Below are 144,179 nucleotides of genomic sequence, written 5' to 3'. Positions count from 1 at the left end.
CACCTACAGATTATCTACACACAATGGACATGCCGTCCACTCAGACAGACAGTCCGCAGCAACACACAACAACAAAACATCAAAAAACAACAACCATAAAACGCCAACAACAATAAACCATCACAGGGAAAAAAAAAAAGAAGAAAAATCGAAGAGAGAGAAAACGAAAAAATCCTCCCCCTCTGTCACTCCCACAATTCAATCAATTGGCCAGATGTTGATATTTATTTAGCAGGGTTAGCTGCTGAAATGCCTGAGAATATTGCAGTGGAGCTATAATTTGTTTTTGTATCTCCCGCGGCTGCGACAATAAAAATTTCTCCCATTTCATCATAAGTTTTTTCAGTTTGCTCTCTAAAAAGATCTGCGAGTCTTTAATATCTAAGGCAAATTGAATAAAAATGTTTTTGTTGAATGTGGATATACTTGGTGCTTTATTCGCTTTCCAATTTCTTAGAATTAATTGTCTCGCTACCAAAATTGTTGTATTGGCTAGCTGTTTATTTTGTACCTCTTTCTCTTATATAAGAAAAAAAACCTGCTCTTTCTTTAACTTAATCTTGTTTGGAATAAATCTATTAAGACAATATTCTATTTTGCACCAAAACTGATAGATTTTAGGGCAGGAATAAAAAACATGTAACAGATCTGCTTCTATTGAACCACATCTTGTACATTTCATAACTGTTGCATTCTTCCATCTTGACATGGAGAGCGGAGTCAAGTACGCTCTATTCATTAACTTGATATGAGACTCTCTAAATTAAATTTCCTGCGAGTACTCTGAAACTAATGATAAGCTTTCTATAAAATACTCCCTACTTAAATTACTGAAGTCTCCACACCATTTATCAAATAACAGTGAAGTTTTGTCTTTAGCTTCAGAAGAGACAAAACTTCTATACAATAAGGATATAGAATAATTCCCTGACCGGTAAATATTAATAATCGTATCTACATTTCTTAAGCTCGCTTGATTAAACTCTGTTAATTTATTTGCATCAATAAAGTGTCGAATTTCTGGAGCAAGAAAGGAAAAGAATACACTTGGAAGCACTCACAGGTCACTTATTGAGTCATTTTAATATCGAGAGATCAAAAAATGAAATCCAAGAATGGAAGAGACATACTCTTGACTATAATTAAAATTTAACTTTTATTGGGGTTCGAAAATAAAATAGGAAAAAACTTTAAAAACACACTTATGTACCGATTGTAGTCTATTTGGCTTGTCGTGTCGCTGTACAGAATACTTAAATTACTTCTGCAAATACTCCTATATATAATATAATTTGGGTTGCAGTTAATTAACCTGCTTACTATTCGCTGTTGTCTGTGTATACTATACTTATGTATACCTTGAATTGAGTATAAGTGTTACCGGCTAAGTTGGATATATTACCAGGTTTAACCATCTGCAGAGAAAGAGCAGTTTATAAATATAGTCTTTCTTCGCTCGATTATCTGAGAGGTTGATTGTATCTCTCTTCTCACATATGTATGTGTTTCAGTCTGAGTATTAAATAATGAAACAGTGTCTCAAATACACCGTTGTATAATAATAATGCACAAGACTGTTTATGTATTAGTGTGTGCTGATGTCACACCCACAAGCATATCAAACATTAACTAAATATTTGTTCCCACGCGTATACCTGTTTAAGTCAAATTATTAAATATTGATGCAGTGTTTCAAATACACTGTTAAATATTAGTGGTTCGCAAGACTGTTTGTGTATTGGCGTGTACTGGTGTCACTCTTACATGCATATCACAATCCAAATATTTCTCATTTGCTCTGTTATATATTAATAATTCAGCAGAGTGTTTTTGCATTAGACTGTGCCTGTATTCGCTGCTTTTTGTGTGTAAAAAACTTGTATATATCTCAATTTAAGCAATATAATTTGTCGTTAAATTAGGTATATTACCAGCTTCAACCCTCTATAAATTATACAAGGCAGTTTATCAGTGTACTGTGTTTATTCAGTTGTCTGAGAGGTTAACTGTGTCTCAGTTTTTACACTCTTATACAAATTTCGGTCTAGAAAGTTTTAATAAAAATCACAGTAGCTTATGTCCTGTCATGTAATAGTGATTCACAGGACCTTATTTGCCTGCTCAGTTTTGTAAGAGGTTAGCTGTGTCTATCTTTTTACACACACTTGTGTCTAATAGTTTAAATCTTCAATAATGTTGCAACGACCTAACTGCACATTTGTGACTGTTTATGCATTAGCGTGTGCTGACATTTGCGGCTATTTTTTAAAAAATTGATATGCTTATATAAATCACAGTTTTGTACATACATGTAATCCGTGATATTAGGTATACTGACTAAATTTACAGCTGTAACCGTTAACTGCCTGGGAGAGTAATATGCTCTCCAGCGTTCTCGGGTGCTAGGTTAATTAATGCAACATGATTGTCAGTGACACTTGGCTAGCCGGATCAAATGTAAATATTAAACCATTCCTAGCTCTCTGTAGACTTAGAATAAATTGAGTGAAAAGACTACAGTAATTGAATCGGTAGCTTAAGGCTTGCTAAAAACACAGGAGCTCCTAGGACTCCTCACCATTGCCCTAACGTCCCTGACATGTTTCGCCACGTAACGTGGCTTTTTCAAAGGTGAACGCGCCGCACTGTGGTCGGCTATTTAAGGCTACTGATTGTCACGCCCCCAATGGGCGTATCATTGCCTACTGACCTATCGATGTAAAGTGTAACCATTCGTCATAGATGGGTGGATATTGGTGAGTTATCGTCACTCAAATTTAACTGTTTCTTAACCAACTAGAGGATTGGGCATGATTTTATGAATGAAACTTCCATTTTATTAGAGTTGGAAATGGAGAACCTGAATTAACTATTCTGCAATGTCTATTGAACTCAGTGTAGTAGAATACTTTTACATATGAAGTAAATTTACATGATTTGCTACCTAAGTTGGTTTTCATGATGCTACTTTGGTGAAATTGGGTACAATCTTATGATGTGTTTGTATCGATTCTTTTGTCTACGTACAATACCGGGGATTGTAAGTACATAACAGAATTTTTAGAATAAACTGAGTTGCTGCTGTCATACCAATATTGATAGATTGTATAGAGTTACAAGAATTAGTTGTTTTGATATAGATACAATAGAGTGACATTGCATCATGTGATTAGCTCATGTTATGTAACTACGACATGTCACCATTATCCTGTCTGCGACTGCTTTGCTTTGGAACGTTGTTGAAGTTACTTTTTTATTTTAGAATTATGAACTCCCTATCAGGTTTGGGATACAAAAGTGAGTGATACTTGATCATTTGGATTTAAATGTGAAGTGTTGTGTGACCTATCTTGGTTAAGTGTGTAACGATGTGATGCTAATCATTCTGGGGTGATTAATAGTGCAAACATTAAATGTGTATATAAGAAATAAGAGTGTATGTTTACTATTAAGTATCTAAAACAGGATTTCTTAGTGTATAGGGTCAGCCCCATCTAGATTATTATGGGACATTAAAAATAACAAATTAAAGTGATACTTGATATTTTAGTGTGACATTTTAAATGAAGAAATGTCTGAAGCAATTCATTGAAAGCAATGCTGTGAAATTAGATTGGGAAGGTGAAACAAAACGTGGGTGAGTTTGTGAATATCGTTTGATTAATTGTGTTAAAAGGGAAAAAGAGGGGGGGGGGGTTTATTTTGAGCTTTATGATAATTAAATAGTTTACCCTTGATTATTAGAGGTGATCTTGAAAAAGCATATTATATCTGCATAATTTGGTAGTATTCAATTTGATAAAAGCATTTCCTTTACTATGACTAAGTCTTTACACATAGTTCTTATAGAAACGAGACAAAGTTGTTGAATTCATTTAGTCCGTAAGGTTGTACAGTATTCAATAGAAAAATCCATTTACTCTCTGCTTGGAGTAACATATTCTCCAAATTTCCGCCTCTTATGCCCAATTCTTTCTTTTCAATGCCAAAGCATTTGAGATCCGATTGTTTTGAATTGTGACGCTTGAGAAAATGGCGTGCTACAGAGGTCACATTTTTACCCTCCTGTGCATCTTTAGCAGCATTTTTGATATTCCTCAGATGTTCTTGAAGTCTTATTCTGATTTTCCTCGTTGTCATCCCAACATAGAACATATTACATGTACATTGCAGGGCATATATTACACCCTCTGTATGGCAATTGATGTAAGATTTAATCTTATGCCTTTTGTTGAATCGATCACAGAGTTCATCTTTTTTACTAACCTCTGACCCGATTTTATCACGAATCCTGGGAGAGAGGGTCCATACGGGATACAGAAGAACCCGAAATCTTAAGGACTTAATCAGTCCCAGTCATCTACAAGGCCCGAAAACCAAGGGAGCATTCAAACAAGGCTCATTTAAATGTGGTACCTGCAGTACATGCAGTTTTATGATTAAAAAAGATGAACTTCAAGAACATCTGAGGAATATCAAAAATGCTGCTAAAGATGCACAGGAGGGTAAAAATGTGACCTCTGTAGCACGCCATTTTCTCAAGCGTCACAATTCAAAACAATCGGATCTCAAATGCTTTGGCATTGAAAAGAAAGAATTGGGCATAAGAGGCGGAAATTTGGAGAATATGTTACTCCAAGCAGAGAGTAAATGGATTTTTCTATTGAATACTGTACAACCTTACGGACTAAATGAATTCAACAACTTTGTCTCGTTTCTATAAGAACTATGTGTAAAGACTTAGTCATAGTAAAGGAAATGCTTTTATCAAATTGAATACTACCAAATTATGCAGATATAATATGCTTTTTCAAGATCACCTCTAATAATCAAGGGTAAACTATTTAATTATCATAAAGCTCAAAATAAACCCCCCCCCCCTCTTTTTCCCTTTTAACACAATTAATCAAACGATATTCACAAACTCACCCACGTTTTGTTTCACCTTCCCAATCTAATTTCACAGCATTGCTTTCAATGAATTGCTTCAGACATTTCTTCATTTAAAATGTCACACTAAAATATCAAGTATCACTTTAATTTGTTATTTTTAATGTCCCATAATAATCTAGATGGGGCTGACCCTATACACTAAGAAATCCTGTTTTAGATACTTAATAGTAAACATACACTCTTATTTCTTATATACACATTTAATGTTTGCACTATTAATCACCCCAGAATGATTAGCATCACATCGTTACACACTTAACCAAGATAGGTCACACAACACTTCACATTTAAATCCAAATGATCAAGTATCACTCACTTTTGTATCCCAAACCTGATAGGGAGTTCATAATTCTAAAATAAAAAAGTAACTTCAACAACGTTCCAAAGCAAAGCAGTCGCAGACAGGATAATGGTGACATGTCGTAGTTACATAACATGAGCTAATCACATGATGCAATGTCACTCTATTGTATCTATATCAAAACAACTAATTCTTGTAACTCTATACAATCTATCAATATTGGTATGACAGCAGCAACTCAGTTTATTCTAAAAATTCTGTTATGTACTTACAATCCCCGGTATTGTACGTAGACAAAAGAATCGATACAAACACATCATAAGATTGTACCCAATTTCACCAAAGTAGCATCATGAAAACCAACTTAGGTAGCAAATCATGTAAATTTACTTCATATGTAAAAGTATTCTACTACACTGAGTTCAATAGACATTGCAGAATAGTTAATTCAGGTTCTCCATTTCCAACTCTAATAAAATGGAAGTTTCATTCATAAAATCATGCCCAATCCTCTAGTTGGTTAAGAAACAGTTAAATTTGAGTGACGATAACTCACCAATATCCACCCATCTATGACGAATGGTTACACTTTACATCGATAGGTCAGTAGGCAATGATACGCCCATTGGGGGCGTGACAATCAGTAGCCTTAAATAGCCGACCACAGTGCGGCGCGTTCACCTTTGAAAAAGCCACGTTACGTGGCGAAACATGTCAGGGACGTTAGGGCAATGGTGAGGAGTCCTAGGAGCTCCTGTGTTTTTAGCAAGCCTTAAGCTACCGATTCAATTACTGTAGTCTTTTCACTCAATTTATTCTAAGTCTACAGAGAGCTAGGAATGGTTTAATATTTACATTTGATCCGGCTAGCCAAGTGTCACTGACAATCATGTTGCATTAATTAACCTAGCACCCGAGAACGCTGGAGAGCATATTACTCTCCCAGGCAGTTAACGGTTACAGCTGTAAATTTAGTCAGTATACCTAATATCACGGATTACATGTATGTACAAAACTGTGATTTATATAAGCATATCAATTTTTTAAAAAATAGCCGCAAATGTCAGCACACGCTAATGCATAAACAGTCACAAATGTGCAGTTAGGTCGTTGCAACATTATTGAAGATTTAAACTATTAGACACAAGTGTGTGTAAAAAGATAGACACAGCTAACCTCTTACAAAACTGAGCAGGCAAATAAGGTCCTGTGAATCACTATTACATGACAGGACATAAGCTACTGTGATTTTTATTAAAACTTTCTAGACCGAAATTTGTATAAGAGTGTAAAAACTGAGACACAGTTAACCTCTCAGACAACTGAATAAACACAGTACACTGATAAACTGCCTTGTATAATTTATAGAGGGTTGAAGCTGGTAATATACCTAATTTAACGACAAATTATATTGCTTAAATTGAGATATATACAAGTTTTTTACACACAAAAAGCAGCGAATACAGGCACAGTCTAATGCAAAAACACTCTGCTGAATTATTAATATATAACAGAGCAAATGAGAAATATTTGGATTGTGATATGCATGTAAGAGTGACACCAGTACACGCCAATACACAAACAGTCTTGCGAACCACTAATATTTAACAGTGTATTTGAAACACTGCATCAATATTTAATAATTTGACTTAAACAGGTATACGCGTGGGAACAAATATTTAGTTAATGTTTGATATGCTTGTGGGTGTGACATCAGCACACACTAATACATAAACAGTCTTGTGCATTATTATTATACAACGGTGTATTTGAGACACTGTTTCATTATTTAATACTCAGACTGAAACACATACATATGTGAGAAGAGAGATACAATCAACCTCTCAGATAATCGAGCGAAGAAAGACTATATTTATAAACTGCTCTTTCTCTGCAGATGGTTAAACCTGGTAATATATCCAACTTAGCCGGTAACACTTATACTCAATTCAAGGTATACATAAGTATAGTATACACAGACAACAGCGAATAGTAAGCAGGTTAATTAACTGCAACCCAAATTATATTATATATAGGAGTATTTGCAGAAGTAATTTAAGTATTCTGTACAGCGACACGACAAGCCAAATAGACTACAATCGGTACATAAGTGTGTTTTTAAAGTTTTTTCCTATTTTATTTTCGAACCCCAATAAAAGTTAAATTTTAATTATAGTCAAGAGTATGTCTCTTCCATTCTTGGATTTCATTTTTTGATCTCTCGATATTAAAATGACTCAATAAGTGACCTGCGAGTGCTTCCAAGTGTATTCTTTTCCTTTCTTGCTCCAGAAATCAGTATTATACACATAGCACCAAATCTAGCCACTCAGTTGGCTGATAACACAAAGGCCCCACTAGTTGGCCAGACATTTAAATAAAACAGGTCCTATTTATACCTGTAGTGCCATTGGTAATCCCTTTTTTCACAAACTCTAGTTCCATACCTGATTCTCAGGTTTCCTTCCAATAGAGCACACAGTCAGACTGTTATAACAAAACAGTGATTATTTTTACATATATTTCATTATGGCATCCAAGTGGGAGCAAGACAGACTATCTCGACAACGTAAAAGAGAAACTGATCTTAACGATGTATTTAAAAATCCTTCAACCAACACTCTAAACATACAAGATAAAATGAACTCAGCCCTCAAAGAAATTCATAAACTTATGTTTAAACAAGATAAACTTTGGTGGAATCACCATTTTTTTGAGAAATACATAGAACTTAAGCTTATTCCAAGAGGATTGAGGATACAACTATTTCCAGCATTTGAGTTCCGAAATCCCCAACATAACATCGAATGGGAAGATGCACTATCTGAGTGTTCAACAAAATTAATGAAAATACTTATCAAACATGATACAGAAGAGTATGATCTCTTAGAGACAAAGGTTCAAGAACTGAACACTCAATTACAAGAATTTGAGACGCTAACAGATTTTGAGCAAAACTACAAACAATATCAAAAGGAGTTAGATAAGTACGAGAATTAAATAAAACAAACCAAACAGGGCAAACTGAACAGGGACAAAACTGATTACGAGAATAAAAAAGTATACAAATGGAAAACTAAAATTAACTTCAACAGAGAGAGACCATCAAGAGTAAACATAGTTCAGAGTGATGTTTCTGACACGGAAGGGGAAGAGTCTGAAACTCAGGAATCAGACACAGAACCATCAACATCAAACTCAGAAAGTAACATAAGAATAACACGAGGAAAAAGGAAGGTTTTTTTAGGAGCAGGAGCCTCTTCACAAACAGACACACCAGAAGAGGCAGGGGGCAAAGCAAAAAGGCAAAACAAAAGTCAAACAACGAACAAGACAAACAACAGGAACCGAAAGCCTTACCAGAGGGCTCCGAGCCCCTTCTCACAAATGAGACTGACTCATTAAGAATAATAAACCTCTCCCAAAAATTACTGTCAGACTCACATAGATCGCTATTATCTAAAGGAATGTCTTTCTGTCCCACTTCGAATCTTGATAAATTTGAAACCATCAAAGATGTGCAGCTGTTTGTTCGCAAGATAGCTTTAAGAAGATTCTATAGTGGTAGATCAAATTTAAGTGATACAACATCTATCCATCAGTGGTCTGATGAGGAAACATCCACCCTGGAAATGATGGAATCTTTACTATCTGAAAATAACCCAGAGGAAGAATTGGAATCAGAGTCATCTAAAGAAATAAAATGGAGGGACAAGATATCAAACAAATCCACTTTTATGCCTAAACTTAAACAATGCCCCCAACTTCAGACATTCACAGATGTGGTTTGTGAACAAATAACTAAATTATCAAATACACAAACTCAACACAATCTGTCATATGAGGAACAGAAAGCACTGCATGAGATTAAAAACTGGGATGATGTAATTATCCGCAACTCTGACAAGGGAGGCAACATTGTGCTATGGCCAATCAACATGTATAAACAAGAGACGGATAGACAACTTAAAGATACCTCTTGCTACAAGAAATTGGGATTTAATCCCAACCAAACATTCCTTCAAGAATACATGAATATTCTAAATATGGCAAAATATGACAACATCATTACAAGCAAAGAATTTCAATTCTTGAAAGTGAATGATCCAACAGTGGCAACATTTTACTTGATTCCCAAAATCCACAAAAATAAAAATCATCCGCCTGGCCGTCCAATCGTTTCAGGTATCAACAGCCTCACTGAAAAAGCCAGCAGATATATTGATTTCAGATTAAGAAATTTTCTTCCCCAACTACCATCTTACGTACAGGACACAACGGATGTCCTCATCCAACTAGACAATGTACATCTATCATCAACAACATGGCTAGTTACTGCTGATGTAGAATCGCTATATACATGCATCAAACATGAATTGGGAATCCAAGCTGTCAAATGGTTTTTAGCAATGGGTTCAGAAGAAAACCCTGCTCATGATGACTTTATCTTGCAATTGTTGAAGTTCATTCTCACTCATAACTTCTTTACATTCAACAATAATTTTTACCTCCAAACTAGGGGTACCGCGATGGGTACTGCCTGTGCTCCCACCTATGCCAATCTCTTTCTAGGCTGGTGGGAGCACAAATATGTTTTCTCAGATGACAACACTGATAACCTAAACAAAATCCCATTATGGATTCGCTACATTGATGACGTGCTCTTCTTTTGGGAAGGCACCAAAAACGAATTAGACACATTCATGGCAAGGTTGAATTCTAATAATATTAACATCAAACTCACATATGAAGCTGATCAGACAAAAATCAACTTTCTTGATCTCCAAATCATAAAAACTGCAACAGGTACATTAGCAATGGATGTTCACCGCAAAAGGACAGCTACCAACAGCCTACTTCATAGTACAAGCTCACATGCTCCAAATACAATTAAAGCTCTACCAGGAGGTGAATTTCTCCGAATGAGACGTAACTGTTCCACTGAGGACAACTACAAACAGAGAGCTAAAGAGGTTACCGAAAGACTCATATCCAGAGGTTATAGTCGCAGATCCATTAAAAAAGCAGAATCTAAAGCTAGAAATACATCTAGACGGGACCTACTAAAAAAGAAAAAGAAATCTCAGCAAGACCAAATCAGATTTATCTCCACTTACAATCCAAGGAGCACCCAAATTGTAAATATCCTACAGAACAACTGGCACATACTAACCTCTGACCCGATTTTATCACGAATCCTGGGAGAGAGGGTCCATACGGGATACAGAAGAACCCGAAATCTTAAGGACTTAATCAGTCCCAGTCATCTACAAGGCCCGAAAACCAAGGGAGCATTCAAACAAGGCTCATTTAAATGTGGTACCTGCAGTACATGCAGTTTTATGATTAAAAAAGATGAACTCTGTGATCGATTCAACAAAAGGCATAAGATTAAATCTTACATCAATTGCCATACAGAGGGTGTAATATATGCCCTGCAATGTACATGTAATATGTTCTATGTTGGGATGACAACGAGGAAAATCAGAATAAGACTTCAAGAACATCTGAGGAATATCAAAAATGCTGCTAAAGATGCACAGGAGGGTAAAAATGTGACCTCTGTAGCACGCCATTTTCTCAAGCGTCACAATTCAAAACAATCGGATCTCAAATGCTTTGGCATTGAAAAGAAAGAATTGGGCATAAGAGGCGGAAATTTGGAGAATATGTTACTCCAAGCAGAGAGTAAATGGATTTTTCTATTGAATACTGTACAACCTTACGGACTAAATGAATTCAACAACTTTGTCTCGTTTCTATAAGAACTATGTGTAAAGACTTAGTCATAGTAAAGGAAATGCTTTTATCAAATTGAATACTACCAAATTATGCAGATATAATATGCTTTTTCAAGATCACCTCTAATAATCAAGGGTAAACTATTTAATTATCATAAAGCTCAAAATAAACCCCCCCCCCCTCTTTTTCCCTTTTAACACAATTAATCAAACGATATTCACAAACTCACCCACGTTTTGTTTCACCTTCCCAATCTAATTTCACAGCATTGCTTTCAATGAATTGCTTCAGACATTTCTTCATTTAAAATGTCACACTAAAATATCAAGTATCACTTTAATTTGTTATTTTTAATGTCCCATAATAATCTAGATGGGGCTGACCCTATACACTAAGAAATCCTGTTTTAGATACTTAATAGTAAACATACACTCTTATTTCTTATATACACATTTAATGTTTGCACTATTAATCACCCCAGAATGATTAGCATCACATCGTTACACACTTAACCAAGATAGGTCACACAACACTTCACATTTAAATCCAAATGATCAAGTATCACTCACTTTTGTATCCCAAACCTGATAGGGAGTTCATAATTCTAAAATAAAAAAGTAACTTCAACAACGTTCCAAAGCAAAGCAGTCGCAGACAGGATAATGGTGACATGTCGTAGTTACATAACATGAGCTAATCACATGATGCAATGTCACTCTATTGTATCTATATCAAAACAACTAATTCTTGTAACTCTATACAATCTATCAATATTGGTATGACAGCAGCAACTCAGTTTATTCTAAAAATTCTGTTATGTACTTACAATCCCCGGTATTGTACGTAGACAAAAGAATCGATACAAACACATCATAAGATTGTACCCAATTTCACCAAAGTAGCATCATGAAAACCAACTTAGGTAGCAAATCATGTAAATTTACTTCATATGTAAAAGTATTCTACTACACTGAGTTCAATAGACATTGCAGAATAGTTAATTCAGGTTCTCCATTTCCAACTCTAATAAAATGGAAGTTTCATTCATAAAATCATGCCCAATCCTCTAGTTGGTTAAGAAACAGTTAAATTTGAGTGACGATAACTCACCAATATCCACCCATCTATGACGAATGGTTACACTTTACATCGATAGGTCAGTAGGCAATGATACGCCCATTGGGGGCGTGACAATCAGTAGCCTTAAATAGCCGACCACAGTGCGGCGCGTTCACCTTTGAAAAAGCCACGTTACGTGGCGAAACATGTCAGGGACGTTAGGGCAATGGTGAGGAGTCCTAGGAGCTCCTGTGTTTTTAGCAAGCCTTAAGCTACCGATTCAATTACTGTAGTCTTTTCACTCAATTTATTCTAAGTCTACAGAGAGCTAGGAATGGTTTAATATTTACATTTGATCCGGCTAGCCAAGTGTCACTGACAATCATGTTGCATTAATTAACCTAGCACCCGAGAACGCTGGAGAGCATATTACTCTCCCAGGCAGTTAACGGTTACAGCTGTAAATTTAGTCAGTATACCTAATATCACGGATTACATGTATGTACAAAACTGTGATTTATATAAGCATATCAATTTTTTAAAAAATAGCCGCAAATGTCAGCACACGCTAATGCATAAACAGTCACAAATGTGCAGTTAGGTCGTTGCAACATTATTGAAGATTTAAACTATTAGACACAAGTGTGTGTAAAAAGATAGACACAGCTAACCTCTTACAAAACTGAGCAGGCAAATAAGGTCCTGTGAATCACTATTACATGACAGGACATAAGCTACTGTGATTTTTATTAAAACTTTCTAGACCGAAATTTGTATAAGAGTGTAAAAACTGAGACACAGTTAACCTCTCAGACAACTGAATAAACACAGTACACTGATAAACTGCCTTGTATAATTTATAGAGGGTTGAAGCTGGTAATATACCTAATTTAACGACAAATTATATTGCTTAAATTGAGATATATACAAGTTTTTTACACACAAAAAGCAGCGAATACAGGCACAGTCTAATGCAAAAACACTCTGCTGAATTATTAATATATAACAGAGCAAATGAGAAATATTTGGATTGTGATATGCATGTAAGAGTGACACCAGTACACGCCAATACACAAACAGTCTTGCGAACCACTAATATTTAACAGTGTATTTGAAACACTGCATCAATATTTAATAATTTGACTTAAACAGGTATACGTGTGGGAACAAATATTTAGTTAATGTTTGATATGCTTGTGGGTGTGACATCAGCACACACTAATACATAAACAGTCTTGTGCATTATTATTATACAACGGTGTATTTGAGACACTGTTTCATTATTTAATACTCAGACTGAAACACATACATATGTGAGAAGAGAGATACAATCAACCTCTCAGATAATCGAGCGAAGAAAGACTATATTTATAAACTGCTCTTTCTCTGCAGATGGTTAAACCTGGTAATATATCCAACTTAGCCGGTAACACTTATACTCAATTCAAGGTATACATAAGTATAGTATACACAGACAACAGCGAATAGTAAGCAGGTTAATTAACTGCAACCCAAATTATATTATATATAGGAGTATTTGCAGAAGTAATTTAAGTATTCTGTACAGCGACACGACAAGCCAAATAGACTACAATCGGTACATAAGTGTGTTTTTAAAGTTTTTTCCTATTTTATTTTCGAACCCCAATAAAAGTTAAATTTTAATTATAGTCAAGAGTATGTCTCTTCCATTCTTGGATTTCATTTTTTGATCTCTCGATATTAAAATGACTCAATAAGTGACCTGTGAGTGCTTCCAAGTGTATTCTTTTCCTTTCTTGCTCCAGAAATCAGTATTATACACATAGCACCAAATCTAGCCACTCAGTTGGCTGATAACACAAAGGCCCCACTAGTTGGCCAGACATTTAAATAAAACAGGTCCTATTTATACCTGTAGTGCCATTGGTAATCCCTTTTTTCACAAAGTGTCGAATTTGTAGGTAAGCAAAAAAAATGTTTATTCTCCAGTTTAAATTCTTTGACCAGCGAATTAAAAGGTTTAACCGTGTTGGTCTGTGTGTCCAGTAATTGCTTAACCCAAGTTAAGCCTTTCTGAGCCCACTGACAAAATGCATATGATTCCATTCCACTAGTGTGGATTCCCCCTTATAGGCAAGTATTCTGATACTTTATAATCTATTTGCAATGACTGACATACTTTCTTCCATGCTAGAATTATATTGTGTATTGTATATTTGAAGCTAGACCTTTCAGCTGGTTTTAATATTGGGGAATGTAATAGTGCTTTAAGAGACACTGACACTATTGCTATCTCCTCATTTTGATAGTTAGATATATATTCTGCACCAGTTATCCAATCTACAGCTATTTTTGCTAAGCATACCCACTTGTATACTTTTAAATTAGGCAGGGCAAGCCCCGCATCAGATCTTAGATAGGATAGCTTTTTTAAACCTATTCGCAGCTTTCCTCCAAAAAAACAAGGTACATTGCGAATTAAATTTTTGAAGATCTTTTGGCACTATAAAAGCTGGGATGTTTTGCATAAGGAATAAAATTTTTGGGAAAATCATCATTTTAATAAGAAGTACTTTAGCCGAAAGAGAGAGGGGTATTTTTGCCCAATTTTTCAACTTATCAATACAATTCTGCCATACAGGTGTGTAGTTTAAGCTATACCAGTCCTCTGGGTTTCTGGACAGTATTATCCCTAAATATTTAATTTTCCCCGATGCTAATTTAAATGGATTATTCAACAGACTATTCCTTTTTTTAATTATCCAAAGGATCTCAGACTTATTTAGGTTGATTTTATATCCTGAGAATCTACTAAATTCCCCAATTATATCTGTAATACATGGAATATTGACCCTAGAGTTGGATATATAAAAGAGGATGTCGTCTGCGTACATAGAGCGCACAATTCTTTTATTTCCCAACAACACCCCTTTAATCTATCCCTACAACAAATAGCCAATGGTTCTAATGAAATATTGAAGAGTAGTGGAGATAAATGCTCTGTCATAGGCTCCAGGTATTCTGCTATTTCATTGTAAAGTTCCATAATAGCTTCTCTGTCCAAACAGAATCTCTGGATAATCTCCCGATCAGAAATGGCTTCCAAACCCATACATGGAAGAAAAACGTTCAGTCTTCGACCGCGTGGAAGGAAAACTCTCTGTCTTCGACCTCTCCTTCTTTGAAATCCATTGTTTTCAACTGGTGCCTGTATAGCCCTTCTTCCTCGTGATTGAATCAATCTGAATAGAAACATATATAAAAGTGTCTCCATCTTCATTCAGTAATCCACAAACCAATAATGAAACTATTGTAGTCTAGTCCTTTCACTTAAGTACTTCAACCTGGCATCAGTTTGATACCCCCTGTAGTTTTCTATTGTATTCGCTACCTAAATGGTCGTGAAGCAAATCACGCGAAGTTAGAGTGAAAGTTGTAGCAGACGGATTACTTGTAACATTGATCATTTCCGATTAGAGCGAATTTCCATGTAGTCGATCATGTAGTAAGTGGAAAAAGGGTTAGGAATGATTAGTTGCGTAAAATTACGATCGCTGATGAAAAATAGTGGTTTGGTAACTAAGAGATGCAGATCGTGAGTGAATTTTGAAGCAGAAATACAGACGAAGAGGGTCACTTCGATGCTTAGTACATGGCACCCATAATTTGACCTCCAGCATCTCTAGGGATAATAGTCCACATCATTTTCAGGGGTATTTTAAAAACAATAATAAATATATATTCAAATTTAGTTTTTCTTTTCATTATTCTTTTTTTTCTTTTTTTTTTTACATTAACTAATACATTTATGTGGGATTCAATTGTCTCTTTAAAGTAGAGTTGACAACTTTTTTCGATGAAAATAACGGAGACTAAGGAATCAACAAGTTTTACATAGAAAATAAAAAAATGTATACAATGTATACACTCAATAAATTCTGAAAATCTGTGAATTCTATGGCATCTATTTATCAAAGCGTCAACTTACCTGCATTCGATGGCACCAATATGCTCGCCTAAGATCGCCTAACATCGCTGCTGCGGACCTGAATACGTTCTCCAAAACTATCAAAAAAGCTGTCAAAAAGCCACTCACCAAGTACGGGGCGATGAGCAGCGGACTGTTGTTAACTAACAGTCATCGATCTCGATGCTCTTTGGCTTTTTTACAGCTTAATTGGTACCCTGTCACTAAACAACCACACTATACTATACTGTTTACCCCTATACCGCCGCTCCCGGACCACGCCTCAACTCTAATAAAGTGTTTAACCTCTAAACCGCCACTCCCGGAGCCCACCACAACTCTAATAAAGTGTTTAACCCCTAAACCACCCCTCCCAGACCCCGAGGAACAAAATACAATTATTAACCCCTAAATCGCTGCTCCCGGAGCCCACCGCCACCTACATTATATTTTTTAACCCCAAATCTGCCCCCCTACACTGCCGCAACCTACCTACATTTATTAACCCCTAATTTGCTGCCCCCAACGTCGCCGCCACTATATTAAATTTATTAACCCCTAAACCTAAGTCTAACCCTAACCCTAACACCCCCAAACTTAAATATAATTAAAATAAATCTAAATAAATATTCCTATCATTAAATAAATTATTCCTATTTAAAACTAAATACTTACCTGTAAAATAAACCCTAAGATAGCTACAATATAACTAATAGTTACATTGTAGCTATCTTAGGGTTTATTTTTATTTTTCAGGCAAGTTTGTACTTATTTTAACTAGGTACAATAGTTATTAAATACTTATTAACTATTTAATAACTTCCTAGTTAAAATAAATACAAATATACCTATAAAATAAAACCTAACCTAAGTTACAATTACACCTAACACTACACTATAATTAAATTAATTCCCTAAACTAAATACAATTAAATACAATTTAAAAAAAATATCTAAAGTACAAAAAAAAAACCCACTAAATTACAGAAAATAATAAAATAATTACAAGATTTTTAAACTAATTGCACCTAATCTAATCCCCCTAACAATATAAAAAAAAAACCTAAATATAAAAAGCCTTACCCTACACTAAATTACAAATAGCCCTTAAAAGGGCCTTTTGCGGGGCATTGCCCCAAAGTAATCAGCTCTTTTACCTGTAAAAAAAAATACACCCCCCCCAGCATTAAGACACACCACCCACACAACCAACCCTACTCTAAAACCCACCCAATCCCCCTTAAAAAACCTAACACTAACCCCTTGAAGATCACCCTACCTTGAGAAGTCTTCACTCAACCGGGCTGAAGTTCTCCACGAAGCTGGCAGAAGTGGTCCTCCAGACGAGCAGAAGTGGTCCTCCAGACGAGCAGTAGTCTTCATCCAGGCGACATCTTCTATCTTCATCCATCCGGCGCGGAGCAGCTCCATCTTCAAGACATCCGACGAGGAGCATCCTCTTCTGACGATGGCAACTGAAGAATGAAGGTTCCTTTAAGTGACGTTATCCAAGATGGCATCCCTTCAATTCCGATTCGCTGATAGAATTCTATCAGCCAATCGGAATTAAGGTAGGAAAAATCCTATTGGCTGATGCAATCAGCCAATAGGATTGAAGTTCAATCCGATTAGATTAGGTGTAATTAGTTTAAAAATCTTGTAATTATTTTATTATTTTCTGTAATTTAGTGTTCGGGTATTTTTGTACTTTAGATTTATTTTAATTGTATTTAATTGTATTTAGTTTAGCTAATTTATTTAATTATAGTGTAGTGTTAGGTGTAATTGTAACTTAGATTAGGTTTTATTTTACAGGTACTTTTGTATTTATTTTAACTAGAAAGTTATTAAATAGTTAATAACTATTTAATAACTATTGTACCTAGTTAAAATAAATACAAAGTTGCCTGTAAAATAAATATAAACCCTAAGATAGCTACAATGTAACTACTAGTTATATTGTAGCTATCTTAGGGTTTATTTTATAGGCAAGTATTTAGTTTTAAATAGGAATAATTTATTTAATGATAGTAATATTTATTTAGATTTATTTAAATTATATTTAAGTTAGGGGTTAGGGTTAGACTTAGGTTTAGTGGTTAATAAATTTAATATAGGTTCGGCGACGTTGGGGGCGGCAGATTAGGGGTTAATAAATATAATGTAGGTGGAGGTGGGCTCTGGGAGTGGCAGTTTAGGGGTTAAAAAGTTTATTTTGTTGTGGCGGGGTCTGGGAGCAGCGGGATAGGGGTTAATAACTTTTATTTAGGTGGCGGCAGTGTAGGGGGGGCAGATTAGGGGTGTTTAGACACGGGGTACATGTTAGGTTGTTAGGTGTAAATATTCCCATAGGAATCAATGAGATATCGGGCAGCAGCGAACATGAGCTTTCGCTGCTTTCCGATGGTGGCGGATAGTGCTGAAATTGCGTTCGGAACATTTGTAGTGACGTAAGCATCGATCTGTGTCGGACTGAGTCCGGCGGATCATATGTTACGTCACCAAATTCTACTTTTGCCAGTTTGTAGGGTTTGATAACTAAGGCGAATCAGGCTCGCCACAAATACGCTGCGGAATTCCAGCGTATTTGCGGTTGATGGCTTGATAAATAGATGCCTATTTTTCATTTAAGGCACACTGGGTGCAAAGACATTAAACTGTCAGTTACAACAAAATAAGAGTACAAGTGTACAATATTAAATGTTTGAAATGAAGATTTTACACATTGTAAAAAATTAGGGAGATAAATGTTCTGATCGTTTAAAGGGACACTGAGCCCAATTTTTTTATTTTGTCATTCGGATAGAGCATGAAATTTTAAGCAACTTTCTAATTTACTCCTATAATCAAATTTTCTTCATTCGCTTGGTATCTTTATTTGAAATGCAAGAATGTAAGTTTAGATGCCGGCCCATTTTTGGTGAACAACCTGCGTTGTTCTTGCTAATTCGTGGATAAATTCATCCACCAATAGAAAAGTGCTGTCCAGAGTCCTGAACCAAAAAAAAAACTTAGATGCACTCTTTTTCAAATATAGACAGCAAGAGAACGAAGAACAATTGATAATAGGAGTAAATTAGAAAGTTGCTTAAAATTGCATGCTCTATCATAATCACGAATGAAAAAATGTGGGTTCAGTGTCCCTTTAAATAACAGTTTGGGCAAATAAAGGAGATAGAAACTAAAGCCTTAGACTTATATCTTCAATATTTAAACAGCTAGTATAATTGTAAAAAACTACATCTACATATTTTTTGAAGGCTGAATCTTTGCTTTAAATACATTATTATGTCTAGCATGTATTTACTGTTTAATTTCCCTTAAAGGAAGCTGTTATTTAGAGTAGAAAGAAGTAGGTATGTGCTCTTTATTTGGATATTTGTTTGTAAAACAAATCCCCAATATGACAGCAGCATTTGGCTATTTTCAGAGCTTGATATATTAGTGTTATAGTGCAACACACAAATACCTGTGCAAATCCAGATCTTTGAGTGTTGCACTTTAATCATAATAAAAACAGTTCATGACCTCAGCACTGCTGATGCTGATTGGCCGCTGTTCATTTCTTCCTTTTTTTTATTTTTATACCTGCAGCTGGGCAGTAACTGAAAGATAGCTTTTTACAGAACACTTATTCTTGTGAGTTGAGGAAATTGTGAAGTAAAATATCTTCCCTTTTTACATAGAGATGTTCAGGTGATATTTTCCTGTCAGCTTTTTACAGTTATGCTGCATCACTCAAGGGATTTAGCATTTAAGTATTGCGTGCCTTTAGGTAGATGAAAACATGAAAAAAAACCAATATTCATATTTAACAAACGTTTTAATTATGTGGACTTCCGGTGGGCGGCGCACCAAGATGGCAGCAAGGTATTAAAGCTCTGATACACCTTGTGAAAATAACCCTCTTGCAGCCTGGATTTAACACCTCTCTTGTGTCCGAGAACCATTGTGGATAGAGAAATAGACATCTTCTCTTCCCCGGAAAGGCACTTTAAAAGATATTCACAAGACACAATTATGGTGTCTTCTGTCCTTCAAGATGGACTCTATAACTAAAGAATTGATAGCTACATTCCTACCGCATCTAGACAATCTTATGAAGTCTTGCCTGCCACTTCATGAAGAGATCCGATCCGTTCAGGGACTACACTTACCACTAGCTACTGCCCCTGTACCCGCTAAAGAGGATCCTCAATATCTACACCCACCTCGACACCACTCTTCCTTGGACGCAGCTTGGCTAGGTGACACTCAGTCTGACTCAAGAGATGGCACAGAGCAGCTTTCTAATTCCGGTGTACCCTCCTTGCTGGATGATAGCTCGTACTGCAGATTAAAATCAGCGCTGAAGGAGAACAACACTGCAGCTCACGAAAATATCGCCCTTCAGTATCTCCCCATACAAGCAGCAGATTGGAACCCGTACACCCAAAGCTCTGGATGGACCTATACTCTGTATATAAGGGACAAAATTTGGATCGGCAAATGCCTTTAGTACCTATAGGGCATAGTATTACTATGCTGATACTCTCATTCTGTACTTGCTTAATTCCTCAATAAAAAGAATAATAAAAAAAAGTTTTAATTGTGTATTTACTGTAAATTTTTCACATTTCAATGTTCTGTACATAGCAGAATATTTTCAAAGTATTTTTAAATAGATACTGCTATATATATATATATATATATATATATATATACACCGATCCGGAGGCTGGGCGAACGAAGGCTTTGGAAGATGGACAAGAGGCAACGGACATTGTGAAGGTGAGGCCGCTGTGTTTATCAGCCGCATTGATGTACTGTCCGCATTGTTGAAATAGTCCGAGTTGCCTGAGTGAGTGTCGCCCTAAGTGGACGGTGGTGCTAGTGATGCATTTATGCCCTGTTCAAGGTCCTAGTAAGTCTCTGTGACATAGGAAATTAAGGCTTGGAGCCCACGAGCAGAGGATTGTCCCTTTGTCTAAGTTTGATCCTAAATGTGTAAAAAAGTGTTTTTTGTTCCCTGCGTGGGATCAGCCTTATTATCTTGAGAACTTTGACGCACCTCACATTTATTAGGTTTGAGAGATTGAGCAGTGTCTCTCAGACCCAGGTACATTTGCATTGACACTATGAGTTTTTTCTCACAACAATCATTTGCGGACATTGACAAATGCAGACTCACACTAGAAGATACCTTTATTAGAGAATATGAGACTCTTGATATCAGTGACATTTTCCTGCAGATGGAGAAAGTCCTTAAGAAAGAATACCGCATCTGGTGGGACAAGAGATCACGAGAAAAGTATCTATTGCTCGAACTGATACCCAGGGGACTCAGATTAAACAAGTTCCCCACTTTCCAAGTGGATGATTATGAAATAGTGAATGAATGGAATGGAGCACTCTCGGAATGCTCAAAGGTTTTGATGGGCATTATCATCAGAATTAAGGATAAGCAGCTAATTAAAGTTAGAGAGGAATTGGAGGCCATACAACTACAGCTCAATGAGTACATTGAGCACCCTAATTATAATGATCTGGATAAAATGCTGAAGGAAAGTGTTGATTTGTTTAGAACAGAGCTAGACAATTTCAAGATTAGAAAATTTAATCGCGATAATGATGATTATATGAATAATAGGGTATATGATGGGCAAATTTCAAAGAGGAAAAATAGATCAAAGAAGAAAGGGTCTAACCATAATAATAAAATTAAAATCATAAGTACAGACGAGAGAGTTACCTTTTCTGATTCTGATGCTAGTGACCAGGAATCTAATCTTTATTCAGCTAAGAGTGGTTCGAGTGAGCAGTCAGAAGATGAAGAAACCAGAGAGTCAGTCAAACATAAATCTAAGACACAAAGAACAAGAATTGAACAGGCTCAACCTAGGTTTGAACCTATTATCACTAGGAACAACAGCCAGAGAGACACACCACAGGCAGAAACCTCAGTGAGATGTAGGGAGTTTCTTAGTAATCATGATAGTGATTTTCCAACACTTAGTGCTCCTATTAAGCCATGTCTCAAACCACACAGTACTAGCAAGTACCCTTTAGGACAGGTGGAGATGGAAACAGAGGGAGGAGGAGGAAGAGGCGTAGGAAGAGGTCAAAGGGGCAGAAGGGGAAGAGGTCGCTACAAAAAATACAAAATATAAAAATTGTGAACCTTTCTGAAACTATACTCATTGAAGGTGAAATTTCTCTCTTGGGTATGGGTTTAGGATTTGTCCCCAGTGTTCCCTTTGATCTCCCTTTAAACTATCACGGATGTTAATCGTTTAGTGAGAGATCTCACACTAAAAAGTTTTTTCTGAGCAGGGGGAAAATTGGGGAGAATCAGGCCCCTTCTGTACATTTAAAAGAAACAAGGGGTGGAGGCGGCGCCAAAAGAGGCGATCTAGCACTTTGAAAAATTTTTTTTTTTTTTTTTTTTTTTTTTTTTTTTAAAAAACCTGGGTAGGTATCGAATCTAAATAGTCTAATAATAACTATATCTGTTATACATATCCCCAATAAATCAGAAAGAATACAATTAGACCTTATGATTAAAATAATTCAATATGTATTTCTCTAGACTAACCCAAACCACTTTTTATCAGATTTTGAACTTCTTAGGAAATTCTTAAAAAATTCTTAAAAAAATGCAAGGTGCTGCAGGTTTCAATATCAAATAACAAATTTTATTACACAAAATCCTGATAATTCTAGAAAAATTCAGAATATTCAAATAAGTATAAAATCACTTAAATACTGTGACACCGGTGTCCATTAATCTAAAAAATGAAAAATAAAAAAATAATAAATGAGAATTTAAAATTACTAATGTCCTTAAAAGACTTTAAACAAATAAATGTAACGCTCTAATCAGGTTCTAGAACAGTTTCCAACCACTATGTATAGCTGTTAGCAAAAAACCAGTATTTGGAACTCTGTGCATTAATACTCAATGTTGACTGTGAAAAAAAGCCTTAAATAAAGCTATTGTGTTGTTTTAAAAACAACCAGACTGGTTAACAATTGCGGTAACTTCTTATGGCGGTAACACAGTTCTTTATATATAAAAGCGCTATTGGGAGTCTGTTTGCAGCAATGTTAGTTTGATCATATAAGTGCTGTTTTATAACATTCTTCCGTGAGGGCTTTTAGAATCTCCTAGGTGGCAATGGCTGTAATAGCTTCCACAGGTGCAAACCAGTGCTTCAGCACCTCAACGGCAATCAGTGAGTCTTTTGAAAATACATTCAGAGTACCTTTAATAAGTGCTGGTAGTCTTCTCTTGGTATCCTTAGTGTGCACACTAGTAGAAGAAACGGTTGATCTGTACTCCTACCGTATAGCCAGGTCCTCCAAGTCTTACTGGCGTGACGGTTCTGGGAGTGATTGTGAATGTGTCTCTGTAGTCTTTTTCCTTTCTGCAGGGCTGGATAATAGACAAGTCTACGCGTTTCAGCTCACCAGGGAGCCTTTGTCAAGATGCCTACAGCCAGCTGATTCCGTTTATTTAAAGGGAGTTCTGTTAACCCTTTCTTGGTTCTCAAATAATTTGTTTGTTCAAAATGTCCTTAATATTAACTTTCCACTTGTCACTGTATCGTTCTCAAGACTCAGTGAAAAATTTTGCTCGTAATTTACTTCTAATATATTAAAAAATATATAATAACCACTAGCAAATGATTAAATATTCTCAAAATCTCATCAAACTAGCTTAAATCGTATTAACCCCAAGCACCTTACATTCTTTAATTGAATTTTTTAATTGAATTTTTTATATATATGAGGTTAATATAAATATTCTCAAACCATCCTAGGTTCGAACTCTCAACCTTTGTGGTGGGAAATCTACTCCATATCCATTATGCTACTTTTGAGGATATGCTTACTCAGTTCAAATTCTAGTACTTAACTTATTTCCCCTTCTTATTATACTTTAAAAGATTTTAACAATTCTCAATATTTCTCATTTGTATTCGAACTCCCAAACTCTGTGGTTGGAAGCTAACTCTTTATCCATTATGCTACCATTGTAGCTTTACTTCCTATGTTCATATTATAGCATTTGACTTATTTCCTCTTTTTATTACTTTTGAAAATTAAAGATTTATCACATATTCTTACTACAAGTATTTTTTATTTTGCAGAAGCATGTGATTTCCAGCTTCTCCAGGATCTTTTCTTTGAGTCAGGCGAACAGAATTCCTTTGTTAAGACTGAACATATTGGTTACAAACCACGTTCAGTTTCTTATCCTACCAAAGAAAGAGGCCCTTTTCTTGAGGCCTTTCACAAGTTGGTAGAGGATGATCTTATACTCCTGTCAAGATACCACAGAGCTGCCTCCCCAAATCTGACACATCAACAGAAATTAGCTTTGGATTCTCTTAAAGAGAAAGATGGAATAGTCATTAGACAGGCGGATAAGGGGGGCAGTATTGTGGTGCTTGACAGAGTAAAGTACATTCAGGAATCAGAAAGACAAGTCCTTGACCTAGAAGTATACCAAGCCCTCTCCAGAGACCCAACCCCAACCTTTAAACTGCAGTTGTTGGATCTTTTAGATGACGGTTTGCAGGAGGGTCTCATAGATCAGGATACTTTCGAATATTTGAATGTTAAAACACCGGCCATCCCGATTTTCCATCACCTCCCCAATGCCCATTGTCTCAGGTATTGGGTCTTTATTCGAGAGAATTTCTTCCTGGGTTGAGTCCCTCCTGCAGCCTCTAGTACTGCAATTGCCCTCCTACCTGAATGACACCACCCATCTGTTGAACAGTCTGGAACAAGTGAGTTGGGATGCTGACTGTTCGTGGATTACGGTGGATGTGGTAGGCCTTTATTTGTGTATTCCTCACGAATTTGGTCTTTAATCTATCAGGTTCTCATTAAACATGTACAGTAACTATGATGAAAACTTAAAGGCATATATACTAAGAGTGCTTCAATTTCTTTTAAGTCACAATTATTTTAAATTTGAAGACCAGTTTTTTTTCTCCAAAGGCGTGGGACCGCGATGGGTGCCAAATTTGCCCCAGCCTATGCAAACCTTTTCATGGGCTGGTGGGAAAGGTCCCACGTCTTTGGAGAACAGAACACACAGAGAAGCAAGATTAGATCATATAAGAGATATATAAACGACTTGCTTTTCGTGTGGACTGGGTCTAAGGACGAAGCAGCACAGTTTCATACATATTTGAACTCAAACAGTGTGAATTTACAATTCACATTTGCTTGGGAGAAATTGACTGTACCATACTTGGATGTTGCTCTCACTGGCGATCTAATTAATCAAAAGGTGATAACAACTTTATACATGAAGCCCATTACATCTAATACAATTTCGCACGCCAAATCCAGTCATCCAAGGCACACTGGGTTTGGGGTGGCAAAAGGACAGATGATCAGATTAAAGAGGAATTGCTCCCTGGATTCTGATTTTCAGAAGGAAGCTAATATCCTCAAGACACAATTACTGGAAAGAGGCTATCACCCAAAAACTGTTAAGAAGGCTTATTTGGAGGTCAATAGAATGGAGCAATCCAGTATGCTCCAAAAGAAGAGTAATAATCATAGTGAAATTTTTGCCTTAAATAAACCTATCTTTACCTCTACCTATAGTCCACAGTTTAGGGAAATATGTGGCATCATAGCGAAACATCTCTCTGTGTTAACAGGTGACGAAGGTCTTAAATGCTTTGTGGAGGAAGGCTGTAATTTTGTCCCCAAAAGGGGACGAACTATATGTGATATCCCTTTAAATCTAACCTGCATAAGTACTTCCTTCCTATTTAAGGAAGTACTCTTTCCTCAATCAGGGCCTGAAAATTGAAGTTGATCTTCACAGATTACCTTGTCCTCTGTGAACCTATTTGCTGCATTTGACTTTTGCAAAGTCATTCATGTCTTTTTGAATCTCTCTACGATACCCGCTGGGTATCAGCTGTTCCTCCGATCCTCTACCGGTATCTGTCTGCCGGATTCCTATGCCTGCCGGATCTACGCTCTACACACGCCGAAGTCGCGCTCACACTAAGCGGACACCGGATCTCTAAGCTGCCAGCTTCCTCCTTGTCAGCTTTCACAAAGGCATTACCGCTCTCCACGCTTCAATCTCCGCTTCAGTTGTAAGATAAGTACCGCTCTCCACGCACAAATATGATATATATATCAGCTATTCTATAAGCTCCATTGTTTGTTACATTACATATCTCTCTCGATATTGGAGAAGTATTACTTACTCTGTCTACAGCGTATTTGGGATATAAGCGTGTTTGTCTGGACTGTAAATATTTTATTGCGTGATTGTGTGAGTGCGTGAAGAAATTGCTTTACTAAAATTCTACATTTTGTTCTTGGGATTTACACGAACTGTTCTAAGAGTCATTAACTCTATCTGTAATCTCATTACTCCTCAGAATAGATCTGAACTACATTATTCAGTTCTGTTTTCATACTTACCTGATGCCATTATATATCATTTCATTTTATGAAGTCCCATATAGATTTATTCAATTACAAAACTAAAGCCTCAACTTATATAAGCAAGTTAAATAAGTCATTTTCTCTTGTTTATTATAAGAATAGAGCAACAAAACCTTTATTTTGCAATTATAAGTATTTACCTTTTAAAGTGATTGTGAATATCACACTATAGGTAATATCCTAGCCCCAAGTATGCTAAAAAAAACAAGCACAAGTGGGAGCAGTTGGCTCTTAGTCAAAGGACACTTTAAATGCCACTTCACAGCTTGCATTGCTTGCAGCCATACAAGCGTGACCAATCGTTTTCAGTCTAAGGTCACACAAAGAGTGTTTCTACTATCTAACTGTACCAATTGCAGAACCACATATGTTATATATGTAGCAGAGTGTACAGAGTGCAACAAACAGTATGTGGGTTGTATGACCCGTGAAGTGAGATTCAGGATCAGAGAACACCTAAATAATATTGAAAAGGATATAGATGTCTCTGATCTGGTTCATCACTTTATAACAGTACACAACAAAGTAGTCAAAACATTTAGATGGCAAGTAATAGAACTAATAAGAAATACTCCGCGAGGGGGAGACAGAACTGCCAAACTATTACATAGGGAGGAATTTTGGATCTTCACCCTGCGGACCAGACGTCCGCAGGGATTTAATGCTACAGGAGATATTATTAATCACTGGCAATTTTAAATGAGACAGTAATAATTCACTATTGTCAATTATAATCATAACTTGACAATAGGGTTGGGACCTCAGGACTAGGTTATCTCCATTTCATAAAGTACGGATCCCTATTCAATTAGGATACATTATTACAGTTTAGGGTCAGTCAGTAACATGAAGTATTACAGGGTTACTGGGGAATACAATATAGGAATATCTAATGTACAAATAAGGGTTGATCCTAAGTGAATTAAAATTGGTCAATATTCTTATATATTAGTTTTATAAAATGATTGTTTTCCCTGATGGTTAAACTAGTGTAGATAGTAATGTAACAGAAGGGATAAAAATGTTAAGTTTTAGTGTTTTTGTATCCTATTGGTTAACAGAGGTTTAACGTAATATTTACTCTCTTTGGTTAATCAATGATCAACATTATAAGTACTTTATTGTCTAAAGGAGAGGTAATCCTAGTCATTAGTTCACTCATATCAAATTATTGAAATCATGTCAATATTGTTCTTTTTGTGTTAATTGAGTATGCATATTTCTTTTGAAATGTCCACCAATAGCTTACACACCCAGACACAGCTGTTGACCCTTGTGGCTAATTTCTTTTGGCTATTTAAGGGTTAACACCGGATGTAGTTGTATGGTCTATGATTAAGGCATTTTTTAAGCCGAAACGCGTAAGACAGGCTACGGCTTAATCTGGTGGCATAAGCTTTTTTTTTTTTTACAGTTTTATCTGGATGCGTTATTTTTGTACCTGAAATGTAATAAACGAAAGTTGAAGATTTCAAGACGGTTCGCTGGATTTTTTGTTCTATGTCAGACGATATATATATATGTGTGTATATAGCTATAGATAATTATATATTGTAACAAAAACCATATGATATGTAGAAATATGTATTTATGAATAAATAGAACATATTCTACTATGTGCAGAACATTGTAATGTGAAATATTCATAAATTTATGTTGAGTTAGCACACATGATGTGATCGGGTTTGCGTGCTAGTAGGGTGTTTTTTCCACTTTTTTCTCCATTGAGTTTATGGGGGAATACGTGAATGTGCACGCAATATTCTAACTTTGGTTTAATTTCAACTCATAATACAAGCGCAACCAGATGCTGGCAAAAAGCTTACTTCTAGGGCAATTAAAGTGATGGTAAACTCAGTGATACAGAAATATGTAACTTTTTTGTCATTTTAATAATAGACACCAAATTTCATCTGAGCATGTATATTAGGAATTGCTTTCAATCACTGAATTTACAAAACATTCCAATGCGAGACCCCTAGCTCCTGTCCCCCGCGGTCGGATAATCTGGCTTTCTCATCATCATCCAATCAATAAATGTGTCGTTAAACAGGCTCAATTCTATGCAATCGCTAGTTGCATGCGCAATATAGAGGTCACCTCCAATCATAAGCATTTTGATTCGGCCCAGATTTAGCATATGCTTGTGTTTTAAACTTACAGTATATCTATAGATTCATATACTGTATAACATATATGTGATGCATTTTAATACATACATTACACGATCGATATTTCAGTTAAAATCTTATTCTACTAAACAATTGAACTATAAAAATAGTTTTTATTACATATCTATTGATCAGTTACATTTACTTTGTTAAAATTTATTTTTAAAACTTTGCTTGTTTTTGTGTAAGGAATGATAGATTGCTCACTCGCTATCAACACGGGTTCTTTTCTTATAATATACCAAGTAAACATTGAATCTCATGATTCAATGTATACTTGGTATACGTCCTTTAGAGCTGTGCACACGCAGTATTTAGTATCCATGTCGAGAGAGCACAGAGGCTCTGACATGTAGAGTGGATGGGACCGCAATGCACATCACATAGATTTTAGAATTGAAGTTACAGGGCAGAGCTAAGAGGTGCTAAAACATATTTACAAACTGGATCAAATCAAATAAAAGTAGGTATAAAATTAAAGTATTTTTTGTGCAGTTTACATATTAAAATAATGGAGAATCGAAAAAAATATATTGAACAACACGCGCTCAACTTGTAACCTTACCCTATATATTTATATATATATATATATATATATATATATATATATTACAATTTAGCAGTACTTCATTAAAAATACAGATGCAGCTCTGTATAGCTATATTCATATCATGCATTTTAGATAGATGTTATGGAAATGTGATGTGTTACAGATAATCTATGCTTGTTAAATGTTTTGCTCAGTCTCCCTTCAATAACCGTCATGCTCTAGTTACTCTGATTTACACATATCATTCTGGGATTATCTTTTGCAGTGCTTATCAATATTTTAAAATGTTGAGAGTAAATGATGTTGAAGTATTGAAGTATATTTCCATCTGTGCTGTCTAAAATAATTAAGTGCATCTAGTGTAATGAAATATACTTCCCTTGCTGTTACCCTATCAATGATACCTGAATATTTGTTTTGTTTCCTTTTCCTCTTTATATGCTTTCAGACAGAATAAAATAAATGTATTTGATTTAAATAAACTAATATTTTAAATGATAAGATATTATCTGATCATGTGTACTATGATGATCTTATTTCACACAATATTGTGGTCTAGTTGCTATGTTTTTAGACACATATTATAAATACCTATGCAGAGAGTCAATTACAATATACAATAGGAATCATATAAAGTAATTCTGGTATAAAGAGTAGTTAGTCTCAGACTAGCTGAGGATGTCTCCAGTACTAGAGGTAAAATCAGATTTGAGATTATTTATCCAAAATTTAAAAGAACAGTAAACGAAAAATACATTTCCTCATAAAGGGCAAGATTACAAGTGGAGCTCAATTATTGGTGAAGGATTAGTTATCATGCGCTATAGGTAGAGTGACCATATTGCCGTTTTAAAAAGGGTCACATATGAAAAATACATATGTCAGGGTTCTTATACAAAACATTTCTTTAAACAGCCCTGAAAACAGCCCTGACATATGTATTTTTCATATGTGTCCCTTTTTAAAGCTGCAATATGGTCAGCCTAGCTATAGGCCCCTTGCATTCCTATTGGCTGATTTGATTCTTAAAATTCAAATCAGCCAATAGGATGAGAGCTTCTTAAATCCTATTGGCTGTTCAAAACAGCCAATAGGATGAGAGCTACTGAAATCCTATTGGTTGTTCAAATCAGCCAATAGGATTCAGTAGCTCTTATCCTATTGGCTGTTTGAACTGCCAATAGGATTTCAGAAGCTCTCATCCTATTGGCTGATTTGAATTTGAAGAATCAAATCAGCCAATAAGAATGCAAGGACACCATTTGAAACGGCTACCTTGCATTCAACTTCAGGGTATGGCGGTGACCGTATGAAGAGGACGCTCCGAGCAGGATGGGATCCAGGATAGCTCCGCTCCGCGCCACCAGGATGAAGATAGAAGATGCCCCTGGGATGGATGAAGACCTCGCCGCCTGGATAAAGACCTCTCACCGCTTGGATGTCCGGACTTCAGAAACCATGAGTAGATCTTCTGGGGTTAGTATTTTTTTTTTTAATTTTTTGGGGTATTTTTATTTTTAGATTAGGGTTTGCACAATTTGTAAAAGAGCTAAATGCCCCTTTAAAGGCAATGCAAAAAAGCTAAATGCCCTTTTAAGGGCAATGCCCATACATATGCCCCTTAGGGGCAATGGGTAGCTTAGGTTTTTTTTAGAGTTGGGTTTTTTATTTTGGGGGGTTTGCAGGGTGGTGGGTTTTACTTTTGGGGGGATTTTCTTACAGATAATAGAGCTGATTTCTTTAGGGCAATGCCCTATAAAAGGCCCTTTTAAGGGCTATTGGTAGTTTATTGTAGAATAGGGGGTGTTTTTATTTTGGGGGGGCTTTTTTATTTTTATAGGGCCAAAGGATTAGGTGTAATTGTTTTTATTTTTGATAATTTTGTTAATTTTTTTTGCAATCGTAGTGTTTTTTATTTTTTGTGATTTTAGTGTTTATTATTTTTGGTAAACTTATGGCCAGATTACGAGTTTTGCGTTAGGAGCTATGCGGTGCTAACAAGCAGTTTTTTCTCTTCGCTCACTTACCTGCAGCGCTGGAATTACGGGTTTTTACAAACCCGGCGTTAAAAGGCAAGAGGTGAGCATTGAGCAAAATTGAGCTCCTTACCGCACTCCAATACCAGCGCTGCTTAACTCGTGGTCGTACATGCTCGTGCACGATTTTCCCATAGGAGAGACAGCTGAGAAAAAGTCTAACACCTGCCAAAAAGTAGCGTAAAACTCAGTAACGCAGCCCCATTGATTCCTATGGGGAAATAAAAGTTATGTTTACACCTAACACCCAAAAATGAAACCCCTAATCTTACACTTATTAACCCCTATTGTGCCACCCCAATATCGTCGCCACCTACATTATATTTATTAACCCCTAATCTACTACTCCGGACATCGCCGCCACCTACATTATACTTATTAACCCCAAATCTGCTGCCCCCAACATCGCCGCCACCTACATTATATTTATTAACCCCTAATCTCCCTCCCCCAATGTCCCCGCAACCTAACTAGACTTATTAACCCATAATCGGCCACCCCCAACGTCGCCACCACTATAATAAACATATTAACCACTAAACCGCCGCACTCTCGCCTTGCAAACATTAGTTAAATATTATTAACCCCTAATCTGCCGTCCCTAACATCGCCGCCACCTACCTACATTTATTAACCCCTAATCTGCCATCCCCCAACATCGCTGCCACTATACTAAATGTATTAACCCCTAAACCTAAGTCTAACCCTAACCCTAACACCCCCTAACTTAAATATAATTACAATAAATCTAAATAAAAATTAATAATATTACCTAAATAATTCCTATTTAAAACTAAATTCTTACCTGTAAAATAAACCCTAAGATAGCTACAATATAACTAATAGTTACATTGTAGCTATCTTAGGGTTTATTTTTATTTTACAGGCAAGTTTGTATTAATTTTAACCAGGTAGAATAGTTACTAAATAGTTATTAACTATTTAATAACTACCTAGCTAAAATAAATACAAAATAAATACAAAAGTACCTGTAAAATAAAACCTAACCTAAGTTACACTAACACCTAACACTACACTACAATTAAATACATTACCTAAATTAAATACAATTAAATAAATTACATACAATTAGCTGAAGTACAAATAAAACAAACACTAAATTACAGAAAATAATAAACAAATTACAAGAAAATAATAAACAAATTACAATATATTTAAACTAATTACACCTAATCTAATAGCCCTATCAAAAAAAAACCCTAGCCTAAACTAAACTATCAATAGCCCTTAAAAGGGCCTTTTGCGGGGCATTGCCCCAAAGTAATCAGCTCTTTTACCTGTATTGCAGGCCATCTTGGATAACGTCACTTAAAGGTACCTTCATTCAGTAAGAAGACTCCGGATGAAGAGAATGCACCGCGTCGGATGTCTTGAAGATGGACCCGCTCTGCGTCGGATGGATGACGATAGAAGATACCGTCTGGATGAAGACTTCTGCCCGTCTGGAGGACCACTTCGACTGGCTTGGATGAAGACTTCTCCCGGCTTCGTTGAGAACTTCGGCCTGGTTGGATGAAGACTTCTGCCGCTTCCTTGAGGATGGATGTTCGGTCTTCAGAACAGTAAGTTGATCTTCAGTTGGTTAGTGTTAGGTTTTTTTAAGGGTGTATTAGGTGGGATTTATTTTTAGGTTAGGGTTTGGGCCTGCAATAGAGCTAACTGCCCTATTAAGGGCAATGCCCATCCAAATGCCCTTATCAGGGTAATGGGGAGCCTAGGTTTTTTTAGTTAGTATTTTATTTGGGGGGTTGGTTGTGTGGGTGGTGGGTTTTACTGTTGGGGGATTGTTTGTATTTTTTTTTTACAGGTAAAAGAGCTGATTACTTTGGGGCAATGCCCCGCAAAAGGCCCTTTTAAGGGCTATTGATAGTTTAGTTTAGGCTAGGGTTTTTTTATTTTTTGAGGGGGGGTATTTTGATAGGGCTAGTAGATTAGGTGTAATTAGTTTAAATATCTTGTAATTTGTTTATTATTTTCTGTAATTTAGTGGGGGGGGGCTGTACTTTAGCTAATAGTATGTAATTTATTTAATTGTATTTAATTTAGGTAATGTATTTAATTGTAGTGTAGAGTTAGGTGTTAGTGTAACTTAGGTTAGGTTTTATTTTACAGGTACTTTTGTATTTATTTTAGCTAGGTAGTTATTAAATAGTTAATAACTATTTAGTAACTATTCTACCTAGTTAAAATAAATACAAACTTGCCTGTAAAATAAAAATAAACCCTAAGATAGCTACAATGTAACTATTAGTTATATTGTAGCTAGCTTAGGGTTTATTTTATAGGTAAGTATTTAGTTTTAAATAGGAATAATTTAGTTAATTATAGTAATTTTCTTTAGATTTATTTAAATTATATTTAAGTTAGGGGGTGTTATGGTTAGGGTTAGACTTAGATTTAGGGGTTAATACATTTAATATAGTAGCAGCGACATTGGGGACAGCAGATTAGGGGTTAATAAATGTAGGTAGGTGGTGGCAATGTTAGGGATAGCATATTAGGGGTTATTATTATTTAACTAGTGTTTGCGAGGCGGGAGTGCAGCAGTTTAGGGGTTAATATGTTTATCATAGTGGCAGCGATGTCCGGAGCGGCAGATTAGGGGTTAAAATTTTTATTTTAGTATTTGCGATGTGGGAGGGCCTCGGTTTAGGGGTTAATAGGTAGTTTATGGCGTTGTACCATAAAACTCTTAACTACTGACTTTAGAATGCGTTAGGGATCTTGGAGGTAGAGGGTGTGCCGCTCACTTTTTGGCCTCCCAGGACAGACTCTTAATACCGGCGCTATGGAAGTCCCATAGAAAAAAGACTTTACGAAGTTTACGTAAGTCGTTTTTGCGGTAAGGCCAAAGAAGTGTGCGGTGCCCCTAAACCTGCAAGACTCGAGTCGTAATAGCAGCGGGCGTAAAAAAACAGCATTAGGACCTGCTTTTTTACCTTAACGCACAACTCGTAATCTAGCCGTTAGATTTTTACATTTTTCGCAGTATTAGATTTTTTTAGTTGTAATTTAGATGTTTTATTTTTTTCATAGTGTTAGGTTTTTTAAATTTGTAATTTAGATATTTTAATTGGTATTTTTTTTTATTTTATTAGAATAGTAAGGTTAGGTTAATTTATAGTTTAATGTTAGATTTATTTTTATTGCACAGGTAAGTTTTTATTTATTTAAATAGAGTTATATTATAATTTTAATTTAAAGTTAGGGGGTGTTAGGTTAATAGTTTAATTTAATGTTTTGCGATGTGGGGGGCTGGCGGTTTAGAGGTTAATAGGTTTATTTAGTGGCAGAGATGTGGGATGCCGGAGGTTTATGGGTTAATTACTTTATTTAGTGGCGGCGATGTCAGGGAGCAGTGGAATAGAGGTTAATAACTTTATTATAGTGGCGGCGATGTCGGGGAGTGGCGGAATAGGGGTTAATATATTTAAATAGTGTTGGCGATGTGTGTGGGCAGCAGATTAGGGGTTAATAGGTTTACTTAATAGCCGCAATGTGGGAGAGCCTCGGTTTAGGGGTTAATAGGTAGTTTATGAGTGTTAGTGTACTTTGTAACAGTTTAGTTATGAGTTTTGTGAAACATTTTTGTTACACAAAATCCATAACTACTGCCCTCAGATGGCGGTATGGATCTTGTCGGTATAGGCTGTAACGCAAGCATTTTAGCCTAACCGCACAACCTGTAATACCAGCGCTATAAAAATCCCACACAAAATCGATAATTTTTTTGAGTGCGGGATTGATGTTGCCTTACAGGCTAAAATGCTTGCAGTAAAGCAATACCGACACTACTCCCAATAGTGCGTTTCTGCTTTTACGCTAAAATTGCTATTTTTTCAGCGTTAAAAACTGCAACGCAAAACTCGTAATCTAGGTGAAGTTATTTACTGTGCCTTTAAAAGTCAGTTTATATAACTAAATATATTATGTAATTATTTACATCCTCTTAATTCAAAATAGTTACAAATTCAGACAGATTGATAAAAGAACGACTCCATAAAAAAAATTGAAAACAAAAATCTGTTTAACTTTTAATTTTCATTGGTCCCCAATCCAATCCATTACAAATTGCTGTTCACAAACTTTGACTTCAATTCAGTTGTTTTTTTAGATCCCTTTCTACAGCACTTCAATCTATCACATTGACCATTGTCTGAATTTTGCCAGCTTCCTGATTTACAAATACAATATAAACTATATTCTTAAACTTTAAGTATAAACAGCTAAACTATAAAAAACAGGATTTGTTTAGGCTTTTTATTAGGGGCAGTCACAGGGAAATATGAAGAACTAGATGGAAGCCTAAGATTAATGGTATAAGAAAAAAGGAAAACTCACGGCTAGATTTAGAGTTTTGTCGATAACAACCCGCGTAGCTAACCCTGGCTTTTTTCCCCCCGCACCTTTTAAATACCGCTGGTATTTAGAGTTCACAGAAGGGCTGTGTTAGGCTCCAAAAAGAGAGCGTAGAGCATATTTACCGCCACTGCAACTCTCAATACCAGCGGTGCTTACGGACGCGGCCAGCTTCAAAAACGTGCTCATGCACGATTCCCCCATAGAAAACAATGGGGCAGTTTGAGCTGAAAAAAATCCAAACACCTGCAAAAAAGCAGCATTCAGCTCCTAACGCAGCCCCATTGTTTCCTATGGGGAAACAGTTTCTAAGTCTGCACCTAACACTCTAACATGTACCCCGAGTCTAAACACCCCTAACCTTACACTTATTAACCCCTAATCTGCCTCCCCCGCTATCGCTGACCCCTGCATATTTTTTTTAACTCCTAATCTGCCGCTCTGTACACCGCCGCAACCTACATTATACCTATGTACCCCTAATCTGCTGCCCCTAACACCGCCGACCCCTATATTATATTTATTAACCCCTAATCTGCCGCCCCCAACGTCGCCGCCACCTACCTACACTTATTAACCCCTAATCTGCCGACCGGACCTCACCGCTACTATAATAAATGTATTAACCCCTAATCCGCCTCACTAACCCTATAATAAATAGTATTAACCCCTAATCTGCCCTCCCTAACATCGCTGATACCTAACTTCAAGTATTAACCCCTAATCTGCCGACCGGACCTCACTGCTACTATAATAAATGTATTAACCCCTAAAGCTAAGTCTAACCCTAACACTAACACCCCCCTAAGTTAAATATAATTATTATCTAAAGAAATAAATTAACTCTTATTAAATAAATTAATCCTATTTAAAGCTAAATACTTCCCTGTAAAATAAACCCTAATATAGCTACAATTATTTGTAATTATTTTAACCAGGTACAATAGCTATTAAATAGTTAATAACTATTTAATAGCTACCTAGTTAAAATAATTACAAAATTACCTGTAAAATAAATCCTAACCTAAGTTACAATTAAACCTAACACTACACTATCAATAAATTAATTAAATAAAATACCTACAATTATCTACAATTAAACCTAACACTACACTATCAATAAATTAATTAAATAAAATACCTACAAATAAATACAAATAAATAAACTAACTAAAGTACAAAAAATAAAAAAAGCTAAGTTACAAAAAATAAAAAAATTAATTACAAACATAATAAAAATATTACAACAATTTTAAGCTAATTACACATACTCTAAGCCCCCTAATAAAATAACAAAGCCCCCAAAATAAAAAAATGCCCAACCCTATTCTAAAATTAAAATAGAAAACCTCTTTTACCTTACCAGCCCTTAAAAGGGCCTTTTGCGGGGCATGCCCCAAAGAATTCAGCTCTTTTGCCTGTAAAAAAAACCATACAATCCCCCCCCAACATTACAACCCACCACCCACATACCCCTAATCTAACCCAAACCCCCCTTAAATAAACCTAACACTAAGCCCCTGAAGATCTTCCTACCTTAACTTCACCACACCGGGTATCACCACATCCATAATCCGGCTGAAGTCTTCTATCAAGCGGCAAGAAGAAGTCCAGAAGAGGCTCCAAAGTCTTCATCCTATCCGGACAGAAGAGGAGATCCGGACCTGCAACCATCTTCATCCAAGCGGCATCTTCTATCTTAATCCGATGACGAGCGGCTCCATCTTGAAGACCTCCGGCGCGGATCCATCCTCTTCTTCCGACGTCCTAAGTCCGAATGAAGGTTCCTTTAAATGACGTCATCCAAGATGGCATCCCTCGAATTCCGATTGGCTGATAGGATTCTATCAGCCAATCGGAATTAAGGTAGGTAAATTCTGATTGGCTGATGGAATCAGCCAATCAGATTGAAGTTCAATCCGATTGGCTTAGTGTTAGGTTTATTTAAGGGGGGTTTGGGTTAGATTAGGGGTATGTGGGTGGTGGGTTGTAATGTTGGAGGGGGGGTATTGTGTTTATTTTTACAGGCAAAAGAGCTGAATTCTTTGGGGCATGCCCCGCAAAAGGCCATTTTAAGGGCTGGTAAGGTAAAAGAGCTTTTCTATTTTAATTTTAGAATATGGTAGGGCATTTTTTTATTTTGAGGGGCTTTGTTATTTTATTAGGGGGCTTAGAGTAGGTGTAATTAGCTTAAAATTGTTGTAATATTTTTATTATGTTTGTAATTAATTTTTTTATTTTTTGCAACTTAGCTTTTTTTATTTTTTGTACTTTAGTTAGTTTATTTAATTGTATTTATTTGTAGGTATTTCATGTAATTAATTTATTGATAGTGTAGTGTTAGATTTAATTGTAGGTATTTTATTTAATTAATTTAATGATAGTGTAGTGTTAGGTTTAATTGTAACTTAGGTTAGGATTTATTTTACAGGTAATTTTATAATTATTTTAACTAGGTAGCTATTAAATAGTTCTTAACTATTTAATAGCTATTGTACCTGGTTAAAATAAATACAAAGTTGCCTGTAAAATAAATATAAATCCTAAAATAGCTATATTATAATTATTATTTATATTGTAGCTATATTAGGGTTTATTTTACAGGTAAGTATTTAGCTTTAAATAGGATTAATTTATTTAATAAGAGTTAATTTATTTTGTTAGATAATAATTATATTTAACTTAGGGGGGTGTTAGTGTTAGGGTTAGACTTAGCTTTAGGGGTTAATACATTTATTATAGTAGCGGTGAGGTCCAGTCGACAGATTAGGGGTTAATACTTGAAGTTAGGTGTCGGCAATGTTAGGGAGGGCAGATTAGGGGTTAATACTATTTATTATAGGCTTATTGAGGCGGGAGTGAGGCGGATTAGGGGTTAATAACTTTATTATAGTAGCGGTGAGGTCCGGTCGGCAGATTAGGGGTTAATAATTGTAGGTAAGGTAGCAGCGACGTTGGTGGCGGCAGATTAGGGGTTAATAAATATAATATAGGGGTCGGCGGTGTTAGGGGCAGCAGATTAGGGGTACATAGGGATAACGTAGGTAGCAGCGGTGAGCTGTAGCCCAAAACCAGCGTTAGGAGCCTCTAACGCAGGTTTTGAGGGCTAACACCAAACTCTAAATCTAGCCGATGGTGTCTAATTGTGTATACATCTCTTAGTTTAAAGTGACATGAAAGCCAAACATTTTTGTACATGATTCAGATAGAGCTTACAATTTTAAACAACTTTTCATTTTACTTCTATAATCAAATTTGCTTTATTCTCCTTGTACCTTTTGTAAAAGGAGCCACATTTCCCTATGGAAACTAGCTTAACACCTCAGATGAGCCAATGTATGCAGACTAGCCCCCAGTAGCTCATGGCCACCACGAGCCTACCTAGTTGTGCTTTCCAACAAAGGATACCATGAGAACAAAGCAAATTTTATAAGTAAATTGGAAGGTTGTTTAAAGTTATATGTTCTTTCTGACTAATGGAATTTAATTTTGACTTTACTGTCCCTTTTAGCTTGTGATGTGGTGAGCTGGCAGCTAATGACTGCTTAATTGTAAAAAATATACCTGGTTATATAAAGATTGGGGTCTAGAGGCCTATTTATCAAAGGTCTTGCGGACCTGATCCGACAGTGCAGATCAGGTCCGCAAGAGCTCGCTGAATGCGGAGAGCAATACGCTTTCTGTATGCAGCATTGCACCAGCAGCTCACAAGAGCTTCTGGTGCAACGCCGCCCCATGCAGATTCGCAGCCAATCGGCCGCCAGTGGGGAGGTGTCAATCAATCTGATCGTACTTGAGTTATGAAGCAGCTGTCTTTAGAAGACTCGCCAGAAACACGGGCCCACAAGCTCCATACGGAAATTGATAAAAGGGCCTCCTAAAGGTAAAGATTTGATGGGGGGTTTTGTGTTACCTCACAGACCATCATGCCCAGATTGTCCAGAATTAATTTGGAGGACAGCTGGCAAAGCTGTGTGGATTATTTTTTTATTTTATTTAATATTAGTGGACTTTCTGCTTTGCACAGCCTGGAGTCTGAATTTTTTTTTCTAATGTTCTGAAATAGACATTTTTGTCATATAACCATAATTATTGGAATTAATATTCTCAGATCCCCAATTTGAGTTAATCATTCTAAGGCAATAATTAGTGGAGTTTTTTTGCTTATGCAAGACCTGCAATGCAGCCAACCGGCATCTCCTTAATAGATAATAAGCTAAGAGATCTGTGACCCGGCTTTTCTCATTGCTTTGGGATGCTGCACTTTTATAACGAACATGATATTTTTTAACCTTATTCAGTTTAATCCTAGGGGATCAGAATTATGTCACCACACTGCAGAGCCCAAAGCTTTCAGTCTATGGTGGAGATATTAATAATTTAGTGCACCCAGGGTTGTGTATTAAAAACTCCCATCCTCAAATGCTAGGAAAAGAGAAATTAGAAAATGTAATCTGATGTGCCAAAGAAATTACCCAATATGGTACAAAAGAGTTTTTTAAATTTAGAAAATGTTTTATATTGGTATATTTATACTTCACATTGTCACTATAGCTGTGTTACAAATACAGAGGATTATAAGGTCATTTTCAATCATTTACATACACTGGAATATAACTTTAGGTTGGATGATAATTCCTAGTATTCAGGGGCATAGATAGGTTTCAGTAGGTCCCAGAGAAAAATCTGTGGAAGTTCTCCTCAAACAGGATCTGTATAATTAAAATGCACGCTAAAAAGCCCTAATCATCAGCATACCTAAATAATAACAAGCATCCATATGTAAATGTGAGACAGTCTTTGCTCCCTCATTTTTAGTTGTGTAACTCTGTGTAACAACACTCCGGCATTGATCAATAGTATCATTTATACACACATACATATAGTATATATGACTGGCCTGATATGATGAAATGCGTGTGTAGTGCAGAGCATTGCAGACATCTCAACTATTTGTCATGACCAGTTTTTAATAATTTTTTTCTTTTTTACCATATACCACCTCCTTTGCTTCATACCACCTCACTTATTATTACATTTTTCAGTATTATCTTTTATGAAAATTGTCTAAAGAATCATTCAGGCAACATGTGCGCAGGGTAAGCATATAGGTATTTTGTATTTTGGATTCAACATACTACCTTAAAGAAAATCCACCTTAAGAAGCAATTAAGCCGGGACTTAACCAATGGAGTTGAAGCAGCAGGTGTTTAAACATGGTTTCAGGAGCAGCTGTCATCTTGAAAAAGCCCATTATAACGGGTGAAACGCGTAGAAGCAAGTAAGCTTTTTTTTCTCCTGTTAAAGAACAAAACATCTAACTAGGTACTTAGTATAACCCGCGCGTGATACATGCCAAGTGAGGGTCTCTCTACTTTGGAATAAAGTCTACAACTGCCGGGATCCTGTCGACACCTCTCACGCAAAGAGCCGTAAGCAATGGCAATCGTCACAGTGAGACGCCGACCTGAGAGATCAGCGAGCTGGTAAGACTGAAAGTCTAACTATACATACACAGCCTGCTTTGGCTGTCAAGTGGGGCGAACACCGTAATTTCGACTTCCCTTGAAGGTGAGCAGTGATACACCAAGTTGCCGTCCTGACACTAAGGGGGTCCGGCGTATTGTATGATATCTGCTTCAAGACTGTTTTACTCACTTATAGAAACAAAGTTAAAGAAAAGCTAACATCTGCAACTTACTTACTTATTTGCTTTTACACACTAACAAGAAGTTAAGATGTTACAAGTGGCAACATTATTCAATGGTTCTGTACTTTTTCATGTCTTTTTAATCTGGTGTTTTTTCTTTCTGGATTATTCCATTACATTTTTATTTATTTTTTTATTTTTTTTATTTATATTTTTTGTACCCAATAAGAGGTTTCTATTTTTGAGGTGGTATTTTGGCAAAGTAAATCCTTTTTAAATTTTGATTGTTTTTATGATATATTTTGTGTCATATATATAATATATATTTTTACTCTTAGGGAGAAGTCCCTTGGTTATAGTAACTGTTTTTTGCAATTTTACAGTATAAACATTTGTACTAATATCATCTTTTAATTTTCTATTGATTTTGGACTAGAAGTCAATGGAATAAATGTGTTGGTTACCTCAAGCATATTAGCGCCCTCTCTTTTATTTGTTTTGTTGCCAAGACATCTCAACTGTCCCAGATCCTGCAGGATTATAAAAGGTTGGGAGGTCTGTCCTGCTTCCCATCCACAGTGTATTGGCATTCCAGTTTTCAGGGACTGCCCCAGCTGCACACATGTCACACACTGTCCCACCCAAAACATACCCGGCCCATCAATAACCTAGTTGTGAATCCAGCCTCTGCAGCCTCGGTTCAGACCACAACACACACACACACACACACACATATATATATATATATATATATATATATATATATATATTTGTATGAAGCAAAGTGCACTCCGGGCCTCAATCTACATTAGCCTTGGGTGCTATTTCAAGAAACAAATATCAAACGAACAAGAAGCACTCCAAAGGTCTTATATCTTTGTCACTTTATTGTGAACGTTTTCGGGCATAAACTAGCCCGTCCTCAGACTTACAAAGTTACAACAACACTTACCACCAGCTGTGCTTATATCCCATCACCAAACAAATGTGACCACGCTCTCCACGGTAGATGCGCCTCCCAGAATCGAGTGACGTCATCATCCATGGCAACGTGTAGAATACTACAATTTAAACAGATCGAGAACATAATTTAACAGAAAAACATCCTGATAACTTCATAATCATAAATAGTAATACCATCATAAAGTCATAATATCGTGCAGTGTCATAACCACCGCTCATTGTGTGCACGCATAACTGGTTACCATGGGAACAAAACAAGCTTCAGGACGTAATGTCGGAGAAAGAAAGCAACGGCACTTAATAGGGGGCGGGACAGTGCGGTAGTCAAGGCAACATATACATTTACATTCTAATCGGCAACCTAGCCAAATAAATGTAGTGAACTGCTATACCAGCAGTAATGATCAAATATCAATGAAGATATGTAGATCAAACAAGAAATATCAACACAGCATGTTGCAGCCGATACTTTAAATCAGCACACACTAGGGGCAAAATAACAAAATTGCTAGGCAACCAAAAACCAGAGTACATTGTAAGAGATACAACATTGGAATTTTGAGAAAGCGCCATACGACAGAAAGTGAAAAGCATTATGGCTTAAGCTCATCGGTTACCAAAAAAGGTATTTAAAATCCAGAGTAGTGGGGGGGGGGCGTGTCCGAGCAGCGTACCAGATAGGACGCATTCACTGAGTGCTCTGAAAGATACCTCACTAATCCGCTGATTAAAGAGCATCTAACAGTCAAATCAAGTTAATAATTTAGCACATAATAGTCACAGAAGTAATAGTGGCTATATCACAAATCTTGATTCCTGTTTTAATGACATCAGGGCTACAGTTCGGCAGACCAAGACCTAAGGCGGCAGCCTACTAATAGGTAACGACCCCCCGGCTCCACCGGGTAAACAGTGCTGGCGGCAACTGCCTGCCTTACTGACTTTCTGAATATACAGCAAGGCTTCTGCATCCATAAAGGAGAAAAATTCACAGCCATAGTACTAGCGACTACGCTTCCAGTTGACACCTAAAATGGCGGACATGGCGGGAGAGTACTTCATACAACACCCTGATCTTTGCCTAGAAAGGCCAAAGCTCCCTATGACTACCTGATACAAAGGATGTTTCGAAATTCGACTAAACCAACAGAAGTGGTGCACTCCGAGGGCACTACACCCGGGCTCCATTCAAAGACCCATTAGATATGGAGCGGTCCACAAACAGCACAGAGACCCACCATGACACACCGCACAAAGAAAGCAAGCGGCCCTCATCTTAAAAGATATGCCAAACAGATTACCCTTCAGAGAGGACTTTCATCGGGAGAATCGGCCCCACGGTTTGCGGAAGGGAAGATGCTGCAGCCCACGGCGGGGAAGAAACTGGATTCAGCTCAGAAGGAGCCATATCAATGAGGAAAGGAGAACTTTCTGACTTGCAGTGCACTGGCAGCTCAATGGAGGATGGTGGGGCGATCCTCTACATTTATTCCATCATACAAGCCACATTGTCGTCTATGCTCCACCATGACAGATGAGACTTATCCCTATGTGCTCAATGATGGTTGTATATCTAGATTAGGGATAGGGTAGCATGCAGATACCCTCTCTGGATGGAACGCACCCTTTAAAATCAACTTTTTACACCCACTGGGCAAATGTGCTATAGTTAACTAAAAGCTGGACTCCCATGCATTTGCGTGGAATGAACTATTCTTAAAGCCATACTCTTAAGGTATCTTAGCATTAAGAGCATTGTCTACTAGGCTGACTTATAAGTATTATAGATTGGCTACATTTCAAGATGCTTGTGCGATTGTCTATTTTATTTGTTATTTTATTATATTTCTATCTCTGTACACGCACAACGCTCCTAAGGATTGGGCATGAACTGTCTCAGTAATGTAGTTAATTCACGTAACGTTAATTTCCTCACTTAGTTTATTTACCTTGTTGCACTAATGTATGTAATTTATGTAGTTCTCTATGTCATTATATCTGTGCTACAGTCAAAATAAGCATGCCGGGCTGTCGGTTGGTGCGGTACTCTTAAACCATATGTTCTGGAGCCGGTAGGGCCAGTCATTATGCAGCCCAAGTTACCAACAGTGCAGACTTTATCACTGCTGTAAAACTCATGGGACGTGTGCACCCAGCAGTGTGTGGGACCTTCTCTCGCGGCTTGCGGCCGGGGCTGCGGGGGGAGAGACTCCATGATACATGATTGTGCACATGCCCATAGTCTCTAAGCCTAATAGTTCACACTTTGACCGCCCGCTGACTAACCTGTACACTATCCCCATCCTAAGCCTAGTAATCCCATCACAAGCTGATTCATGATATATTCGTGCTCAATATAACTCATTATCCACTCTGTTACACATTAGCACTACGCTATATTCATAATTTAACATCCACAACAAATGTTGTGTTTTCTCTCCCTCTTGTATGAAAATTTGTTGGTGCAAGAAGCCGTTATAATATTATGTTTATGTTTTTGTTTTGTTTTTTAAATCATATTACCCCTACTCTCACTGTTTGTTTATATGAAAATAAGGACCCAAGAGTGGCCCAAATCATCTGTATAGGGGAGAAAAGGAGGACTGTAGTCAAAGAAATGTATGTTTTCCTTAATTTCTATGCATTGACTTTATTACTGTTTCTATGTCAATAACATGTATGTCACTTACTACTCCTCAATAAAAATTAATTTAAAAAAAAATAAATCCAGAGTAGTGCTCACTACTGTCATACGGCGTTCTTCCAAAACAGAAGGAAATAACCTGGCAATCCAAAACAAACAAACCATGAATTACATTTGCAGACCTGGATATCCAAATGGTGATATATAGATAGTCTCATGTTTTAGAGAGCTGGATAAAAATAGTTGCTAGGCAACCAGGCACAAAACAAGAAACAGCCGAATTAGATTGAATGTATGTTATTATTGAAAACATGCAATGTGACAGTAAGAGAAAGGCTCAAACTCATAGGGTGCCCAGTATCAGGCATTACAAGCCAACATGAGTAGCAGTTATCACTGTCACATAACGTGTGTTCAAAAGTGGAGTAATGGATAAGTAGATCTCAAGGATGGATCATGGATCTCAATAAATAGTGTATAGTATAAATTAATACTGAATAGATCATTATTGAATAGATCATGGCTCCCAAGAAAATTATTCAATTTTTATGGTGATTATAAAAACACCTGCCAATCCAATTGGGTATTAAGCCCATTGGGGACAAGGGTGTCTAGCTGGAATGTCCATTTCGCTTCTTTCTGTAGAAGTAACCGGTTTCTGTCCCCTCCTCTTGGAAGTGGCGGTACATGATCTATGATTGTGTACTTAAGGTCCATCACATTATGCTGTAATTCCAGAAAATGCCTGGCTACTGGTTGTTCTGATGAGCCCTTTTTAAGTGCCGACTTGATTGCAGATCGATGGTTCGCCATGCGGGTACATAGGTCGTCGGAGGTCTTACCCACATAATACAACCCACAAATACAATGTAGGAGATATACTATATAGGTGGTGGTACACGTGAGGCGAAACCTATGTTTATAGGTCTTACGTTTATGTGGGTGGGTGAAGCATGAGCCGGTTATAAGGCCTCCGCATGTCGTACATCCAAGGCATCGGAAGACACCAGGTTTCTTAATGTCTAACCATGTTGACAGTCTATAGCTGTGTACTGGGTCAGTTTTAATCAAAAGATCACGTAGTGATTTCAACCTCCTATATCCCACCCTAGGTGGTTCAGTTTTAAATAGAGGTAATGACTTGTCTGTATTGATAATCTTCCAATGTTGTTTCAAGGTGTCCATAAGTGGGCCCTTATCTCCAGTGAATGTGGTCACAAATGTCATCCTTTTGGCCTCTTGTTTAGATTCTTTATCATGGCCCATCAGTATATCCTCACATTGTTCAGACAATAATTGTAGAGGATAACATCTTGTCTCAAAACGTTGGACCATTTCAGTCAATTGTTGATCTCTAGTATCCATCTCAGAATTGTTCCTAACTACTCTTAGAAGTTGCAATTTTGGCAGTGCTTTCTTTAAAGTAGGTGGGTGGCAGCTAGTGTAATGCAATAAAGAATTTCTGTCGGTGTCCTTCCTAAATAATGTTGACTAGATTTTTCCATTCTTTTTGTATAGTCTGACATCAAGGAAATCGATTTGGATCTTACTGGACACTATTTTGAACTTCAAAGCCGTGTTCGCCACATTGAGCTGTTGGAACCAATCCTCCAGGCCTTCCGATGTTCCTGATCAGATCAAAAATAAGTCATCTATATATCTTTTAAAAAAGAGAATTTCCTTAACTTGAAAAAGCTTGGTCCCAAATTCTTCAAAATGTGCCATAAAGAGGTTTGCATATGATGGGGCCATATTAGACCCCATCGCCGTTCCCATCAATTGCAAGTAGAAGGTTTGTTCGAATCTGAAGTAGTTGGTTGTGAGGCAAAACTCCAATAGTTGTAATAGTACATCAGGAGGGGGTCCTATATAAGGATATCTTGAAAGATGAAATGAGATTGCTTGTAATCCTTCCCTGTGAGGAATCACAGTATATAAGCTAGTCACATCTAGTGTGACTAGCAGTATATCCTCATCCATGCCTTCTAGATCTTTAAGCATTTCCAAGAGGGCAGCAGAGTCTCTCAAATAAGAAGGTGTTTGATATACAAATGGTTGTAGAAATTTATCCACATATGTCGCTATGGGTTGTTGCAATGAACCTATGGCAGACACAATAGGTCTACCCGGGGGAGGTGAAATCCCCTTGTGGATTTTGGGGAGGGTATATAGCACAGGTGTTATTTACCAGGCTACTTCATGAGGATATGAGTAAGGCCGTATGTACACATCAGAAAGATGTCTTCAACAACTTCTCCAAGAAGGATTGGAATGTCCTGAGAAATCTTTCAAGGAATAAGGACTTAATTATACGTGAAGCGGATAAGGGTGGGGCAGTGGTCATCCTGAATTACAGGGATTATAGGACTGAGATTCTGTCACAACTTTCAGATGCTAATACTTATAGACCACTACCTCATGACCCCACCAGAGTATTTAAGAAACAATTGGATGAATATGTCAAAATTACATATGAACAAGGATTCATTAACAGGGACACTTTTCTTTATTTAATGGTGATACATCCAAGAACACCTGTGCTATATACCCTCCCCAAAATCCACAAGGGGATTTCACCTCCCCCGGGTAGACCTATTGTGTCTGCCATAGGTTCACTGCAACAACCCATAGCGACATATGTGGATAAATTTTTACAACCATTTGTATATCAAACACCTTCTTATTTGAAAGACTCTGCTGCCCTCTTGGAAATGCTTAAAGATCTAGAAGGCATGGATGAGGATATACTGCTAGTCACACTAGATGTGACTAGCTTATATACTGTGATTCCTCACAGGGAAGGATTACAAGCAATCTTATTTCATCTTTCAAGATATCCTTATATAGGACCCCCTCCTGATGTACTATTACAACTATTGGAGTTTTGCCTCACAACCAACTACTTCAGATTCGAACAAACCTTCTACTTGCAATTGATGGGAACGGCGATGGGGTCTAATAGGGTCCCATCATATGCCAACCTCTTTATGGCACATTTTGAAGAACTTGGGACCAAGCTTTTTCAAGTTAAGGAAATTCTCTTTTTTAAGAGATATATAGATTACTTATTTTTTATCTGGTCAGGAACATCGGAAGGCCTGGAGGATTGGTTCCAACAGCTCAATGTGGCGAACACGGCTTTGAAGTTCAAAATAGTGTCCAGTAAGATCCAAATCGATTTCCTTGATGTCAGACTATACAAAAAGAATGGAAAAATCCAGTCGACATTATTTAGGAAGGACACCGACAGAAATTCTTTATTGCATTACACTAGCTGCCACCCACCTACTTTAAAGAAAGCACTGCCAAAATTGCAACTTCTAAGAGTAGTTAGGAACAATTCTGAGATGGATACTAGAGATCAACAATTGACTGAAATGGTCCAACGTTTTGAGACAAGATGTTATCCTTGACAATTATTGTCTGAACAATGTGAGGACATACTGATGGGCCATGATAAAGAATCTAAACAAGAGGCCAAAAGGATGACATTTGTGACCACATTCACTGGAGATAAGGGCCCACTTATGGACACCTTGAAACAACATTGGAAGATTATCAATACAGACAAGTCATTACCTCTATTTAAAACTGAACCACCTAGGGTGGGATATAGGAGGTCGAAATCACTACTTGATCTTTTGATTAAAACGGACCCAGTACACAGCTATAGACCGTCAACATGGTTAGACATTAAGAAACCTGGTGTCTTCCGATGCCTTGGATGTACGACATGCGGAGGCCTTATAACCGGCTCATGCTTCACCCACCCACATAAACGTAAGACCTATAAACATAGGTTTTGCCTCACGTGTACCACCACCTATATAGTATATCTCCTACATTGTATTTGTGGGTTGTATTATGTGGGTAAGTCCTCCGACGACCTACGTACCTGCATGGCGAACCATCGATCTGCAATCAAGTCGGGCTCATCAGAACAACCAGTAGCCAGGCATTTTCTGGAATTACAGCATAATGTGATGGACCTTAAGTACACAATCATAGATCATGTACCACCACTTCCAAGAGGAGGGGACAGAAACCCGTTACTTCTACAGAAAGAAGCGAAATGGACATTCCAGCTAGACAACCTTGTCCCCAATGGGCTTAATACCCAATTGGATTGGCAGGTGTTTTTATAATCACCATAAAAATTGAATAATTTTCTTGGGAGCCATGATCTATTCAATAATGATCTATTCAGTATTAATTTATACTATATACTATTTATTGAAATCCATGATCCATCCTTGAGATCTACTTATCCATTACTCCACTTTTGAACACACGTTATGTGACAGTGATAACTGCTACTCGTGTTGGCTTGTAATGCCTGATACTGGGCACCCTATGAGTTTGAGCCTTTCTCTTACTGTCACATTGCGTGTTTTCAATAATAACATACATTCTATCTTATTCGGCTGTTTCTTGTTTTGTGCCTGGTTGCCTAGCAACTATTTTTTATCCAGCTCTCTAAAATATGAGACTATCTATATATCACCATTCGGATATCCAGGTCTGAAAATGTAATTCATGGTTTGTTTGTTTTGGATTGCCAGGTTATTTCCTTCTGTTTTGGAAGAACGCCGTACGACAGTAGTGAGCACTACTCTGGATTTTAAATACCTTTTTTGGTAACCGATGAGCTTAAGCCATAATGCTTTTCACTTTCTGTCGTATAGCGCTTTCTCAAAATTCCAATGTTGTATCTCTTACAATGTACTCTGTTTTTTGGTTGCCTAGCAATTTTGTTATTTTGCCCCTAGTGTGTGCTGATTTAAAGTATCGGCTGCAACATGCTGTGTTGATATTTCTTGTTTGATCTACATATCTTCATTGATATTTAATCATTACTGCTGGTATAGCAGTTCACCACATTTATTTGGCTAGGTTGCCGATTAGAATGTAAATGTATATGTTGCCTTGACTACCGCACTGTCCCGCCCCCTATTGAGTGCCGTTGCTTTCTTTCTCCGACATTACGTCCTGAAGCTTGTTTGGTTCCCATGGTAACCAGTTATGCGTGCACACAATGAACGGCGGTTATGACACTGCACGATATTATGACTTTATGATGGTATTAATATTTATGATTATGAAGTTATCAGGATGTTTTTCTGTTAAATTATGTTCTCGATCTGTTTAAATTGTAGTATTCTACACGTTGCCATGGATGATGACGTCACTCGATTCTGGGAGGCGCATCTACCGTGGAGAGCGTGGTCACATTTGTTTGGTGATGGGATTTAAGCACAGCTTGTGGTAAGTGTTGTTGTAACTCTGTAAGTCTGAGGACAGGCTAGTTTATGCCCGAAAACGTTCACAATAAAGTAACAAAGATGTAAGACCTTTGGAGTGCTTCTTGTTTGTTTGCTATATATATATATATATATATATATATATATATATATATAAAACTATTAGGCCCTGGACAAGTCAGGCTAAAATAAAAACCTGGCTTTGTCATTTGGGTTGAGAACCACTGCTCTATGCCATATGTCCCTAGCATTCCTTGTGATGCTATGTAGCATCTGGGACACTGATAATCTTCAGCCAATCAGTTTATTCTAGAGTTTATTCAAACTTGTCTGGCACTTTTCTTAGTATCAATTTGGTGACATTGCACACACACAAACACACAGACAAATATATATATAGTATAAACTAACAGCACCAAAGATTTAGTACTTTGCGTGTCCTCTTTTGCCTGCCTTTCACAATGAATTAATAGGCAGAGAAAAGGCGCACAGAGATTGTTGTGTTATAAATATTTTCAAAAAAAGAAAAAACAGATAATAGAAAGATATAAGATAAGGAAAAAACGATCAGAGAAGAAAAAGCCAATCTTATCCAGCTCTAGGACAGATTATGACAAATAAGGATCACATTCCTAAGGGCCTAGGCAACTCAGTAAGACAAAACCAAACTGCTGAAAAAATAGATACATATGCTGCAAGCCAGCAAATAAAGAATAACATTTAATTCATCAGATAATTAATATAACACATTTGCCCTACTTCAGAATATACAGCAGAAGGAATCTAAGTATGAGGTGTAACGTCCCAGCTAATTGGGGATCCCCAATTAAAGATAAAGATATCTTTATGGGGGCCTTTATCCTACAGCCGGTATAACACCCACACGCATCCTTGGGCAAATAAATTAAAGACCGGCGCTGTCTAATAAGTAATACAAGGAAGTGCACTATAAACTTTTAAGCCTCAACTACTATCTGTTCTTGGGACAGTTCATCAAATAATACATTAATAAAAAATAAGTAAAAAAAAACAAAGAAAAACAAAAGCATCTCTCCTCTGTATAAGCAAATAACCAATCAAATCTTAAATACAAATAAGCAAAAACAATATGCAGGTTTAGATCTATAAAAATGAGGCCAGCACAATATGGGTAACTATCCTGATTGATGCGTGAGCTGCAAATACAAAAGATCCTGTCAAGACAGTAGTGGCAAAAGCACAGAGAGGGTTAAATGCAAGAACTAGAGCCAGCAGGAGTAGCAGGCTGGATCACAGCAAGACTGATCATGGCAGGCAGACTGGTCATGGCAGGTAGGAGGCAACAGAGGTCAGAGTGAGTAACTAAGGTCAGGACAACCAGCAGGAAAGAAGGGTCAACAAGGCTATCTGAGGTCAGGGCAGATGGCTGGCAAGGGAAGGTTAATGCGGCTATCTGAGGTCAGGGCTAGGCATCTGGTAAGGCAAAGTTAACTAGGCTATGTGAGGTCAGGGCAGGCGGCTGGCAAGGTCAATGAGGCTATCTCAGTATAGGGCTAGGTGGTTGGCAAAGCAAGGTCAACAAGGCGACCTGAGGTCAGGACTAGGTGGCTGCAAAGGCAAGGTCAACAAGGCTATCTGAGGCCAGGGCTAGGTGGCTGGCAAGTCAAGGTCAACTAGGCTATCTGAGGTCAGGACTAGATGGCTGCCAAGGCAAGGTTAACAAGGCTATCTGAGGCCAGGGCTAGTCAGCTGGCAAGGCAAGGTCAACTAGGCTATCTGAGGTCAGGACTAGGTGGCTGCCAAGGCATGGTTAACAAGGCTATCTGAGGCCAAGGCTAGGCGGCTGGCAAGGCAAGGTCAACTAGGCTATCTGAGATAAGGGCTAGTCGGCTGGCAAGGCAAGGTCCTGGCCTGCACTCTCAGAATATATTGGCAGCAAACATCCCCTGAAACAGAATCACTAGGGAATAATCCCTAATATATTCAAAAACTCTGCAAAATAAACTAGTGGATGAAAATCTGCTATTGTCAAAAATATAAACTAGAGAATTTAGATACAGCTGTGGGACAAAAGATAAGTCCAAATATCCCTTCCCTCCATCTCTAGTTTTAGGTCGTAATTTTAACCTAACCCTGCTTGCAATTTGAATCTTTGAGGGTGATCAAGCTGTAACAGTTATAGAAAATTCAATAAAAACCTGGAAATGGAATGCACCATAAACTGGATTTATTTATTTATTTATTGTAAAATTAATGTTCCTGTACTGGGAATTTTCTCTTCTCTTTTTTTCTTCTTCTTCTTATGCTTCAGGGTTATGTTACAGCCAACAAATAAAGCAGTGGGAAATCTGCTTCAGCCAGCAAGCAACCTGTCTAAAGGCCCATTTCTAAACAGACATGCACTTCTGTTTTCATGCAAAAAAAATTTTTTTAACATGTTTAAAGGGACATGAAACTCATATTTTTTTCTTTAATGATTTAGAAAGAGTATGCAATTTTAAAAAGCTTTCTAATTTACTTATATTATCTAAATTGCTTAATTATTTTGATATCCTATGTCGAAAAGCATGTCTAGATAGGCTCAGTAGCTGCTGATTGGTGGCTGCACGTTGATGACTTGTGTGATTGGCTCACCAATGTGCATTGCTATTTCTTAAAAAAGGATATCTAAAGAATGCAGCAAATTAGATAACAGAAGGAAATTGGAATGTTGTTTAAAATTGTATCCTCTATCTGAATCATGAAAGAGAAATTTTGGGTTTAATATTCCTTTAAATAGTGCTCTTTCAAATGCATTACATACAAGTTCTTGTACTTGACCAGGTGAAAGTTTTTAACCAATCACTTTTTATATACATTAAACATGTTCTGTAAAACAAAAACATACTGTATATACATAACACAACCAGGCTGTAATATTAATATTATTAACCAGTATTTAGTGATTGTGGAAGTTATTTTGTCCATGTATTTAATCAATTGCCAGAAGGGGGAGCTAAATAGCAACTAATAGCATTTGGAACATTTTTTAAAAAAGCTCACTGCATATGGCATTTCCATACACAAGTAGTTATTTAAGAATAAAAAATAAAATACTCACATTAGAGAGGTGTTTGATTGATGAGCATTAATGGAAGACAAATTTTATTTAAAACATTTGAATTGCATTAAATGGATAGTGCTACAATAGCACAACTAATACTCATTAATGCTCTGGATCTAAATATCTGAATTATAAATATGATACATTACCAGTAGAAAATACATATTCAGCTTCACTAAATTCTATGAATATTTCTGATTTTATAAAATAAAATAAATATACAATATAAAATTATAAATAAACAATATCCCAATCAGTGAATATAAAACAATCAATACTTTGGTCATTTTACAATAAAGATAGTTGAAATAAACTCATATTAAAATCTTAATTTAGGAGAACTTTAATTAAAAAGAAAAAAATATAATCATTTTTTATTTTGATATATGCACTCTCAGTCTCTATAAATTAATTAAAATGAATTCCATCACTTCTTGCTTGTCAAATAAACAGGAAAAACATATATTTACAAATACATACTATAATATGACGTACTTTTGAAAAGCCACTGATATATTGTTAGAAAAAATATTTTAAACAATGCAAACTGGTTATTTAGCAATTGTTTGCTGTTTAGGTATCTAGTATAATAATACACAAGTATTAAATGGATTAATTGCACAGTGTAGTATAGTGTGCCATACTTGGTATAATATTCCATTTGTTTGCCCAAATAATTAATTTCCAATTTTCTGTTGCAGTCATGGGTAAGTAGATATTACTTCTGTCATATTATTATCATTCCTGTTCTTTGTCTGGAATATCAGATAGAACCAACAACAATTTTATCATGTCATTGTCTATTTTTATGATACTTTAAATATTTTTACCCATGAATCCTCAGAAAATCTAAGAGATATTTAATAATTAAGATTTAGGTGTTCATAATAATTCCTAAGTAGAAATAAATGTTACCTGTATATCATTGCTATAGACTGATACACAGACATATTACACATATACTACAGATCTGTGTATTACACATGTATCACATTTCTGTGTTGACATTATGTATATGTGTGTAACATCTTACTTCAAAATACAACTTTATTTTATTGCTATTTAGTTTTAAATTAACTCTAAATAAAAAATAGCATATGTTACATAGAACATCTTTGTTCAGATTTTAGAGCATATAAAGAAAATACCTCAAGATCTGTGTATGTGTTGCCCTAGTAAGGTGTTTAATATTTCTTTTTAAATAGATTTTTCATAATTTCACTTTTTGACTGCCAAATATACTTGTATTAAATTGCATGTGTTCAGAAAGCAATGATTTTAAGTGCTATTTTTTTTATTTTTTTTAAATTATTACAGATTTTCATTTTATTGTTAGTTAGAGTGTGCTGTAATGTAAGTTAGTACATCTAATTAGTGGTTTAGTGTTTGCTAAAATAATTGTTAAAGGAACATTCTAGTTTAGAACATTTCCCCCATTATTTAATTTAAAAGCAGAATGTTTTAAACAAAATACTTGTTGATCACTCTTAACTCATAATAATTTTAAAAAAAATGTCCCTTTATTTTAATATGTAGATGCACCTCTGTATCGCTAGTTGCTCACACATATAACTCATAATCATAATGAAGTGAGCAGGACATACAATATACCAAGCACCAGGCCAGAGTCATGACTGAGTGCAACTCACCTACTGGTGTAAGTTAAAGGGATAGTAAACTCCAAAAATGTAATTGTTTAAAAAGATAGATAATACCTTTATTTACCATTCCACAGTTTTGCATAACCGACACTGTTAAAGAAATATACTTTTTATTTTTATTTTATTTTTTCAATCAAGCTTTATTAAGTCAGAAATCGGAGTAAATATAACAAAAACTACAGTGTAGACAAATAAAAAAACAAAAAAACAAAGTTGGTCATGATCTAACACATTCACATTTTCTCTTGTACCTGAAAGTTGCAGCTTATAGTCTCTAAAAGTAAATGTCCTACAACTAGGATGCAATTATCCTAAGGGTGCTGCAGAGACCATTCGGGATAGAGAATATTGAGTACACTGTATAAAAAAATGCTTGAATTATTTTTAACATTTTTGTAGAGATCTGTAACAGTAAATAAAACATGTTCTAGGTTATGCACATTGAAGGTTTCCCAGGGAGAGGGGGCGGGGCACACCAACAGCTGGAAAAAAGTAGAAAAGGAAGATGAAGGACAAGGGGGGGGGGAAGGTAAAGAAGAAGAAAATAAAAAAAATAAAAATAAATAAGGGGAGAGCCAGATGACTGATTGTGACTTCAATCTCTCTTTATACAGCCTCTCGTCTCCAGGTGGACAACATCATTTCATGGGTGCCTAGTTGGTTGATTTTAAAATAGTGGAACCTCTCCAGCTGGAGCAGGTCTTCCACTGAGCCGGACCACTCTCCGACTGTTGGAGCAGTAAAAGATTTCCATCTTGCAGGGATCAGCCTTTTAGCACCCGCAATCATAATGAGGAGCAGGGACCTTTTGTGTATTTCCCTAATTTTGGGTAGGTTAAAAAGAAGCAACGTCTCCGGGGTATTAGGGATAGTGGTTTGTACTCTAGGCCAGAACCCCTTCTGCTTAGGACATGTCCACCATATGTGCATTGGGAGCCGTGTTCTCCACACCCCCTCCAACACAATGGGCTTGCCGCAGGAAAATACACGTGGAGCCTTGTCGGCATCAGGAACCATCTGCATAGCAACTTTAAATGTGTTTCCTGTACTGCTGCCGAGACAGACGAGCGTTTTGCATCTTGGTATGACCTGAGCCAAGTCTCTTGATCAGTCTCTGTACCTAAGTCCCTACTCCAGGATATCATGTACGTGGGGAGCTGTTGTTCTGCATAGGCAGTAATTTATATACTAAGTAGATAAGCCGTCGTGTTGGTGTGGGTGCTGTGCATAGGTGTTTGAATGCAGTAAGTGTTCTGAGAAAATGATTTTTGTGACGATGATGTAGAAGATAGTGATAGAGTTGGTGATACCTCAACGAGGAAGAGAAGATCTCACCACATCTTTCCACCAAGTGTGCTTGGGGGCCGATTTTGCCATTTTCCATTGCAAAATGCAATGTGCCATTTCTTAGGCTGTATGGGTCACTGATACGTGAGCCTAATGAGCTATAAGGCAAATCTGGATTCTCTATGATCGGCGTCAAGGGAGAGTATCTAGAAGACAAATGCGTACTTGTATTCACAGATCTGTCCCATTCACGCAATATTTCCACGGAGAGGGGGTAATTGTTCAGACTCTTAGGACGCAGCCCGGGGGTGATCCAAGCCAGCGTGCCCATGTTTTTTAATTGGAATATTTGGCCATCTAATCGCACCCAAGCCTTGTGTGTGCCGTTTTGTGACCACTCAACCAACCTCTGTAACAATATTGCGTGTCGGTAATTGATCAAATTAGGGAACCCAAGCCCCCCTCTTTCTCGCGAGGTACATCGTTTTCCTTGGAACCCGTGGCTTAGTGCCCCTCCAGACGAACTGCTCCAAAATTGTTTGTAAGTTTGGTAAGAAGTCTTTTGGCAGCTGTATGGGTAAAGTTTGTAATAAATACAGAATACGGGGGAGGATGTTCATTTTGATTACTGCAATTTTACCTAACCACAAGAGCGTTTTGTTCCTCCACGAAGAGAGATCCCTTATTAATTCTTCCTTCAAACCTAAATAATTGGCCTTGAATAGGCCTTGGGGGTCTGGGGTGATATGTATTCTCAGGTACTTCAATTTGGTGGGGGCAATCTGGATACCATATGTTGTGTGTAGGTTTTGTATTTGCTCTGATGGGGCGTTAATATTTAGTAGTTCTAAAGAAATATACTTTTTACCTCTGTAATTGCCTTGTATCTAAGCTTCTGCAGACTGCCTCTTTATCTCAGATCTTTTGACAGACTTGCATTTCAGGCAATTAGTGTTGACTCTTAAATAACTTCACTTGCATGAGCACAATGTTATGTATACGATGTACACATGAACTAACGCCCTCTAGCTTTGGAAAACTGTCAAATGCATCCAGAAAGTAACCTATATCATTCTGGTCTGTTGCTTTTTACAAAATCTGGCACAAAGTCATGGCCTTCTGGAGAAAAATGTGTCTGACAATATTTTTAAAATGAACATATGAATAACTAGCTGTTGCCCGCGGCTTCAGTTGCGTGGATTTGTAAAAAATAGTGCAAAGCACGACCACTTGCAATGACGTCTGCCCCCCCCCAAAGTGGATTTTCAGTAATCATAAATCATAAATCATCCCCCTTTTGTCCCCCCTTAACTGTATTTTCAGGAAATGTTAAAACAAGTGTTTCTTTATTTTTAAAGGATAATGTAAATACCAATTTTCGTGTTTGTAACATCTTTGCTTTTTGAGATATAGGTATCCTTATAAATAAAATTCACTCCCCCTTTTGACCCCCCTTAAGTGGATTTTCGGGGAAATGGTAAAACACATATATCTTTATTTTAAAGGAGAATGCTAATACCAATTTTCATGTCTGTAACATCTTTGGTTTTTGAGATATAGGTATCCTCATATATGACCTCCCCTTTTGACCCCCCCTTAAGTGGATTTTCGGGAAATCTTAAACACGTGTTTCTTTATTTTTAAAGGAGAGTGCTAATACCAATTTTCATGTCTGTAACATCTTTTGTTTTTTAGATATAGGTATCCTCATAAATCAGCCCCCGCTTTTGACCCCCGTAACGGGATATTCGGGAAATGTTAAAACATGTGTTTCTTTATTTTTAAAGAAGAATCTAAATACCAATGTTCACGTCTGTAACATCTTTAGTTTTTGAGAGATAGGTATCCTCATAAATCGGCTCCCCCTTTTGATGCCCCTTAAGTGAATTTTCGGGGAATGTTAAAACACGTGTTTCTTTATTTTTAAAGGAGAATCTAAATACCAATTTTCACGTCTGTAACATCTTTGGTTTTTGAGATATAGGTATCCTCATAAATCAGCGTCCCCTTTTGACCCCCTTATGTAGATTTTTGGAAAACTGTAAAAAACTTGTTTCTTTACTTTTCAAGGAGAATCTAAATACACATTTTCACGTTTATAACATATTTGGTTTTTGAGATATAGGTATCCTCATAAATCAGCACCCCCTTTTGACCCTCCCTTAAAGGGACAGTATACACTCATTTTCATATAACTGCATGTAATAGACACTACTATAAAGAATAAGATGCACAGATACGGATATAAAAATCCAGTATAAAACTGTTTAAAGACTTACTTAGAAGCTTTCAGTTTAGCTCTGTTGAAAAGGTAGCTGGAAAGCCCATTGCAAGTGGCAAATAATATACTCCCCACTCCCCCTTCTTTTGCATATGAAAAGACCCTTTACACAAACAGGAGCAAGCTGGAGTAGGTAGCTGACAGTATTCACATAAAACTTTGGGGCTTGGTTAGGAGTCTGAAAATCAGAGCAATGTTATTTAAAAATAAGCAAAACTATATATTTTTTTTAAATAAAACTTTATGGGCTATATAAATAGATCATCTACAAAACATATATGCAAAGAAAAAATGAGTGTATAATGCCCCTTTAAGTGGATTTTCAGTAAATGTTAAAACAAGTTTTCTTTATTTTTAAAGGAGAATCTAAATACCAACTTTCACGTCTGTAACATCTTTGGTTTTTGAGATATAGGTATCCTCATTAATCAGCCCCCCCTTTTGACCCCCCTTAAGTGGATTTTGGGGAAATGGTAAAACACGTGTTTTTTTATTTTTAAAGGAGAATCTAAATACCAATTTTCACGTCTGTAACATCTTCGGTTTTTGAGATATAGGTATCCTCATAAATAAGCCCCCCCCCCTTTTGACCCCCCTTAAAGGGACAGTCAAGTCCAAAAAAAAACTTTCATGATTTAAATAGGGCATGTAATTTTTAAACTACTTTCCAATTTACTTTTATCACCAATTTTGCTTTGTTCTCTTGGTATTCTTAGCTTAAAGCTAAACCTAGAAGGTTCATATGCTAATTTCTTAGACCTTGAAGACTACCTCTAATCTGAATGCATTTTGACCACTAGAGGGCATTAGTTCACGTGTTTCATATAGATAACATTGAGTTCATGCACGTGAAGTGACCTAGGAGTGAGCACTGATTGGCTAAAATGCAAGTCTGTCAAAAGAAGTGAAATAAGGGGGCAGTCTGCAGAGGCTTAGATACAAGGTAATTACTGAGGTAAAACGTGTATTATTATAACTGTGTTGGTTATTCAAAACTGGGGAATAGGTAATTAGGGGATTTTCTTTCTTTTTAAACAACAAAAATTCTGGTGTTGACTGTCCTTAAGTGGATTTTGGAAAATGGTAAACCACGTGTTTCTTTATTTTTCAAGGAGAATCTAAATACCAATTTTCACGTCTGTAACATCTTCGGTTTATGAGATATAGGTATCCTCATAAGAAAATTCCCCTTCTTCTTTTCCACCCCCTTAGGGACATAATTTCCAAAAATCCTTCCTTAGTGGGTTCCTACATCATAAAAGCAATGTACCTTCCAAATTTCACGTTCCTAGGTTAAACGGTTTGAGCTGTGCGTTGATGAGTCAGTCATTCATTCAGGACTTCTTATTTTATATTTATATATATAGATAAGATATTTAAGAAAAAAAAACTAAACTAAAGTGACATTGCATCTGCAAAATTGTTTACACATTTAGTAAAATTATCAATAGAAAAATTGTGATTAAACATTCCACACTGTGCATAAGAGTGAGGTTTACTTTAATGATCTTGTGTACAATATTAGCAAAGGGATATGTTTACATGGTCTTAATAAATCTACACTAAAAGTACATATTTGAATAGAAAAAAATATGAATAACCATTTCACACAGTGCATCAGAAACATAAAAGTGAGAGAAGCAGAGTATATATGAGCTCAGTCTATTAAAGGGACACTAATTCCAAATTTGTTCTTTCGTGATTTAGAAAGCAATCTTTCTAATTTACTCCTATTATCAAATTTTCTTCATTCTCTTGGTATCTTTATTTGAAAAGCAAGAATGTAAGTTTAGATGCCGGCCCATTTTTGGTGAAAAACCTGGGTTGTTCTTGCTGATTAGTGGATAAATTCCCCCACCAATAAACAAGTGATTGCCAGGGTACTGAACCAAAAACTACTTTCCAATTCACTTTCATTATCAACATGTGCACAATCTTTCTATATGCACACTTTCTGAGGCACCAGCTCATAATGAGCATGTGCAAGAGCTCACAGTATATACATATGTACATTGTGGGATTGGCTGATGGCTGTCACATGATGCAGAGCAAAAGGAAAACTTTGAAATTTATCAGAAAAAATCTAGTACGCATTTGAAAGTCAGACTAATGGTACATAGTAAAACATATGGCATTAGATTGGTTGCCTAGGCCAGATGTATCATAATTATTCTACTACACATTTAAGGGACACTCAAGTCAAAATTAAACTTTCATGATTCAGATAGAGCATGCAATTTTAAACAACTTTCCAATTTACTTCCATTAACAAAATGTTCACAGTCTTTTCATATTTGCACTTTTTAAGTCACCAGCTACTACTGAGCATGTGCAAGAATTCACAGAATATACCAAACATTGCATACTCTCAATCAAACAAACTGGGAACCACACAAGGTTGCACAGGCTTATGTAATCTCACTAGACATACAAAAGATGGAAGTGGACTGCAATCTCAGACTGGACAGGATACACATCCCATGACCCTGCAAAATGCACAGCCCTGGGTCCTCAATAGCACTCACAGGTAGCTGTACAGTCCCCAGAGCCCCACGCAGTTAACCCCAGACAAATCTGGGTGCAAGGCCCATAGGGAAAATTAAAAAACAAATTAACACAACACACAGAGGAAGTGCAATAAAACAAGGTATGCCTGCATATATATATATATATATATATATATATATATATATATATATATATATATATATATATATATATATATATATATGATAAAAAAGAATAAAAAAGAAGAAGCAAGGACTCAGGAACTTGAAGCCAGGTGACTTTATTGGATATACAAGGTGAGAGCACTAACACAGGTGTGCAAGGGGTGCTAGATCTGACGCGTTTCGCGCATGCTCACATGCGCTTCATCAGAGATCTAGTAGTGTTACCTGTGAGAAGGTTATATAGAAAACAACAGCCAATAGAACATTGGACACAAAGGTGGGCAGTACTAATCCCGGTACTTATCCCTATAGTAATTAAGTGAAAACTACTTGTGAGTGTGATATGACTAAAGTAAATAAATAACATCAATGTAAGACAATCAAGAATGTATTGATCAAAAGAAAAATAAGTGCGGGGGGAAAAAAGGAAAATTATTTTAAAAGTGATGGGATCAAAGTGATAATAAGTTGATTAAAATGAACTATTGGCAAGATATTTTTTTACATTCAGAATAGAAAAAAGAGGGGGGAAGATTTGCTCCATAATTATATTAAAAAGCACACATCATAAAGGTGCACTGAAATTTCTTTTTTTTTCTTTTTTTCTTTTTTTCACCTCATAGTATTATTCTTTATTTTATTAAATTCTTTTTAGGAAAATTCTTTTACTTAATTTATTCGGAAAGCCACTAGGAATCAATGTTAGGATCTTTATAGATTCTATAAGTTAGTTTTCTCTATGAAATTTAAGGCACTGGGTTCCTACATTGGTAAAGGAACAATTGTAATGTTTCCTATACCATTAGAACACTAAGTTCAGTTAGCAAATCTAAGTTTTGAGTGAACTAATGGAGTGAAATGGGCATAATTACAAAAATTGACAAAGGTCAGACTTATAAAAATGAAGAACAGAAAAATACAAAGAGGGAAAACTAGAATACTAGGCTAAAACAATATGTATCTAAAAAGGAAATGTGTATATAATAAAAAAGGAAATGTATATATAATAAAAATAGAAATAAAAGTAAACGCAGATGGTCATAACTTTTTCTGTATTACACAGATTGAGACTTAAGCTAAGAACTAGAGCGGGACAAATAGGTTTATTGTGTCAAGGTGCCCCTAGTGGCCGGACGAATTTTACAGTATATAGAGTAAATACCTAATTGCTGTGTCGGGACCATAATGGGGAACTATGCCTATTAGTCATTGGTTACCTGCTCGGTATAAGCTTAATACAAATAACAAGGGCGGTAACCCTTGAAGTAAGAAAGAAAAAATGTTTAAAAAAATATATAAACTAATATATGTGTTTGTGAATAGAGGAATTTATGAAAAAGATTAATAAGGCTCCCTAATGGAGGAGTAAAAGAATGAGATCAGGAAGAGAAGTGCAGTATGTTGGGTAACAGTAATAAGCAATTCTGAGATAGGAAATGACCATTAAATAGTAATGATCTGAATGTAAAGTATGAGTTAAGAACAAGTAGAAAAAGAAGAAACACTAAAAAATGGGTTATATAGATGGAACAGAAACCTAGGGACAAGGGTTGCTTGGCCTGAAGCTTAGAGTGCGACAGGAAAGAGGATAAGAGGAGAAGTAAGGGAGGGATGGGAAGGGAAAAGGAAAGTGGTGTAAGAAAGGGAGAGAGGCAACATGGTCCCATGCTAATGAGGCATGTACCAAGCCTAGTCAATGAATAGGTCAAGGTCATGTCTCATGTTAATTCCATGGGGAGATTTAGTATGTAGAGTAAATATCCAATATGCCTCTTTCTTCTGAAGTCTCCCCACCCTATCTCCTCCTCTTATGTCATTGGGAATGTGTTCAATGCCTACAAATGTAAAGAGATGTTTGATATGATTGCCATGAGAACGTTTAGCTACAGGGGTTTTAGGAATTTCATCTTCTAAAGATAATAAATGTTGTCTGATACGGTCCTTAAGTGGTCGTGTGGTAAGGCCTACGTATTGTTGGGAGCACTGCCGACATGTTATGAGGTATATTACAAAACGGGTAGTGCAATCTATTCTTTGTTTGATAGGGAATGTTTTGCCTGTAATAGATGAGGAAAAATAATCAGTTTTCTGAGTATAATTACAGCTCTTGCAGATATGGCCACATTTGAAGAAGCCTTTGTTGAGGCTAAGCCAAAGTGTCCCGGGTGTAGGTTTGTTGGTGAAATGTTTCCTAACTCTATCCCCTACTGTGGGGGCCTTCTTGGATACACATTTAATTTGTTGTTTGGTTATGTGTTTTAATTTAGTATCACTCTGGAGAATAGGAAGATATTTGTGTACTATTTTGCAGATCTCATCAAATTGTCTGCTATACTGGGTAGAGAAAACAATTTCATCAGTGAATACCTTTTTCTTTGTGGTGTTGGTGGTATTTCTACCAGTGTAGCTTGAAAACAAAGACTGCCGGTCTATTTTGCTCATTTGGTTAGCTGTTTGTGTGAGTGACCCCCTTTCTCGGAGTCTCTGAGTGATAGAGTCTGCTTGTATTCTGTACTGTTGAATGTTGGAGCAATTTCTGCGTGCCCTAATGTATTGGCCTTTGGGAATGCCTCTGATGGTATGTCTAATGTGACAAGAATCAGCTCTTAGTATGGTGTTTCGTGCTAGGGTCTTCCTATGGATTGTGGAAATGATGTTGGATCCTTCATCTATTTGAAGGTGTAAATCTAGATAGGCTATGGAATTTAGTGATAAAGTATGCGTGAACTTTAAGTTAAACAAATTGTCATTGAGAAGATCCACCAGGATATGGGCCTCTCTCTGGTTACCAGAGTTCCAAATGACTATAAGGTCGTCGATGTAGCAACCATACACAACTAGATTGTCTCTGAGGGGGAAGTCATCAGCATAAATGCTGTTAGGTTCCAGCCAGCCCATGTATAAATTGGCATATGCGGGGGCAAATTTTGCCCCCATGGCTGTGCCACAATTCTGCAAATAGAATTCCCCCCCAGAGACAAAGTAGTTGTGTGAAAGGAGGAATTCTGCAGTGGAAACCACAAATTGAATGTATTCATCAGAGAATAATGTATACCTCCTGATCATGTGACCCAGAGCCTTCAGTCCCTTCTGGTGGGGTATACTGGAGTAGAGGGCTGTTACGTCTATGGTAAGCCACTGAAAATTTGGTTGCCATTTAATGTCATTGAGCTGGTGGAGAAGGTGGGCACTATCTCTAATGTAGCCTGGCAGTGTAGTAACTATGGGTTGTAAAACTGAGTCTAGCCAAGCCCCCAGTCTCTCACAAAGGGACCCCATGCTAGCCACAATTGGTCTCCCTGGGGGTCTAGTGAGGGTTTTATGTATCTTGGGAACGACCCTGAAGGTAGGGGTAAGAGGGTTCTCTACAAATAAATACTCCATGGTTTCCTTGGTAATAAAGCCATTCTCCAGGGCCGTGTCCAAGATTCCTGGCTAAACCTAGATGTGGGGTCATATCCTAGACGTGTATAGGTGGAAGTGTCCCCAAGATGCACATTGATTTCTTCCATATAGTCAGTGGTATTAAGAATCACTACCGCCCCACCCTTGTCAGCCTGTGTTATTACAATATCTGGGTTAGTCTCTAGTTCAGCCAGTGCATTTTTTTTCTGCAAGAGTAATATTGTGTTTAACTGTTGAATGGGTGTCTTTTATGGTCTCAATGAGTGATAAAATATCTCTCAATACTGTGTCTTGATATAATTCAATACTGGGACTTCTAGCCTGAATAGGGTAGAAAAATGAACGGTCTTTGTATAAGAACTTGTGTATGGGTGAGGGAGTGCTGGAGGTGTTATTTTGTAGTGATAGTAATGTGTTAAAGTCACATTGGTCTCTAAAAAGTAGACCTAAGTGAGTACAGTCTAAAGGTGTCAAGAAAGGTTCTGAGGGGGAATCCTCCATATTAGTCTCTGAAAAGTGTTTCCTTAGTGTAAGTTTGCGAACTAGTCTGTTAATGTCTATGACAGTGGAAAAGACATCAACGTTTGTGTTGGGTGCAAAAGTGAGTCCTTTATTAAGTATGGAAATCTGTGCAGGTGTGAGTTGAGTGTTAGACAAATTAATCACATTAATTATTTCTTTTTGTTTTTTGAGGCTGTCCTGCTGGGGTATCGGTGTGTCTGACTTGAGGCTTTAGGAGTGATGGTTTGGCTGGGTGATTTAACAAGAGTGGCCAGAGTTGTTCTAGTCGGGACACTAGTTCCTGCATTAGTTGAGGTAGAGGGTTCACTAGGCTCAGTAGTGGGAGAACTGGGGGATTGTGGGAGAGATGTTTCAGAGTCAATAGTTTCTATACTAGAAAAAGTAACTTTTTTCCCGTTAGTATGACCCCTGCGTTTTTTATTACTATTCTTGGAGGTCTTAGAATTCCCCCTCCCCCTAGTGGGCCTAAGTTGTTGCCATGAATAGACTATATTGAGGTCATAGTCCTTTGTGTCACGATTGTATTTAGACACTTTTCTGCTGGATAAGTCCATATCTAGTTTGTTGATGGTTTCCTCTAGCTGCGCTGTGTAATCCTTATATTGGCTTGTAGCCTCAAAGGGTTGGATGTGAGTTTCTGTAGCTTTAATTTCTGTCAGGATTGAGTCTCTTTCCTGTCTTTTGTGTCTCAGTAATTGGTTCATTAAGGTCATGGAACATCTAGTCAGGGTATGGTTCCACTCCTCCATAAACTCTGGTAGTTGTTGGGCAAAAGAGGGGAATTTTTTCATCCTTAGCCCACGTGGGACCTTCCCCTCCTTGATATATAAGTCCAGGAATTCTATGTCTCACCAGAGATTGGTCTCCTTATATCGGAGTTTCTCCAGACCTGAGAATAATAAAGGCAGATTTTCTTCCCTAGGTACTGTAGGTAAAGCATTAGCCCCTTGGAGTGCTGTGGCCAGAATGTGCCTGCGTTTGTCATCAGAGAATTCCCCAGTGGGATGTGCAGTTGCAGTTTCTGACATTTCGGCCATAGTATATCAATAAGAAGGTGTGTAATATGAGAGAGATTAGAATTGTGAGCAAAAAACAGTTGAAGAAACAAAAAATGATTCTGTCTCTCTTTGCAGTTGTCAAAAATCAGTCCTGTATAGTGAGAGTAACCAGTACTTTTTGTATAAAGTAAGAGTCAGTGTCAGGCAAGTACGGTATTGTTACAATCAGCATAGGTGTATGAGTAAATGAAGACTGAGCTGACAGGGATTGCAGTGGCAGAGTGGGCAAGAGCGGGTGTTTCAAGACAGAGCAAGCGTAGGTAGAGATAAACAAACAACAGTCCAAAGGATATAGCTACCTGTTTAGGCAATATCAAGCCAGATCCCTCTATGGGGTTGCGTCTGCTGGAAAGTTGCAGTTGTTGTAATTGTCACCAAAAGATATTCCGAAAGTGCACCTGTATATTACAGGTCACGTAAGTTGGTGTGGTCGCTTTGTCTCTGCTCCTGTCTAGGCCCGCTGAGGTAGGCACCTGTGTGATGGAAGTCCTGCCGCTGTATGAGAGGTACCCGTCTTCGGCGTGGTGTGGTGCAATCTGTGCTCCTCGTCGTATATATATATAATATATATATAAATATATATTTAATATAATAGTATAGTATAAGATAAAATAATACAATGATATTCATAAATTATACCAGTGGTGACATGTACTTTAAAATTATATATAAAAGGACAAGCTATATATACTGTTGTTTTAAGTTATGTAAGGCACTCAAAAGCTCCTTCTATCCACATACATTTAAATCTGGGGTAATTTACTGTGATCATAAAATGTTCTGTTAACAAATGTTCTGTTAACAAAGCAGTGCAAGAAAATATAGATTCCTACTAATTTTGTGATTGTCTAATCATGACTGCTTTATATTTTCCTTGAGTGCTCCTCACAGACTTTAAATCAAAAACAAACATTACTATGTTACAAATTTGTATTTCGTCATTCTGATAGAGAATACAATTTTAAGCAAATTTCCAATTATTATTTTCTAATTTGCTTCATTCTCTTGATATTCTTTGTTGAAGAAACAGAATTGTTACAGAATAACATGAGGCACGTATGTGCAGCTATGTGTAGCAGCTACCAATCATCAGATCCTGAGGCTACCTAACATTGAAAGGGACAGTAAACTCCTTGAGATTGTTCATTATGCACAATGAAAGGACTTTGCAAAATACTCAAGGCTAACTCTGCTTCATATATTTCCCTAATTGGCTTTAGCTAAGAACTGCAGAACAATGTACTTTATACTAACATTATGACTGTGACTAGCCTTGTTGTCTGCAGACTCAAGCCCAGATGGGCTCTTCCAAATTAAGGCAAATGATGGGTGGAGTTTTGGTATTGATATAAAAAAGTTTAGACTTGGCTGATATGTTATACTACAACAAAACAACTTAAATGTCTTGCAATTACAAGGTGTTTACTGGCAACTTAAAGGGACAGTATACACCAATTTTCATATAACTGCATGAAATAGACACTACTATACAGGGAGTGCAGAATTATTAGGCAAATGAGTATTTTGACCACATCATCCTCTTTATGCATGTTGTCTTACTCCAAGCTGTATAGGCTCGAAAGCCTACTACCAATTAAGCATATTAGGTGATGTGCATCTCTGTAATGAGAAGGGGTGTGGTCTAATGACATCAACACCCTATATCAGGTGTGCATAATTATTAGGCAACTTCCTTTCCTTTGGCAAAATGGGTCAAAAGAAGGACTTGACAGGCTCAGAAAAGACAAAAATAGTGAGATATCTTGCAGAGGGATGCAGCACTCTTAAAATTGCAAAGCTTCTGAAGCGTGATCATCGAACAATCAAGCGTCTCATTCAAAATAGTCAACAGGGTCGCAAGAAGCGTGTGGAAAAACCAAGGCGCAAAATAACTGCCCATGAACTGAGAAAAGTCAAGCGTGCAGCTGCCAAGATGCCACTTGCCACCAGTTTGGCCATATTTCAGAGCTGCAACATCACTGGAGTGCCCAAAAGCACAAGGTGTGCAATACTCACAGACATGGCCAAGGTAAGAAAGGCTGAAAGACGACCACCACTGAACAAGACACACAATCTGAAACGTCAAGACTGGGCCAAGAAATATCTCAAGACTGATTTTTCTAAGGTTTTATGGACTGATGAAATGAGAGTGAGTCTTGATGGGCCAGATGGATGGGCCCGTGGCTGGATTGGTAAAGGGCAGAGAGCTCCAGTCCGACTCAGATGCCAGCAAGGTGGAGGGGGAGTACTGGTTTGGGCTGGTATCATCAAAGATGAGCTTGTGGGGCCTTTTCGGGTTGAGGATGGAGTCAAGCTCAACTCCCAGTCCTATTGCCAGTTTCTGGAAGACACCTTCTTCAAGCAGTGGTACAGGAAGAAGTCTGCATCCTTCAAGAAAAACATGATTTTCATGCAGGACAATGCTCCATCACACGCGTCCAAGTACTCCACAGCATGGCTGGCAAGAAAGGGTATAAAAGAAGAAAATCTAATGACATGGCCTCCTTGTTCACCTGATCTGAACCCCATTGAGAACCTGTGGTCCATCATCAAATGTGAGATTTACAAGGAGGGAAAAAAGTACACCTCTCTGAACAGTGTCTGGGAGGCTGTGGTTGCTGCTGCACGCAATGTTGATGGTGAACAGATCAAAACACTGACAGAATCCATGGATGGCAGGCTTTTGAGTGTCCTTGCAAAGAAAGGTGGCTATATTGGTCACTGATTTGTTTTTGTTTTGTTTTTGAATGTCACAAATGTATATATGTGAATGTTGAGATGTTATATTGGTTTCACTGGTAAAAATAAATAATTGAAATGGGTATATATTTGTTTTTTGTTAATTTGCCTAATAATTATGCACAGTAATAGTCACCTGCACACACAGATATCCCCCTAAAATAGCTATAACTAAAAACAAACTAAAAACTACTTCCAAAACTATTCAGCTTTGATATTAATGAGTTTTTTGGGTTCATTGAGAACATGGTTGTTGTTCAATAATAAAATTAATCCTCAAAAATACAACTTGCCTAATAATTCTGCACTCCCTGTAAAGAATAATATGCACAGATATTGATCTAAAAATCCAGTATAAAACCTTTTAAAGTGAAGGTCCATTTTGATGAATTAATGCCCGATTTTTAATAAACCTATTAAAAACAAGGGCACTTTAATTCATCAAAATTGACATTTCACTGTTTTCTTCAAAAACTTACCTTTTAATCCTGGTAGCTGCTCCAGCACTTCCTCCGCCCGTCGCAAGCCGTCTTCGCAGGTCCAAAATGAAGAATCCGGCTTCCTCCAATCACAGCGTTGCATCAGGCCAAGATTCCCCCGGGGGGAAGCTGTGATTGGAGGAAGCCTGATTCGTCATTTCTGATGTCTGCAGAGGCTTCCGACAGCCGGGGGATTCGCTGGAGCGGCATCAAAAATTGTATAGCAACTCAAAAACATTTCAATCAATTAGAAGAGAGTCACTCACTAAATTAGAAATAATTTGTAAGAATAAATATTTAACCATACTGACTCCATTTTGTTTCAGCAATATATTTCATTATAATGTGGTTATTATGCTGTGAGAACATATGCTGAAATTAGAGTTTCATATGCAACAATTGTGTCTCAAAAATGGACTTGCTATGTCCTTGGCGATGCGCCCAGATACACAGTTATCTAAAACCGTTAGTTTCACAGTAAACTCCTTATTCCTCTTTATTCCTATTATTTTTACTGTGCTTCTTTGTTCTAACTTATGCTGTGTAGAATGGTGTGATTATGATACGTCATTTGTTTAATGCCATATACTGTAACCATTGTCTATAAAAGTATGTGATGGCTTATAATAAACAGAACAGTGATTAGACTTTACTTGCCTCATGTCTAAATGCTGTAACCCATTCAGTTCCAGGTGAAGGTGTAGAATGTCAAGTGATAACCCCGGTTATAAGATAACGCCTAACATAATTATTATATAAGAGTAAAATCTAGCGAAACAAACAATACCCTAAAAAGAAACTGAAGAACTGGACATTTTTTGCAACAATTTTCAAAGACCATCATGGAAGCAAAAGATCTGGAGCCAAAGCAAAAGGAAAACATGACAGATAATGAATTCAGTATTGACTAACTAATATAATTAAATACAGTTCTTTTTAATTGATATTGAAACAATAATGTAAAAGTGCTTAATTAATAATCTGTACTATAATTGCGTTTGTAATGTCCGTCACCGTCGCCATATTTATTGGGGTACCTTGAATTCCTATTGGCTGAAATTTTCAAAATCAGCCAATAGGCTGAGAGCTACTGAAATCGTATTGGCTGATTTGAACAACCAATAGGATTTCAGTAACTCTCATTCTATTGGCTGTTTTGAAAATATCAGCAGCCAATAGAATGAGAGCTACTGAAATCTTATTGGCTGATTTGAACATCCAATAGGATTTTAGTAGCTCTAATCATATTGGCTGTTTTGAAAAATTCAGCCAATAGGAATGCAAGGTACCCCAAATTGATTGCGGCACTTTGCATTCATTCTTCAGTGTACCACGGACGATCGAATGAAGAGGAGCCTCCATGTCGCAGAGGACCGCCGCTGCCAAGGACCGCCGCCGTCGAGGATCGCTACATCTGGGAAGACCTCTCCTGACCTCTGCTCTGCGCCGCCTTTGCTGTGGAGGAAGATGATGGACCCGCCTGGAAGAAGACCTTCTCCACCAGACTTCTGAAACCGTGAGTACCTATTTGGGGCTTTAGTGTTTAGGGTTATTTAAAAACATTTTTTTTTTTTTTTAAACTTAGCTTTTTTTGGGGCTTTCTTAAAATAGCTAAATGCCCTTTTAAGGGCAGTGAAAAAGAGCTAAATGTACTTTTAAGGGCAATGCCCATACAAATGCCCTTTTCAGGGCAATGGGTAGTTTAGGTTTTTTTAGTGTTAGGTTTTTTTTTATTTTGGGGGGTTTGGTGGGTGGGGGATTTTACTGTTAGGGGGATTTCGTTTATTTTTAATGTAAAAGAGCTGTTTAACTTAGGGCAATGCCCTACAAAAAGCCCTTTTAATGGCTATTGGTAGTTTAGCATTCGATTAGGGGGTGTTTTTATTTTGGGGGTGGGTTTATTTTCATAGGGATTCGGTTTATTTTTTTTATTTTGGATGATGTGTTTATTTTTTTCTGTAGTTCTATTTTTTATTTTTTGTATTTACAACATATAGACTGCCCTCTGGGCAGGTTTACCAACTAGTTTCATATCATTTTGATTCATTTTATAATTAACATGTTTAAAGTTCCAAACAGTTCATTGCAATCATTCATAAATCTATTTATGCCATAGTTAAAAAGTAGTTTGGGGCACTTCCTATACCTTTGCCTGAACTGCATTGTACAAAGGATACAGACACAAGGGTACTATAGCTTGGCAAGTGTGAGCTGCAGCTGTATCCTTAAATGTTTTGTGCTAAGCAAAAAGCTCTATGGAGAAGGAGGAATCTCTTGCAGTCTCCAGTTGTAGACTAAAGACTGACACGGGCTGGAGGTTTTCAGGCCATACAGTTTGTCTCACAGGGTGGAAGCGAAGGATCCTGGTTTCTGATATCTTCATACGTATGAAGGAATCTGCAAATCACAAGTATAAATCACATGAATTGCAAAAAAAATGTACTGTGATGCCAAATGTTGGGATGATCTAAAGCGACACCTATGTCCACCAGTTGTTCTGATCTGTGTTATGGATCACTCCAGATCTCTGTGATTGCTAATTGTGCCCAGAAAATCTATATTAATTGTTTTTAATCACTCTATATCATCTGATAATAGATATCAAGTCTACCAGATACTTGAATACAAAATGTATGTCCTATAACTTTATGGATCTGTATATTCCTAATGTCAGTGAAAAATGCCTTCTCTAGTTTCTGGATTATACGTCTTTTGTAAAATTCTCAACAATGATGCTAGAAGAGAATATAATAATACACAGGGAAAATCAGATTTCTGGGGATACAGAGAGACTAAGAGGACACTAAAAGGGACAGTATACTGTCAAATTGTTTAATCCTAATGTGTTTCCAGTGACATGTTGTCCAGCTGAAGAGTATTAAATGTATGAGAAATTGTTTAATTTGGTTTAATTTTGTAAATTAAATAGCTGGTTTTGTTCTTTGACACCAGAAACTATCAAAATTAGTTGAGCTTGCAAGGAAATTAGATCTCCTTATGTTATCACTTTCTGTGCACACAAATGCTTACTTATCTTATTTCTGCTTGTATGCCAAATCTTAATAGCAATTTGAAATTAACATTTTATTGCCGGAATATCACAGACAAAATCAGCTATTTTAAATGTTGATAGAAAGGTAAATGAACTATTTATAATCAATTTTATACATTCCAGCAAGTAAAATGGATCATTGAAAAGAAATTAAAGGGCAGAAAAATTTAGGGTATACTGTACCTTTAAGTTCAATATTCTGCCTATTTTCAATAAAGTTTTTTTTTATCTAAAAACAACTCTGCACAGAAGGTGTTGTTGGCCATATATCATCTTTTATGGGAAATATCACCAAGGAGAAAGGATCTAGTTGTTTCAATAGAAAGAGGTTGCTAATTTTTCTGCTGACTATTTAGTGATCTTAATTTCCATATGTCCTTGGCCACTCTATATAGACTTATAAAATATATATAGGAATATAGAGACTTTAGGGCAAAATTTATATTTAATATACAACAAATGTGCTGTTTTGTCCATTTTGGATCCTCCTTCCTTCTAAAGGAAATTTTGAAGCATAACTTGCTATATATTATTCCAATTTAGGAACCTTTCTAGTACCATATAAGTAATATTTTTTCTTTTTTTCAGAGTTGTGCTTTTATAGTATAATGGTGTATTTCTAATAATATATTACTAGCCATTGCTTATCCCGAGTGGCTATTGTTAAATATTGCACTTTTTTATTTTGTGTGTCACTTTGTGCGTGTATGTATTTTCGAAGGAATTAGGTATGCCATACTAAAAAAAAAAATTGAACTGTAGACGTGCATTTTATACTGCCCCTATAGCTGCAGATTTTGTCAATTGATATCTTGATATTGCTACAAACATTTCTCATATCTCACATAATGTTTACATGTTATATTAAAGATAATATTTGTCACATCACTTATGGAAAAATGTTTATCTAAAGCTAAATTTAAGTTACCTGCTATGACACATAAACAGAAAGACAAAAAGAATAGACGTATTGACACCAGTGCAGACTTAGCTAGTGAAAGAAAAATATGGTTCCAAGCATGGTAGCCATTAAATAAAACAAAGTCTTTATTGAAAACATAAAGTTAAAAAGAGTGACTGAGACATCACTTCCAAAAATAACAAAGTAAAACAAACGTATGCGTTTCGGTTACAGTTCGCCGTAATCATAGACAAGACATAGTTAGTGATCTCACTTATGTTTGTATGTTAAATGTAGAGTCTCAATCATTGGTGAATCAGCTTTCAGAAATGATAATACCCCAATTTGACCTTCTTTAAAAAAATTGGCCAGTTTAACCACTGAAGTTAGGCGATTTGCTAGTAGAATGGCTGAAGTTGAGACACAGGTTTCCGATTTAGAAGACCTGATTAATAGTCAAGATCACACTATTAAGATACAAGGTATTAAACTTAACTATAGGCTAGAGTAGAAAAACTAGAGAATTGTTCCCAGCGTAATAAAAGCAGTTGGGTTACTTGAAACTATAACATTTCAGGATATTTTAGCTTTTGCTTCAGTTAAGCTCCCACAATCATTTGGTATACAACCTCTTAACCTCCACCTGATGGTAGAGAAAACCCATTGGATTATTACTTTTCCAGGATTTATCGGCTGAAACCTTAGCTAAAAGACAAGAAATTGTGCCTTTTTGTATTAGATTAATTAAGGCTAATGTTAATGCCAGACTGGTATATCTGGCTAAAATCACATTTGAGAAGAATAGGGAATTTTAGACACTAAAAGTTGTAAAAGAGGAAGGATTATTGTAGGCAGAACAATATAGATTGAATACTATATATCCCCATACCATGTTTTGGTATTCGTTATACATAGAATATATAATGGATAGGAATGATATAAAGTTCAGCATTAGTTTTCTCTCTCCCTTCCTTCCTCAATACTATGCCCAGAGTATTACGCTAAAGTGTTTCATATTTAAATGTTCATATACACTTTAAATCTTCTATCATGGGATGTGGGTGGCATAACCTCCTTGATCAAAAGGAAATTCATTATCAAAAAAACTTGGATGCTATAAACCTGGTCTAGTGTTTCTACAAGAACCACATCTTAAAGCACAAGTGATTCCCAAGCTTAAATGCAAATGGGTCAGGGGGGTTATAGCCACCACATGTGTTAAAAGAAAGAGAGGTGTCACCTTTTTGTTTCATAAAAACTTGATTTAATATGATGGGAGGCTTCTGATTATTGAAATTGAGATGAATGGTTTACAACTAATATTATGTAATGTCAAAGTCCCAAACAAAAGACTATGTTCTGGGATGATATAAAGGTTAAACTGTTGAGATAGATCTGGAGGAATTTAATCATAGCTGGTAATTTTAATATGACTTTATTACACAAAATGCTTATTAGAGAACATATATATATATATATATATATATATATATATATATATATATATATATATATATATATATATATATATATATATATATATATAGGGAGTGCAGAATTATTAGGCAAGTGAGTATTTTGACCACATCATCCTCTTTATGCATGTTGTCTTACTCCAAGCTGTATAGGCTCGAAAGCCTACTACCAATTAAGCATATTAGGTGATGTGCATCTCTGTAATGAGAAGGGGTGTGGTCTAATGACATCAACACCCTATATCAGGTGTGCATAATTATTAGGCAACTTCCTTTCCTTTGGCAAAATGGGTCAAAAGAAGGACTTGACAGGCTCAGAAAAGTCAAAAATAGTGAGATATCTTGCAGAGGGATGCAGCACTCTTAAAATTGCAAAGCTTCTGAAGCGTGATCATCGAACAATTAAGCGTTTCATTCAAAATAGTCAACAGGGTCGCAAGAAGCGTGTGGAAAAGCCAAGGTGCAAAATAACTGCCCATGAACTGAGAAAAGTCAAGCGTGCAGCTGCCAAGATGCCACTTGCCACCAGTTTGGCCATATTTCAGAGCTGCAACATCACTGGAGTGCCCAAAAGCACAAGGTGTGCAATACTCAGAGACATGGCCAAGGTAAGAAAGGCTGAAAGACTACCACCACTGAACAAGACACACAAGCTGAAACGTCAAGACTGGGCCAAGAAATATCTCAAGACTGATTTTTCTAAGGTTTTATGGACTGATGAAATGAGAGTGAGTCTTGATGGGCCAGATGGATGGGCCCGTGGCTGGATTAGTAAAGGGCAGAGAGCTCCAGTCCGACTCAGACGCCAGCAAGGTGGAGGTGGAGTACTGGTTTGGGCTGGTATCATCAAAGATGAGCTTGTGGGGCCTTTTCGGGTTGAGGATGGAGTCAAGCTCAACTCCCAGTCCTACTGCCAGTTTCTGGAAGACACCTTCTTCAAGCAGTGGTACAGGAAGAAGTCTGCATCCTTCAAGAAAAACATGATTTTCATGCAGGACAATGCTCCATCACATGCGTCCAAGTACTCCACAGCGTGGCTGGCAAAAAAGGGTATAAAAGAAGAAAATCTAATGACATGGCCTCCTTGTTCACCTGATCTGAACCCCATTGAGAACCTGTGGTCCATCATCAAATGTGAGATTTACAAGGAGGGAAAACAGTACACCTCTCTGAACAGTGTCTGGGAGGCTGTGGTTGCTGCTGCACGCAATGTTGATGGTGAACAGATCAAAACACTGACAACAAGTCAGGCCATGTCATTAGATTTTCTTCTTTTATACCCTTTCTTGCCAGCCACGCTGTGGAGTACTTGGACGCGTGTGATGGAGCATTGTCCTGCATGACAATCATGTTTTTCTTGAAGGATGCAGACTTCTTCCTGTACCACTGCTTGAAGAAGGTGTCTTCCAGAAACTGGCAGTAGGACTGGGAGTTGAGCTTGACTCCATCCTCAACCCGAAAAGGCCCCACAAGCTCATCTTTGATGATACCAGCCCAAACCAGTAATCCACCTCCACCTCGCTGGCGTCTGAGTCGGACTGGAGCTCTCTGCCCTTTACCAATCCAGCCACGGGCCCATCCATCTGGCCCATCAAGACTCACTCTCATTTCATCAGTCCATAAAACCTTAGAAAAATCAGTCTTGAGATATTTCTTGGCCCAGTCTTGACGTTTCAGCTTGTGTGTCTTGTTCAGTGGTGGTCGTCTTTCAGCCTTTCTTACCTTGGCCATGTCTCTGAGTATTGCACACCTTGTGCTTTTGGGCACTCCAGTGATGTTGCAGCTCTGAAATATGGCCAAACTGGTGGCAAGTGGCATCTTGGCAGCTGCACGCTTGAATTTTCTCAGTTCATGGGCAGTTATTTTGCGCCTTGGTTTTTCCACACGCTTCTTGCAACCCTGTTGACTATTTTGAATGAAACGCTTGATTGTTCGATGATCACGCTTCAGAAGCTTTGCAATTTTAATCCCTCTGCAAGATATCTCACTATTTTTGACTTTTCTGAGCCTGTCAAGTCCTTCTTTTGACCCATTTTGCCAAAGGAAATGAAGTTGCCTAATAATTATGCACACCTGATATAGGGTGCTGATGTCATTAGACCACACCCCTTCTCATTACAGAGATGCACATCACCTAATATGCTTAATTGGTAGTAGGCTTTCGAGCCTATACAGTTTGGAGTAAGACAACATGCATAAAGAGGATGATGTGGTCAAAATACTCATTTGCTTAATAATTCTGCACTCCCTGTATGTCAGGCAGCTTCGCTCCAAACGGTGGTGAGTCGGATAATCTGTAAAGTTGAAAATAAAAGAGAGAGCGCCTAATGGTGTGATATCGTCTGAAACCAGGAAGACATAATCATTAATATTGTCTGCCAAATGGATACTCACAAAAGGGTTGGCACTCACAAGTAGTGCATACAGGCAGGCTGACCTTTGTACAGCAGTCAGTATGCTGAATATGTGAAATTCGTATTGCGGATCTGTTATAATAGAAAAGGGAGAGAGCGCCTAATAGTGCAATAACGTCTGAACCCAAAAAGACACACACAAAATAGCAGTAGCAACCAGATGGATACTCACAAAAGAGTTGGCACTCGCAAGTAGTGCATTCAGGCAGGCTGACCTTAATACAGCAGTCAGTACGCTGAGCTAATAGGATTTTTATCCCTCTGGCCACTGGTATGGTAGTTTGCAGACTTTGGCAACTCTGGCTTGTTCTTAGCACCCGAAGTGTGTGCATGATCAGCGTCTGCAACTCAGCGGTTCTGTGTTAAACAGTAATCCTCTTGAAGTAATGTGGGTAATCCAATAGTAAACCTGAAGCTATATGGTAGCTCAGAGTGTATGTGAAACGATTGTTAGTCCATTTTATTCATGGCAAAAAGGAAAAAACTAAAAAAGTTTTTAAAAACATAAAGGCTTGAAAAAGGGAAGCCAGCGAACAAATGCTAGGTGATTTATATTAAAAAGTATTTATTTAGGGCTAAAATACAACGCGTTTCTCGGCCGTAATGCTCACTGGCCGTTTTCCTCAGGTAAGTTTAACAAATAATAACAAATCTTGTTATTAAAGGCAGGGAAATCAGCACTCTTTTTTTAAAAAAGATAGAAAAGCTCAAAAATATGTTTCAATAACAAATTTTAATTGTGAATTAGTAACTGTGAGAACACCATCAATCCTTCAAAATATGAAATTCTGAAAAACACATAAACTGTGTTGGCACACAAAGACATACATTTTAATATATATATATATATATATATATATATATATATATATATATATATATATATATAAATAAGATTATATGTGCAAGATGCATCATTAAAAGAACCTGACCGGTCAGGGATGAACGCAGGCGCAGAGTAATTCAAGCTGTTAAGAAGGAGAGTTTGCTTAACCAACTATACCCTACTGCTCACAGAACCCCCAAACAATTGCAGCAAGGAGGTATGCCCTGGGCAGATACAAAATTGGATCTAAGAGGTTAAATGCAAAACTCTTGCTTAAATGCAGTTTATCATTGCAAGCATAAATATCAACATAAATACAGCTTAACAGAGCTAATATTGGAGAATACAGCAAGCACGGACATATATTGTAGGAGGAAAGTTATCTAGACTGACTACACCCTGCTGCACACAGCACCCCTAGTTACAGAGGTATATACTGGGCAGGTTGAAAATTGGGATCTAAGTAGTTTAGTAATTGACCCACCTAAATATGTACATTGTTCATGAAATAGAAACAGTTCAAGCATAGAAGGATTAGTAGGCAGGTTAGTGACAGTAATGCTGAAATGTCAATTTTAAACCCCTCACAAATGGAAGAGGAAGCTCTGTCTACTGCATTTCCTTCACATTTTAAAGCAAAATCTAAGTACATGCCCCAGCTATCTATGGTACCTGCTGTAAATATTTTTGTTACACAGGTAGAAAGAGACATAGCTAAATTAACATTTACAGGGCTGGTAGATGACAACCTTAGTCGGGCAGAGAAAAGAGCCATCAATGAACTTATGAATGCGAAGGGGCTGGTCATCAAACCGGCGGACAAGGGGGGAAACCTTGTCCTCTGGGATGAGAATAAATATGTTCTCGAGGTTAGAAGACAACTTCTAGATAAAAATCAATATCAGAGACTTACATACAGTCCTATCTCTTCACTACAAGTTACACTATTCAAAATCCTAAATGATGCAAAACACAATGGCATAACTGTATTCATCCATTCCACATGAAATTAGTATAAAAGCCTGTAAACACTTCCTTATGACAAGAGGGGTTACTGTTCAAAAGCATACAGATTTTGTCATTAAGCTTTTGACATTTGTACTTACGAACAATATATTCATGTTTGATAACAAGGTTTATAAACAGCTGTGAGGCACGGCTATGGGCGCTATATGTGCCCCGACATATGCCTGCCTCCACCTTGGCATATGGGAAATGAACAAAGTGTACCAGAACCCCCTTTTTGATGAAAACATCCACATATGGCTAAGATATGTGGATGATATTTTCCTGATATGGGAAGGGTCGGAAAGTAGCCTGAAAGACTTTGTCAAAATTCTCAACATGAATGTAAATAATATATCCCTCACTTTGCAGTATAGCAAACAAGAAATTGCATTTCTAGATGTTAAAGTGAGGATAGAAAAAGAAACACTAGTGACAGAAAATTATTGTAAAGATACGGCTACCAATAGCCTCCTTCTAGCATTTAGCCACCATCCTCATCATCTCAAAAAAGGTATTCCGAAGAGACAATTTCTCAGACTTCGTAGAAACTGCTCTTAAAAAGAAAAGTACTATAAACATGCAGCAGAAATGGAAAAAAGATTCATTGAGAGGGGCTATTCTAAAAAAACAGTTAGAGGGGCAATGAACCTGGCAGGCCATGCTAATAGAGACAGCCTGCTTCTACCTAAGAATAAAGACAAAACCTCAAATATTAGATTAATTGCTGATTACAAGTGTCACTGGAATGGTCTTAAACAAGTACTTGCAAAAAATTGGCATTTACTCTTAGTGATGATGGTGTCTCTCGTGAAGTAGGGGAATACCCCAACATCACGGCAAGAAGAGCACCAAATTTGCAGGACAAATTGGTTAGGAGCCAATATGTGTCCAAATCGAAACAAAAAGATTGGGTAACCAGGCACAGGTCTACTGGTAACCACCCATGTGAGAAATGTGTGGCATGTAAATATTAGTGATGTCGCAAACCTAAAATTTTGGGTTCGCGAATGGCGAACGCAAACTTCCACAACTGTTCGTGAACGGGCGAACCGGGTGAACCGCCATAGACTTCAATAGGCAGGCAAACTTTAAAACCCACAGGGACTCTTTCTGGCCACAATAGTGATGGAAAAGTTGTTTCAAGGGGGACTAACACCTGGACTGTGGCATGCCGGAGGGGGATCCATGGCAAAACTCCCATGGAAAATTACATAGTTGACGCAGAGTCTGGTTTTAAGCCATAAAGGGCATAAATAACCTAACATTCCTAAATTGTTTGGAATAACGTGCTTTAAAACATCAGATATGATGTTGTATCGATCAGGTAGTGTAAGGGTTATGCCCGCTTCACAGTGACAGACCAAACTCCTCATTTAAAGGGACAGTCTACACCAGAATTTTTATTGTTTTAAAAGATAGATAATCCCTTTATTACCCATTTCCCAGTTTTGCATAACTAACACATTTATAATAATATACTTTTAACCTCTGTGATTATCTTGTATCTAAGCCTCTGCAAGTGCAAACTGCCCCTTTTTTCAGTTCTTTTGACAGACTTGCAGTCTAGCCAATCAGTGCCTGCTCCCAGATAACTTCTCGTGCACGAGCACAGTGTTATCTATATGAAATACGTACACGTGTGAAGGAAACTGACCGCTATTATTTAACACAGTCAAAAAAGTGTTGTTTTTTTTAAATCTACACTACTGTTACACCAGACATGAGTTGCACTGGGGTGACACTGTGCCCTGGCAGGCAGGCAATGAAACGCACACGTGTGAAGGAAACTGACTGCTATTATTTAACACAGTCAAAAAAGTGTTGTTTTTTTAAATCTACACTACTGTTACACCACATATGAGTTGCACTGGGGTGACACTGTGCCCTGGCAGGCAGGCAATGAAACGCACACGTGTGAAGGAAACTGACTGCTATTATTTAACGCAGTCAAAAAAGTGTTGTATTTTTTAAATGTACACTACTGTTACACCACATATGAGTTGCACTGGGGTAACACAGTGCCCTGGCAGGCAGGAACTGAAACGCACACGTGTGAAGGAAACTGACTGCTATTATTTAACACAGTCAAAAAAGTGTTTTGTTTTTTTTAAATCTACACTACTGTTACACCAGATATGAGTGGTGGCACTGGGCAAGTGGGCACAGTATACGCTGTGAGCCTGACACACACACTGGCAGGCAGGCAACTGCAATTAGATTACACAGGAAAAAAAAAAAAGCAGCCCTAAAAAGGGCTTTTTGGGGTGCTGTCCTTACAGCAGAGATCAGATGAGTCCTTCAGGACTGTAGTGGACACTGAATACACTAGCCTAGCTATCGATTTCCCTATTAATCAGCAGCAGCTACACTGTCCCTCCTCTCCCTAAGAATGCAGCTTCCGAATGAATCTAAAATGGATGCTGTCCAGGAGGTAGGAGGGTCTGGGAGGGAGGGTCTTCTGCTGATTGGCTGGAATGTGCCTGCTGACTGTGAGGTACAGGGTCAAAGTATTACTCAATGATGACGAATAGGGGGCGGATCAAACATTGCATATGTTCGCCCGCCGCGGCGAACACAAACATGAAATGTTCGCCGGGAACTATTCGCCGGCGAACTATTCGCGACATCACTAGTAAATATATGGTTAAAACCAAGGAATTTAAGACACACACTGGAAAAGTGTACAAATTAAAATATTTTGTAAACTGCAATACAGAGGGAGTAATATATCTACTCTCCTGTGACTGTCCATGTTTCTATGTGGGCAAAACAAGAAGGGCCATAAAAGATCGCATCACAGAACATCGTGATGATGTGAAGAATAAGAATCCAAAGAGTAATATTGCAAGACACTTTGAAAATATCCATGAGTGTAATCCTGACTTTCAAAAATGTATTGGCATAGACAGGGTCATTACCAACGGAAGAGGAGGAGACAATGATAAAATCCTCCTAAGAAAGGAGTGTAGATGGATCTCGATTTTAGAGACCCAACTTCCAATTGGCTTAAATGATAAGCTAGACATGGCTTGCTTTCTATAAAAAGTTCTATCAGATAAAAATTATTTTCCTTAAAATAATTGTTTTAAATAACAATATGTTTTCTGAGTGCTCATAGTAGGCAAACAAGACATCTACATTATGAGAAATTGTGATGCTATAAATGTATCTAACAATAATTGCTATGTATATCTATATAGGCTCTAGACATTAACAATATAGTTACCTTCACCCACCAGCAGAGGCGCAACAAAATATCAAATAAAAAGGGACGCCTACGTCCCTATTCTATACGCCCTGACGAAGCTCTGTCTCATAACCAGACAAGGGGTGAAACGCGCATCGGCATTGGCTAGCCGACCGGTACACGTGATGTACGCACAGGATTGCAGAGTCCCGCTTTGAAATGTTGGCGTTCTTCGGAGCTGCTTGCCTGCAAAGCAGGGATTACACAAGTAAAGCATTTCTAAGAAGGATAGGCAGGGCTTCCATCGCCTTCTCAGCTGACAACAAGGTCGTATGTACTCTTTAAATAGAAGACATCAGATGGACTTTAAAAAGTAGGAGTAAACCCTAAAAGAAAGGCATAAATATCCCCGTGGAGGGCTTGCTGTATATATATACGGAACTGTGACTTGTATAAACTACTTGCTGATTTCTTCAACTTGAATCTATTGTCTACAAGTTCATAATCGCAAAGGCTTACAATTGACATTTCAGCATTACTGTCACTAACCTGCCTACTAATCCTTCTATGCTTGAACTGTTTCTATCTCATGAACAACAATGTAAATATTTAGGTGGATCGATTACTAAACTAATTAGATCCCAATTTTCAACCTGCCCAGTATATACCTCTGTAACTAGGGGTGCTATGTGCAGCAGGGTGTAGTCAGTCTAGATAACTTTCCTCCTACAATATATTTCCGTGCTTGCTACTGTATTCTTCAATATTAGCTCAGTTAAGCTGTATTTATGTTGATATTTATGCTTGCAATGATAAACTGCATATAAGCAAGAGTTTTGCATTTAACCTCTTAGATCCCATTTTGTATCTGCCCTTGCTGCAATTGTTTGGGGGTTCTGTGAGTAGTAGGGTGCAGTTGGTTAAGCAAACTCTCCTTCTTAACAGCTTGAATTACTCTGCGCCTGTGTTCATCCCTGACCAGTCAGGATCTTTTAATGATGCATCTTGCACATATAATCTTATTTATATATATATATTAAAATGTATGTCTTTGTGTGCCAACACAGTTTATGTGCCTTTCAGAATTTCATATTTTGAAGGATTGATGGTCTTCTCACAGAGCGAGACGTTACTAATTCACAATTAAAATTTGTTATTGAAATGTATTTTTGAGCTTTTCCATCTTTTTTAAAAAAGAGTGCTGATTTCCCTGTCTTTAATAACCTTGTTACTTTGTCTGTTTAAACTGGATACAAACACTACTCTTTCATGGGCCTCTTTTTGTCTTAATGATTTAGAATGTGTAATAGAAAGCGCTTGTGTTTCTAAAGCCAACCTTTTTTCTTTTACTATTATTGAGTCAGGATACCCCCTACCTCTAAATAAGTTTGCCATTTCATCAAGCCTCTTATGAAGTATATCTTTATTGGAAACAATTTAGCAAACTCGTAAAAATTGAATCCATTGGAGTGAGTTTTTCAAAGATAATGAGTGTGAGCTATCATAGTGAAGTAAATTATTCCTGTCTACTTCCTTACTGTATAAATCAGTCTGTAGGCCAAGATTTACTCTGTACAGTGTAGTGCCAGGAAGTTTATACTCTCCTCACTTTAGTCCAAAGTTAATTTTATATGTTTAGTAGCCCGATTGATGGCTGAAAGAAATTCTAATAGGGTTCCAATGTCGCCCCTCCACACACCAAACACGTCATCAATATAGCGCCACCATTGAATGAATAAAGTGTTTTCATATATAAAGTGTTCTTCGAAAGCATTCATAAAAATATTTGCGTATGTAGGGGCAACGTAGGGGCGATACCTCCTATGGCAGCCTTTAAAAGAGCCAGAAACTTGAAAGACCAAATCATTAGATCAGATTTAGGCCCAGAGAAAATTAGCAGACAAACCATGTTGGGCAATAAGAGAAATTACAGCTTTCCATGTCTGGGCTGTGTGAATTGTAATAATGTAATAAAAGCTCCCCATTTATTTCATCCCCGTACTGGCAAAAGACTTTCTATTAATGGCTTTTTTACCTGCAACACTGATTTTGTTGTTTAGATACTTAAATGCCCATGTTCAAAATGATATGTAGGGGAAGCGACTAGGAGGGTCCATGACAGGGTTTACGAAACACAAATTCAAAATTAGAAACAATTATGAGAAATCCCCTGTGGCATTGCATTTTAGAGAAGCAGGTCACTATATAAGCCAGTTAAGGTATCAAATATATAAACACATTCCTAAGAACAGACAAGGGTGTGATAGGGAAAAGAGGTTAAAACAGAGAGAATCTTTTTGGATTTATAAATAAGAAACTCTGATACCAAATGGAATGAATAGGGACTGGGATTTAACTATGTTTTTATAAATATGTACTGTCACTTTAAAAATGTTTATTTTTGTCTAGTGTCCAATTATGATGTCTTTGGGGGTGGCACCCCATTAAGGGTATTTAAGGAAGCTGTGTTATGCATGATTAAGGACAGTATTGTCCGAAACGTTGCTTATGTTTTGTGCACTTGAATAAAACCCTGTGGTAAAGGACTCCTGGTGCTGCTGCTATCGTTTGTTTTTATACTATTTGTGGGGCTTTTGATGTGAGGCCTAGCAGCTGGCACAGGCTACACTGGTGCTGAATATTTGGCTTATACATGTTCTTAAATCTAACCAGAAGAGATCTCTTTTGCTATTAATGCATCCAAAATGAACAAAACTCCAGGTCTGAATCAATTGCCTGCCGAGTTTTATAAAGAACTGAAAGATCAAATTATTCCTATTCTTACTAATTTATTTAATGAATATTATTGTGAAAATAGAATGAGCTCTCCTTATTTTACGTTATCCACTATAGCTTTAATTCTCAAACAAGGCAAAGATCCGGAAGCTCCTGGTTCTTATAGACCCATTTCTCTTCTGAATGTCTTCAAGCTCCTTACCTCGACCATTGCTGATAGATCAAAGAAATGTCTGAACCTTTAAATTCATAGAGATCCATTCAGCTTTATGGTTGAAAGAAATGCTGTCCGAAACCTTCGCAAAGTAATGTTAGTTTTAAATTATTTTTGGAACACATCACAAATTTTAAAAAAATCACACCATAAAGTGGATTTAGCGCTACTTGCTGTGGATGCCATTGCCGAGAAGACGTTTGACTCAACAATTTGGGACTACCTATCTTCATCTTTATTAAGACAGGGATAGCCCCTTTCACCTTTAACTTTTAATTTGGCCATATAGCTGTTAGTGGTATTATTAAGGCAGGAAATAATGGGGATCTATCTAGGTGGTAAGACGTTTGTATTATCTTTCAGCTAGATTACTAGTTTTGCGTTATGGCTACTGCTGGTATTACGAGTCTTGCAGATTTAGGGGTACAGCACACTTTTTTGGCCTTACCGCAAATCATCTTACGCAAATTGTGTATAGTCTTTTTTCTATGGGACTTCAATAGCGCCGGTATTACTAGCTTGTCCTGGGAGGCCAAAAAGTGAGCGGTACAGCCTATCCCGTCAAGATTCGTACCACATTTTAAAGTCAGTAGCCCAGATGGCATCTTCTATCTTCATCCTTCCGACGTGGAGCAGCTCCATCTTCAAGACATCCGGCGCGGAGCATCCTCTTCAATCGACGGCTTCTTCTGGAATGAAGGTTCCTTTAAATTACATCATCCAAGATGGCGTCCCTTAGATTCCGATTGGCGAATAGAATTCTATCTGCCAATTGGAATTAAGGTTGAAAAAATCCTATTGGCTGATTGCAATGGGGAGCTTAGGTTTTTTTAGTTAGGGTTTTATTTGGGGGGTTGGTTGTGTGGGTGGTGGGTTTTACTGTTGGGGGGGTTGTTTGTATTTTTTTACAGGTAAAAGAGCTTCTTTGGGGCAATGCTTTGCAAAAGGCCCTTTTAAGGGCTATTGTTAGTTTAGTTTAGGCTAGGGTTTTTTTTTATTTTGGGTGGGCTTTTTTATTTTGATAGGGCTATTAGATTTGGTGTAATTAGTTTAAAGATCTTGTAATTTGTTTTTTATTTTCTGTAATTTAATGTTTTTTTTGTAATTTAGCTAATTGTATTGAATTTAGTTAATTGCATTTAATTTAAACTTGCCTGTGAAATAAAAATAAAACCTAAGATAGATACAATGTAACTATTAGTTATATTGTAGCTATCTTAGGGTTTATTTTACAGGTAAGTTTTTAGTTTTAAATAGGAATTATTTAGTTATTAATAGTAAGTTTTATTTAGATTTATTTTAATTATATTTAAGTTAGGGGGTGTTAGGGTTAGACTTAGGTTTAGGGGTTAATAAATTTAATATAGTGGTGGCGACGTTAGGGACGGCAGATTAGGGGTTAATAATATTTAACTAGTGTTTGCGATGCGGGGTGCGGAGGTTTAGGGGTTAATATGTTTATTATAGTGGTGGCGACGTTGGAGGCGGCAAATTAGGGGTTAATACGTGTAGGTAGGTTGTGGCGACATTGCGGGAGATTAGGGTTTAATAACATTATGTAGGTGTCGGCGATGTTGGGGGCAGCAGTTTAGGGGTTAATAAGTATAATGTATGTGGCAGCGATGTCCGGAGCGGCAGATTAGGTGTTAATAAATATAATGTAGGTGTCTGCGATGTTGGGGGCTGCAGATTAGGGGTTAATAAGTGTAAGATTTGGGGTGTTTAGACTCGGGGTTCATGTTAGGGTGTTAGGTGTAAACATAAATTTAGTTTTACCATAGGAATCAACGGGGCTGCGTTACGGAGCTTTACGCTGCTTTTTTGCAGGTGTTAGACTTTTTCTCAGCTGGCTCTCCCCATTGATGTCTATGGGGAAATCGTGCACGAGCACGTACAACCAGCTCACCGCTGACTTAAGCAGCGCTGGTATTGGAGTGCGATATGGAGCACAATTTTGCTCTACGCTCACTTCTTGCCTTTTAACGCCGGGTTTGTAAAAACCTGTAATACCAGCGCTGTAGGGAAGTGAGCGGTGACAATAACGTGCAAGTTAGCACCGCACCCCTCTTACCGCAAAACTCATAATCTAGCCGTTTATTTGCAGATGATCTGTTATTGTTTCTGAGTAATACAAAACAGAGAATACCCTATGTTTTTTTTTAAAGATTATCAACTAATACAGTTCCTTTTTAAAAAAATTAAAGGGATATGAAACCCAAATTTTTTCTTTCACAATTCAGATAGAGCATGACATTTTAAGCAACTTTCTAATTTACTCCTATTGTAAACTTTTCTTCATTCTCTTGGTATCTTTATTTGAAAAGCAGGAATGTAAGCTTAGGAACAGACCCATTTTTGGTTCAGTACTCTGGATGGTGCTTGCTGACTAGTGGCTACATTTAGCCACCAATCAGCAAGCACTACCCAGTCTAGTAAAGTCACACTGTGAGACAGGATGGCTCACTGTTTTGAGTGTCTTCTCCAGAGCACACTCCGGATAATCATTTTCACACTTTGAAAGGGTGTCATGAATTAAATTGGGTTGTAGGGTGCCAATACAACATTTTGGCATTTATTTTATTTCAAACTAATAACATTTAATTCTGATTAAAAGCAATATTGGGGGGAGATAATCCCAGTAAGCCCCTTGAGAAAAATGGGGAGTGTACATTCTACGGACTTAATGGAAAATAGGGCTCATCTTTAAACTTTGTCCAGGGCTGCTTTTTTTCCAAATCTGGCCCTGATAAGATATGAATGTCACCCTAATCATTGGTGGAGTTCTGTGGAGTACAGAGGTATTATTCACCCTCAGTCATTATTGTAGAACTTCTAATTATAAAAGATGTCATAAGCAATAAATTTATAAGACAATCCATTTTCACATATCCTTTGCTCTATCAAGGACATAGAAATTCGGGGGTAAAACAGATATGGCCCAATATAAGAAGCTATGAATGCAGCTTTGGAGCACCTTTGGCTGCAGGCTTGCATTAACCTACTACAACAAGCTTGACATTTATAAATCCCCCGAACTTCTCCAACCACAGTGATTGGCAGCCCCTGCTTGCACGCGATTGGCCGCAAGCAAGCAGGAGGCAGCGTAGCACAAGCAGCAGGCACAAGTAGCTGCTTGTGCAATGGTAAACACGGGCAGGGTATTGATGCCTGCTAGCCACGATGTTGGGCTTACAGGGGCAGAGATGTCCACCCTTGTCTGTCTGGCCATGTTTAATGGATGCCATAGACCTAGATTACAAGTGGAGTGCAAACATATTAGTGATTTTGTGTAAACATCGCACAATCTATAGCATTTTTATATTTTCCATTATAGTTATTTTGTTATCACGCAAGTGAAAGTCTAGGGTGCACTAACATCTACATGTCACATAGCGTGGCTGGGCTAAATTCCTCAAATAAATTTTATTACAAGACCAGAGACTCATATTTTATGCAATATCTTTCTTTACTACTCAATGCAGCCTTTTAAAGAACAATAACATTAAAGGTAAAAACATAATACATAATAAGAAGCTAACAGAAGCTTGTTATAATGAGAGAAAAAACAGCCAATCAGCACAGAGACTAGACTATAAACTGAGCACACAGCCAACATACTCCCTCTTTCTTTTGCTGCTCAAAAACAGATAAGTTGTGCTCAATATTATATACACATAATTATTGACTATGTATATTTTATATGTTTATTTTCGTTTGCTAAAGTTTTGTAGCCTTATTTTATTATCTTATTAAAACGTTTCCTATTTTTTCCTAATTTTCCGTTTTCATTAATTTATTATTTTTACCTCCATTGTATATTTCATTGACAACTTACATCCCGTTTTTTCTATTAGGATTTTTTCTGTCTCCTTTTCCCTTTGTGACTAAAGCTTTATTCGGAGAACTTTACTTTTCTGTCTCCTCTCCCTTCCTGTGCTATATCGGCGCTCCGGCGCCATTTTGTGGGCTGTTCCCCTCCCTGCCCGCCCATTTACGCTGACGTCTGTATTTACCTCAGGCTGTCAGCTGTAAATTCCTGAGAGGTCGAGTGACAACTTTGTTGCCGTTTTCACTCGACATTACTTTCAAACAACTTTCAAACAACTTTTAAAATAGTTACAGGCTTGTATTGCCATTTACTGGTTCCCTTATATTTATATATAATAACGTTTCTGGTTGTTAAATTACTTTTTGTGAGATAACGTTTCTAGTCATTTAAATCAGTTAATTTTACCAGACAAAATCGTCTTGCTTATTTTCATACCTATTATAATTATATTATATTTATTGTTAAGGGAGTTTTATTTTAGTTATTCTTATTTTTTCACTCTGTTTTGCCTCAGACATATTTTAAACTACCATAATGTCTGAAATGCAAGCAGATACTTCTCCCTTAACGTTACAAACTGTACAGAATATGATAGATTCTTCCATGAATAATTTATTTAATAAAATGTCCTCTTTAATGGGAGAAAAGCAAAAAAAGATTTCTTTAAAAAGAAAAAGCCCGTCCATTGCCTATAAAGCAAGCAAAAAACGTAAAAATCTCGTCAGCTCTTAGCTGAGCCCTCTTTTCCTCACAGCAAAGGAAGAAAAACCGCTGTCAGTAGAACCCTGCACCCCGAGGGTAACCAAACGGGGGATACTTACATATGCAAAAAACTAAAAGATAATAAAAAAGATTTTTCAAAAAATCCATCTTCAGAATCAGAAGATTCAGATGGTGATGAATATACAGACATAAATTCTGACAACTTCAATGAATCAGATAATTCTGACGGCTCTCCTGCAGCCAAGAAACAGAAAAAGAAATAAAAAAATTATAATAATTACAGCGAAGACGAGGAAGATTTTATTGATTGCCTGGGCAACCCTAGATTTAAACCAGATGAACTACACCATCCCCGGTCCGCCGAGTGGTGTCCCCCCATTGACTTAGCTAAGTTTATTGATCACCAATTACGTAAGCCCCTAAAGAAACAGACACGTAACAAAATGAAAGCTGAGTGTCCTCGCCCCCTTCTACCCAAGAATGCCTCTATCACTCCAGAGGTTGACCCCAAGATTTTAAAATTTATTGGCACCCCTGGGTACAAATTGAAAAAAGGAGTTGACAGATCCTGGAAAATTTTCCAGGACAAACTTCTAGATTCTGTCGGCCCCTTGACTAAACTGTTTGAACTGTAAGAACAGGGAGTTGCAGAAAACTGTCCTTTGGATCCTTACGTAGTAAGAGAATGGGTCCAAAGATTACTTTGCTTCATCAGGAATACTAACTGTGCCATGTCCGGTGAAAGACGTTGAAATATTTTAAGGAAAATAGATCCCAAAATTTCGGATTTTTCCTCAACCAATATCGCATCGGATAAAAATGGCCTTTTATTTGGTGACTCATATTTAAAAGATCTTAGCCAGTACGTTAACACTTTCTCCAACTTAAATAAAGTAAAGACTTCAGTGAAGAAAATCTTCTACCCCAACCAAAGTTTTTCCGACAAGGCCGGGAGAGGCAGAGGCCGCTTTCCCGGCCGCCAATCCTATTTTTCAAGGTCTCACTACTTTCCCCAGCAACCTCAATACCAACAACAATTTCAAACACATTTTCAAAGAGGTTATTCAGAACCATCTACCTCCTCCTTCCTCCCGACAAGAGGTCGCCCTTGGGCCCAGAGAGGTTTCAGGACCAGACCCAGAGCTAGACAAGCTCCTGGTAAGTTCATTATTTCCTCCTCTTCCTTTTTTCCCAGAAAAAATTGGTGGCAGACTCGCCCTGTTTGCCCAAAATTGGGCTTCAATTACCTCAGATCCTTGGGTTTTACAAGCAGTTTCAGGTATCCTCATAGAATTCATATCTCCCCCAATCCAAGTCTCTCTACCTCATCCCATTCATTTTTCTCAGGAAGACGCTCTTTTGGTCGAAAAGGAAATCTTAACTCTTTCTTCCAAAAAAGCAATTATTCCGGTTGTTCAACCCGGAGACTTTTATCTAAGCAATCTTTTCTAGTAAAGAAGAAAAACAATCAGTTCAGACCGGTCATAAACTTAAAGACTCTAAACTCTTATGTAGTATACCATCATTTCAAGATGGAAGGAATTCACTTATTAAGAGAGTGTTTAAGAGAAAACGATTGGTTAGTTCGTCTAGATCTTACAGATGCCTATCTAACTGTCCCAATCGCTCAGGAACATTGGAAATTTTTGACTTTCCGTTGGGAAGACCAATTTTGGAACTTCACTTGTCTTCCCTTCGGCCTGTCTTCCGCCCCTTGGATCTTCACCAAGTTACTCAAACCTGTAGTGGCTTGGTTGAGACTTCGAGGCATTCGTCTGATAATTTACTTAGACAATATTTTAATTATGGACCAAGATTTTCATTCTCTTCAGAACCATTTAACCTCCACAATTTCCTTACTAGAATCCTTAGGCTTCATTGTGAACAAACAGAAGTCAGTCCTTTATCCTACGAAATCCTTAATTTTCTTAGGATTTCAAATCGATACAATGCTCTCCACTTTGAGCCTTCCGTCAGACAAAGGGAAGAACATCAAAAAAGAAATCTCCAAAACCTTATCAAAAGATTCAGTCCCCATCAGAACTATAGCCAGAATAGTAGGTTTACTATCATCCTCTATTCAGGCTGTTTTCCCTGCCCCCTTACATTATCGAGAACTACAAAGATTGAAAATTCTTCATTTGAGGAAAGGGTTTTCCTATTCTCATTTGATTCCTTTGTCTTCAGAAGCCAAAGAAGAACTTTCTTGGTGGCTTTCTCATTTGGAAGCTTGGAATGGGAGAGCCATTTTTGGCAGAACTCCCGATTTTGTGATAGAATCCGACGCCAGTCTTTCAGGCTGGTGTGCGCGTTGTGGTCCTTCCATCACGGGTGGCAAATGGACATTGGAGGAGAAACGTTTCCATATCAATTGTTTGGAATTATTGGCTGGCTCGTTTGCAGTCAAAAGTTTTGCCAGATTTTCTTCTCCAGTTTCTATTCTCCTGCGCATGGACAATATTTCTGCGGTGCAGTATCTCAATCATTTGGGAGGCACCAAATCGAGAAATTTATCCAACATAACCAAAGAATTTATTCATCTTTGTTTAGACAGGAATATTTCTATCAAAGCGGAACATATTCCAGGTCAATCGAACGCAGCTGCAGACTGGGGATCTCGTTATTTAACAGACTCCAGCGATTGGAGATTAGACATGAAGATATTTCTTTCCCTTCAATCTCTCAGAGGTCCCTTTTGTTTGGATCTTTTCGCGTCCAGGACCAATTTTCAAATTTACCCTTATTTCAGCTGGCGTCCGGATCCGGAGGCAGCGGCCATAGATGCTTTCCTTCATCCATGGCCCCTTCAGAAAGCATATGCTTTCCCACCTTTTTCAATGATCCCGAGGACAATTTCAATGGTTCGCAGGGATCTCTTATGCCTGACAATAGTGACCCCCTTTTGGCCAACCCAGTCTTGGTATCCCTCCCTTCTGGAGATGTCCATTTCTCCCCCAATTCTTTTTCCTCCCCTTCCTCATCTGTTAGTCAACCCAGAGGGCGATTATCACAGTCTAATTCTCCAAGGGTCTCTTCTCCTGATAGCATGGACAATATCAGGGGACCCTGGTCCCTCCGAGGCCTTTCGGAGGGAGCTAGGTCCCTCATTGAAGATTCCTGGGCCCCAGGGTCTCTTCTCCTGATAGCATGGACAATATCAGGGGACCCTGGTCCCTCCGAGGCCTTTCGGAGGGAGCTAGGTCCCTCATTGAAGATTCCTGGGCCCCAGGCACCCGCAGGTGTTATTTTGCCGCATGGTCAAAGTGGTCTAGCTGGTGCCTGCGAAGGAACTTGGATCCCGTTTCTTCTGATTTGAATGATATTATTAACTATCTTTCTCATCTTTTTGACTCTGGTCTGGCTTACAGAACCATCAATGTTCATAGGTCAGCTATTTCAGCCAGACATAGTTTAGTTAACAATTCTCCTGTTGGCAAACATCCTTTAGTTTGTAGAATACTTAAAGCTATCAGATTAAAACGTCCTCCTGTTCCCAAACACGAGTTTTTCTGGGATGTTGATCTAATTTTTTCTCTTTTCAAATCCTGGCCTGATAATAATTTGTTATCCCTAAAACAACTTTCTGCTAAATTAGCTACTCTTCTTTGCCTTATCTCCTTCAGGAGAGTATCTGATGTGAAAGCTTTGGATTGGAACTCTAAACGTTTCTCTCCAGAGGGAGTTACCTTTTTTCTTTCTCGAAGAACTAAAACTTTATCTACATCTATTTTCTATCCTTATCTCCCTTCCGGACCTTCTCTGTGTGTGGTTGAATGCCTGAAGTCATACGAATCTAGAACTTTAACCTTTAGAAAATCTAACCTCAACCAACTTCTAATTTCCTTTATTCCTCCTCACGCTCCTATTACTTCTACCTCTATTGCTAGGTGGGTTAAATGGGTCATGAAAGAGGCTGGTATTAACATTTCTTTCACAGCTCATTCCGTCAGAGGTTCCGCTGCTTCAAAAGCCCTCTTAAAAGCGGCCCCTCTCCAGCAAATTCTTCTTGCTGCAGATTGGTCCTCTTATTCCATATTCAAACAATTCTATTTCAGACCCATTCAACATGCCTCTCTTAATTTGTTTTCTTAATATGCTTTAAACTTGCATAAAATATGAGTCTCTGGTCTTGTAATAAAATTCCGATTATCCTATTATCTTGAAGGAATAATCTAGATTTTATTAAAGACACAGAGACGAGTATTTTCCCTCCGCAAAATATAATTGTATATATATATTTTTTCTCCCACCCTATCTTATTATTATATGTTATTAATATCTTTTGTCTTTAACAGTATCCATGTAATTTCAATACACTTTCATCATCTGGATTCTTCCCTGCAACTTAAAAGTTTCAACATTCATCCACTGAAGTTTGGACACCTATTTGGTCTTCAATCAAGTTCAACTGTTCATGGAACTCCTTCTATCAATTCTACAAGAAAATGACTTTTTTCATCCTTTGTTGCTTCGGACTGTTTGGTTTCCTCATGATGCTTAATATTTTATTTCTTTTGAGCATCAACTAGAAAGAGGGAGTATGTTGGCTGTGTGCTCAGTTTATAGTCTAGTCTCTGTGCTGATTGGCTGTTTTTTCTCTCATTATAACAAGCTTCTGTTAGCTTCTTATTATGTATTATGTTTTTACCTTTAATGTTATTGTTCTTTAAAAGGCTGCATTGAGTAGTAAAGAAAGATATTGCATAAAATACTCGTCTCTGTGTCTTTAATAAAATCTAGATTATTCCTTCAAGATAATAGGATAATCGGAATTTTACTTTGATGGGGGCTTGCAAGTAAATTAATATCAGATATCGCTTGAATGCTAAGTTGAAGGTGTACAAAATCGACTGTGCACAAGTAGTGGAGTTCTTAAAAGGGAGAAAAATTTAGGGTAGGTGCTTTATTCTTTGCACAGGGTAGTGTAAAAGATAATGCACCCTGTGCTATTGATTGCGGCCACCTTATCTGATGCACTTTAAGAAAAATAGAATTTGTTAAAAAAAAATTCTAATGAAAAAAAATATTTGTATTTTATTTCTACACTTAGGTTATTTAAGTGTAAAAAATAGATATGAATTTGAAAGGTATTTCTTGGTTAATTTAAAAGGAAACAACCTTAAACTGTTCTGGTGCATTGTTTGCAGAGTAGAATTTAAAAATATCACTACTATATTTAAGTGGCATTAACCAGTGAGCTGGAAGCAACTTAATGTGCATTTTAAATAATTGCAGATGTCATTTAAAATCATCTTACCAGTTGTCACACTTGTTCTTTATATGCAGCTGCTATTATAACTGAAACAACTTACTGTACTGTGCTTGTTGTTATTACCGAAAATGGCAACGATTAATGCCAGTTGTAGACCTAGCAATTTAGTGCCATGCCACACTTTATTGAGAATAATAATTCAATAAAAAATTTTTTTTTTTTTTATAAATAAAATACATTTAGGGTTAGATTACGAGTGGCGCCCTAAAGTTTGCGCGCGAGCAATATCATTATATCGCAGACACATTTAATTGCATGTGTGTTAAAAGTTTAAAGTAAATGCGATAACTCAAGCGCAATCAAATTTAACCTGCATCGGGTTAGCATGACTGAAGACATTGTGTAAAGAGTTAGGGGTAAAATAAAAGTTGCATCAAACACAACATAAATACATTAAAATATACTGTTACACTCAAATAAACACTATATGATAAAAATTATTCATATAATCTTTTTTACAAGGGTTCAAAGGTATATGGTATATGGTCATGTATTTGACTGCAAAGGGCTTTATATATATGTATCTAAATAATAATTATTTAATAATATTTAATCATGTGTTTACTGTGTATTTATTGTAAATATTTAACATTATAATGTTTTTCACACACAGGAAAGTTTTATTTTAAATAGATATATATATATATATATATATATCTATTTCCATATATACATACATATGTTAATTGAGGTGGAAAAGTGTGTGTTTTACCAATGTTTTAATTAATAAAATAACAAGTGTGCTTTATATAAAACACAATATTGCACTATTTGTTGTTTTTATTTCTCCTGCATATCGTTTTCAAATGGCATTTTGTTCGATCTGAGTGTACAAACAAGGAGGAAAAAGCTCTTTCTGGGGCTTTGGAAGGAGTGGATCCATTCACACATATAAGGAGCCAACGACTAGAAACTACTAACTACTTAACAAACCGGTGCGGCACTTACCTCATTTTGATTGAGGTAATTTCTTGTAAGTAGGAAGTCTAGCTACTATTTTTGGTCTTTGTGGGCACACCAACTTACCTGAAGTTTGCTTTATCTGTGGGCACACCAACTTATTTTGAGTTTGCTTTATCTGTGGGCACACCAACTTACCTGGAGTTTGCTTTATCCTATTCACCTCACATGAAAATATTCTTTTAGTTATTTATTTATTTTATTTCTGGACTACAATCACTGGACTGTTTTATATTAGAATATATTTATATATATTTATTTGTGATATATATGTTTTAAATTATATACACTTCTTATCCAATTTATATTCAATTTTTATTGTAGTATATTTTTTTGTATCTATTATATCAGTTTGCACTAATAGATCTATTGACTTCATGAATGTTAATTGACTAATTTTTAGTCACAAGCACTGCTTTGCACCCGTAGACCAATCTTTTAATCTATATATATACACAAAGCTAAATATTTTACATTAACATTATCACACACACATTTACATTTCTATGCTAGGAACGTTGGAATGTAAAATATGTGTAACAGCTCCGGGTTTTGTAATGTCGGGTTTACGAACATGAAAAATTATTTATCTTTAGGCACATTATGGAAATATGAAATATAAAATGTTGAAAAATATTCATAATAATTCTTGATAATTCTTATAGATATTGTAAAATATATATGGATTATTACTTTTTTTAGTACATCTATAATAATTATTTACATTAATTATTAATATTTTTTAATATTTTATATTTAATAAATACATAGCCCACCTTAAGGTACCTTATGTTGGGTTAGCACACATAAAGAATTAGTATACTCCAGTCATGTTTATGTGCACAAGTTCAACAGGAGTACACTAATTCTTTGTGTGCGCTTACCCGACATACGTTTTTCTTTTGCTGCGTTATGTATTTATAAATATAAAATACTGAAAAATATTGATAAGAATTCTAAATAATCCATAGAATATAAAAAGTCTACACACCCCTGTTAAAATGTAAGGTTTCTGTGATGTTAAAAAAATGAGACAAAGATAAATCATTTCAGAATTTTTTCCACATTTAATGTGACTTATAAACTGTACAACTCAATTGAAAAACAAACTGAAATGTTTTAGGTAGAGGGAAGAAAAAATATAAAAAGAAAATAATATGGTTGCATAAGTGTGCACACCCTTAAACTAATACTTTGTTGAAGCACCTTTTGATTTTATTACAGCACTTAGTCTTTTTGGGTATGAGTTTTTCAACATGGCACATTTTGACTTGGCAAGATTTACCCACTCTTCTTTGCAAAAACACTCTAAATCTGTCAGAATGCGAGGGCATCTCCTGTGCACAGCCCTCTTCAGATCACCCCACAAATTTTCAATCGGATTCAGGTCTGGGCTCTGGCTGGGCCATTCCAAAACTTTAATCTTCTTCTGGTGAAGCCATTCCTTTGTTGATTTGGATGTATGCTTTGGGTCGTTGTCATGCTAAAAGATGAAGTTTCTCTTCATGTTCAGCTTTATAGCAGAAGCCTGAAGGTTTTGTGCTAATATTGACTGGTATTTGGAACTGTTCATAATTTCCTCTAGCTTAACTAAGGCCCCAGTTCCAGCTGAAAAAAAACAGCCCCAAAGCATGATGCTGCCACCATGCTTCACTGTGGGTATGGTGTTCTTTTGGTGATGTGCAGTGTTGTTTTTGCGCCAAACATATCTTTTGGAATTATGGTCAAAAAGTTCAATCTTGGTTTCATCAGACCATAACACCTTTTCCCACATGCTTTTGTGAGACTTCAGATGTGTTTTTGCAAAATGTAGCCTGGCTTGGATGTTTTTCTTCGTAAGAAAAGGCTTTCGTCTTGCCACTCTACCCCATAGCCCAGACATATGAAGAATACGTGAGATTGTTGTCACATGTACCACACAGCCAGTACTTGCCAGATATTCCTGCAGCTCCTTTAATGTTGCTGTAGGCCTCTTGGTAGCCTCCCAGACCAGTTTTCTTCTCGTCTTTTCATCAATTTTGGAGGGATGTCCAGTTCTTGGTAATGTCACTGTTGTGCCATATTTTCTCCACTTGATGATGACTTCATGGTATATCTAATGCCTTGGAAATTCTTTTGTACCCTTATCCTGACTGATACCTTTTAACAATGAGATCCCTCTGATGCTTTGGAAGCTCTCTGTGGGCCATGGCTTTTGCTGTGGGATGCGACTAAGAAAATTTCAGGAAAGACCAACTAGAGCAGCTGAACTTTATTTGGGGTTAATCAGAGGCACTTTAAATGATGGCAGGTGTATGCTGACTCCTATTTAACATGATTTTGAATGTGATTGCTTAATTCTGAACACAGCTACATCCCCAGTGCACACTTATGCAACCACAAAATTCTGAAATGATTTATCTTTGTCTCATTTTTTTACATCACAGAAACCTGACATTTTAACAGGGGTGTGTAGACTTTTTATATCCACTGTATATATATATATATATATATATATATATATATGTCATGGAACAAATAAGAAAGAGTAAACAAGAACAAAATCTTGTTATTAAAGACAGGGAAATGATGAAATATATATATACTGTAGATCTTTTCATAGAAGGGCACTCACAGGATTTTAAACTTAAACAAGCTTTATTTCCAATTCATAGTAAAATAGATCACATGTTTTAACCTATGTTTGCTAATGTTTTAATTTAACTTGTATCTAATTTTGTTATATGTAGGGTTGAAGGGTGACACTATTATACAATGTATGTGTGTTTTTTGATTTGATTTGAATTTCTTTTTTTGTTTTGTATTTTTTAGAACATATTGTCTTGAGAAAGGCTCAATGTGGAGCTGAAACTTTGACATGTGATCTATTTTACTATGAATTGGAAATAAAGACTGTTTAAAGGGACAGTCTAGGCCAAAATAAACTTTCATGATTCAGATAGAGCATGTAATTAATTAAACAATTTTCCAATTTACTTTTATCACCAATTTTGCTTTGTTCTCTTGGTATTCTTAGTTGAAAGCTTAACCTAGGAGGTTCATATGCTAATTTCTTAGACCTTGAAGCCCACCTCTTTCAGAATGCATTTTAACAGTTTTTCACCACTAGAGGGTGTTAGTTCACGTATTTCATATAGATAACACTGTGCTCGTGCACGAGAAGTTATCTGGGAGCAGGCACTGATTGGCTAGACTGCAAGTCTGTCAAAAGAACTGAAAAAAGGGGCAGTTTGCAGAGGCTTAGATACAAGATAATCACAGAGGTTAAAAGTAAATTATTATAACTGTGTTGGTTATGCAAAACTGGGTAATAAAGGGATTATCTATCTTTTAAAACAATAAAAATTCTGGTGTAGACTGTCCCTTTAAGTTTTAAATCCTGTATAGTCCAATTTCGCCCAGCACAACAATATCCAGCTTTTTTTCTTTTTTCCTTTAGTGTAATGCACGTGGAGGTTTATAGATGATGTCTTTGGCATATGGTGGGGTAGCATTGAGACCCTAATGGACTTTGTACAGACCCTCAATTCAGCCCTCATAGGTATAGGATTTACATTAACCTTCAGTGAGGTGTCAGTAGATTTTCTTGACACCGGAATATATAAGGGGGCTTAAAAGTAGCCCTGTACAGGAAAGACCCTGACAGAAACACTTTGCTAACATTTGACAGTTTCCACCCTATGAAAATTAAAGGGATAGTATACTATAAAATAGTTTTTCCCTTAATGTGTTTCCAATTACTTTTTTACCAGTTACAGAGTATAAACTGTATAAGATTTGCTTTTTTAAGGTTTATTTGTGTATATGAATTAGCTGATTTTGTGTTTTGAAGCCACAACCTAATACAATGGGTTGAGCTTGTAGGTATAATCAGATCTCATTACTTTATCACATTGTGTACATATACATGCTTCTTTATCTTATATCTGTCCATAAACCAATCACCAATACTTAGAGAGAACAATGGAGAATTAACATTTTATTACCTTATCTCTTCTATAACCCACTGGGAGTGTAATTTCTTCTGCTGGCTGTGTAAATACAGCTTGGCCTCGAGGCCAAAAACTTTCAGGTTAGGTGGGGATGCCACAGGCTAAATAAACTAATTCAAATGCCGATATAAGGTTAATGTAAATACTTGTAAACAATTTAATGCACTCCAGCAGGTAAAGTGGATCATTGGGAACAAATTAAAGGGGAGAACATTTTTGAATAAACTGTCCCTTTAAGAAATCCCTCCCTAAGAGTCAGCTGTTGAGGGTCAACAGGATTGTGAGTGACCCCTAGATTTGTTACCAAAGAATGAAAGATATCCATATATAAAACATCTGAGGACGGATAATACTGATCTGAAAACGTTCACAAATAAAGTGAATTTATATATGGATAAAGTTCCTTTGGAGTGCGCTTTCCTTGCTCTGGTATATATATATATATATATACAGTATATATATATATATATATATATATATATATATATATATATATACAGTATATATATATATATATATATATATATATATATATATATATATTTATTTTACAGTAACTATAATAATTAATAACTATTATTAATAGTACGCTAACCTGACACCACATTACACGTATTTTACATTCCAATGTTCACATACAATAAAATTTAATTTCTATTATTAAATATATTTCTATATATATATATATATGTGATAATGTTAATGTAAAATATATATATATATACCTATATATACGTAAAAAGATATATAGGTATAGCTATATACATATATATATATATATGGCAAGTAGTAGACAGCACTCTCTGGTCTTAATAATTCATTAGATTTATTTAGTGACATTTCACTGATTACTCCCCTTCCTCAGACCAGAGAGTGCTGTCTCCTACTTGCCATATCCTACTCCTATTCTAGCACCCTGGCATATGATGAACTGTTTGTGAGAGTGCACCTGTCTCTTTGCCTATATATATATATTTAAAATAAAAATAATTTTTTCCTGTATGCAAAGAACATTGGAATGTAAAAAATATTAATAACTCTTGTCAGATTAGCGAGTGAGCAAGGTTTTTTCTTCTGCACTTTCCATTGAAGTCTATGGGAAGAAAAAGTGCTCACGATATCTGATGTCCTGAAGTTAGTTTGCGCTGGGTTTCTTTGGCAAAAAACTTTTACTTTCAACTTTTAATACATGCGCTAACTCACACGTGCAAAAAGATTACTTCCGGTCCACTTTTAATCTAGCCCTTAATCTTTTAACCCCTTAGTGACCAGACCACTTTTCCATTTGTTGAGCTTTGGGACCAGGGCTATTTTTACATTTCTGCGGTGTTTGTGTTTAGCTGTAATTTTCCTCTTACTCATTTACTGTACCCACACATATTATACACCATTTCTCTCGCCAATAAATGGACTTTCTAAAGATACCATTATTTTCATCATATCTTATAATTTACTATAAAAAAATATAAAATACTATGAAAAAATGGAAAAAAAACACACTTTTTCTAACTTTGACCCCCAAAATCTGTTACAAATCTACAACCACCAAAAAACACCCATGCTAAATAGTTTCAAAATTTTGTCCTGAGATTAGAAATACCCAATGTTTACATGTTCTTTGCTTTTTTTGTAAGTTATAGGGCAATAAATACAAGTAGCACTTTGCTATTTCCAAACCATTTTTTCCCCCTCAAATTAGCAATAGTTACATTGGAACACTGATATCTGTTAGGAATTCCTGAACATCCCTTGACATGTATATATTTTTTTTTAGTAGACAACCCAAAGTATTGATCTAAGCCCATTTTGGTATATTTCATGCCACCATTTCACTGCCAAATGTGATCAAATAAAAAAAATTGTTCACTTTTTCACAAACTTTAGGTTTCTCACTGAAATTATTTACAAACAGCTTGTGCAATTATGGCACAAATGGTTGTAAATGGTTCTCTGGGATCCCCTTTGTTCAAAAATAGCAGACAAATATGGCTTTGGCATTGCTTTTTGTTTGTTAGAAGGCTGCTAAATACCGCTGCGCACCACACGTAAATTATGCCCAGTAGTTAAGGGTTTAATTAAGGAGCTTGTAGGGTTAATTTTAGCTTTAGTCTAGTGTAGTAGACAGCCCAAAGTATTGGCCAATTTTGGTATATTCCATGCCACCATTTCACCGCCAAATGCAATCAAATAAACAAAATCGTTTACTTTGTCACAATTTTAGGTTTCTCACTGAAATTATTTACAAACAGTTAGTGCAATCATGGCACAAATGGTTGTAAATGCTTCTCTGGTATCCCCTTTTTGGTAATAAGAAGGCCGCTAAATGCTGCTGTGCAACACACTTGTATTATGCCCAGCAGTTAAGAGGTTAATTGGGTAGCTTGTAGGGTTAATTTTAGCTTTAGTGTAGAGATCAGTCTCTAACTTGACACATTCCACCCCCTGATCCCTCCATGACCCCCTCAAACAGCTCTCTTCCCTCCCCCACCTCACAATTGTCACCACCACCAGAAAGTCTGCCAGTACTAAAATAAAAAAGTTTTTTTTTTATTTCTTTAAATTATTTTCTGTAGTGTAGCTGCCCTCCTCAATAATCTACCTCCCCCCCCCCCCAGTTCCCTTGTGCAACATCCCAGATCCCCTCTCCATCCTTCATATACATTTAACTTTAAGAGTGTTGATTTTGCATGAGCGCACGTTTGCGTGCACACCTCCATCCGCCCCCCCCGGATGCTGCCACCGACTACTGCGCTCACTTGAGAACAAAGGGATCGGGAACCAGACATTGATGGGCTGCCCACCCGCCTCCCTGCTGCTGCTCCCATCCCCCAACGAACGACACCATCGATGGCCGATGCAGAGAGGACCACAGATTGGCCCTCTCTGCATCGGTGGGTAAAAAAGGGGATTGCAGTGATGCTTCAATATCGAGGCATCACTACAATACCCTGGAAGTGGCTGGAAGCGGTCACGATCGCTTCCAGCTCTGGTTGTTAAGGGTAGTTTTTTGTAGGACGTACCTGGCATGTCCTCGGTCATTAAGGGGTTAAGGCTGTTTATTGCTTGTTTATGATGTTTATTTATGATTGTTCTTATGTATATATATATATACAAATTTTAGTCCATAGAACTGGCACTCCTCAACTATAAATAAATCACCATCTGGGGTGCACTTGGTAACATATACAATTAAATTACTTTTTCTCCAGGCACTCTCCCATTAATGATCCAGATTATAAATGTAGCGCAAAATATTAGTTTCGCTAAATCGATATTTGCGCTCACCTTTGTAATACCAGCGCACGCTAATGTGCACTGGTATTACAAGTGAGGTGCAATGCGCATGCGACCTTGCGTTCACATTGCACTGAAACATTGCGCTCACGAGAGCGTGCTTCCATAGACTCCAATGGGAGCCTCGTAATAATGGTGCAATAAATTAGCGTTCCACTTGTAATCTAGACCAATATGTTTATCCTTTATTTTCCTTGTGTAAAGGCTAAGACGTAAATAAAAGTTGCACCAAACACAACATAAACACATTAAGTTAAAAAGTTACACTCATAAACACTATCTTGTAAAAAATATTAATACAAATATTTTATAAGGTTAAATTGGTTTATGGTATATAAAACTGCCCTTTGTTCCGATGTTAAACATTTGCTCCTGGCATGAAGGGGTAAGTCTATGATGATTTTGAAGATAAATCATTGATAAACATTTTTCCTATGGATTGTGATCACTCCCAGAGTTCCCTGTTTTTTTTAAGCAAACTCACAAAAATACTGAGATAAATATTAAATATAAAAAAGTTACATAAGGTAAGAGAACTGTGCAGGATTTGTTTTCATTGGTGCAGGTATAGCAGATCTATTTAATGTTTGCCATGTACATTATAAATGATGTAAAACAAAGGAAAACTACATAGAGATTTCTGAAGTGGCTTTACTATTTATTTTTTTCAATTTATCAATAGTTATAATTAAAGGGGCATGAAACACAAAATTGTTACTTCTACTGTTAAATTTGCTTTATACTCATGGTATTCTTTGTTGAAGAGATACCTAGATAGGTAGTGTGCACATCTGAAGCACTACATGTAAGTAAGTGGTACCATCTAGGGCTCTTGCAAATGTATAACAATCATACAAAACTGCTGCAATATAGTGCTGCTGGTATGTGCACACTCCTGAACTTCCCTTCCTGCTTTTTTAATAAGGAATACCAAGGAAATGAAAAAAATATGATGATTGAAGTTAATTGAAAAGTTGTTTATAAATCCATGCTGTATCTGAATTATCTGAAGCAGGTAAAAAATAGGTTTCTTGTCCCTTTTTAATAACAACCCTAGGTAAACTGAAAAATAATAGTAAAGCCATTTCAGAAATCAGTATGTAGTTGTTTTTTCTTGTTGTTGTTTTTTTTTTTTACATAATTCATAAAGTACTGTAGTTAGTTAGTTATTTTTACTGATGTTCTCCATAATATGTAGGATAGGCACAATTACAGCTTTTTTTATCATCTAATATTTAAAGGGACATTAAACCCCAAAAAATTATTTCATGATTTAGATAGAAAATACAATTTTAAACAACATTCCAATTTACTTCTATTATCTAATTTGCTTCATTCTTTAGATATCTTTTGTCAAAGAAATAGCAATGCACATGGGTGAGCCAATCACATGAGGCATCTATGTGCAGCCACCAATCCGAAACTACTGAGCCTATCTAGATATGCTTTGCAGGAAATAATATCAAGAGAATGAAGCAAATTAGATAATAGAAGTAAATTAGAAAGTTGTTTAAAATGGTATTCTGTATCTGAATCATGAAAGAAAATAAATTGGGTTTACATTTTATTTTACTTTCACTTAAATCGTTTTCGTGTTTTGGAAAAGTAAACAATTTAAGTAACATTTGGTTAGAGCATTTCAAACTAATTTTCCATGGTAGGATAAAGCTGTTGAGCCAATTGAAAGCAGGCATACTTGTGTATACTAAAATCACTTGCTATATCTTCATGTGGAAAATATTAAGGGTACAACTTTGACAGTTGCTTAAAACCCTATAAAGTGTTTAAAAAGTAAAAAGAAGACATTTAGTAAAAAAAATAAAAAAATAAAAATGCTCTAACAAAATAGAATATTTTATTTTTAACAAATAACGTCACTTATTATTCGATCTGTAAATTGACTAGCACTTTTTAAAGCGTATTGCTGTAAATACTATTCACCAAACCGCAGATATTAACGACTGCACTATGTCCTAAATTGCACGACTTTCAGATCCATGAGCCTAAGAGCACAGATGAACGCACTAACTTTAAGCAGCAGATGGCGCTGTCCCCAATGTTTTTAAAATGCAAAACTAGATTAGTAAAAACCGAATTCTGAAACATTTTATATAGCGTTGGGTCATTGTTAAAATGTATAATTCGTAGTTAAATGGCTAATATAGATAGAGACCTTGAATTTTGCAATTGCTATCATTTTTCAATGATGTTTGTAATTTGCTTAGTTTTTGGTCAAAGAAAAAGATATTAAATGTCCAATACTTCTACTTTTGCAAAAAATAATTCTTAAAATTATAAATTGTTTTTTAAATATGCAGCACTTCTATTCAGTTCTCTAGAAATACATTGAAGATGTATAATAGTTCCCATGTCATTTTACTTTTTGAAAAAGGAGTCTTGAGAGCCTGTGATTTCATTTAGTGCTGATTTACACTCAGTGACTACAATTTAACAGGAACCTATCAACTCTTTACTATTCTGTTTTCCCTTTGATATTTATTAACATCTTAGCTGCCAGCACTTTGTTCTCTATGTTTGCCTGGCAACAAAGGGGTTAAAAGAAGAGCTGAGCTCTGCGCATTTATGATTTAGTTCTAACTTCTCGCTATATAAATATGTTTCCTTTTATAAACGGATTATGGACTATATTTATTTACCCTGTGGACCAATTCTGTGCTTTTCATGAAATTCCCTCTATATACCAGTGATGCAGATTGTTTAATAATTATCCCATAAACTCAGTAAAATATGCTATAGTTTTATATAAAAAATGAAAGCTTGAGAACAATGTATACCATAGAATTTGGCTACAAAAAGTATTACCTTTTATTACTGATGATCTTTGCTTCTCTCCCTGTGTCCCATAACCTGCCATAACCAAATAATAGGTCCATTTTCTCATGACTATGTACTACTATCTGTAATTACGTCATCTGCACAGCTAGTGACGACAGACCAAGCTGGGCAAATTATTCTGGGTAGGAAATGTGAAGATTACTGTAACTATTCTGATGTACAGATGAGAATGGAAATCCTGAAACGACTTTAAAATAAAGGTCTTAAAGTCCCCAGTTCTAAATTACTTAATTTTAATTAACTAAGAAATCAAAGTATAGTTAAGTTAGTGTATTGTCATGACAGATACTTTATTTCCATAAAACACTATCCCAACCCCATAGCTTTAAATTAATTTGCATGTCGAATTTAGGTGTACAGTTTTATCTGAAGCATTTATGTCAATTAGTTCTTTAAAGTATTTTTTGTAAAACATTTTTTGTAAACATCACTGTGTCAGTATTAACCCTTTGGCAGCCAATGTTTTGCCACTCTTGCAGTTAAATGGTTAGTATTATCTACAATGTGTTTAGGGTCCATGACTGTAAACAATATAGCATTGTTACAGGGAAATGTGTATATTTCCACTACAGCATGGATTTCTAAGGTAATATTAGTATTAGAAAACCATTTTATATCACAGCTTTCCCACTAACATGACAAATATTTTAGTAAACCAATTTCCTGCGTGTTTGGTAACTTCAGATATTTAATTAAAAGCTTTTAGTGCCATTTATTAAACAGAAATAAATTTTCTTTGATTAAATTGGAGACAGTTCTTTTTTTTTTCTTGCAAGCTCTACATAATTCTCCAGTTTAATAAGTGTTTTATGATTTGTCCTCCTCAAATAATTAAAAAAAACATGACTCCTCTTCAATCTACGATGAATTGTTTTCTATATAGAGGAAAAAACCTTTGTGCAGCAAGTGAAGGAAAACTTGATATTTTCTAGCATAAAGCTAAAAAGAGATAAAATCTCTAGACTTATAGGTTTCTGCACATCAGTCAATTTCACATTTTTAACACAGCTTCAATGAGTGATGTTTGGAACAAATTATTTTTTTGGAAAGCAAGTTACATCTATCTATCTATCTATCTATCTATCTATCTATCTATCATCTATCTATCTATCTATCTATCTATATATCTTCCATATCTTTCTATATCTATCTATCTATCTATCTATCTATCTATTTTTTTTATATATATATATATATATATATATATATATATATATATATATATATATATATATATATATATATATATATATATATATATATTGCTTAATTACTCCAATTCTAGAAAATTTGACAAGTTTGATTACCAGAAACTGTTTTGTTCCTACTACTACTAATGATAAAAATAATAGACACATATATCTAGTATGTGTGGGGAGAATGTTAAGCACAGAATTATTTTACCATCTGAAAATAAGGGGATATATTTTATGGATCTTCAGGACTGGAAGGGCTATAGTAAATTTGAACTGCTTTCTTCTTGTGCCTGTGAAGTGTCTTATGGTGTATTCTTATGACAAAACTACACAGGGATTAGCACAATGCAGTCTGGGGTTACCTGCTAGACATTAAATTAAGTTATAAACCCAAGTAAAACTTAAATCAAAGTGAGCCAGACCTCATGTCTACCCCTCAGATCTGTGACTCCCACTTCAATAAAAATATAGAATTTCATCAGCCTTGCAGGGTGACATTGATACTCTCATAAGTATTATTGCACCAGTACCATAATTTCTTTAGAAACTGGTCGTACCTGTTTTACTCTGAATAGAAACAAATGAATTTTTTTCTCACTCCTCTCTGTTCATGGGAGAAGTCAAGTTACAGGGAATAGGAGGTGTTTTTCCAAGCGTGACTCAAATGTGACCTGATCTTTCTGAGAAACGGAGGCCTGGATGTGTCACTGGCTGCAGGCAATATACAGGGGACACAGACAAGGGACACTGACTGCAGGCAATATACAGGGGACAAAGACAAGGGACAGTGGCTGCACTTCTGTCACTTGAAGCAAGATTGGACCCAACTGCTGCCATCCAACTCAACAACAAAATTACAAACTATAACATTCTTTAAGGGGTCTTTAATATGTGATGACCAATTAACATCTTCCTTAATTCGGATCTCTGTTTCTAAGAAATTAAATTATAGAGCATAACATATTGCAGTTAACCAGGGAGAGCTGATGTAAATTCCTGTTTATAACTAACCGAAAATATTTTAAATTTAAATGTTCTTCTTGTTTTCAAATATTTTGTTCACATCTGTAGTTTTTAGGTTTATGTTTTTGTCTTCAGGCATTGGTTCAAATCTCATTAATATGCAAACAGTGGTAACATAAAATATCTACAATTATTCTAATATATCAGATGTTAAGGTAAGTCATTTGAATCAATAGTTTTCAATATTCTTATTTGAAACAGACTTTATTCTTGTTTTGCGTATATATATATATATATATATATATATATATATATATATATATATATATATATATATATATATTGGTATATATATATATATGTATGTATATAAATATATATATATATATATATATAGGAGATACTGTAAATTGTGTAAATATATATACAGTATAAAATATATATATATAAATATATATATATATATATATATATATATATATTAGGAGATACTGTAAATTATATATATATATATATATATATATATATATATATACAATATATTATATTATATATATATAAAATTGTGTAAATATATATATACAATATATATATATATATATATATAAATAGGAGACACTGTAAATTGTGTAAATATATATACAGTATATATATATATATATATATATATATATATATATATATATATATATATATATATATGAGATACTGTAAATTGTGTATCTACCTATATGGTGTATATATCAATCACATGCAAAAGTATATTTGGAGTTGAGAGAGTCAGATCAGATACTTTATATGTCCTATGGATACAGTACTTATCTCAATATGTTTCTCGGGCCCCACAAAAAAATAACACTACATATATATTCTCCGGTACTATTATGTTGTGTTTATTGGCAAATTATGGTATTTTTGATAGTATTTGTAAAATAATACAATAAATATTTGTACAGCTCGGTGTGCATCATGCACCTTTTCTCATATGCGATGACAAAGTCACTTACTGTCTATTGTCGTCTCATATCACTAATACACAAAGTAGCCACAAGTAGTCTAGCTGATCCCTGCTTTGCTTTTGTTGCTGGATTTAACTGCAGTTTTATGTGGCTAGATTTCCAGAACTGTTACTCTATACTGATCCATTAAATCTTTCCAGCTGAGGGATTAAAGGCAGAATTAGCAACCAGCTGGGTCTCTGAATTAATATTTTGGCCTTTGTAAATATAGCAAACACCGGTAACACATTCGCTTTCAGAATGCTGAAACCTTGACACTCCCCATGCCTCATATTATAAAATGTAAGTATCCCTTAGATATGATGCATGTGTGCTAAAATATCTCCAAAAATTAAGTCTATAGCATTTTGGTTTAAAGTCAAGACATATAATACCGTGTGTGTGTATATATATATATATATATATATGTGTGTGTGTGTAACAATATGAATACATATTGTCTAATACATGCGTTGTGTAAATATTTTGTTTGCATTAATACACACATGAATTACAAACATGAATCATGCAAATTGTATTTTAATTAAATTGAAATAAGAGGCAGCATTGCATATACTTTAGTATATTTATAGATATATTAAATACACTTACACATTTTTAAATGCATAAACAGAAAACGTTAAATATACTTGTGCATATTGTAGTTAGTTACACATGAAATGTATAAAAGTCTCACAAACGATTTATACAGTGCAAGAAAAATGAGTTCAGTTGCAGTACCTAAAGATGAGCATTAGGTGGCAGCCTATGCATTACAGTCTCATTCCTTCCTTTCTGCACTTGAGGTAACCATACGTTTTCTTGTGGCAAATAATAGTAACTGTATAGTTCATATTCCCGGAGGCTTAAAATGATGATAAATAGAATTTAACATTTACTTTTATTTTCTACCAGACAACACGTATCTAATATGAGCAATTTGAGAAGTAATTAGTTAAATGCCTACTATATTACACAATTTACACCAATTCATAACAGTAATCTTTTTTTGGAAACTTAGTTATATACAGTGTTATAAACTATAAGTATTTAGGCGCTTTTTAATTTGCATATATCAGAAATGATATGAATAATGTAGTCATTTTGTGAAACATTTACCTGTACAATAATGACACAGTTTACTGAGCTCACAGGGGATTTCTGCTCTATATCCAGAGATCAGGGTGATATTGTAGTTTTCTCCCTGACATAATCAGTACAGCCAGCTCCAGCTGATCTGTTACAGCAGCTGCTGATAGGGATGTGTTATAGGTAATCCCAATGTGTTTCCATAGTGCTGGATGGTCACACACAGAAATATACACAATGCCACAAACCCACTATATTAGTGATAGGATAAATGATCACGAGTCCTACACACAAAATAAATGGTGTTTTTTCGCTGTAAAAAGATATTATATTAGAAACATTTCCTAAGGGCTCCAGATATGATATAATAAATGTTATTTAATGATCCATCTGTATATCATGCATTGATGACACAACTAATTATACTGTTTTGCTGTTTATCCTAGATCTATCGATCTGTTTTTGACAGCTAAATAATAATAAAGGTATTGCTACACACTATATATACTGTAATCTATCATCTGTCTGTCTGTCTGATACTATTTAATACAGTTCTAGCATGCCATTATAAAGTCCAGAGAGTGTAAATCTTATGTTGTTTGATATATATAATAGAAATGTATGTGTGTATATAAAAATGTATAAAACAGAAAAACAATTATCCTAATTAGTTACATTAGGGTTTTATCTTTGTCTCATTACCTTAGTTTCAACAGGTAACACAATTAAGCTGTCCTCATCTTCATGATGCTATTCAAGTAAAATAATAAACAATATAAGTTGACTAATTTTTCATGAAATACTGTACTGTCCCTTTTATTTGTTATGAGACTTAAGCAAAGAGCACAGAAATACAGACAACTGAAGAAAATATTAGTTTAACATACCTCTGCTAAGGATCTTTGTATTTATCCTGGAAGAATAATGCTCAGATGCAATTAGAGCTTTTCATTATTGAACTATTTCTTGTATATACCTATGTATTAACTCCTTAAAGGGGGTTAAAATCAGCTCTACACCAAGAGTGCACTATATTGGTCCAGAGATGAACATAAAATCTGAGCCATCCAGAGGTGGCATATGTGCGTAGCTACCATTAACCAGCCCTGGTCAGTTTAGGATCTCCAGTGTTTTGCCAATTTTAACCTGACTCTAAATGTGTGGTTTAATTATTTTGTGGAGTTAAATACATAGGTCTAGGCCACTGGTTTTTAAACCTGTCCTCAGGCCTCCCTAACAGGCCAGATTTTGCAGATTTTGAGGATATCTGAATAGAGCACAGGGGAAATAATTAGCTTATTATTATACATAGTTATTTTACCTGCTCTCACCCAAGGTAATCCTGACAATCTGACCTTTAAGGGAGGCATGAGACAGGTTTGAAAACCAGTGGTCTAGGCAAATTAAAATGCAATAAGGACATTTTCTCATGAATGAGCACTTTATTTGTAGACAATGTATGTCCCATTAACCATATATATTTTTATAGGCATGCTTTCCCTGACACATATTGCCTAATATTGCATATCTAAACAACACCTTAGTTCACAGTATTTTTTTTTATTATTGTAGTACATAAATTGCGTTTGTAAAGTATCAAAACTATATAAAAATAAATCAGAGGTGCAACATGAATTTAAATTTTCCCCAAGGCCAAATTTTTTTATAAACTGCTGATAAACGTAATGAGCTAGATTACAAGTGGCACGTTAATGATAGCATGCATTGCAATAAGCAATATTGTAACCATGCTAACTAGTGTGCATATTACAAATTAAAAGTAAACAGTTGTGCTCAAGCTCAAACAAAATTAGTGCTCAACAGATAAGTGCCTATATATCTAGTGTACAGTGTAAGGGTTACAAATAAATAAATACATAAAACACAGTACAAACACATTAAAATATAACATTACACACATATAAGCGTCTTTAAAAAATAATAATAATATATATATATTTATAAAAATGAGTATGTTATATAGCAAAGTTTTGACTGGGAAGGGCTATTATATATATATAATATATATATATATATATATATATATATATATATATATATATATATATATATATATACAGTATTTATATATATATATATATATGTGTGTGTGTGTGTGTGTGTGTGTGTGTCTATCTGAATATATGCATGCGTGTGTGTGTGTATATATATATATATATATATACACACACACACACACATATATGTATATACATGTGTATTTATGTATTTTTAGGTGTAAATATGTATATACACATATATACACATATATACATATACACAAACCTTTAAACCCTTTCCAGATAAATACCTTGAAACATGAAATATAATTTTTAATACAGTTTAACAATTGTTAATGTATTATCGTTTTGTTTTATTATGTAAGTGTTCCTAACTTAGACAAAAATGTTCTTTTTATTTTTAATATATATTTCTGTTTATATATATAATTCATCTAGATATATAGGTACAGATATATATCTACAAAAAAAAACACATATATATTTATACTTAAAAATAAAAAGAACATTTTCTTCTAAGTGAGGAATATTTTAATGTAAAGTATTCATACTTACCTTCAGCTTTAGTGCAGATGGTCTAAAGCCTGCCCCATTGAAGTCTATAGAAGAAGTTAACATAGCTGTGATATCCAAGGTGCCAAAGTTAGTGCACATCAGACTTTCGCTATTGTGCTTTTTACTTTCAACTTGTAATACCCGCCCACATTAAAAGTTTACGCAGTTAACGCATAAGCGAAAGTCAAAGTTATAGCGCCACTTGTACTTTAGCCCAATGTAAGTTAATATAATAAATGTGTTTTATAATATTTAAGTACATTACTTTGAGGCAATACACACCGTGCCATAAAACTTTTCACAAAAGAGTCTGTTTTCCTTTGAGTTGTTGGGTTACCAACAAACAGTATTTTTTACTATGTTTATTATTTTTAAGCAGATACAGAATATGATCAACAATTGATGATGTTCTAACTGAAAAGAGCACAATTCCACACAGGGCATAATTAGAAACCAAAGCTCCTGTTTCATACAAATGACTTCATGCAAAGTCATACTGAAGACTTATAGCATCCACATTTTGTCTCCAGCTTTACTTCCTCATCTTGGCTATGTACTCTGTTCCTTTCAACAGCTAAAGTGTCTGATGTTGTAAGCGTTGTTTGCATTTCTGACGTCCCTCAATCACAAAATGATTTAAGTGACTCTGCGGTATTGTCTATACTGTCTGCAAAACCAACAGAAATGTGTTGACCTTAAATTTACTAATGCAATGCAGACAACACTGACAGATGGGATTTTACAAATATGATAAAGTCAAGGAGGGCCAGTGAAGATAAGTAAATGTCAGAGGTCTAGTGTTAATTCTTTAAGTGCAGTGCTGTAGCAAATACTGTACACTGATTGCTAGGAACATTTAAATGTAAATGAAAGCTAATTTCCTCTAAAAAATAATCAATACACATTAATTACATACACTGCCTGCTTTTGTGGTACATTTATTTGGCTAATTATACATTGTTTGTACTTTATCTTAGAAGGTTGGAGGTATCCTGCAGTTTGCCACAGCTTGATTTAGTATAAGACAATACTACACAAGGACCTTCAAATTTAAGCATGATTTTTTTTTTATTGTTTACAAATATAAATAACACATTTACAACCTGTTTTCCAGCTTTGCTTAACTAACTTTGTTATATTAATATACTTTATAACTTCTAAATTTGCCTGTGTGCAAGCCCCTGCAGGCTGACCCTTACCTCAGTGCTTTTTATTAGCCTTTTAAATCTTGCACAACAGCCAGACAATGCTAGTTCATGTGTTCCTTATAGATTACATTGTGCTGACTCCTATGGAGAATGATAATGGCTATACAAGAACCAGCACTGATTTTACTTTGCAGGGGATTAGATACACATAATCAGAAAGGTAAAAAGTACATTGATATAAAAGAGTTGGTTATGCAAAACTGGGGAATGGGCAGTGGAGGCTCCTGAATAGGGGCAGTAGGTGCAGTGCCCCATTTTTTTGGGGGGGGGGAGGGATAAAATTCCATTGTAGGTTGCACCGTTAGGTTACTATTTTTTTTTTTAGGAGGGGGTGGGGTGGGGATGGGTTTAGTAAAACAAAAACATAATAATAACCAAAAAAATCTTACATTTGCAACGTTCTCTCAGACAGGGTGTTTTTTTGTAATCTGCCCTGTCTGAGAGAACTTTGCACATGTTCATTCTGTCTCTAAAAGTGATTTCTAATATAACCCTATCAGTCTCTCTATGTATAGGGGTTCCTGACATGACAAGGAAGTGGAGTAGAGATGGATCACCGCAAGGTAGGCTCATGGGGAGTGATAGCTACCAGTCTGCTCCCATGGTATGATTGTGTCCCCATCTCAGGGTGTTGTATCACAAACATCTGACAGTGACGTCACCATATTTACCATCACAACAGAGCACCTGACTGCCTCAGACAAAACTAAACATGGCAAAAATTAGGAAATTAACCAAGAGGCTGAGCAAGTCAGGCAGGGCGGCTGAACTGAGGCAGAGCATGTCTGAGGAAGTCAGGAGCTTCGTTGTGATGGTGAGTCTGGTGAATCCATGGGCAGATGTTTTTAAGGTAACACCTCCGGTCTCTACTGTCACACTGCTAGCAACCATCGTGTGTGTACTCTGGTCTCACCTCAGTCCAGGGTGGCTACCTGTATCACACTGCTCCGGAGTCCAGACAGAATGTAAAGAGGCTTACCTGCAGAGTTAATTCTGAATTAGGGGGAATCTTAGTCCAAGTCTGAAAGAATACTCCAAGGAATCATCAGGAAATTTTGAGTGAGAAGGCAGTGAGTATATGTAACCGTACACTTATACATTCTGTGCTACCCTTGCTGCTTTATGTGTTATCATCATCATATTTAAAGATTAATAAATCATTTATATGTTAGCCTATGATTATCATAATAAATTATTAAATCATCTTAAATGTATATGCAATCAATCATCATCGTATGATGATTGAGTGCATGTACATTTAACATTAATTACTTCAATTAGGAGCTCTTGCATAAGTTGGAATACATTATGTTTGCTGCCATTTGGATAGTGACATTATTGGTGTGGTCCTTGCACATATACCTTTTATCTAATCATTGGGAAAGACTAGTAGTACTTATTTACACATTTATATCAGATGGCTCTTCTCATATCACTTCTCATATCATAACTGATACCACTGAGTATCCTACAGATTGATCACCACTTTTATTGTGTCTACACATACCTCATATGTTTGAGGGTTTTTAGTGTGAGTGTGCATTCGTGCCTTAATCAATTTATGCTGTGTTTGTTATACTACACTTAGAGGGGTTTGCGCCTCTTTCTCTTTTTTGTGTTTTAATATTCAGCTGTATTCAGCCTCCAGTGCTGTGTTGTGTGAAGCGGCTGCAACCCCAAATTGACGTTCTGAATGATTGGATTGTTTCCACTGAAACCATATCCTTTTTCCATAAGAGTTTGAATACTTTTATATATTCTTCAATTGTATTATTAATGTATACAGGGCGCTCCTATTTGTTGTGTTTATATATATATATATATATACATCTATATTGTAGTGATATGGGAGGAGTCACCTGATGATGGTATTTATTTCAAGGGGTGGGGTCTACTGCCCCACCATCTTTAAAACTAGCCGCCACTGGGAATCGGTAATAAAGTGATTCACTGGTCAACAAAGAAAAATCATCAGAGAAACAAATAGGTATAGTAGACTAGGTTTGACCCCCTGATTCCAAATCTATGCTTAGTTTTCCCCAGAACATATAGTTATTGTGATGATCAGACATGACTGGGAGCCAAGACACACTTATGAGACTGGAAAATACAGTACCCAACATCTTCATCTTGTTGATCCCAAGAAGAAATGTCTTCATCCCCTCTACATTAAACTACATTAAACTCGAGCTGGTAAAATGGGCTCTAAAAATGTTCAAATATCTGACTGGCAAATATCCAAACATCAGCATAGGTAAACTGGAAGAAGGGGTCTTTGGTGGACCCAAATCTATGATATCCTAAAAGATGGAGCATTTATGGAAACTTTGACTGTTGAAGAACGAGAAGCTTGGACGAGTTTTCAGTGGGTTTATGAACACTTCCTAGGTAAAACAAAATCTCCTGATTTCTGTTATGGTGTCAATAGACTTCTGTGTGCACACAGGAAAATGGGATGTTGCAAATCAATTAAGCTATGTTCTACACTCCCATTTATATTTCTTCCCTACCAACCTTGGTGATTGAAATGACAAACAAGGTGAGCGTTTCCACCAAGATATCAGGTAAATGGAATATTGATAACAAAGTTTCTCGAATGACATTATGAGGGCAGACTACTGTTGGATGTTGTGTCATGATGTTTCTGATGCAGTGTACCACAGACATAGACAGTCATCATATTTTTTAGTAATATTTACTTATGTATCTTAAATCCGACATTGTTGTATGTGTCACTTTTTTGTTGTACTAAAGAGGTTTGTTTTACAAAAATGGTGGATGCCAGCATAAATCAGATTGTAAATTCATGAGCAGCATTAAAAATTGGTCTAGAAAATTATGTTTTGTATTTCTGATGATTAAAAAAAAGATGTTTTTCTTTTTTTGTAGACCTGTGTTATCAATCTTTTTATACAATAACAATTTTCAAGTAGACTGTCCCTGTAAGGTTCATTTACATGTGGCCTCTGATTGGCTACAGCAATGAAGATCTTGAACTCATAATCCATCATACTCTGAATCATCACAATATTGCTACATTTATCCTGTGAGGAGCTGGATTCCGATTATTTCGGAGTGAGTATACTGCATATTATTCACACTATTGAGTACAACAAAAATGTTTTATTGTTTGCAGTTACACCTGCATTATGGGAAAGTAGACAGAAACTTTACTACACTTCCAATTGTCTTGTGAGGAGCTGGATTCCGATTATTTCGGAGTGAGTATACTGCATATTATTTACATTTTTTAATACAACACTTCTTAGTGAAAGTTTTATCACTTGCAGCTACGTCCAGACTAGTGGGGAATAAACAGAAATTTACCACACATTCAATATCAGGTTTTACAACTGATCAAGTTGGACTCTGAACTCTTCGGAGTAAGTATACTGCACTAATTATTAGGTGTTGATCTACACAAACAAAAGCCAAGTTATCTCTTCCTCAGCTTTAACTGGAACATTAGAAAAAGAACTCTTTAGGACCTGTGCCTCTTTATCCACTATCTATAATTATAGCAGGCATAGTCAAATAACCAGAAAGCTTCTTCTCCTTAAAGTGATGGTAAATCTTAATGTTTGTGAAGCGCTAGGATTTACCACTGGAACAAGTAAAGGTGACTTTCAGTCATGAAGTATAAAATACTTCATGCTGAAAGTTCCTTTTTTTGTTTGCAGTGTTCACTGCACTGAGCTGCTAAGGCAGCCCACGGCAGAATGCTATTTGGCTGAGAGGTGACTTTTCTACCTCTTAGCCAATAGCCGTGTGTGAAATCTGGTGTCAAGCAGGATTTCCTCATGGCTATTGGCTAAGAGGTGGAAGCGTCACCTCTCAGGCAAATAGTGTTCTGCAGTGGGCGGCCTTAGCAGCTCAGTGCGGGGATCACTGCAAACAAATAAAGAAGCTGTCAGTATGAAGTATTTTATAATTCATGAATCTTCCACTAGGAAGTCCTCTATTTCGTCTCAGCTTTTGCAATTGAATTTTAAAATAGCCTTGAGATGGTATTTGACTCCTTTTCCTCTCAGTAAGTTTTATCCTAGAGCAAATGGTGCTTGCTGGAGGTATTGTGGAACAATAGGTAACATGCTTAAAGGGACACTAAACCCAAAATGTTTCTGTCATGATTCAGGTAGAGAATACAATTTTAAACAACATTCCAATTTACTTCTATTATCTAATTTGTTTCATTCTTTAGATATCCTTTGTTGAAGATATAGTAATGCACATGGGTGAGCCAATCACACGAAGCATCTATGTGCAGCAACCAATCAACAGCTACTGATGCTATCTAGATATGCTTTTCAGCAAAGGATATCAAGAGAATGAAGCAAATTAGATGATAGAAGTAAATTAGAAAGTTGTTTAAAATCACATGCTCTTTCTGAATCATGAAAGAAAAAATGTGGGTTTCATGTTCCTTTAACATATGGTGTGACTGTCCTCTACTGCGCCCCCTTCTGGAACCAATTTGAATCAGTGTTCCAGTCCCTCCTAGGATTTAGTTACACACTTATGCAGACACAGGACTTCTTCACCTAGCCATACGATACCCATGCAAAGCTAGATGCACACTAGTTCAGATTGGTTTAAATAGCGCTAAGTCGCTCATAGCTAGACATTGAAACTCACAGCATATTCCATCTCTCTCTCTTTCCAACACTGGGCTGTTCAGTAAACGGTTTGTCCGAGTTTGTAAAACTCTCAACCTTGGCCTACAATAATAATAAGATAGACAATTAAAAAAAAAAAACAATGGCCAAGGTGAGATGATTCAGAAAAAAAATTCCAACTCTCTTATTCATCCTTGAAAAGTAATCTTCCTTAAAGGGCTAGTAAACCTAGCAAATAATGTTATATAATTCTGCACATAGTGCAGAATTATATAACATTAGCTTAGCGTCAGGTTTCTAAAGCAAATTGATAGATAGATATTTAGCAAAAAAAACAGAACGCCGCTCCTGGCTCTACTGGGCGGGTCTGTTTTCTTCTGCTAAGCACAACGCAGGCACGCTGTCTAGTCACAGTGCGCCCGATCACGCTATTAAAATAAATGTAGCTCGCTCCCGCTCTGGTCTGGTAGCAGGAGCGAGCTACATTGAGATTAATAGCTCTGCGTTCTGTTTTCTTTGCTAAATATTTATCTAACAATTTGCTTTAGAAACCTGGCGCTAAGCTAATGTTTGCTAGGTTTACTGACACTTTAAAAGAAATAGGTTGATACTCAGTTATTTTTTTTGCAGATCTCACAATTCGATATAGTTTCTCCTGTATTGATACTATAGCAGAGCTATACCAGGTAAAAATAGAGGATGATCAAACTGATTCGATGATGGTTGAATAAAAACAAGTTAAAAGTAGATTTGTATGCGAACTGTAGTGGATCTTAAAGGGTGTCAGTCAAGGAGTTTAAATGGCACTACATAATTCATTCAAAGCATTTCATAATAACTGATGAAAGAACAACAGGCCTGTAATCATTCGTGCTCAACAAAGTATCATGAGAAATATTGTCAGGACCTGGTGCTTCCTTATGCATCTGCCTTTTAAACATAGAGTTTACTTGTTTTTTTCACAGAAAAACATTGATTCTCTCCAGATTTTCAATCAGAGATAATTACAGAAGGCCTTTGCTTGTCAAATCTAGAGTATACGTTGTTTAATTGGTTAGGTAATAAAGCATTTGTTATAATAGCTAACATTTTTTGTTCCAGTTTTCTCTCTCTTTTTTTTTTTTAGCAGCCTTAACTGCTTTTTTGAACGAATATTCAGCTCTTTTAAATGTTTTTTTATCACCATTCCTGGAAGCTTCCTCTTTAACAGAGCGTAGCTTCCTTAACTCTAGAGTGAACCAAGGTTTGTTATTATGTAATTTACGTACAGAGTTTGGCCTAGTTCCCATTGAGGTGGTAATGGTTTGGAAACTGGCGATAACATAAAAATTCTCCAAAGAATTAAATGGAGATAATGGTTTTTACCAAAAGTTTCCAAACTAGACCTTTGCTGGAATACATACTCCTTCACAAAAGCTGATATGAGAGACTATATCAGTATAATTATCTAAATTATGAATACTATAATTAAAATACTCTAATCTGTGGATTCAAAGCAATCCATTTATTCCTCAATATTATCCTCTGTCCATAAATGCACTGGTTTTACTTCATTTTTGTTATATTTTAACTTTTGCTTATATGAAGGGACAAGATGAAGAAGTGAACGATCAGAATCAGAGAAACAGCCTGATACGTATTTTTAATTACACAATAACAGTGATTTCAAAATCTTCCCATTGTGAGTAGAAGCTTTAATTAGTTTGTTTATATTTAGGAAGTTCTGTATATAGGTTAGACTGGTTAAAACCACCCATAATATGATCAGCATTTGGATACTACTTCTAAAATCTGGTCAGATAGATATTTTTGTGCCACATATTTGTGTGGCAGAAAGAGGAATGTAAACTGAACCAGTATTGTAGGAGAAAATTTACAAGGAGAATAAAAGAGAACACACTTGATGATAAAACATTCTAAAGCAGGAGAACATTCATTCCTTTAGATAGAAACATTGTTGCACCATTTTTGATTGATATAGAAACATAAGCCTCCTGCTTTCTTTTTCGTACTGAGAGCAAGGTTACGGTCAGCTCTAAACAAAGAAAAGCCAGGTAACACCACTAAAGCATTAAATATAGAATCATTCCGCCTAGTTTCAGTAAAACAATACACAGATGCAGAGGAGAAATCTTTAGTTGAGCTCACTAACATTCGCAACTCAAACAACAAATGACATAGTGACTGTACATTTAAAAGAAAATACAGGGGAGAGCTGGAGGGATTCCTGTCTTCTGAGTTTATCCTTCACTCTGTGTATTCCATGGGCTCTTCTAATTCTGCTTGGAGAGACACCGCCTGCAGAGATTTCCTCTGGAATGCAACAAACCTCTAGAAATATGTTACTTGGAATTGCAAGACTGAGGTCAGGTACCACACTGGCAGTCAGGATCCAATACAACTAACAAGAGCAAAGTCTAGGAAAAGCCAGGGGTCAGGATACCAGCAAACTCTAGGGTTATTAAAAATAATGGTAAGAAGACTTGCCAGGTTCAGGAGCAAGAAAATCACCAAGACAGCAGATTGCAGGACACTGGTGAGAGGCACAAACAAAGGGTGCATTACAATGTCAGGGCAGGGAGTGGTCTGAGAAGACGCCTTTTATAGAGATGCTGATTAGGTAACTGTCTGCATCTGGCAGGCAGGTGGAGCTAAAGAGCCAGAGCCCTCCAGTGGCTCAAGAGGGAAAGCAGAAGACATTGTTCTATAGATATATACCTCACAATGGCAATGGCACATCAGTGTTTAGTGAGCGGTACTGCAAAAAGAGAGCAGGGCTGGGGCTCTGTCATATATGGGACAGGTGTGTAATGGTCAGGGTTGGGTGGATTTGGTTAGATTCCAGTCCCTGGAAAATCGGACATTACCTGACTGGAGAAGTTGTGATAGAGACAGCTGGTAGGCCTCACAATCATGCAATATTGAGGGTGGTTTGGAGATAAAATACATATACAGTATGTATATGTGAAAATGTAGGCTCTGGAGATATATCCATTGAAAAGTCAATTGAGTATGTTTATCGTGCCATCTCTGCTGATATAAACAAACTTCTCCATGATCAAGCAGTCACTGTATACCATGTTGCAAGGTTGGCATTTTGAAGTAGGATATACTCCATCCTCTGGAGACAAGAGAAAACTAGCAAGTTTAAGTGGAAAATTATTTGAAAACGGCAAAATTTAAAAAAAGTACATTGTTTATTTTGTTACTATGCATAAAATAGTTTTGTATGGGAATTCATAGTGTTAAAAATAAATCAGAAAGAAAGATATGTAAAAAAAAAAATATAGCACTCAACAAATGGCTTTGCTGCACACAAAATAGAGTAAATGGTTGATTACAGCAGCCCATATGCCAGCAATCAATGTAAAACATATACAAAATAAAATGAACTTATCTGCAGATAAGGACAACAGCATGCATTCGCTATGGATGGATTGAGTCCCTCAGGATTCAATAGAACATAGTCCCAAAACAGAGACCTGAAACAATCAAATATAAAGTTCAAAGTGCTCCGTGTTGTTCGTTCAATAAGCATACATGTAACAGGACATACAACGCTAAAGTAAGGCCATATGATACAACTGCCAAAAGCAACAAGGCTCCCAGGAGTTAACAACTTATCTTGCACCTGATTAAACTGTGGGGCAAACAGCTTACCACCACCCAAACACGGGGGGCTGCACTAACTGTACCTCCCACAATACACACAGTGCCAAAAGTTACCCTCCATCTTATAGTTGCAGTCAAGGAGTATCATTTAAGTGTAACACCCCTTTCCTGACCTTCCCTGAGGTAGGGGATAGTGTAATGCTGTGTACCTGTTTCATGTATGAGACCTAAGCCTCAGAGTGGGAGTAGGGGGGGGTTGAAATCAGGTATAGAAGGGATGCTTGTATGACTCAGTGCCTCCGCCTATAAGGGGACACCCTAGAGTAATAGGGTGTGGGGTCCTATAACCACACAAAGAAATCTTCATATAAAATGTTGCTTTGATTATTATAGTTATTTAACCAATAACATACAGTGTAAGAAATACAAATATATATACAATTCACAATAACTTCTTATGACATCAGTATACCTATTTACTCAGAAGTACTTCATGAGCTCATGAAATAATAAACATAACTATTGTTGCAAAAATACAGCGCTACACAATGCAGTTTCCTATACTTGGTAGAGTTTAGACATGTGCGTTTCGTTTTGGCCGAATTTAGTTTTCGGACAAATTTTTGCCAGTTCGGAGATTCAAATGCATCCAAAATATCCGAATCTGCACCATAACTAAAATCTCGAAAAATTCCGAAAATGAATAAATCAGTTTCCGAATTTTCGGATCCATTATTCATATTCAGAATTTTTTATTGTTCTAATCTAAACCGCAGTTTCCCAACATCGCCAACACTAACTAAATCGCTAAATAAAGCTATTAACCCCTAAACCGCCATTCCCTGACATTGCCAACACCAAACCAAATCACTAAATAAAGCTATTAACCCCCAAAAACCGCTGTTTCCCGACATCGCCGACACTAACTAAACCTATTAACCCCTAAACCGAAGTTCCCCGACATCGCTTACACTAACTAAACCTATTAACCCCTAAACCATCATTCCCAAACATCACCAACACTAACTAAACATATTAACCTCTAAACCGCCAGGCCCACATGCCAACATCCTAAATTAAACTATTAACACATAAACCTAACACCCCCTAGCTTTAACATAATTAAAATAGACCTAAATTAAAGTTACAAATATTAACTAACTACCTATTTAAAAATAAATACAAACTTAATAGTGAAATAAAAATAAAACCTAAGCTTAAACTAATAAAACCTAACATTACTAAAAAATTAAAACTACAATTAGAAAAAATAATAAACACTAAAATTACAAAAATTACAAAAAATACCATTACAAAAAATAACAAACAAAATTATCCAAAATAATAAAAATTATTCCTATTATAATACCCCGTTTAAAAAAAAAATTAATTATACCCTAAAATAAAAAAACCTTATCTATAATAAACTACCAAGGGCCCTTAAAAGGACATTTTGTAGGGCATTGCCCTAAAGTTAACAGCTCTTTTGCAAACAAATAAAAACAAACACCCCATAACATTACAAACCCCCACCCCTCAAACCCACAAAATAAAAGAAAAACCTAACTAAAAAAAAAATCTACCCATTGCCCTGAAAAGGGCATTTGTATGGGCATTCAGCTCTTTAACTGCCCTTAAAAGGGCATTCAGCTCTTTTTCTGCCATTAAAATAAAAAAAGCCCTAATCTAAAAAAAACACCCAGAAAAAACAAAAAAAATAACCTAACACTAACCCCAAAATCAGTACTCACAGTTGCTGAAGTCCGGTGAAAGATCTTCATCCCAGGCAGCTCCATCTGTATCCATTGCGGGACCGGCATCTTCTATCTTCATCCCAGCAGAGGCGGAGCGTTTGGTGGATGCGCGGAGGCGGAGGTTGAGGCGGAGGTCCATCGGTCAGACGTGGAGGTCCTCTTCATGCGATCGTCTGTAACTTACTGAGGATTCAATGCAAGGTACCCCTTTTATAATGGTGTACCGTTGCATTCCTATTGGCTGAAAAATGTAAATCAGCCAATAGGAACGAGAGCTGCTAAAATTTTATTGGCTGATTTAAACAGCCAATCGGATTTAAGCAGCTCTCATTCCTATTGGCTGATTTGAATCAGCCAATAGGAATGCAAAATGCTTAAATCCTATTGGCTGTTCAAATCGGCGGACGATCACATGAAGAGGACCTCCACGTCGGACCGTTGGACCTCCGCCTGGACCTCCACCTCCGCGCATCCACCAACCGCTCCGCCTCCGCTGGGATCAAGATAAAAAATGCCGGACCTGCGATGGATACAGATGGAGCCACCTGAATAGAGATGCTTCACCGCTGGGGTGAAGATCGTTCACCGGACTTCAGCAACTGTGAGGACCGATTTTGGGATTAGTGTAGTTTTATTTTAATGGGCCGAAAAGAGCTGAATGCCCTTTTAAGGGCAGTAAAAGAGCTGAATGCCTTTTTTAGGGCAATGCCCATACAAATGCCATTTTCAGGGCAATGGGTAGATTAGGTTTTTTTTTATTTTGTGGGTTGGGGGGAGTGGGGGTTTGTAATGTTAGGGGGTGTTTTTTGTATTTTTTTAGCAAAAGAGTTGTTATTACTGGTAGTTTATTATAGATTAGGGTTTTGTATTTTGGGGTGTTTTTTTTTTTTTTTAAAACGGGTATTAGAATTGGAATAATTTTTATTATTTTTGATAATTTCATTTTTTTATTTTTGGGGTGTTTTTTTTTTTTAGATTAGGCATTTTAATGGGCCGAAAAAGAGCTGAATGCCCTTTTAAAGGCAATGCAGATACAAATGCCCTTTTCGGGGCAATGGGTAGATTAGGTTTATTTTTATTTTGTGGGTTTGGAGGGTGGGGGTTTGTAATGTTAGGGGTGTTTGTGTTCATTTTTTTGCAAAAGAGCTGTTAACTTTATGGCAATGCCCGTATTATAGTTTAGGATTTTTATTTTGGGGTGTTCCTATTAGAATAGGAATAATTTTTATTTTTTTTGGATAATTTCGTTTGTTTTTTTTTGTAATGGAAGTTTTTTTTATTTTTTGTAATTTTAGTGTTTATTATTTTTTGTAATTGTAGTTATAATTTTTTAGTAATCTTTTTTTATTTTTAGTAATGTTAGGTTTTATTAGTGTAAGCTTAGGTTTTATTGTTATTTCACAGGTAAGTTTGAATTTATTTTAACTAGGTAGTTAGTAAATAGTTATATTGTAGCTAGCTTAGGTTTTAGTTTTATTTCACAGGTAAGTTTGAATTTATTTTTTAATAGGTAGTTAGTTAATAATTGTAACTTTAATTTAGGTCTATTTTAATTATGTTAAAGTTAGGGGGTCTTAGGTTTAGGGGTTAATAAAGTTTAATTTAGGTTGTTGCGATGTGGGTGCCGGCGGTTTAGGGGTTAATAGGTTTAGTTAGTGTTGGCCTTGTGGGTGTACAGCAGTTTAGGGGCTAATAGGTTAATTTAGTGTTTTAGTTAGTGTTGGCGATGTGGGTTTATGGCGGTTTAGGGGTTAATAGGTTTAGTTAGTGACGGCGAAGTTGGGGAATTGCGGTTTAGGGGTTTATAGGTTTAGTTAGTGTTGGCGACATTTGGAAACAGTGGTTTAGAGGTTAATAGGTTTATTTAGTGTTTTAGTTAGTGTCGGCGATGTCGGGGAACTGCGGTTTAGGGGTTAATAGGTTTAGTTAGTGTTGACTATGTGGGGACGGTGATTTAGGGGTTAATAGCTTTATTTAGTTGCAGCGATGTGGGTGGCAGCAGTGGTTTTAGATAATTTTGTTTCAGCAATTAGTTATGTTTAGTTAAATCGTTTTTTCGGATCCTTTCGTTTCTTCGGATCCATTCTTTTTTCATATGCATTATTTTATTCTAAATTCCAGACTAGAATAATGCATATGAATAAAGAATGGATCCGAAAAAACGAACGGATTCGAAAAAATGATTTAACTTAACATAACTAATTGCTGAAACAAAATTATCTAAAACCACTGCTGCCACCCACATCGCTGCAACTAAATAAAGCTATTAACCCCTAAATCACTGTCACCCAAAACAATTTTTAAAAAAAACGTAACTAAACTAATTTGCCGAAACAAAATTATTTATTTAACTAATGAAAACGAAACAAAACAAATTTTTTAGCGTTGCACGTTTAGCTGAGGTAATAATCCCTTGCTGCTTGTGAATGAAGCTAGAGAGCACTGCTTGTAACTGATGCAATGCTCAAAAGCTTCTCCTCAGAAATATTGAATAACTGTTCCAATCAACAAATAGAATGCAAGCTCAATCCTATTGGCTGATTGCATCAGCCAATAGGGTTTTTACTACCTTAATTCCTATTGGCTGATAGAATTCTATCAGCCAATCGGAATTCAAGCGACGCCATATTGGATGACATCATTTAAAGGAATATTCATTCGTCGGGTAGTCCTCGGCCTGGAAGGATGCTCCGCGTTGGATGTCTTGAAGATGGACCCGCTCCGCTCCAGATGGATGAAGATAGAAGATGCCGTTTGGATGAAGACTTCTGCCCCTCTTCTGCCCGGCTTGGATGAAGACTTCTGCCCTTCTGGAGGACCACTTCTGCCCGGCTTTGTTGAGGACTTCGGCCCGGTTGGGTGAAGACGTCTGAAGGTAGGGTGATCTTCAGGGGGTTAGTGTTAGGTTTTTTTAAGGGCAGATTGGGTGGGTTTTAGAGTAGGGTTGGGTGTGTGGGTGGTGGTTTTTACAGGTAATAGAGCTGATTACTTTGGGGAAATGCCCCGCAAAAAGCCCTTTTAAGGGCTATTTGTAATTTAGTATAGGGTAGGGATTTTTATTATTTTGGGGGACTTTTTTTATTTAATTAGGGGGATTAGATTAGGTGTAATTAATTTAAAATTCTTGTAATTATTTTATTATTTTCTGTAATTTAGTGTTTTTTTTTTGTACTTTAGTTAATTTTATTTAATTGTAATTAATTGTAGTTAATTTAGTTAATTTATTTAATTATAGTGTAGTGTTAGGTGTAATTGTAACTTAGGTTAGGTTTTATTTTACAGGTAAATTTGTCTTTATTTTAACTAGGTAGCTATTAAATAGTTAATAACTATTTAATAACTATTGTACCTAGTTAAAATAAATACAAAGTTGCCTGTAAAATAAAAATAAACCCTAAGCTAGATACAAATGTAACTATTAGTTATATTGTAGCTATCTTAGGGTTTATTTTATAGATAAGTATTTAGTTTTAAATAGGAATAATTTATTTAATGCTAGGAATATTTATTTAGATTAATTTAAATTATATTTAAGTTAGGGGTGGTGTTAGGGTTAGACTTAGGTTTAGGGGTTAATAAATTTAATATAGTGGCAGCGACTTTGGGGGCGGCAGATTAGAGGTTAATAAATATAATGTAGGTGGCGGCGGGGTCCGGGAGCGGCGGTTTAGGGGTTAAACACTTTATTTAGTTGCGGCAGGGTCCGAGAGCGGCGGGATAGGGGTTAATACCTTTTATTTAGGTGGGACAGATTAGGGGTTAATAAGTATAATGTAGGTGGCGGTGGTGTAGGGGGGGCAGATTAGGGGTGTTTAGACTCGGGGTACATGTTAGGGTGTTAGGTGTACACATTCCCATAGAAATCAATGGGATATCGGGCAGCAGCGAACATAAGCTTTCGCTGCTTTCCGACTACCATTGATTCCTATGGCATCCGCCGCCTACAGGGCGGCGGATTGAAAACCAGGTACACTGGGCCGGAATAGTAGCGGAATAGTAGCGAGCGTACCTGGTAGAAATTTGATAACTTCCAAAAGTAGTCAGATTGTGCTGAACTTGGGTTCGGAACATCTGTAGTGACGTAAGCATCGATCTGTGTCGGACTGAGTCTGGCGGATCGTATGTTACGTCACTAAATTCTACATTTGCCGATATGTAGGGTTTGATAACTAGCATATTTGAGGTTGACAGCTTGATAAATAGAGGCCGATGGGTTAGATAAGAAGTGTGGGCAGCAGGGTAAAATAAAAATTACAAAGGGGGGCGGAGCCGGCTGCCGAGTAAGATGGCTGCACTCTGAGTGAGCTCTAAAAGCCCTGTCTGACTCAAAGGTCAAAATCTCCCTCATTTGGGCACCAAACTTCTTGGGGTAGCTACCCGGGTGCTCTGGAACCTGCTCAGTAAATTTCAATAACGGATCTATCACGGAACCATGTGAAATGGTCTGAGGCCTACCGGACATTGCACAGCTTCACCTACACTGGAGCCCAGATGGTATACAGCACTAGAGCAGTTCTCCTGCCCTCATGATACTGTAAAACACAGGAAAACCGCAGGAGAAGTGGAGGATGAGAACCTAACTGAAAATCTATGCCACTATAGAAAAATAAAACAATGCAGCAAACCTCAAGTATTAAGCCATAATCCATCTAGTTAAAATCACTAAACTGAAAATATGGTGCTTTTGTTTCTCTTTCTACTATGCCCTTATACTCAAAAGCTGCAGGAATAGGGGGGGGGGGGGGAGAAGTGGCAGCTGTGCTGAAAGTTAGAGCAAAGAATCTACTAATCTGCAAATGGTAGCACACTGATTAAAGTTATACAGAGCCTTTAACCTACTTCCCCACTACTTCATTAGAGACTGATATATTACTGCACATTTATGTAATATAGGGATACTCTCTTGGATTCTTATCAAGAAGAATAGCCCTTCTCCTACCCTCACTAATTAATTACAGGACCTCAGTGGAGGTTATGGAATAGCTGCAGCACATTTTTTTTTCTTTATCCTGTCTTTTATTCTTGCATGAATATGTCGCCTAAAAAGAATACTAATAAGCCGGAAAGGGGGCAGAAGCATCCAGCTCATAAAACACCTTCGGTCAACACCTTCAACACCTTCTTTAAACTGCATGATAATGGAGCCCAGGTGGAGGTGCCAACCGTACCCCATAATCCAAAAGCACCATCAGACTCAGAAGATGAAGAAACCTGCACAGATAATATGGTCTCTATATCTCAAACCTTGTTGGAATCTTTGCCATCTAGAAAAGACTTCACAACATTATTGTCACAAGTACGCAGCTGTATTAAAGAAGAAATCTCAGGCCTCAGAAAAGACATTAATGAAATAAGAAACAAGGTTGAATACCTTGAGGAGGTTCAAGAAAGCAACCAGGAGGAAATATCTATTTTGCAGCAACAACTAAAAGGTCAGGAAACCTCCATTATGCAGCTTCACGATAAGCTTGAGGACTTAGATAACAGGGAAAGGCGTCAAAATCTTAGAATCCGGGGAGTGCCGGAATCAGTTCTCACCTCATCAATACCAGGATACCTGCAGGAGCTCTTTACACACATTAATGGGGCCCCGTACGACCAACCCATTCAATTTGATAGAGCCCATAGGGCATTGCGCCCCAAATCACTGGATCCAAAGAAACCTAGGGACATCATTTTAAAATTTAAAGATTATTCCCAGAAAGAAGAAGTCTCACAACTTGCACGCAAACAGAGATCTATTAATTTTCAGGATAGCAACATTCAAATATTTGTGGATTTGGCCCCAAGAACCTTGCTAAGACGGAGGGAATTCAACCACCTCACAGCACATTTAAGGAACTTAAACATTGCATATCGGTGGGGTTTCCCATGCTCGGTCCAGGTCATCAGACAAGGTCAAAGATTCGTATGCAATGATGTCCTGGAGACAGAAAGCTTTTGTGCAGACCTACATATCGATCCACCACTTGAACCCATTATATCTTCAGGATCACGTGAACAACTCAGAAAGGAAGATGTCTCAAAGAACAAAATGGCAAACAGTGCAAGCCAAAAGACTTAGACCTGCTCGTTCTGGTCCCTCTCAGGAAACAGTAGAACCCCCATGAACACTCTTCACAGCAAGGGGTAACACATTTTAGAAGAATTACTGTGTCTCCTTCCATGGTGGAGATGTGGTGTTTATGTTATTCAGTTCAACATTCTGATTTTTACTGGCTAAAAGTTCAAGTTAGGCCTATTTTAAAATGTTTGTGCCAGTTAGCTGTTCATCACCACTAAATACATAGCTAACCTGATGGTACTTGTGGGAAGGTACCTCTGCCCCTTCTAGTCTTCCTGGAGATTGTGGGGTAAGAATCACCGAGTGATAAGATAAAAGCACGATTACACACTTATATTGACTATACTGGTTATATCTCTTAAAAACCTTTATACCCTGTTGATATTTGTTAAATTTGCAAACCTGAGTCACTCCAGATTTCAACTGACTCTATATGAACACTTTTGATTAAACAGGGTTATTGACTTACCAGGTTCTACGTATCCTCTTTCCCCATAAAGATGTGTGGACTTTAACAATTGGTCAGTTGCTCCATTATTTAATACTTTAATCATTCTAGCTCCGAAACGAATATAGTAGTCAGTTACTTATTGTTATTTACTTTTAGCTAATTTGTTGTTATCAATGTTTGGTTGCTCCCTTTTCCCCTCTAACTATTTTAGAGGATGCTGCTCAGAGTTCACTGCGCAGTTGAATCACTGAACCATAGTACAGTTTAGTTAATATAGACTTGTTATGCCCTAATAATATTTATTTGTGTTAGAGCTATAGGTCAGACGGGGATATCTCCCCAGTTTTTTGTTGTTGTTTAAAACACAATGTATCTCACTAGTTTTTGGATTCCTTCTTTGAATCCTACAATTAGAGATTTCTCTCTCAGTATGTATATCTTACAAATTGCTTATTACTGTCCTTTCTCTCAATCTCCCACTTTCTTTTTCTTTTCTAAATATTGGTCTTACATGTGTTATATATGGCGCTTGCAGGGGTATTCATCATATCTACAAAGTTTTTACAGCTCAATATGGTTGATATAAAGGGACATTCGCTAACGTTTATGACTCAAAATGTGAAAGGGTTTAACGTACCACACAAACGTTCTATGGCCTTACGTGATATAAAACTAAAAAAGAGACTCACTTTAGGAAAAACTTTGAACCTAAATATTTCTCACCTCACTATACCCAACACTATCATAACAGTCACCCTGACAAAAAAATAAATGGGGTTAGTATCCTTTTCCATAACTCAGTACCATTTCAGCTCCACAGTATAGAAGCAGATAAAGAAGGGAGATACCTTGGCCTAAAGGGCCTTCTATTTGGAAGACCAATCACGCTGATCAACATTTATGCCCCTAACACAAAACAAAGGCATTTTTTTCAAAATATTACTAATATGACTATCCCTTTCACAACAGGCCCCCTATTAGTAGCTGGGGACTTTAATATCCCTCCTGATCCATCGATAGATAGTTCCAATCCAAATATTCTTATTCCCCAAAAATCTCTGAAATCCATATGGTCAAACTTACGCCTTCTTACACTCCATGACACATGGAGATTTTCACACCCACACATTAGGGATTACACTTTCTTTTCAAACCCGAATAAATCATATTCCTGATTAGATTATATTTTAGTAGATCATTTGTTCCTTAGTCTCCTAGAATCCTCCAGGATCTCATCAACCACTTGGTCCGATCATTCTGCAGTCATTAGCAAATTCAGATGGCCCTCTGCTCCAGTTAAGCCATTTCTATGGTGGTTGGACAACTCTATTCTATCTGACCCAATTAGCATACAACACTTAGAAAAGACACTTACAAACTTTTTTCAGGAGAATTTGACACCGGATACTAACACTAGGATAGTATGGGAAACTCATAAATGTGTTCTTAGGGGAGAACTCATTAAAATTAAAGCGCATAAAACTAAACAATATAGGGAAAAATACACACAACTCGCAGCTGCTCTCTTAGAAGTGGAACATGAACACAAGCTTGATCCCTCAAACGAAGAGACTCTGAGGAAACTATTAAAACTCAGAACTGAGATAAACAACATGCTACATATTAAATCACAAGAACAAGCATTTTATCTTAAACAAAAAATTTTTACAGAAGGAAATAAACCAGGTAGAATGTTTGCGAGGGCACTCAGACAAAAACAAAACTCTTCTTATATACATCATTTACTAAATGACACAAATCAAAAGATAGAGGATTCAACCTCTATAGCGGAATTGTTTAGACTATATTATGCAAAGCTCTATGATTTATTTCCCAACAGTAAAACTTTGGAACATGAACACGTATGCTCCTCATATCTACAACAGCTTTCAACCCCAGTCTTACAAACAGATAAGGTAGAATTCCTCCAAAAACCAATAGATGCCTTAGAAATAGAAAAAGCAATAAAAACTCTGAAGCCAGGGAAAAGCCCAGGACCAGATGGGTATACAGGCTTATATTTCAAAACCTTCAAACACATTTTAATTCCCAACCTCCTTACCCTGTTCCAGTCTATAGACCAAAATGAGCCGATGTCCTCGAACATGTTGGAGGCTTTTATAACAGTACTGCCCAAACCAGGCAAATCCCCAGACCAGCCAGCTCACTTCCGACCTATCTCCCTCCTGAATGTTGATTTAAAAATTTATGCCAAAGTTTTGGCAAATAGACTCAATGCAGTCCTCCCTTTGCTGATTCATGTGGATCAGGCAGGCTTTGTACCTGGTCGAGAGGCCAGGGACAACACCACGCATGTGCTGCAACTTATGCAATTTGTTTCTTTACATAAAACCCCTTCAATCCTCCTGTCAACAGATGCTGAAAAGGCCTTTGACAGGTTGGATTGGACCTTTTTAAAACTCACCCTCCAGAAATTCGGTATCCCAGAGGAATTTATCTCCAAAATCTTTGCACTTTATGTGGGCCCAACAGCCAAAGTTAAAGTGAATGGTATCCTGTCCGGCTCATTTCATATTAAGAATGGGACGAGACAGGGGTGCCCTCTTTCCCCCTTATTATTTGTACTCTCTATGGAAATTTTGGCAATCAAGCTTAGGGGCAGCTCAGAGGTGAGCGGTCTGCAGATTAACCAGACACAATACAAAGCTACATTGTTTGCGGACGACTTACTGCTTTCCCTTACCAACCCGACTAAATCCCTCCCTGCAGCTCGCCTAATTTTGGCCCAATACAGGAGAGCCTCAAACTATGCAATAAACTCTTCCAAATCGGAATTACTTCCAATGGAAATGTCTCCGGCAGAATGTAAACGATTGGAAGTTGATTATCCATATCAGATTCAAACCAAAACGTTAAAGTACTTAGGAGTACATTTATCACCTAACCTACATGACCTGTTCAAATATAACTATGAAAGATTTATACACAAATTCAACTCATTTATTGCATCTTGGCTCCCTAAATCAATTACTTGGATAGGAAGGATTAATGTTGTAAAAATGAATTTGTTACCTAAACTTTTATATATCTTCCAAACAGTCCCTATCCCACTTCCTAATCACTTCCTCCCTACACTACAGTCCATCACTAACTCTTACATATGGCATAAAAGACCACCAAGGATATCTAAAACAACACTATATCTTCTGCATCCAACTCGGGGAGGGCTAGGTGTACCAAATCTCCAGAATTACAAAGATGCCACTATCCTTCAGAGGATTGTTGATTGGTGTTACCAGTCGGCCACTTCATCTAAAGCCTGGGTCTCCCTGGAACACGACTTAACGGGGATACCCCAGCTAGGGAGCTATTGTTGGCTTCCCCCTGAACACCGACCTTCTACAATCCAAAACTATCCCATTATAAAAGAAACTTTTCAGGTATGGTCTAGACAGATACAGAAAAACACCTCATTCTCTAGTATCCCATCCCCTCTCACACCATCACTCTCCAATCCTGACTTCTTGGTGGGGAATTCTCCTCCAAAAAATTTTAAAATAGACATCCATGGACTTCTCCCGGTCTATCTGTTGACGGAGGCAACAAAAATAATCCCAATGACACAAATGCAAAACTTGGAGAACGACTTCTTTGCTACCTGGCTAAGATATAATCAGCTGACACATTTTATCAACACTCATAAAAACAAACAGGATCTGGTGCGTACTCGCACTAGATTTGAACAACTCTGTAGTGCACCTCACCAACCAGCCCATACTATATCTCTTTTGTATGCTATTCTGAACTCACCTCCAACAGACCACCTTCCTTCTTACACACAAAAATGGCAAAAAGACCTTGCGGGGCAAGTATCAGTAGAGGAATGGAATAAAACTTTCCACAACATAGCCAAATCTTCTCACTCTGCCTCCCTGCTGGAAGTCAATTATAAACTCTTAATAAGATGGTATTTGACCCCGCAATGCCTACAATACATCTTTCCCCTGACATCTAACAGATGCTGGAGGAAGTGCAACCAAGAGGGTTCCATGTACCATATTTGGTGGTCATGTCCTAGTATTCAGCCGTTTTGGTGCTCCATAACTAAGGAAATTAGCAAACTCCTAGGACGCGACATTTCTCTAGATCCAGTAGTTTTACTCTTCCATGATATTCCCAAAATGCAATCTAAGGCCCACACTAGGCTTCTACACATTGCATTGAATAGTGCTAAGCAAGTCATTCCTCGGAGATGGAAACAGGAGATTACTCCTACGACTGACGAGTGGCTTGCTCAGTTTTCGCTATATATACGACTAGAGAGGTTTCATTACTTCTCCATTAACCAATTGGATTTCTATTGCGAGATTCTCTTCCTATGGGAATCCAGACCCCGCAGCTAATTACCAGGAGGACGCAAGATAACCTAACACCCTTGATAGGGGTAAGCCCATACTGTAATTTTAATATCCCTCAGCAAACTTTATTTCACTTCACTCAGGAACACGTGTATTTGACCTCTTCTCTTCTTTTTCTTTCCTCTTCCTTTCCTTTGTTTTTCTATGCTTCTTTTTCTTTATGTCCTGCTAAACACTTGCAAAATTCATATTGACAATTCTCTATGTAACCAATATTGATAATTGTTGTTTGATGGCCTTTCTAGTCCATTTCTTATTGTATTATTTTGTTTAACCCACAACAAATGTAAGAACTAAAACACGGGGATTTCGATGATTGCCAACAGACTTATGTTGTGAGTGTTTTATTCTCTGCTTGTAAATGTTTGAAGTTATTTCAATAAAGCTTTTTCAAAACTTAAAAAAAAAAAAATTACAAAGAAAAACTTATAGTAACTTTAAAACAATAGATACATAAGTAATACATTATGGGAGGGTATTTACCTCATCCTGCAACATATAAATTATGTGTAAATCCTCTTACAACAAGAAAGGTAAACAGCAATAGCATTAATGTATACTAACATATATACTAGAAAACAAGCAAGGATACTCATGTTGGAACCATTCAATGCCCTTCGGCAGATGTAGCTGAAGATTCAGTTGTTTGTTTATGAGTTCTTTTTGATGGTACTCGCTGCCACTCTAAAGGGAAAAGAGGAGATTGCTGTTGTAGGGTTTGAGCATTTATAGAGAGGTCATCTGCTGATGGAGGCAAAGGTTTACATGTGTCCGCTAAATCCTCTGCAGACTTACAGATTATCTTTCTTCCCTACCAGTGTATCTGTAAATCATGGATGTTGTGTTAACGAAGTGTAGAAGGGACTTCATTTTTTCCGTTTTTGAAGTGTTCTGGAGGTAAGGTCAGTGTAGATTTGTAAAATGACTTTGTACTTGATCGGTTGTGTCTGTCTAGTTTTTCTCATTATTTCTTCCTTGATTGGATAGCTGTTTATTTTTACAATGACGTCCTAGGTGGTTGTCCATCAGGAGGTTTTGCTCTTAGGGCTCTGTGTGCCTTGTCCAAGGCTATGTGCTTGAGTCATCTTCATCTGTTAAGAAGGCAAATAGGCCTTGTATATAAAATTTGAGTTCTCAAGGCTACTGATTTGATTAATTGATTGATTTGACTGATGATTTGTGTAATTTGTAGTAATTTAGGTAGTCAATGCACACTGCTTCATTTAGCTGACTGACTATCCAGGAAAACATGAGGGATGTGGAAACGACAAGGTCAATCCTGACATCCTGCACTGCCTGTCATATTACATCACACAGCTATTCTGTAATACATAACACTAAGAACAGTTATAGTAAGAGTACATAATACAAACAAGTGAAATCCAGACACACAAACAATTATTCTGGAATGCCTCTTATGTGGGCATTATTCTGTCTAATGCAGTTTTCTAGATAATCAATTTTGTTTTCAAGAGCTGAAATTGTATCTTTATGTTGTGAGAGTCGATTGCTCATATCATAGTTTTTCCATCCTGTGACCTACTGTACTTCTGAGAGCTCTTTTTTAATTTCTGAAATGTTTTTGTGTATGCATTGCTTCACTTGAGTTATCAAGGTGGAGAAGAACTTTATTACATATGTATTTATGTGTATATATGTGTCTGCAAATACATATATGCACATATAAATACATAAATACATATGTATAGACATATAAACACACACACATATATATATATATATATATATACACACATACATATTTAGACATGTGTATGCATGTATCTCTACATTAAAGCCCCTTGCATGCTTGAGACCTTATATCTTTGAGCCCTTATAATGTTTTATTGCAATATTTTTTAAATAATTTGTATTAGACAGTGTTTTTATGAGTGTAACTGTACTTCTAAATTAATTTTTTATGTATTTTGTGCAACTCTTTATTAGAGCATAACAGTTAACCAAAACTCTGCAATCCATCTATCCTGAAACACGTTAAATAAAATTCCGCTCGAGCAAAAGCATATGCTTTCAACTTGTAACATGCGCTACTTCTGACACACACAAAAAGTCATGATAAACCCTTATCGCTCACACGCAACTGTTAGCGCGCCACTCGTAATATAGCCCTTAGTCTGAATTTAAAATGTGTGGTAGATTTCTCTCTGACAAATTGTAAAGTTAATTCCATTTCCCTCCCACTGCATCATGTGATAGCCATAAGCCAATCACAAAATGCATATATGTATATTTTGTGAATATTGCACATGCCATTCGGAGCTGGTGCCTCAGAAAGTGTGCATATAAAAAGAGTGTGCACATTTAGATAATTGAAGTGAATTGGAAAATTTTTTAAAATTGTGTGCTCAATCTGAATAATGAAAGTTACATTTTGACTTTAGTCTCCCTTTAATTCCATATGACAAATGATAAATAAAGGAAATGTAAAGCAAATTGCCTGGAATACTCATAAGGGTTAAGGCCAGGACAGAGGAGTAGGAGTGTTTGTGTGTGTGTGTGTGTGAAACAAATATTGCAGTTAGAAGGGAGGGGTTTGCCTTACCTTTTTAAGACTTGTACAGGAAGTCCAAATCCTCTTTCAGCTTGTTTCTTTGAAGTTTTCACATGAAGCATTTCAAGAGAGTAAAAGTACCTCCAAAATGATTCATGGAGTCCCCAGAGGATTCTGCAGAAAGAAAAGTCATGGAGGAAAGTGAAGCAGAAGAATGGATTGCACCTTCGCCTGATGCGGTGCAATCCATTTGATCCTTTACTTAATCCTCCCCATGTCCCTTCCCAGGGTAGGCCTAGTGAGGGGGGCAGCTCCACGATTATAACTGATATTTCGGATCAGGCCTTGTTGGAGGACATTGATCCGGAGGGTGGCTGGGGGGCACAAGGCAATTTGGGCCTCTTGGATGCGGCGTCTGAGTTATTGGGCCCTATGGGCGATGCGGTTGCCGGTCCCTCTCGTAACTTCCCGGTTCCCCTTGGCCTGTGCAATTCCCTTCCATCGATGGTGGGCATAGTGGGAGCATTGGGGCCTTACCTGGGCCTTCAACAGCTTTGTCCAGTGAATCCAGCACGGCGGTGGTATCCCTCTTCCAGATGCTGGCGGCGGCAATGTCTGGTGCTCCGGGTGGGTCCTCCATGGTTCAAGGTCCATCTCTCCGTGGTTCATGTGCTCCTTCATGATTACTTTTCCAGTCTCGGGTCCTCCAGCAGCGGTACTACCGGTAACGCCACTTCTGGTGACGTTGCTTCCGGTATCGCCATTCGGCCATGAAGAGGAGTGCATCGAGTTCCCCACATAGGTAAGAAAGAAGTGCCACATGGTGGAACTATAGCTCCGGGGGGGGGGGGGGGGTAGGCCTCAAGGTGACAGGTGCTCAGCTATTGCAGGGGGCCCAGAAACTTTGAATAGCTAAGAATGGAGGCAGCGGAGTTGATTTGCGGCAAGTTGGGACCAGAATGGGGGCAGGAAACAGGCAAAAAGGGGACAATAAAAGTGCATGGCAAAGGCTGCTACAGACAGCAATAAAGGAGCAGAGGTGCGTCACAGGCCTAGTATGAATGTGGCAGATAATGTGGACTTGGATTCCACAGGCATGGCTCTTGGCACGGATAATGGCAGTATGGATAGTATGGAAGGCACGTCTAGGGACAGGCTAGCACTAGGAAAGTGGTCACTAGATCCATGTTTAAACAGCCCAATTCCACAGAGTAGATTGGGAAATGGCGTTGACTAGAAGTTGTAGAAAGCCTTCACCCCAGGCCCCTTAAACAGCTCACTTTAGTGATGAAATTGAGGATTTTTCTGAGGAGGAACAGAGTGTGCAAGTGAGAGAAGGGCGGGGCAAGTGCCCATGTGTGCTTGAAGGGAGGGGTGAGCAGAGTGTGAATAGAGGGAGGGGAGGGCGAGAGTCGAACTTCTCCAACGTAGTACTCCTCTCTTGCATACTGTTTTTCAGGATAGCGATACAGCAACAACTGGAGACTCAGGGAGTGGCCTGGAGAGAGATACAGAGAGCGGTGCTGATTCCATCGTTTTGGAGCATGAGCATCCATCGACTTTGGGTGTGGTAGCTATACCAACCAGGATGGGAACACAGGCCGGTGAGTTCTCAGTTTCAGTGGGGTTTAGGGGTTTTTATGTCATCTTCGGATCTCCGGAGGTTCTGAGAATAGGTTTGGGTTTAGATGCCAAAGGGCATAAATGTATGTACAGGATGCTTAGGTGGTTGACAGAGGATAAAGAGGCTGCTAGGAAAGGGTTGCAATGGTCATCAGAGCCTGTTATCTCTGATATGTCAACTAGGGCATCCCAACCCCGGAACAGACTGACTGACATACGTGGTCCTGCCAACCGTAAGGTGGAACTCCACAGCGATAAACACTCATGGTCCCCATATGATCTGCATGAGCATCTTAAAACTAAGATGTCAAGCACATCCAGGATGGGAAGTACGTTAACATCTTCAAACTCTCTGTGGAAGCCTATAGGCTAAAGGAGAGAGCCGAGGATGGGGCTAAAAAATTCCAGCACCCAGATGCATTACGAGAGTGGAGAAGAGGTTTCAGGGTCTACACTACTTGCTATTTGGAGAAGAGACCTGATCAGAATTTGGCCATATTAAAATACATGGAAAACATGGAGATTATTGAGGAGAATTATCATGAAGGAGCCTAGGGTGATTACGATGAGGCCTTTTGAAGGAAAATAATAGGTAACCCTCTCCTTGACTTTGGATGTGTGGAGATGCAGGTCTGGGCCCAGCTGGGTCCAGAAAGGGTCCCCGGGACTTCCACTCCTCTAACTGGTATACCACAGGTACATTCAGCCAACAGATTTTGGAGGCATCCTACTGGGGTCTGTTGGAAATTCCAGGAAAAGCATTGTGTACTGGGAACTTCAAGTTCCTTTTGGCACCCATGCCGCAACTGCAGGGGGCCTCACCTAGCTGCAGATTGCGTTAAAAATTTTGAGAAACAGAAGAGGGCAGGACCAAGAGGCACTGCTGCTGTTAAGGGCGACCACTCCACTGAAGGTGGCCGCAATTATTCCATGGCTCGCTTTGTATCCTGATAAGGGTGCAGCAGCCTTACTGAGGGAAGGCCTTCAGGAGGACTTCATGATTCCTGTTTAGGGTAAGGTTACAGGCTCCACAGGAATTGGAAATCTGCATGCCAGTTCCCTGATGCACTTAAGGAGAAGTTGGGTAAGGACGTTTCACTGGGTCATATTTCAGGCCCTTTTAGGAAAAAGTCAATACCGGGGTTGGTTATTTCCCCATCAGGAGTGGTGCCAAAGAAAGATCCAGGGAAATTTAGGATGATTCAACACCTTTCCTACCCCAAGGGTAAGTCAGTGAATGACGCTATCCTGGCTGAGCTGAGCACAGTGCACTATCAGTCCTTTGACGACACACTAATGGTAGTTCGGAATACAGGATGAGGTGCCCTGCTGGCAAAGTTAGATGTGGAGTCAGCTTTCCGATTATTGCCAATTTAACCAACTTTTTTTTACTTAATTGGTTGTTTTTTCAACGGATCCTACTATGTTGATCATTGTCTCCCTATGGGGTGTTTGATCTCCTGCACTTACTTTGAGGCCTTCAGCACCTTCTTGCAATGGGCTGTACCGAGGTGGCGGGGGAAGACCAAATTGCTCATTATTTAGATGACTTTTTATTGGTAGGAAGACCTGGTTCCAGGGAATGTGAGCTGCTTCTGCACACCATGAGGATTCTGATGAATAAATTTGGTATCCCCCTGGCAGAAGATAAAACTGAAGGCCCATGAACATGTCTTACATTCTTAGGGATAGAAATTGACTCCATGGTGGAGAAATGCAGACTCCGGGTGGATAAAATTCAGAAGATGCTGGCAAAGGTTAGAAGAAGTGCTTCTGCATTCTGTATGCTGAAAGAGTTGCAAACCCTTTTGGGCCTGCTCAACTTCCCGGGGCGAGTTATACCTAAGGGAAGATATATTCTAAAAAGAATGGCGTGCTTGTTACCGGGGGTGACTTCCCCGAAGGCAAGGATCGTGGTTAACAAAGACATGAGGCATGATCTCCAGATTTGGGATCAGTTTCTTATGGTTTTAAATGGGGTTTGCATTTGGAGCAAACCTCAGACGTCCATGCATTCCATCCATTTATTTACGGAAGCTGCAGGATCCTTTGGCTATGGAGCTTACTTAAACGGTAAGTGGAGTGCAGAGCTATGGCCTGTTGAATGGACAGTCAAAGGGCTTACCAGGAACCTTTGCCTCCTGGAGCTCTTCCCCATATTGGTTGCACTGGAGATATGGGGTGACGAACTGAGAAACAGATCAGTTGTTTTTTGGACAGCAGCATGAGTGTGGTCTTTGCCATCAATAGACTCTCTTCATCATCCCCAGCAGTGGTAAGATATCTTAGGATTCTGGTCTTGGGATGCCTTAAGCGAAACATTGAGTTTAAGGCGAGACATGTCCCTGGGGTTTCTAATATCATAGCTGATGCACTTTTCCATTTTCAATGGGATATTTTTAGGAAGGTTGCGCCTAATGCCGTGACTCATGGTGTTTCCTGTCTTCCTTTCCTATGGCAGGTGGCACTGGATGGCAATCAATGATATCGCTACTGAAGGCTTCCCTGGCACCTTCCACTTGGAAATCATACGTGAGGCATTGAGAAGAATGCGTTTTCTTCTGTGAGGTTCAGGGATTTTCATCATGCACAGGTGAGCAAGATTAATTGTTGCGATGGCTCGCAGAGCCACGGGGTAAAAAGATAAAAAACAAGGCGGTAACAGTGAGATTAGCGGTGGTATCCTTCTTCTGTAAGTTGTTTATCCTGACGGACTCTTCCAAGATGTTTTTGGTTTGCCAAATTCTAGGGGGCTGAGGGAGGTCAGAGGTACGATGAAAGGATATACGTGAGCCCATAACCACTGATAGGTTACTTCTTTTACTCCAGGTTCTACCTGATGTCTGCTTCTCAGCTTATGATGTGCAGCTCTTTTCTGCAGCATTTGCTATGGCATTTCATGGAGCCCTTAGAGTGGGAGAGTTAGTACCACAGTCAAAAAATGCAAAAGTTGGAGGGGTATTGTGCGAGCATGTGATCAGCTATATGTGAGACCCCTTTTATCCCACTGCTAAGTTAGTACAGTGTGTTTATGTTGTGATGTTTCCCTGTTTTGGTGTGAATTTAACACTTTTTTCTTTTGCAGGGCCTAGCAGAGGTCCGCTTCATGTCTGGATAGTGGGGCACTCGTTTGTGCACAGGGCAGTCATCCGAGCATCAATGCGACCTGGAGGACAGCAGCAGGGCTTTTCTTCTTCTTGAGTGGTGCTTAGATGGTTAGGGAGGAGAGACCTTTGCTGGGCAGGTTTGCCTGGATTACTACAGGATGCCATGAGGCATTGAGACAAACCCCACGTTTTGATCCTCCACTTGGGGGGAAACGACCTTGTATCAATTCCCCGATGGGATTTGAGTGCAGTGATCCAGTCTGACCTGCATACTTTCAACGCTTGGATTCTTAGTGTAAGAATGGGTTGGTCTAACATTATCACCAGATTGACGTGGCGGCATATCACCAACCACAGTGCTGCTTTCCAGGTTCGAAAAAAACTTAACAGGGATGTTAGAGAGTTGATGTTCGAGCTTAGAGGTTTTGATAGGGGGCACAGGAACATTACGGCAGCTGACCGGAGCCTCGACCGAGGCTACAGGGTGCATTTATCTGACCATGGTATGGACCTCTTTGAGGATTTGAGACAGTCTCTACTCCTATTTGTGTGAGTTGTGGGAGGTGGCGAGAGTTGCCCTGAACATGTGGGCAAACTCATGGCAGTTGGACAGTATCAGGGGACAGGATGGGATCGAGGTAGAGTGTTAGCTACTTCCGGACAGGGGTGAAGCCCTTAGACATGCATCTGGGGGGTCCCCTGTCTGTACGATCTGAAGCCGAGAACTCCCTAAGCCATTCTAGTATTGAGCTACGCTCTGCTTACTCTCCTGCATCCCTGTTACTGCCCATCTTGTTAGCATGGGTTACTACGCATTAGCTAGTACCTGATTGCCGCCCCCCTGGTCCATGTTATTTGTCCTTATCATTGGGTTCCTTGTGTTGCCACAATAAACATGACCTGCAGGTTTTATAACCAAGAAGTTGTTGTGTCGTTATTTCTACGTTAGAAATAAGGTTAAGGTTTATATTAAACGTTATTATGTAAATAGTTAAGTTATTATTAAAGTTTCCCACAGAGGAGTGTGTGGCATTTAATCCCTTAAGGAAATTTAAGGCTAATTGCCTGGAATGCACATAAGGGTTAAGGCCAGGAAGGAGGAGTGGGAGTGTTCTTGTGTGTGTGTGTAACAAATGTTGCAGTTAGAGAGGAGGGGGTTTGGCTTACCTTTTTAAGACCTGTACAGGAAGTCCAAATCCTCATTCTGCTTGTTTCTTTGAAGTTTTCCCCACCCTACACCTCCCTGTTCATGTTTTAGGTGGCAATCAATAGGGGGATTAATCACTATGGTGATCCCTTTAAAGTTAGGGGAGTCTGAGGCATGATGAGGTCTAGCCAGCCTATTTCTACAAGTCCAAGGACATTATGTTTCAGCTCCCCAGGTGTTCAATGTGGTTTGCACCTAGTTGACCCTGGTCCTAATGGTCTGGAGTGGTGAGTTAGCACCCTGGGCTAGTGGTTGGACAGTGTCAGGGGACAGGATGTGATCGAGGTAGAGTGACGGCTACTTCTGGACAGGGGTGAAGTCCTCAGACACCTGTCTGGGGAGTCCCCTGTTTGTGTGATCTGAAGCTGAGAGTTCCATAAGCCATTCTAATATTGAGCTACACTCTGCTTACTCTCCTGCATCCCTGGTATTGCCCATCTTGTTAGCATGGGTTACTACACATTAGCTAGTACCTGATTGCTGCCCTCCTGGTCCATGTTATTTGTGCTGGTCATTAGGCTCCTTGTGTTGCCACAATAAACATGACCTGAGGGTTTTATAACCAAGAAGTTGTTGTGTTGTTATTTCTATGTTAGAAATGAGATAAAGGTTTATATTAAATGTTATTATGTAAATAGTTAAGTTATTATTTAAGTTTCCCACAGAGGAGTGTATGGCATTTAATCCCTTAAGAACAGTCATCTATTCTAATATGTACAGTTTTTAAATGTTAAAAGGTATAATATAATAATATATATATCTATCCA

This window comes from Bombina bombina, chromosome 4 (assembly GCF_027579735.1).
Source record: "Bombina bombina isolate aBomBom1 chromosome 4, aBomBom1.pri, whole genome shotgun sequence".
Taxonomy (NCBI): domain Eukaryota; kingdom Metazoa; phylum Chordata; class Amphibia; order Anura; family Bombinatoridae; genus Bombina; species Bombina bombina.
This window is presented reverse-complemented; position numbering follows the sequence as displayed.